The 121,896-nt window shown below is 32.9% G+C and overlaps 2 protein-coding genes across 4 annotated transcripts in view; both read left to right on the forward strand.

The window, feature by feature from the left end:
• The window catches only part of LOC114327292 (meiotic recombination protein DMC1/LIM15 homolog), a 19,428-nt gene extending 12,576 nt beyond the window's left edge, over positions 1 to 6,852 (forward strand). The window contains exon 4 of the mRNA XM_050646621.1: positions 5,273 to 6,852. Coding sequence (XP_050502578.1) covers positions 5,273 to 5,684 — 412 coding nt within the window. The 3' untranslated portion in view covers positions 5,685 to 6,852. The remainder of the gene's footprint in view (positions 1 to 5,272) is intronic.
• A 47,972-nt stretch (positions 6,853 to 54,824) lies between these two features.
• LOC114327283 (ethanolamine-phosphate cytidylyltransferase) lies at positions 54,825 to 111,533 on the forward strand. Of its 3 annotated transcripts, none has more exons than XM_050646624.1 (6): positions 54,825 to 55,090; positions 68,509 to 68,826; positions 74,679 to 74,991; positions 97,984 to 98,241; positions 105,252 to 105,459; positions 111,321 to 111,533. In XM_050646624.1, exons 1-5 carry the CDS (start codon positions 55,029 to 55,031, stop codon positions 105,438 to 105,440), a joined length of 1,140 nt encoding a protein of 379 aa, XP_050502581.1. In that variant the 5' UTR covers positions 54,825 to 55,028; the 3' UTR covers positions 105,441 to 105,459; positions 111,321 to 111,533. The 3 variants fall into 3 exon arrangements, with proteins under 3 accessions (XP_050502581.1, XP_050502582.1, XP_050502580.1); XM_050646625.1 differs by having other exon boundaries at positions 74,679 to 74,761; positions 74,840 to 74,991; positions 105,252 to 111,533; XM_050646623.1 differs by having other exon boundaries at positions 105,252 to 111,533.
• The last annotated feature ends 10,363 nt before the right edge of the window (positions 111,534 to 121,896 follow it).

The following is a 121,896-nucleotide window of genomic DNA, read 5'->3' on the forward strand; positions in this document are numbered from 1 at the left end:
TTCTTCTTCTTTTTGTGTATGTTTTGATGACTGTCTGTTTTTCAATGTAAGTTGTTCCATCGTTTTCGTGGTCTTTCCACTGATCATCTTACTATTGGGTAATCTTCTCTCGCCGTATTTACTACTATACCGTTTTTATCTCTGCTGTTTCTAGCATTCTTTTTGTCCTCTCTGTGTCAAGTCGTGTTTCTGCCTCGTATGTCATTATTAGTTTGATGACAATTTTGTAAATCTGCCTTTCATTTCTTTTCCGATAATTTTATTTCTCATATTTTTTCATTCAGGCAACCTGCAGCTCTGTTTGTTCTATTCATTTGATCTTCCACTTCTATTTCGAGCTTTTTGTAGGTAGGTAGTGGAATAGATATTTAAACTACAGCTTTTTCTTCTTCTTCACGTGCCATATATCGGAATTATCCGACGTTGGCGATCACCATTGCGAAGGCTTCTCGATCTTCTGCTATAAATATGGAATAATTGTCCTGCATTTGATATCGGAGTCCATTCACGAATGTTTTTTAACCAAGAAACGTGTTTTATTCCTACACTTCTACTGCCCTCTATTTTGCCTTTAAGGGGGGGGGGGGGTATGGTTTGAAATATTTAATTTTTTTTAATATTTCAAATAAAAGTGCATACTTTCAAGAATACTCTCTGAAAATTTTGAAAATGATCGGAGTAAAATTACCAGAGATACAGCGTGTTGAATATCAAAACCTTCGACTCGCTTTGCCGTGACTTGGCGCCAGCACGCTTGAGCGTAGTGAGAAACGTTAAACAACTGTTCGCCTTCTCTTTTGTAGATTACTCCTCGATTCAAAAAACATATTCCAATGTGCATCACTTTACGATTTGGCAGACAAATAAGAAGATGAAGATGCAGTTGTCAAAACTTTAAACGCATTTTTCTCAAAACTGCTTTTTCAAATGCGGTGGACATTGTAACTGAAAAACTACTAAGCCGATCTACCTGATATTTTGCACAGATTTCCTTTAGACATTACATGAGGTAACACCGTCGAAATATTTTTCTTTTTTTGCTTATTTTTTGTTCAACAATAATAAATCTGTTGATTTTCACAAAATTTTTACCAAAAATTTCATTTTTTTGATTTCTGAGTGATACCAAAAATTCAAAAATCATTAAAAATAAAAAAACTCGACTTTGTGACCTCGTGAAACTCATAAGCTAATTAAATCTTTTTGAATTTTTTGTTTCGTATGATCTAGTGACGAGTTCTGATGTCCACCGCAAAATTTATTTTTTTTGTGAGCTGCTTGTCAAAATTTTGCAATGGCTTACTTTTCAATATTTTGGATTGAATTTTCTTCTAAATATTCTTTAAATTGTACGCTATGCTTATTTAATTTAAAAATGAAATAATTGTACCATAGCTTCTTCGAAAAAAATTCACAAAAATGTGCTTGATATATTGATTTCAAACCATACTCCCCCCCCCCCCATAAAGGACAGTTGTAATATTTTATATCGATTTCCCCTCACTATATGTCCCAGCTAAGACATTTTCCGGTGTTTAACAGTCTTTAGCAGTTCTCTATCTTAGTTGACCCTCCTTAGTACTTCTTCATTAGTTTTTCTTGCTGTCCCAGGGTATCTTCAGCATCCGTCTATGAATCCACATTTCCAATACTTCAATTCTGTTCATGATCGATACTTTTAGCGTAAACACTTCTGCACCATACAAAAGTACAGACCCAACTTTGTCTTAGTTCTAAATTATAGTTAACCATTCTTTGTCTTAATTCTAAACTGAAATGATTATTACATTTTCATAAAAGTAGTTTTAGTTATTGCTATTCTAACGTTTTATTTCTATGCCTGGATCTAGTTGGTCCGTTATCACAGTTCCCAAGTATTTTATTTTGTGAACTTTCTCAACTTTGACTCCGTTTAGTTGAAGCTCTGCATCTGGATGTGAATCAAAAACTAAAAATTTGGTTTTGTTTGAGTTTATTTTAATGCCCATTTCCTCTCCTACCTCGTGAATACGATCAAGCAGAATTTGGAGACCTTCAATATTATCTGACAGAATTACTGTATCGTCTACATATCCAATCACATTAATAGTAGGGGAGGAAAGTATGCTAAATTTGCAGTTACTCGAGCGTTATGGGGACCTATTGGGCTGTGAAAAGTAGGTCTTAAAACCAAACAAAAATTAAGTTAAATTTTCCATAAAGTGGGGAACTTTCCATTTTTTAATTTAATTTTCAATAATAATATACAATAATTTAAATCTAAAAATACGAGATTTATTGTAAAAGGTATATCTAAAATTCCCTAAATAAGGTTGACATTAAAACAGAACGTTTTCGGATTAAGAAATCCATCATCAGACTTACTTAAAGCCAAAAATAGCATGCCCGAGCCACCAAAATGTGTTGGGTAAAAACCCTTTAAATATTTACAGTTGTGTTATATTTCATATTAATAAAAATGCTCAAAGATGTTGCGGATATACCTGGATATTACCGAGGGCAACACAGGAGCACTCTTCCCACGTGGTTGGAATTTGAGGATTAAAACCTCACATATTGAAGTTCAATGACCAACTGGTAATATTCAGGTATATCTGCAACATCTTTGAGCATTTTTATCAATATGTAATACCGGGTGTCCACTTATATTTTCCCCCATTTTAACTGCCTATAACTTCTAAATTCTAAACGGCTCAAGATAGAAATGTGCGGTTTTCGCTGAAATGTTTTATTTTAGCAAAAGTTTTGTCTGAATGGATTAAATTTTTTATATCGCTTTCAGATACGAAAAAAAAATGGCGGATTTTTGCAAAAAACGTTGTTGACTTCTTTTTAATGGAACACCCCATATATTTTTCTGTAAATTGAAAGAAAGGTCATTCACCTATCCAGCGATATAAAGTTTTTCAAAATCGGTTGTCAACTCACTGAGTAATTAATTTTTATAATGAGAGGTGCAACGTGGATATCACATACCTAAATAACATGACTAAGCAAATTGATATTATATGTGATTTCCACATTGCATCTCCCATTTTAAAAATTAATTGCTCACTCATTTGACAACCGATTTTAAAATTTTTTATATCGCTGGATAGGTAAACGACCATTTTTCAAGCTAAAAAAAGTATACTGGGTGTTTTAATAAAAAAAGTCAAAAACGTTTTTTTTCAAAAATTCGCCATTTTTTATTTAAAAGCGTTATAAAAATAGTCATTTACCTAAAAATTTGAAAAAACGTTTATTTACCTATTCAGCGATATAAAAAATTTTAAAATCGGTTGTCAAATGACTGAACAATTAATTTTTAAAATGAGAGATGAAATGTGGAAATCACATAAATTGATATTATGTTATGTGATATCCATGTTGCACCTCCCATTTTAAAAATTAATTACTCAGTGATTTGACAACCGATTTTAAAAAACTTTATATCGCTGGATAGGTGAAGGACCTTTCTTTCAATTTACAAAAAAATATACTGGGTGTTCCATTAAAAAAAAATCAACAAAATTTTTTTCAATAATCCGCCATTTTTGTTTTTGTATTTGAAAGCGATATAAAAAGTTCAATCCATTCAGACAAAACTTTTACTAAAATAAAACATTTCAGTGAAAACCGCATATTTCTATTTTGAGCCGTTTAGAAGTTATAGGTAGTTAAAATGGGGGAAAATATAAGTGGACACCCGGTATAACACAACTGTAAACATTTAAAGGGTATTTACCCAAAACATTTTGGTGGCTCAGGCATGCTATTTTTTGACTTTTAGTAACACTGATGATGGATTTCTTAATCCGAAAACGTTCTGTTTTAATGTATCCCTTATTTAGAGAATTTTTAATATACCTTTTACAATAAATCTTGTGTTTTTGTGATTTATGGCATACAGCCAGCTACAGGAATTTTATTTTCCTCGTGGATTTTGTAAATCTGAAACTTTCCTTATTAGAACCACTCTCCATTAACCCTAGAAGAACCAAGGAGGGTTAAAAAGTATCCACAACATTGCATTACATCCGATTTTCTAAATATCTTTGTTCCTAAAAATCTCAAATAATTAGTAGTTGTCGGCGTAGGTACTACTGCCCTATTAAATTCCATAATTAGCATTTCTATATTTTAATTTATTTCCTCATATTTTTATACAAACTTAAAAGTGAACTATAAAAGGCATCCTTGAATACTTTCAACACCATCCCAAAATGGAAAGGGACGGTACCATTCATGTTGCAAAGTATGGTCCTTTTCATGAGCATTTTTCAGTGCTTCACAAATGATAGAAAAAAAGGTAAGTCCGTGATAATACACATTTATAACATTTATTCTAACATGACACTATAGTTAAATCTGTCTAGTTGTCACATTATATTTGCAATTGGGCATAAAAACAAATCAATTGTGTTTATTGCATTTATAAAATGGTATTTTCTTTGATTTGTATAGTCTTATAAATTGTACAGATTATATTCGTAGATATATTATATAATTCGTAAATATTTTTTTTTCGACTATAGTGCCATCTATCGACAACTAGAATAAATGTTATAAATATGTGTAATCACCGACGTCCTTTTTTCTGTCACATACAATTTAATCCGTTAGAAAGAAATCGAAAAGCTGTGACGCACTGAAAGATGCTCATGAGAAAAAGAATAGAAAAATCTAAAAGAAAAAAGACCAATAAGTGGGCAAAAACAACCATGGTTTGTTCAACATGCCAGCCAGAATTATGTATGCGGTAAGCACAGAAAGAAGTCAAATGTTTCGGTATTCGACAGTGATGCTAATTCTACTGAAGCCGAAGACTCCGAGTAAATATAAATTATTATCTTTTAAATGTTCCATTAACGTCTGCGAATAATTTTTCTATTATTAAAAGTGTTATTTTTAAATTAGTTTAAATAAAGAAGCACGTTTTTGATTAATTTATGTGTGGACATTTATTGACCCTCCTTGGTCCTCTCTGTTTCTAATAAAAGGTTGGTCCTGCAAGGGTTAACATCCTATATCTCTGCCTTCCACAATTTACAAGGCAGAGAGACGACGAATCATTCGTCGGAAAAGGTACGAGAAAAGGTTTTTAGTACTCACAATCTGAGCAAAGATAGAAGTGAATTAAAAGACAATTTATGTTTCATTCCGAATCAGAGGCAAGGCATAATCTACAGATAGCGATGTTTCTGTTATAAACTTCATCAGTGCAGATGCTTGCCCGCCTCTTTAATTCATTATTTATTTAGTTTAACCTTTTTTTTTATCTCGTTTTTAGAGTGGCCGCTAAATTCCATGAAGAAAGCGGTATCTTTAAACTGCTTATCGTCGACTCCATAATGGCGCTTTTCCGTGTGGACTACTCAGGCAGAGGAGAAATAGCCGATCGTCAACAAAAACTTGGTCAAATGTTATCCCGTCTGCAAAAAATCAGCGAAGAGTTTAATGTTGCAGTTTTTATTACTAACCAGATAGCTTCTGATTTTTCTGCGGCACAGCTCGAGCCAGATCTGCCCAAACCAGTCGGAGGAAATGTTCTTGCTCATGCATCTACCACAAGATTGGCTTTGCGAAAAGGTAAAGGCAACAGAAGAATAGCCAGATTATATGACAGTCCAGATTTGGAGGAAAATGAAGTTTCCTATATTATTACTAATGGAGGTATTGATGATCCAAAAACCATGGAGTGAGATATGACTGCTATAAGTATAAGTATTTAGTATCAATGTTTGTTTAATTATTTAAGTTTAAATTATTATTTTTAAATTTGGTTTTATTCAAAAGTACAGTAAGTAAAATCTCTTATTTACGGATGATACATTTCATAAATGCACCGTGAATTCAGAATGTATATTATTTATTATTAGCATAATGGAGTCGACTCTTGATAATAATATTAATTATTGAATGAATTTTTATTCAGTATACAGTATGGTGCAAATAAAAGGAATAAATTCGTTATTTCCTAAGTTAGACACTTCAAGAAAAAATCTCGAAACAGGTCGATTTTTATTTTTAAATTATTATTTTTTGACATATATATCATACTAGTGACGTCGTGCATCTGGGCATGATGATGCAATTAATGACTTTCGTAAATGAGAATAGGGGTCGTGTGCTAGCTTACTTGAAAGCTTCTCTATTCAGTACTATAAACAATAACGTAATTAATTATACAGGGTTTCAAAACAATGTTTTTGAATTAAATTAATTGACACAAAAATAAGAATGTATGTAATTTATTTAATTAAAAATACATTTAACTGCCGTCAAAAAAAAAACAGAAAAAATGTATTCACGTGGGTGGCAGCTTGAACATTGAATTTAAGAGAAAAATAATATTAATTTGGCAAATAAACATGTTTTTATGTGTTCCGGCAGCGTTAAAATGTATTTTGAATTAAATAAATTACATACATTCTTCTTTTTGTGACAATTAATTTAATTCAAAAGAAATTTTTTTGGACACCCTGTATAAATAATTATGTTATTGTTTATGTTACTGAATAGAGAATTGAATAAACTTTCAAAGGAGCTAGCACACGACCCCTATTCTCATTAAAAACATCATCGATTACATCATCGCGCCCAGGTGGATGACGTAACGAGTATGATATATATTATGTCAAAAAATCATAATTTAAAAATAAAAATTGACCTATTTCAGGATTTTTCCCTAAAGTCTCCGACTTGCGAAATAACGAATTTATTCATTTGATTTGCAGCATACTGTATACATTCAGTGTATGTTGATACAATAAATAATATATTAAAAGTTTTCAAATTTTATTAAGTAAATAAAGTGAAAATAAATACGTAATAAAATATAAGTATAAGAATATAAAATAATAAAAATAAGTGAAAATATTATGTACATTATAACTAATAAGTTAAATATTAAATTTTAATGTAAGTTATAATTTGATATGCTAATTTTAAACAGTTTTAAAATTTGTTAAGTTCTGTTTTTGAAGATAAGTTTAAAATATATTTTGTGTAAGTACCTATATATGTTTATTTATTTATTCCACCTTTTAAACATTTTTTGTGTTTTTACTTTTTTCTCTATCGATTACGTTTTTTTTTATATTATTTGGACAAATCTCAGAATTTGGACTTCAATATAAAGTATTAATGAATATCGAAAAACATTATACTACGAGTAAGCCACGAAAATTCCACCGATTTATATAAACGGTATATAAACTACGACATGACGCGTTCACTAAAGATTGGACAAAAAGCAAAAAAAAAAAGATAAAAGTGACCAAAGGACTTCGTTCATTTAGCTACATTGTGCCTACTCCCTTTAAAAGTGCGTGCAGACGTCCTCCTAATGAACCTCTTCGCGAACTTAAGTGTGAACGGAAACCTACAACAGCGTACCGAACCTCGTCGCGATAATTGTGTAACTGTAACGGCTCCATGACATCTCGTAACGCGACAGTTCCCCAGGCAAACAAATAAAGTTTACAAAACGTTGAAAAGACGTCATAATTATCACCAAACCACGTCAGTTTATCATGTTTTTTCGACGTCGAAAGTCACGTGGATATGTCCCACCACAACTGACGTCATTTTTATCACGTTTTAAATACGTGATATCAAAAACGTAGTTTTTATGTCGTTATTTTAGATTATTTTTCACTTTATGGTTTTAAAAATACACAATAATTATTATTCGTATGGGCATTGTTGGTATTACAATTTTAAATTTAGCTTATAGACTAAAAGTAAAACCAAATGGAAGACTTTATAAAAAAAATGCATAGAATTACAATCAAATTACAATTCCCTCAATGCAACATTATAGAATTTTCACTTTTTATATAGGTATACTTACTGTGTCAGAACTTAAACAACATATAAACTAATAAATAATTTATTATCCAGCATAATATCTTAATTTAACGTAACGCTGTCCATTAAATCAAAAAGAATCGTAAACAACACATAATAATTAGTTCATTAACAGAAAATAAACGCCAAAACACCAAAAGTCTTATTTTTTACCACACAAAGCACGTAAACAATAAATGAAGTTTGGAGTCAATGTCATGTCAATATTTACATTATAAGCATTAACTCTTTAAGCTCCTCTCATTTTTGTGACGTCAAACTTGGGCTGTCCGAAATAAAAACGTGTTTTTAAACGTATTTTAACGTCATTAATCTTAATTTAAAATCACCTACAAAAGACGTTTATACGACGTAATGTTTAAACACGTGTATATATTCAACCAAAAACTGACGTTTCCTCGACGTTATTGACGTCACTTGGTTGCCTGGGTCGTAACCCGACAAATGGTAACGGACAATTCGTAACAGCGGCAGTTCGTAACGGTGACATTTCGTAACGGCGACAGTTCGTAACTCTAATATTCGTAACGGGACAATTCGTAACACTAACATTTATTTTTTTTAGCAAAGGACCCCGCAACACTACTTATGGAAAAGTGGTCCCGGTCAAATTTAACGAAACTTTGGTCAATGATAGTCCTCAGTGAGTAGACTAAAAAGTCCATGGCACCTAGGTCTGAAAAACTATTATTCTCGAGCTACAGCCTTCTGAAGTTCTTAAATTCAGGTACTCGGTTTACGTTAAGTGCACTAACTCACGATCAAGTGAATGAAAATATCTATTACTGAAAGAAGACAGTCTCATTTTCTTCATGCATATTTGCGTGTTGCATATAAATTCGTGGTCAAAAATAGATGCATCATATTTTAGTCTTCAGAAAACTTCCGAAAAGTCCTCAGAAAACTGAATAAGTGCGATATAAAATGTGCTGCTAGAATGACATAACAATTATCATGTTTTTATGAATGCTTCACACTTATCCAATACCAGCATAGCTGCAGTTCCACCTTATCTTTAGAAAACTACTAAACAGTGGCGGATTTAGGGGGAATAGGGGAATTCCCCCGTAACACGGTCCAGAATTAAAGAAAAAATTGTTGAATCATAAAAAATATATTAACTGACATAAAAATTATAATAATTTTAATAATAATTATAATAATATCGTATGGCATTTTTGCCGGGGAGATCCTTTCGGACAGGTTCCGGCGCCATCTTTAACCCTGTTTCAAGTAACTAGTGTCGATGTACACACACTAGCCCAGAGGGACCGATGGCTTAACGTACTCTCCGAGGCACGCTGAACAGCTCATATCATTTTTAGAAATGAAAATGGATTGTCTGTGCCGGGGCTCGAACCCGGGCGCTCTGGCTTATGAGACCATTTGTCATGCCGCTGCGCTACGGCTGTTCACGAGATAAAAATTACTATAGACAGACATATTCAACCCAATTAACTGAACAATTAGGAAAATTAAGGGAACTTAGTGCACACTTAGTCTTGTAGTTTGGGTTTATCTATTTTATGTATTTAAATCTGCCACTGTTCAGTAGTTCTAAAGATAAGGTGGGACTGTTGCTGTGCTGGTATTGGATAAGTGTGAAATATTTAGTGAAAACTTGATAATTGTTATGTCACTCTAGCAGCACATTTTCTATCACACTTCTTCAGTTCTTGAGGACTTTTCGGAGGTTTTCTGAAGACTAAAATACGATCCATCTATAGGGCTTTTCATTCACAGTCATTTGTTTCGAGCTTCTGTCATGTGTCACATAATATTAATATATCTACGTCATACGTTATTGGTATATATCAATGATACAAACCAAAGACGTATGACTTAGATATATTAATATTATGTGACACATGACAGAAGCTCGAAACAAATGACAATCGATGAAAAGCCCTATTTTTGACCACGAATTCATATGCAACACGCAAATATGCATGAAGAAAATGAGTCTGTCTTCTTTCAGTAATAGATATTTTTATTCACTTGAGCGTGAGTTAGTGCACTTAACGTAAACCAAGTAATTACCTGGATTTAAGAACTTCAGATGGCTGTAGCTCGAGAATAATGATTTTTCAGACCTAGGTGCCATGGACCATGGACTTTTTTAATTTACTCACTGAGGACTATCACTGACCAAAGTTTCGTTAAATTTGACCGGAACCACTTTTCCATAAGGAGTGTTGCGGGGTCCTTTAGTATTACTGAATTTAATAAAAAATGCATTTTGCATATATTCCTATACTAAAAGTAATGGCTCTTCCACTTCTTTTTAGATACATTTCACATATATTTTTCCATATATTCTTGTTAATACGACAACTAAATTTTTTTTAACTTGAAGTGTCTTTAAAATAGTAAAACTAAGTGTGAAAAATAATTAAACAAATACAAACAGTTTAATAAAAATGTATTTACTATGATAATAATTAATACAATTTATTTATTATACTAAATTTACAATCAAGGTGCAACAGAAATAAACAAACCAATAAGACACGTTAAATGCTACTAGGAGCACTCCCGAATCATAATTTACAATGTACATACATTGTAAATCCCAAATCATGATTCCAAAGTTTATACATTGTAAATTATGATTCGGGAGTGCTCCTAGTAGAATTTAACGTGTCTTGATTTTATTTCTTTTATTTGTTTATTTTTACTGCATTTTGAATGTAAATTTAGTGTAGGCTATATTTATTTTAAGACAATTTTCAAAATTTATTTCTTTACGAAATATGAAATGTGTTGAAAATGTATATCCTGATGCTCGTTCGTTAAATTGATAAAAGTAATTTCAATTTTAACTGTAATAGAAATTAGTTTCCACGTTAACAACAATAAACAGCATAATTCAATTTTGACGTTACGACTTGGTCGTTATGAATATGTATAGTTACGAACTGTCGCCGTTACGAATTGTCCGTTACCATTTGTCGGGTTACGGACTGTCGTGTTACGAGATGTCTGGTCACGAACTGTACAACCGAAAAGTGGATTCAGACATGCTCCGAATGCAGTATCGAAAGTCGTCGCGAACATCGAAGCGATCAACAGAGGTTCACGACGTTGTTGCACGGGGTCTTGAAAAAAGCAACGAACCGAGCATCGTTCCGTACTTCGTACCTTCGTAGCGATCATTTTGACCCGAATCGAAAGAAACAAAACATCTATTTTCTTTCGGTAATGGAGAAGTTGCGAAATGTGTATTATGAAGTGGTATAATTGAAGACCTTCCTTGCTGGTCAGCGACTAACCGATCCAGAGACCATTGCGGCTGTAGTTTGCAGCATTTCAAGAGAGGAATTACAGTAAAAAGGGAGTATAACGGGATTGGAGAAAATGTATTAACATTATAGATTATATCGAACAATAAAACTTCAACTTCGAAGCATTTGGTATTTGTCACTTTAGCCACTATCAGAATCAGAAGTTTTCAGAATACTCATGTACTTATATCGTTTACTCTAGTTTTCGAATGCTTAAGTTAGATCAACAAACTATGGCAGGTCGGTTTATTGTAAGTAAGTACTCCATATTATTACACTGTACCATGCTTTCTGTTCTGTTTTCTGCAACTCACACAGTCTTATTGTTCCAAAGCACGTTGACTCAGATTATAGTATTTAGATAGGTTTAGATATTCCAATATACAGGGTGAGGCAGATAACTGGCCTATTAGAAATATCTCGAGAACTAAAGGCAACAGAATCATGAAAATTGGAATACAGGGGTTTTGAAGGATGATCTATTAAATGAAAATAATTTCATCTCTTTGCAACTTTCGGTTATACCGGAAGTTGATTATAACTTCGTTTTTTTAAATGGGACACCCTGTATATTTTTACATTTTTGGATTCTCTTCGATGTCTTCTTTCTTAAAATATGAGGATTTGTAATGTTATACAGGGTATTTTAAAAGATAATTACGTTTTTTTATTAATTTTGTAGCAATCTCCACACCCTGTAGAATTGTAGTAGTTTGACAACTAAAACTCTACTTACGTTCAAATGATTTTTAATATAGTCTACTATGGTTAAGAATCATTCGTATAGCTAAATTTTTAATTTTAGTATACAGGGTTGGTCGAAACTCGGAATGAGTATTTTCTGAGTTTTCTTAAATGGAACACCTTGTATTTTAGTATTGTAATGAAATGATATTTTATGGTACTTTTTTATTTCTTAAGCATTCCCTATACCTAACTGCTTTAATTTGTGCTTAATTGTTAGTCGCACCAACAATCTTAATTACGTAGGTATTTTGATAGCTAAACCATTATTGGTAATTTTAAGGATCAGTCTGGATTAATATGTATTTATTTCTGAAAAATTATTTGTAATTGATTATTTTCACGGCCAACCTAATAAAATTTTACGTATTTTTTGTTGCAATTAATGTTTAGCTTTAATCACCAATAACTCACAAATTAAAGCAGTTAGGTATAGAGAATACTTATAAAATAAAAAAGTACTATGAAATACCATTTCATTACAATACTAAAATACAGGGTGTTCTATTTAAGAAAACTCAGAAAATATTCATTCCTAGTTTCGACCAACCCTGTATACTAAAATTTCAAAATAAGCTATACTAATGATTCTTAACAATAACAGACTATATTAGAAATCACTTGAACGTAAGCAGAGTTTTTAATGTCAAACTATTACAATTCTACAGGGTGTGAATGTTGCTACGAAATTAATAAAAAAACGTAAATATCTTTTAAAATACCCTGTATAGTATTACAAAATATTGAGGAGAATTGAAAATATTGAGGAGAATCCAAAAATGTAAAAATATACAGGGTGCCCTATTTAAAAAAACCAAGTTATAAGCAACTTCCGGTATAACCGGAAGTTGTAAAGAGATGAAAATATTTTCATTTAATAGATCATTCCTCAAAACCCCTTTATTACAATTTTCATGATTCTGTTACCTTTAGTTCTCGAGATATTTCTAATAGGCCAGTTATCTGCGTCACCCTATATATAGTCAAAGCAATAAAGCACTGAACCTCCGAAAAAAAAAAAGGACAAGACGGATCTTAATAATTCTTTTTGCATTCGATTCGTGAATGCGCCAGGAAACTTTGTAAACCCGAGCCATGAGATAATATAGAGAAACTGCATACAAAAAATGCATTCTTAAAGTGCATCTCAAACAGACAATAAAAACAAATCAGAACTCGTCAATTATGAGCGGAACTCAGTTCAATTTTGTTACTCGGGGGTTTTTGGGGTCGCTGAAAATGAATATGACGTCAAAAGTGATCTCCGGAGTACCTGGTGCCCGGGGTACCTACTGTGTACCTCGTCTTGTGGAGTTTTCGGCAAATTCATTAAAAATTAGTCAAAAATCATTACTCGGGGGTTTTTGGGGCCGCTAAATTCGAATACATCGGAAGTAATTTCCGGAGTACCTGTTGCCCAGGGTGTCTACTTCTTATGGAATTTTCTGCAAATTCATTAAAAAATTGACTAAAAATCATTACTCGGGGTTTTTTGGGTCGCTGATGACGAATATGACATCGGAAGTGCTCTACGGAGTACTTGGTACCCAGGCTACCTACTGTTTACCTCGTTTTCTGGAGTTTTTGGCAAATTAATTAAACAATTAGTTAAAATTCATTACTTAGGGGTTTTTGGGGTCTCTGACGACGAATATGACATCGGAAGTGATCTCCGGTGTATCTGGTGCCCAGGGTACCTACTGTTTATCTCGTAACTAATGATGTTTGACTAATTTTTTAATGAATTTGCCGAAAACTCCAGAAAATGAAGTAAACAGTAGGTACCCTGGGTACCAGGTGCTCCGTAAATCACTTCCGATGTCATATTCGTCGTCAGCGACCCAAAAACCCCCGAGTAATGATTTTTGGCTAATTTTTTAATGAATTTGCCGAAAACTCCATCAGAAGTATCTAGGTACCCTGGGCACCAGGTATTCCGGAGATCGCTTTCGATGTCATATTCGTCGTTAGCGGCCCCAATAACACCCGAGTAATGATTTTTGACTAATTTTTTAATGAATTTTAATGACGAGGTAACAGTAGGTACCCTTGGCAACAGGTACTCCGGAGATCACTTTTGACGTCATATTCGTTTTCGGCGACCCCAAAAACCCCCGAGTAACAAAATTGAACTCATTTCCGCCCATATGGACAGCCTAAGTCTGACGTCACAAATGTCACAAAATTGGGAGGAGCTTATATTGGCTCCAAACAACTTTGATTGTAATGTTAAATGGTCATAAGGAATTTTTTATTTATATGCTTTGTGTGGCAAAATAAGACTTCATTTACGTATTTCGTTAAAGAAACGTGTTAATTAAGAGATTTTTGTTCGTTTTTGCTTAGGTGGTTTTTATTCCTTAGTGATTGAAAACAAACATAACCTCAACACTGTTTACGTTCTAATCATTGCATTAAATTAACTCACCTGGGCCAAAACGAATAAAAATCTCTTAATTGGCACGTTTCTTTAACTAAATATATATATATATATATATATATATATATATATATATATATATATATATATATATATATATCCAATCCTGTTACTCCGTGAAGGAGCATAGGGCATCCACGAAGCTTCTCCATTCTCCTCTATTTCTGGCCATGGTTGCTATTTCTCCCCAGGTTTTCTTCATACTTTTGTGGTCTTCTTCAACGGTACTCCTCCATGTTTTGGTCGGGCGTCCTCTGCTTCTTCGTCCTACTGCATTCCATTTGAGTGCCTGTTTTGTTATGTCTGCATTTTCTTTCCTCAGTGTGTGTCCCAGCCAGTTCCATCTTTTCCTCTTTATTGTTGTTCTGATGGGTTCTTGTTTGGTTTTTTTCCATAGTGCTACATTTGTTATGATATTGGGCCAGTATACCTTTAGAATTTTACGTAGACATCTATTTACAAAAACTTGGATTTTATTTACATTTCCGTCAGTTATTGCCCATGTTTCACTCCCATAAAGTAGCACAGTTTTCACGTTACTATTAAATAGCCTTATTTTAGAATTTTGGCTGATCTGTGTTGATCTCCATATATTTGCGAGGGTTCCAAAGGCTTGTTGTGCTTTTCGTATTCTCTGTTTAATATCTGCTTGAGCTCCACCTTTTATACTGCCTAGGTAGCAAAATTCTTGAACCTGTTTTATTTCTTGTTGGTTGATGTATAGTTTGTCACAGTTAGTTACTCCTATTCTCATCTCTACTGTCTTGTTCGTGTTGATTTTAAGACCCACTTCTGCAGATTTCACCTCTAGCTTCCTTAATATGTTCTTCATATCATCTATTGTGTTCGCTACGAAACAGATATCATCTGCGTATTCCATATCTGCTAGTTTCTTGTTCTGAAGGTAGTTCCAAGGGATCCCATTTTTTCTTTTAACTGTTTTTTCCAGTATATGATTAAGACATATATTGAAGAGCAAAGGTGACAGTATGCAACCTTGTTTTAAACCTACTTCAATTGGTATTTTATCTGTCATTTGCCCTTTATGCAATACCTGACATGTTGTTTGCTGATACATCATTTTGATTATTCCAATGATCTTTGGAGGTAATCTATTTAGTCTTAAGATTTTCCACAGGGCTGTATGTTTTATGCTGTCGAAGGCTTTAGCAAAGTCTATAAAGGCCATTATCAAGGCTGCGTTCTTCTCTATAGTTTCGTCTATGATGATTCTTGCCGTCGAGATTTGGTCTATACAGGATCTTCCCCTTCTGAAACCCGCTTGTTCTTTTCTGAGAGTTTTGTCTATTATATTGTTGATTCTTTGATGAACAATAAATGCTAATATTTTATTTATGGAACATAACAGCGTTATTCCTCTCCAGTTTTCGCATAGCTGTACGTCCCCTTTTTTTGGAAGCTTGACTATAATTCCATTATTCCATTCCTTAGGTAGGATTTCTTCAGTCCATACATCTGCTAATAATGGTGCTATTAGGTCCACGGTTCTCTCAGTGTCCGCTTTCCACAGTTCTGCTGGGATATCGTCCATTCCCGCTGCTTTGTTGTTCCTCAGGTGCCGGATTGCTTCAGCTATTTCTTTTTTCGTTGGAATTTCCTCGTTTATCCTTAGATAATTTTCATTTGGCTCTACGTCGTTACCCTCTTGGAACGGCGGCTCATTTTCTTCTTCTGTCATAAGCTCGCTATAGTACTCATGCCATCTTCATGTTTGCTCTTCAGTTGTTGTAAGCAGTTGTCCTTGTTTGTCTTTTAGTGGTTTGTCACTGTTGAAGTTCTTGTTTGCAAGACGTTTAGTGGTTCTATATAGCTCTCTCTGATTATTTGTTTCGGCTGCCTCTTCTGCTAAGCGCGCCATCTTCTCTGTCCATTTTCTTTTGTCATTTCTAGCGCTCTTTTTTACTTGTTTATTTGTATCTGCATAATCTTGGGTTATTCTGATTCTATCTTCTAATTTTTGTATTCTATTTAGTTCGGCTTTTAAGTCTTTCCTCTTTTTTATCAGTTGCCATGTGTTATCACTTAGCCACTCTGATTTCTTTTCTTCGTTGTAGTCCAACACTTGGGTGCGGTTTGGTGACTAATTTGGATTTTTGACTAATCTTTTAATGAATTTTAATGACGAGGTAACAGTAGGTACCCTTGGCAACAGGTACTCCGGAGATCACTTTTGACGTCATATTCGTTTTCGGCGACCCCAAAAACCCCCGAGTAACAAAATTGTTTATTGTCTGTTTGAGATGCACTTTAAGAATGCATTTTTTGTATGCAGTTTTTCAATATTATAGCATGGCTTCAGTTCACAAAGTTTCCTGGCGCGTTCACGAATCGAATGCAAAAAGAATTATTAAGATCCGTCTTGTCGTTTTTTTTTTCGGAGGTAAGGCCGATTTTAGTGCTTTATTGCTTCGTCTAATAATATCTCAACGTAATAATATCACATCTAATAATCAATATAATCTAATTTATATTATATCAATGAGATGAGGTTACTAAAAATAAAAGAATATGTGCAGATAACGAAAAAATACTAACTAATATCGATAAAAAAATATGTGGAGATAACGGAAAAATAATAATTAACATATAAACACAGTTGGCAAAAACGTAGATTTACAAATAAAAATTAAATCTCTGATAACCGAGGTCGGATATAAATAATTAATTTCAATGATAAATTTAATAATTCGATGTCATCATTTTGAATACGTTATTTTAATATGCATGATGATGTTGGATTTACAAAAATATGTATGTACCTACATATTTCCAGTAACTATCTGAGAACTCGCCAAAAGTAATAATGTGTTTTACTTAGTGTAAGTTATAATATACAGGGTGTCCTTTAAAGTCAGAAACTACTGAATATTTTTTGAGGAAACCTGAAATGACTATAAATGACTGTTACTCTGGGCTAATTAGCAAAATACAAGGAAAAGTTATTTACCAGCAATTTTATTGCTGGAATCGAATCTTATTATTGTATGTATTAATAATATAGGTATGCAAAGTCCGCAGATAGTGTGCTACTTTTTTTATAAACAAAATGGCCCCCTAAAATCGTGTTTTTTTTTCAATTTTTGCTCAATAACTCCAAAGATTTTAACTTTACACCAAAAACACTCAAATAAAAATTGACCGCAATTAAATTCTGCACAGAGACGTGTTTTTCCCAATTCAGTTTGACGAAAACTTTCCCCGGAAAAAGCGGGTTTTCCAAAAAAATCTTTAATTTTCAACTAAAATTTTAGATAAGTAATTGTTAATCAATATTTAAATAACTTGGTAATGTAAAAGCCCTTTTCGTATATATTATAATTCCAGAAGCCCATGGAAATTGAATGAACAGTTTAGCAACAATTGAATTGAATTGTTAATTAAAAATTTACGGTCGCTATAATAACGACAATAATTATGATGTATAAGAATAACTATGATTTTTTCATAAAAACACACTATACCCATCTAATGTACTTTACAGAATTGAAATTGGACTATTTAAGCGGCCTCAGAAATATTTTAAAATTATAAACAATTTTTTGGCTTAAAACAAATAGAATATCTCGGAAAATATTAAACTAAATTAAATTGTGAAAACGGTATTCGAAAGACAGCGGCAGGATGCTTCTTTTAAAAGAAAAAACATTTAATTACGACGAGTGGTTCCTGAGATACAGTCGGTCAAATTTGACCGGAATTTACGGAAAGGATATAAACAATAGGATCATAATTTTCAAACCATCACCTTTTTATTTTTGTCCTCTTTCTCCACACCGATTTTCATATCTTTAAAATACTCATAACATATATTATTATAATAAAAACTATCGATAATACGTGTGAAAATTGCCAAAAATAGCAAAATTCCAATCAAAAATTAGGTTGGAGAAAATGTAACCCTCAAAGTTCAAAATTGGTATACGTTAAAAAAATGCATTTTCTCGACTTCCCATGGAGCAATTTCCTTCATTCTTTTTTTGTTCCCTAATAACTCGAGTAGAGCCATCGAACTAACGCATTATTAAATGTCAAACTTGCTTTTGTTTTGTTATAATAGATTAATTTATTTATAAGAACAGAAAACTACATATTTTTTCCAGTTGTAGGCTTTTTTTTAGATAAACTTACTACAAGTGTACCTTTTAAAGTTAAAAACATAAATATTCTCATTTGAAAGCTGTATAATTATTTAAACAATTTTTATTTAAACAAATTAAAATTTTGTGTTAAAATAAATAAATTAATTTATTATAACAAAACAAAAGCAAGTTTGACATTTAATAATGCGTTAGTTCTATGGCTCTACCCGAATTACTTGGGAACAAAAAAAGAATGAAGGAAATTGCTCCATGAGAAGCCGAGAAAATACATTTTTTTAACGTATACCGATTTTGTACTTTGATGGTTACATTTTCTCCAACCTAATTTTTGATTGAAATTTTGCTATTTTTGGCAATTTTCACACGTGTTATCGATAGTTTTTATTATAATAATATATGTTATGAGTATTTTAAGAATATGAAAATTGGTGTGGAGAAAGACGACAAAAACAAAAAGGTGATGGTTTGAAAATTATGATCCTATTGTTTATATCTTTTCCGTAAATTCCGGTCAACTTTGACCGGTTGTATCTCAGGAACTACTCATCATAATTAAACGTTTTTTCTTTTAAAGAAGCATCCTACCACTGTTTTTCGAATACCGTTTTTATAATTTAATTTAGTTTATTATTTCCCGAGATATTCTATTTGTTTATAAGCCAAAAAATTCTTTATAATTTTAAAATATTCCTGAGGTCGCTTAGATAGTCCAATTTCAATTCCGTAAAGTACATTAGATAGATATAGTGTCTTTTTATAAAAAAATCATAGTTATTCTTATGCATCATAATTATTGTCGTTATTATAGCGACCGTAAATTTTTAATTAACAATTCAATTGTTGCTAAACTGTTCGTTCAGTTTCCATCGGCTTCTGGAATTATAATTTATATGAAAAGTGCTTTTAGAATACCAAGTTATTTAATTATTGATTAACAATTACTTATCTAAAAGTTTAGTTGAAAATTAAAGATTTTGTTGGAAAAACCCGCTTTTTCCGGGGAAAGTTTTCATCGAAGTAAATCGGAAAAAACACGACTCTATGCAGAATTTAATTGCGGTGAATTTTTATTCGAGTATTTTTGGTGTAAAGTTAAAATCTTTGTAGTTATAAAGCAAAAATTGAGAAAAACACGATTTTCGGGCGCCATTTTGTTTATAAAAAAAGTAGCACACTATCTGTGGACTTTGCATACCTATATTATTAATATATACAATCATACAATTCGATTCCAGCAATAAAATTGCTGGTAAATAACTTTTCCCAAAAATGGCCTATTCTCCGATAATCAGCCCAGACTATGTATACTGTATAAGAATAAAAAACTAGAGATATTCTATTCAGATATGAATATTACGTGGCGCGAAAATGTATTTTCATTTTTATGCAAAATAAAATTCTAGTTTTATTTTAAAAGATTTTTTCATATTTGCTAAATTTGAAGTAAAACGCAAACGCGCCACAAAAAAGTAACTTTGATACCGTTTAAAGTTTGAAGCTCTTTTGTGGCGCGTTTACTTCAAATTTAGCAAATATTATGAAAACATCTTTTAAAATAAAAATAGAATTTTATTTTGCATCAAATTGAAAATACATTTTCGCGCCACGTAATATTCATATCAGATCTTTTGTAGCTGGAATATTGTATGCGTCATTCATTTTTACGGCGTTTTGCGGTTTTTTATTCTTGTACAGTATACAGTCATTTATAGTCATTTCAGGTTTCCTCAAAAAAATATTCAGTAGTTTCTGACTTTAAAGGACACCCTGTATATATAACTTACACTAAGTAAAACACATTATTACTTTTGGCGAGTTCTCAGATAGTTACTGGAAATAGGTAGGTACATACATATTTTTGTAACTCTGGAATATTGTATGCGCCACTCATTTTTACTGCGTTTAGCGGTTTTTTATTCTTGTATCAGGAGTTTTTCAAAGTTATTTATAAATTAAATGTATGAAGTTGAATGTAATCTTTCTCGATTATACGTTAAGCTTTATAAATGGTCGCCTTTGTCGCATTATCTCCCAAAAATGATCTAGTGTACATCGAATGTACACTAGATTTTTTTTCTATTCGAAATAAATTGAAAAAAAATATAGGGATGGCCGGTAAATGAACTCATGAAAACATGAGTTTTAAACGTATTGACAAGTAGTATCTGATGCATCTAAGGTCAAGTATGATAACTAAAGGTATTACAGGAATTATTGAGCTTGAAAAACTGTTTTTTTCCATAGGAAATAGATTTGATCATACTTATAAAGCCTATAACTTAAAAATTAGAATGTTCCCGGATATGAGGTATACACCGTTAGATGAGCCTAGAGCCTTCTACAAACGCTCAGTTATTGGCGCAATTCGTAGGTTGAAATTTTGAGTAATTGTCGAAAAACCAAAATTTTCAAAGTTTAGTTTTTCAGTTTTTTGGCTATACTGAGCGGTGTGTATATCTGATCCTGACGGCTTAAACACCATTTGAAAGCTTAACTCAACACTATTGATTTGGTGTATTTGCGGTTCTCCTGTCTCTTCTTGAACCAAAGATATATACCCCCAAAAAATATGCCGTTTTGTAACTACCAAGTCCTATAGCTGGCTTATGGGTGGTCAAAAGTCACAAACTACACCGATTCTGAATCGGCCCTGACCCCCTCTTCAAACAAAGAAAAAAATCAGATCGGTTTACCTTTTCCACATACATACATATCCACAAACATTTTCCCTTTTTTAAATAGAAATTGAGTCATTTTCTGAGCTTCGTAACTTTTGAATGGTATAACCGATTTTCAAAATTAGGCATGCGTTAGAAAGGTAATGATCAGTTCTACCACAAGCCGCAAAGGCCGGACTTAAATTTTCGAAACTTTTAAGAGTTTTGGGGACGAGAACGAAAAACAGACCCTAAATAGGAAGGGCCGTAAAATCCACACCCTTGGACCAACATGGATGGTTGACATATGGATGGGTGAGTCTTTTCCTGAACTTTAAGCTGGATTTGGCCCAATTTTCAATTCAATCAGATTTAGAAAATCGAAAATTTCGTGTATATATTGTGTCGCGTGTAGGGGGTTGTGCGCCACTGGCGAGAACTGCCGTTCTCTTGGGATGTAACATTAAAAACAGATGAAACCACAATTAATATTATATGTTATACCGGTAGCGAGCACAACCAACACAGACACAGCTAAGTAGTATTAGTGGAAGGCTTTTCCCCATCTCAGAATGAGTAATGGTATTGAAAGTTGATACAAGTGTATGCATGCTTCTATGGTGAATGCCTACTAAGAAATCGAATCCTAGGTGATCTCAAATCTCAATGCGAAGATTGGAAAGGGGCAAAGCGGTAAGTATGTAGGATACTATGGTCTGGGAAATTGCAACAAGATAGGATACTGTCTATTACAATTTTGCCAAGAGCACAACTGGCGATCGCCATGATATGTACATATCATGAAATCATTACGATCATGGCCTCATATCACAAGCCACTTATCGCCAGGGCCAGGATTACACTCACATTTAGACATTAAAAGACATCAAACAATTCTTACAATAGACACAAGCCCTTCAATGTACAATGTATATGAACTGTAGCAAACTGAACATAGACACCAATGATATTGACATTGTCTATAAAACATTGTCTAGGTACTTCTTTAAGTGCCATCTCCGTGACGGCAATCATCCTAGCTATTCGGACTTTGGAGACGGCTGCTCTGAAAAGTTCGTTTGATGTACATCTGTACCATTCTCTCAGGTATAGGCACTGGAAGCTTGTAAATGAATACTAAGGACTTCCGCAAGGAGAAATAAGGAATGGATGAATGACGAGATATTCAATATGGTGGAACAACGGAGATAATGTAAGAACAAACATAACACATGAATACAGGGATATTACCCACGAGATCAAGACAATAAAGCAAGCAAAAGAAAAATTATTTGAAGAGAAATGCAAAAAGATTAAGGACCTTCAAAAAAGATAAGACCGATTTAATTTACACAAGAAAGTTAAAGAAATGATATGACTAAGAAAACAAAATCTCACTGGTGATGACAACGCTGGACAAAATACATCGATGAGCATGAGCTGTTCGATGATGAAAGAGGAGCCGACCTCGAACACAAAACACGGTTAAAGAAATGAATATAGGCTTACGCACCAGGGGCGGCCCGTCGGGGTAGGCGCCGCCTAACCTCTTCAAATGTACAATACAATAATAAATTATTTATTAATATAAATTACTTATTTCAAAAATTGTAAGTTATAAATTTTGACAGAATACGTAAGTATCTAAAATAAAAAAGCTACTTTTTAATTTCTCTTCGAAGTTGTAATTATTGTACCCTCCTCGTAGTAGTGCTACTCACTTCTATTATGGCACTACCCTATGGTCCGGCACTTTTCAAATCCGCCGAACCTAAAGAACAGAACAGCATAATATGCGTCTCTCATTCTTTACGCTAACGCTAACCACAGTGCTGTAGCTATGGCTTGTCTAGCCGTAGGTGCCGTAGTGGACGAGAATTTCCGGGAACTTTTTGGGGCTAGGTTAGGAGGTTACATTTTTTTGCGCCTTCGGCAATGGTTTTCCCGAGCTGCATCTCGGGATAGCCAATTGTATGTTTTAGGATCCTGACTACAAATACTGAAAAAACTAAAAGTTCGAATTTTGTCATGAAATTTGGTACGTGGGGTAAGAATAATATTTGGAACAACGTTTCCAAATAACTTTTTCCGATATCTCTAACGCGAAGCAAAATATCGAAAATTCGCCCTGGTTGTAGATTCGCAGTAGATAGCGTTTAAAATTTAAATTTGAGTTGACTTATATATATATATATATATATATATATATATATATATATATATATATATATATATATATATATATATATATATATATATATATATATATATATGAGTTAGTTAGAAGCAACCTACCTTGCTCGTTTCGGTACGAAACCGATCTGTGCCTCTACTTTGAGGCCACGAGATGTCACCTGGTATTTATTGAAAAATACCTACGGCGTCAAACAAGCAGGAAATAATCGCAACTTTCTACTTTTTAAAAAGTATGAAAATAATATGTAAAATATTATACGGGAAATAAATATTCTACCTTCGTCTGTGCTGCCATCTTGGGAACGTTTTCGCTGTCTACAGCTCATCAGCCAAGCTCTCAGAACAGACAAAGATATAGAATATTTCCTCCGTATACCCGAGGCCGTAAGACAGCCATGCAGTCCTTATGGGACTAGCGCAATCTGAGTTAGTTAGAAGCAACCTACCTTGCTCGTTTCGGTACGAAACCGATCTGTGCCTCGTTTCGGTTTCGTACCGAAACGAGCAAGGTAGGTTGCTTCTAACTAACTCAGATTGCGCTAGTCCCATAAGGACTGCATGGCTGTCTTACGGCCTCGGGTATACGGAGGAAATATTCTATATCTTCGTCTGTTCTGAGAGCTTGGCTGATGAGCTGTAGACAGCGAAAACGTTCCCAAGATGGCAGCACAGACGAAGGTAGAATAATTATTTCCCGTATAATATTTTACATATATATATATATATATATATATATATATATATATATATATATATATATATATATATATATATATAATGATCTTGGATAATCGAGTACAAATATAAAAATAAATAAGTAAAATCATTGGCTAATACTCGATTATCCAAGATCATTTTATTTAATAATGTTATGGCTTTTCATTTCCTCAGGTAGCCTTACCTCCTTGGCAATGTTAGTTGTAGCCTTGCGACTGCAGGTCTTCTAACAATCTGACCAAAAATGGTAACCTTGCTCCTGTAGTAATCCTTTTACAAGTTAACAAACAACTTTTTTAACTTGCTACACTATACTGACGAAGCCCAAATAGGCCGAAACACCGGTGTATATAGTTGCATATAGTTGCACAGAAATGTATGGAATGATGACCCTTCATCATTTTATATATTTCCAACTAAATTCACATTCATTTTACGAGTATTAGCCAATGATTTTACTTATTTATTTTTATATATATATATATATATATATAATATATATATATATATATATATATATATATATATATATATATATATATATATATATATATGTGAAAAGAGAAAATAATTATTCTCTTGGTAGCCCGGCGAATAGCAAAATCAAGCTTTATAACAATAAAGCTATGAAAGGCGATGTAACGGAATCCTTTTTCCGACAATACATCATGCAAACACCGTTTGGGCTAACCAATTCGTTTCTTACTGGAGAATACAGTAAAATGAAAAATAGATAATTGCATTTCAGTTAGATTCGAACCCCACCGGTGCCCCGACTAGTTTCGACTCATGTCAAGTCGTCATCAGGAGACACTAGGTAGGTGTTCGAAGCTAACTGATTTGCCGCTATTACTTCGTGAATTTATAAACTAAATCCACCAGAGTATACTTAGTACGACCTCTATATGTGAAAAGAGAAAATAATTATTCTCTTGGTAGCCCGGCGAATAGCAAAATCAAGCTTTATAACAATAAAGCTATGAAAGGCGATGTAACGGAATCCTTTTTCCGACAATACATCATGCAAACACCGTTTGGGCTAACCAATTCGCTAACATAGCTTTATTGTTATAAAGCTTGATTTTGCTATTCGCCGGGCTACCAAGGGAATAATTATTTTCTCTTTTCACATATAGAGGTCGTACTAAGTATACTCTGGTGGATTTAGTTTATAAATTCACGAAGTAATAGCGGCAAATCAGTTAGCTTCGAACACCTACCTAGTGTCTCCTGATGACGACTTGACATGAGTCGAAACTAGTCGGGGCACCGGTGGGGTTCGAATCTAACTGAAATGCAATTATCTATTTTTCATTTTACTGTATTCTCCAGTAAGAAACGAATTGGTTAGCCCAAACGGTGTTTGCATGATGTATTGTCGGAAAAAGGATTCCGTTACATCGCCTTTCATAGCTTTATTGTTATAAAGCTTGATTTTGCTATTCGCCGGGCTACCAAGAGAATAATTATTTTCTCTTTTCACATATAGAGGTCGTACTAAGTATACTCTGGTGGATTTAGTTTATAAATTCACGAAGTAATAGCGGCAAATCAGTTAGCTTCGAACACCTACCTAGTGCAGTGTGGCCAGATTTATTTTCTTCCTGTCGCCAATCCAACCTCAAAATGTCGCCAATTTTCGACAGATGTCGCCACTAGTATCGGCCGCCATGTTTTCGTACTGTTTTCATAAATGACGTCATACGTCACTTGTTTATAAATAAATATTTTTATTTATTAAAAAATATCTTTGTTTATAAAGAAATAAAGACTGAAAATTTTTAAAGTAATATTATGTAGATATTGTCGTTTCCTACAGGTATTATAATAATAATGGATTAAGAAGTTATTTGCTCATTGAGGAACTTTTTATAGTTTCGTAGTTCTTTTCAGTAACTAAACTTTCTTTGTTGTTTTTTCTTAATTATATGTTAACATGCACTTTATTGTTATTTATATTACTATACTAATCTAGCCTAATATTCTTTTTCTCATGATCATCTTTCAGTGCGTCACAGTTTTTCAATTTCTTTCTAATGTATTAAATTGTATGTGACAGAAAAAAGGCACGTCGGTGATTACATTTCGTCGGTGACATTTATATCATTTTTATTCTAGTTATTCTAGTTGTCGATAGATGGCGCCATAATAAAAAAATATTTTTTTTAATTAGATAATAATATTGCAAATATAATCTGTATAATTTATAAGACTATACAAATCAAAGAAAATACCATTTTATAAATGCAAGAAACACATTTGATTTGTTTTTATTCCAAATTGAAAATAAAATGTGACAACTGTCAGATTTAACTAAAATGTCATGTTAGAATAAATGTCATAAATGTGTATTATCACGGACTTACCCATTTTACTATCATTTGTTACGCACTGAAAAATGCTCATAAAAAGGACAATACCCCTGTTTACAAAAAATGGTAGCTATGAAAAAAATGGCTGACACTGAAAACAGTTTTTTTAGTTAGGTTAGGTAGCAACGCAGGTTGCCGTCTTCACAGGTGCAGTGCATGAGTGAGTGCATAAATATTCACGGAATACAATATATACACTTTACAACACGGAATTTAAAACATGTTTTCGGTTGGCGGCCAGTTGTGTAGTCACGTTGTTGACGTCAGAGATTGCAACAAACTTAATTGGAGGGAAATATGAAATATATCTATTTATGAAAAAGTGACTGGTGCTAAAAAGTATAAAATCGCCCAATTTGCGACTTGCGATTTTCTTAAATTTTTTGTCGCAAAGACTTGTTAAAAGTAGCCCAATTGGCGATAAATCGCCCAATCTGGCCACACTGACCTAGTGTCTCCTGATGACGACTTGACATGAGTCGAAACTAGTCGGGGCACCGGTGGGGTTCGAATCTAACTGAAATGCAATTATCTATTTTTCATTTTACTGTATTCTCCAGTAAGAAACGAATTGGTTAGCCCAAACGGTGTTTGCATGATGTATTGTCGGAAAAAGGATTCCGTTACATCGCCTTTCATAGCTTTATTGTTATAAAGCTTGATTTTGCTATTCGCCGGGCTACCAAAAGAATAGTTATTTTCTCTTTTCACATATAGAGGTCGTACTAAGTATACTCTGGTGGATTTAGTTTATAAATTCACGAAGTAATAGCGGCAAATCAGTTAGCTTCGAACACCTACCTAGTGTCTCCTGATGACGACTTGACATGAGTCGAAACTAGTCGGGGCACCGGTGGGGTTCGAATCTAACTGAAATGCAATTATCTATTTTTCATTTTACTGTATTCTCCAGTAAGAAACGAATTGGTTAGCCCAAACGGTGTTTGCATGATGTATTGTCGGAAAAAGGATTCCGTTACATCGCCTTTCATAGCTTTATTGTTATAAAGCTTGATTTTGCTATTCGCCGGGCTACCAAGAGAATAATTATTTTCTCTTTTCACATATAGAGGTCGTACTAAGTATACTCTGGTGGATTTAGTTTATAAATTCACGAAGTAATAGCGGCAAATCAGTTAGCTTCGAACACCTACCTAGTGTCTCCTGATGACGACTTGACATGAGTCGAAACTAGTCGGGGCACCGGTGGGGTTCGAATCTAACTGAAATGCAATTATCTATTTTTCATATATATATATATATATATATATATATATATATATATATATATATATATATATTTACTCCCAGCGTATGAAGTGAGCCACATATCAAAAGAAACTGCGGTTGAAGTGAGGTCCTGTACAAAGTGAGGTCCAGTATACGGACCTCACTTAGTCAATCAATGTAAGACTTTTTCGTAGACATGTACTGATAGCAAACACTGTTTTTTTACAAAAAAAAGTGGGACCTCACTTTGTATGGTCCACATCAATTTTTAGTTCAGAGATTTTCCGCATAGAGGCGCTGACTTTGGCGTATATTTTCTAACCATGTATATTCTATGCCCTGTTGAATAACTTACGATACACATAGTGAGGACCATACAACTGGCAACATCTGTTCAACCAATCTTTAAAACAGTGGATCGTCAATCGTCGCATAAATTCAAACAGTACAAAAATGTTTAATACTTTAATCCTTTTTGAGAGCGTAGGCGCAAAATTTCGGTCGAGTTCTTTTTAAACGCATTTATTTTTTTTTCGAATCCTGAGATAACTAATAGGTATTTTTAAAAAATTTAAACGCAAAATAGAAGACTACATTATTCCCGAGGGCAGAAAGTCCCTTATAATGAACAAAAAGTTTCTTTTGTAATATATATTTAAAATTAAAAATCATACTATTTTTTTCACCCCTGTTACTTATTAAAATAAATATTATAGAAGTTCTCAAGGACTTTCGACCATGGATAATACAGTAATATTTCTTTCTGCGTTTAAATTTTTTAAAAATACTTAAGGTTTTCTCAGTATTCGAAAAAAATGAACGCATTTAAAAATAATTCGAGCGAAATTTTTGCGCATATATGCTCTCAGAAAGGCTTAAAATACTATAAATTTTTGTAATCAGTATTTCAATAGTTATTTTTGATATAAGTGTTAAAAGTACACGTTTAAGGCACGCATGTGAAAGTTTGTAGAATGAGCGACAGCGAGTTCTGCAATTCACATGAGTGCCTTAAAAATGCACTTTATAACACGCATATCATGCAATATTTTTTCTACAAACGTAATTACAGGACAATATCTACAAAAACTTTTACTTGAACTTGACTGACATTCCATTTTTATATTTTTTTGACATTACATCAAAATTGCCTATACGATCAATACGAATTGCAGTGCCATAAAATTTTTAAAGCATTAGTGCCTTAAAGCAGAGCCGGATAAAGGGGCGGGCGAGCCGGGCGACCGCCCGGGGCGCCAGAATTTGGGGGCGCCAAATTTTGAGAGACGCTGATATATAAATATAATATTTACCCCCCTCCGTGGCTCAGTGGTAAGAGCGCCTGTCTTTGGATCGAAAAAATCCGAAAGGTTGTGGGTTCGAATCTCACCAGGGTCGGAAATTTTTCATTTATTATAAATTAATAAATGAATATAGTTTCTGTCCTCGTGGGATCGGTTCTCACCGGAGGGACCGCAGACGTTCGGATACAATTAGCGTCTCTTTGCAAAGACAATGACGTCGACATTGCAAAGTAACAAGCCACTTACTCAACACACACACTACTTACACATGACACTAGGTACCTAACTGTTCAAAATTACCGTACCTACCATGCCAATGGCCATTAGTTGTCGAGGCATTAGCTAAACAAAAAAAATATAATATTTTTTACATTCACTATTTTTTTGGACTTTATAGATTATCTTTGGGCTAAGATTACTCCTAAGACAATTAATATTAAATAATTGTAACAATAAGAAAACTATTTCTAGCTTACAAAAATTCTCTAATAAAAATAATGCAACTTAAAATTGTTATGGCTTTTAAAGGTCATTTGTCAGGTAATACCTATCACTTTTATGGTATTACAATGTTATACATACACACTTAAAATACACGAAGATCAGATTTACGAAGTATCAACAGATTTAACAGATTTATGAATAGTCAGTGATATTATTATACTGCTGCTTGTCATTATAGCCTCAATGGTTAAATAGTTTTGTCTTCCTGTTCTGTAAACTTTGCTTTATCAACATTGTCGTGTGTCCGTGGGTGTGTAATTTGAAATAAAAAAAAACAAACCAGGTATATCTATATGAATTAGAATTGACAAGTTCTTTTTCATAATATGAATATATAGAAATTTATTTCGAATACTTTGTACGCGTTAAGATGTTTCACTTTTTGCATAAAAACGGCACGAACGACGTATGAAAAAAAGGAATAATAGATTTTTGTATATATCATAAATTGAACGAGTAATTCCAAAATGATTTGTTATTTGAAATATCTCAGTGGCGTACTATGTTTTTCTTTAAAAAAATTCACACCATTTCAACAGTAGATATAAAATTATTAATTTTATGTCAAAAAATGCGCAATAATTACCTCTTAAAACACATCAAATTTCATTTACATATCTGAACCGGTTTTAGAACAATAAAGAAATCGTCAGTTTGTAAGAAAAATGTCAACACCCCATATCTCGGAAACGAAGTATTTGCTGACATACGCTTATAGAGCAAACTGTCATTATTTTTTCATATAGAATTACCCTTTAAAGTTTGTCGCATTTATTTAGAAACATCCTGTTTTTTCTTGACCACCCTGGATTTCCATAGTTTTTCCTGTATTATTTCACTTGACCGTTATTTTCAGTTCTTTCTGTTTTTCCAGTCCTGCAGGTTTCTTTTCTAATATTGCTTCGTCCATTTTATCTCTAAAAGATTTTCGGGGTCTGTCTCTCTTCCTTCTTCCTATCGGGCTCCAATCTGTTATTCTGTTTATCAACGATTTTGGTCTGCTCTTCCGCCATGTCCGTACCAGGTTAATTGTCTTTTGTTCTATGTTGTCTATTATCCCTTGAATTCATTACCATTATTTTCTTAATCTCTATGTTATTTATTCTATCCCTTCTACAGCTTCTACTTAGGTATTCGATCTCTGTTGCTCTTATTTTGCATTTGGTTTTCGTATTTTTTATTCAATTTTCACACCCATTATTCAGAATACTTTTTGTCATGGTGTTATATTATATTCTTCTTTTTGTTTTTATACTGATGTTCTTATCCCACAGTACCGGGTTTAATTTTAGTATGCAGCATATTGTTTGTCCTAGTAACTCGATACCTAAAACCATAGCTTGGTTTTATAGGTATCGAGTCATAGAGATAATAAAAAGCTCATGAGATAATAAAAAAAATAATGAATGATTTTATTTGAATTTGCATAGATGATTGTAAGGCCAAGGATATCACAACGGCTCTAAAAGGAAGAGAAAAAATAAAGATGTACAAGCTCGCGTTTGCAAAGAATATCCGCATGCTATTTTATGCTAAGTGGATGCCACTCCCTCAATTTAGTTATTGGGGATGCAGCTACATCTTGCGCACAATCAACATGTTTTTTGGTCTTGTAGAAGATTTATACACATTAAATGATATAAATGAGTCAGATTAAATAAATTATTAGACGAATTTTTTACTAAGCAACAACATTTTTGTTTAATTTAGTAGTATTTTGTATTTTGACAACGACACCCGATTTGGGCGTCGAAACGATAATAAAATTATTTTTTTCAATTTAATTGTGGCTTATTTTCCATCTAAATAGTTATTTATACACATTTTTTACTGGTTGTTGATAATGTGCATTTATCTTTTACCTCGCTTCTTCGCCGCTTGAACTTAAAATGTGCTTGCTATACTATGCCCTATGTTGGATAAGTTATAAGTAATAACTATCCTACTATTTTTTAAATAAATATATTTTTACATAGTTCTTTATGGTAAAATTTTGATTTTTTCCTATTTTTTTTATATTTGCAGTAAATTTGTATATTCTTATATGAAGGGGCGCCAAATTTTATTTTGCCAGGGGCGCTCAGAACCCTAAAACCGGCCCTGCCTTAAAGTAGCATTTTTAACGCACGTATGGAGTTCTAAAAATTGCATTTTTAACACGGTTGTAGAAAAAAGCCTTTAAATGAGGTGTCACATGATGTACTTACTTTCCTATTTAAAAAAATCAAAGTTGTGCCTTTCACCTGAAGAAGAGGGATCGCGTAAAGTTCGAAACATTGACGCTATAATATACTATGATTATTTTAAAAATCGACCTATCCGAGCGTTTTTCTTATGTGCTAAAAATAAATAAGTTAATAAGGGGGGTAAAACTTATTCCAGCGAACTGTATTTGTAACAACCAAGGTAAAAATGGCGGTTGTTGAACAAAAAACCGGTTTTCGGTTATACCGGTTTTTTACTTACGGTTTAACCTGGCGGTTATAACTGGTCAAAAAAAGCGGTTGTTCCAAAAACCATTTTTCGGTTTTTTTAATCAGAAGCAAATACTCGATAGGTTATAATGTTAATATAATGTTATATGTTACATACATTTATATTGCAATTCAGTTTGCTCAATTTTCCTCCCGAAAAATTCCCCAACCAATTCAACCTATAAAAATTTTCCCATGTGCTTTCAAATTACCCTAAAAATGGGCGAAAGTACCCCAATCTGGCATCTCTGATTCGTCGCTCGTTGTAGACGGCGTCGGTGTATATTGCGTTGTCAATTGGGATATTCCCAAAACTCCCAAAAGTGATGATCCTACCGACATGTCCCTAGGATCTATCGAATTTAAAAAAATATCCAAATGACATATTTTACTTAAGAGGAAACAGTAGCGATCAACAGGTAGCGAAAACGCATTCCAAGATTGCGGCTGTAATTTTGAATATTTTTTCGAGATATGTGGCACACGTATTCGTAATATAATAAAGAATGGCGGTACAGAGCCCAATTCAAAAAATATATTAATATGTGGAAATTACTCTGTAATTAAATACAATATTAAAAAAACGAGCCTGTACCGCCACTAAGAAGAACAAAAAAATACACTTTCTTCAAATAAACTTTTTTATCCGATGCCTAGATTTTGTGTCATTTTGGAACTACTAAAATTTTTTATTTCATTAGTAGTTCCAAAATGACACAAAATCTAGGCATCTGATAAAAAAGTTTATTTGAAGAGAGTGTATTTTTTGTACAGACTCGTTTTTTTAATATTGTATTTATTTACAGAGTAATTTCCACATATTAATATATTTTTCAAATTGGGCTCTGTACCGCCATTCTTTATTATATTACAAATACGTGTGCCAAATTTCTCGAAAAAATATTCAAAATTACAGCCTCAATCTTAGAACGCGTTTTGGCTACCTGTTGATCGCTACTGTATCACCTTAAAAATAAATTCGATAAACCAATTCATCATTTATTGCCATCAAAAAATTTCAGTAGGTAGTATTTTTTAACACGTTTGTATAATACCTTTCATTTCCTAAGAATTATGTATTATTTAAAAATTACATAATGGAGATTCCTAATCGTATTTCGGTATTCACATTTCATACAAGAGTCTCAAAGTACTCAAGTATAAACAATTTTTAGATGATTTTGGGAATATCGATTTCAAGCAGATCACTTACCTTTTTATGTAAATATTCATGTGTTTCATAAAAGCTGATGTGACACTTTCGTCCAGTTCTTTATTAGTAAATAAAAGTTGAATTATGGTTGTTTGGGTTAATAATTACTTCGCATATTATTTATAATACATATAGTAGGGGAGCAAAGTATGCTAAATGTGCAGTCACTCGAGCGCTTTGGGGACCTATTGGGTTGTGATTATTAGGTTCTAAAACCAAAAAAGTTGAGAAAAATTTTCCATTTTAGTGGGGACTTTCCATATTTTAATTTAATTTTCCATTTCCAACACCCGTTTTCTCCGATTATAGCGCCACCTATCCGTAATTAGAAAAAACGTTTCGAATAAAAGTTGCTTATTTTTACGCAAAGAATCCAAATCTGAAATAAAAAAAGGAGTTCCTATTTAAGATTTTAAAGTAACCCCCCTCCCCCCCCACCTCCGTGGGGGTCGTGTTTGGTACCATTCGATAGATTTCAGAAAAAATATTCAGAAACTGTAGTGTATTACCTATAAGAAGTTACCGTTAAGCCGGGTCCACACTATGTAACAAAACATGTTAAATAACAAAGTTTTGTAACTTGTTACAAAATTTTAAATAAACAAGTTTTAAAACACAGTGTTGTATAACATTTTTCTGGTTATATAGCATGTTTTTTGTTATCCAACAGATGTCGGTAAACATCAAAGAAAGTTATAAAACCGCACCGCGACTGATCTACACCTAAAAACATGTTATTGAAACATTTCTCTGGCATAGTACCTACGCGAGCAGCAACCGTTGGAGTCATATCGCCTTGTTCATTCTGGAGTGATTGTGCTAGATTTTTCTTTGCTCTGTTCACGTAGGGTTATTTACGCGATGAAATTGTCGAAAGAACTGACTACTCATTTAATTGAGCTATTTCGTAAGTAACGAGTATTATGGGATTGTTATGGGATGAGCTACATTTATTGATTTAAAAAACAAATAAAAAACACGATGAATAGACTGAAATAGAAGTGAAAATAGATACAGAAACTGTAGTTAAAACTAATGCACGTACGCCTATAACTCAAGCCAACAAAAGAAAAGCAGTACGCGGAACCTTAACAGCAAATCGGTGCAAATCAACTCTAAATTTGACATAAATACTATTCTCTACAGAGCAGAGTGTTCAGACATAAAACCTGTAACATTCACTTCATTCGATACACAGATGCAGACTGCTTCATCAGCTACTCAAACAGGCACTCAATCATACAATATATCTGAGCCTTTCTATTCCGTCCACTACACCTACATCCGCTACTTCTCCAGCTACACCAATTCAAACAGACAGTGGCACTCAATCATGAACAGGTCTGCCGTCCTTTGGCAAAACCTAGTAACTATGATTTAGACAATTATTCAGGAGAACAGATTTTGTAAAATTGGATTGCCCTTATTTCTAATAAAAGCTGAAACAAGACTAATGATGGAAATCTATATACTTTTTAGCGAAAATTTCGATAAAGCAAGAAAAAAGTAACCTATGTTAGTCCTTTATAACTAAATCTTACTTACTATGTTTTGCTGCGGCTAAGATTGTGTTTTTTTTTTAGAATTAAGCAAATCGTAAAATATAGTATTTTTAGTTGCTAGTTTATGCTTAGGCATCTCAACCGACAATTATGTTCACTGAAACTGAAACAAAATACAGTAAGTTGATGAAATAAAACGAAAAAATTATTTTATTATTAAATTTATTTTTTTTTAAATAAACTGAAATACAACTTAGAGATGTTTCTAAAGTTTTAATGAAAAGTATGTGCGCTTATCATTGACAATAAACAATAAACTTAAACATGTAGCTTATACATTAATATATCCAACATAATAATAAATATATTTTATGAAATATGTAAAAAATATAAATATATTATATAAATACTAAACTTATATACTAGATCTCGGATAGTGTACATAAATCACGAGAATTATTGTTTGATGGTAAATATGTCCAGAATAATTTTTTTCTTTCATCACTAAACAGTGGGCAGAGCGTTTTTAAAATCTCTTTTTTATCCGTGTTTATCCCTATACATTCCGAACGTGGAGCGGATGGCATATTTGGTTCAAATTTTGTTTTTAGAAAATCTGATTCGATATATACCTCATTGGACATTTTATTCTTATCAAAAAGGTTTTTGGAACCTTTACGAAACTGAAGTTGTTTAATTTTATCAAGTAATGGAATATTGTTGTTTTTAAGTTTCTTACAACCCTCTGTAAAAGGAAAAAAATCCGAGATATTGAGAGCTAAACATTTAGTTTTCTTTGAGGATTGCTCGATTATATTTAGAAGCTGTTGAAAATCGTATATATTGGGATGCTTCTTCATTTGTGAACTAATTCGACCGTGTACTGAGTCGGCCGCCATGAAAGAATGGCCAGGCTCAAAATATTTGAATGTTATCTCATTTGGCCCCCATTCCGAGTTGACAAAACAAATTATAGATGAATATAATGTCCAATTTTTGTTTTGGGCGGAGCAATTATCCGCCCAAAATGTAAGCTTTGATACTTTAGAACTTAGGTTTTTCATGATATTATAATATGCTGAAGTCACGTCAGCTGCACTTCTGCCTCTGATGGACTCGTGCCACATAACTAGAGACTGGAAAATATGCACTAAAAAATGTCTAAAATATGCATGCAATATGCATTTTAAAACAAGCTGAATATGCACAATTAACATGCAAATATGCATTTATATATGCACTTATTTTTATATGAATAATTTTATGGTTTACGTTAAATACATAAATAAATAAAAAATAATAAAAATAAATAAATAGGTTTGAATTTAAACCAAATTGTATTATTATTTCTTAATATATTTTTTTAACTTCAGGTTTTGTGACAAATAAAACGGCAAAATATTTTATTTTGACCACAAGATAAATAAGAGTACAATAAAATAAATGTACATATTTTTATTGTTACAATATTGATTCATATTTTCTAAACTAATATTATAAAAAGAGTACAATAAAACAAATTTACATATTTTTATTGTTACAATAAATAATCATATATTGATTCATATTTTCTAAACTAATATTATGTCTTCTATCTGTTAATATTTGTTTATAGGCAGAAAAAGATCTCTCAACGTCACAAGATGTAATTGGGGCATATTTAAACTTTGCTATTAGAGACGGATCCATATTAATATTTTCATCGAAGTTTCCAAAATTGATTATATTATTTATTGAACGCAATAAAGTGAAACCCTCATTTTTGTTTAAAACGTCATCAAGTTTATCTTTAATTTTTACTCCAATTTCCCCATTCAGATTTGTTATTTTCTGTTTAACCGAATCAACAATAGACATACTATTGTGAAGACATAAATTTTGAGCCTCTAATTTTGTAATTGAACTTTCAATGATATCGAAATTCGATTTTATATACAACAATTGATTTTTAATAGACTTTTCTTTAAAAATATTTTGACAGTTATCAATAGCGGTACAAGTCGGATCAAAACTTGAAATAACGCTTTTGATGTCGTCGTAGTGTTCAGATAAAAATATAGCACTTTTAAGCCAAGTTCCCCATCTGGTTAATACTGGTTCTGGTGGTAAAGGAATATCGGGAAGCATCTCCCTATATACCTGTACACGTAGTGGTGCTTTCAGAAATACTTTTTTTACATTATTTATTAAGGTGTTTACATTGGGAAATTCAATTCTAACTTTCTCTGCAACTCTGTTTAGGCCGTGCGCCAAACATGTACAGTGAATTAAATTAGGGAAAAAGATTTTAAGATTGGATGCAGCTTTCATCATATATGAGGCGGCATCACTAAGCATTAATAATATTTTTTCAAATGGTACTTGATCAGGTAAAAAAAAATTTGTTAGGGATTCGTTAACAAATCTAGCTATTGTAGCATAGTTTGTTTTTTCCAAACATTTTACACTAATTAAGTATGAGTTTTTAAAATCGCCAGAGTCGTTAAGAACTCCAACAATTAGATTCGCAATTTGTCGACCCTTTGTATCCGTTGTTTCGTCGACGGAAATCCAAAGATAATCGGCTTTTAACTGATTTTTAATACTCGTCATCACATCTTTGTAACATGCACTGACATATTTTTTCCGAAGAGTTGAAGAACTTGGTATTTGAGCTGGTTTATCTTTAATCTTGCAATAAGTTTTTAAAAAGTTTTGACACGATTTATGTTCTAACTTGTGCAGAGGGATATTGCAGTTCAAAAAAAAATGGCATAAATCCTTTGCAAAGGTTTCTTGCCCAACTGACGTATTCTGAATCTGCAAACTGTTCTGTAGAATCTGCTGGCGAGGTTTATTATCATTTTTTGATAGCTTAGTTTGGTGAAGTGAAGTTTTTATGTGTTGAACTACTTGGAATTTCTTTTGACATGGAATCTGGAATATAATGATAATGATGTTTTAGATGTTTTCGTAAATAGATACCTACATTAAAATGATCAAACTTTTTAAACCTCCCCCAATTTTTTTTTATTTCTCAAAGTGAAATTGAAATCGTCAAACAATAAAGTACAGTCAGTGTACCGTAGTATACAGGGTGGGCCACTCTCAACACCTCGCTCTGTATAAGCCAAACCGTTGCGAACTTTAAAAAACAGTTTTTGAAGAAATGGGACGGTTTGTCATTTTAGAATAGACAGACACATAGATGTGCAAAGAAGTTTGATAAGTTTAAAAATCTATTGAAGTGGAGAACTTACCTTTTTATCACAAATGGTGCAAAACATACTTTCACTGTCGATAACTTTTAGATGATTGTTACTTCCAATCCAACTTCTGAGAAGACTTGATTTTTCCCTTGCTACTTTAGGCATTTTCACAATAATAATAAAATGATTTTTTTACACAGTATAGTCAATAACTTGCAATCACAAAAGTTGAATAATCGGCGATTGATTTAAGACTAACCATTCATAAAATAAAATAATCTATCCTACCCTTAAAACAGTGTTGCCAACTCGACCAATATAGTATTTGCCAAACCTCACAAGAATGATGGAATGATCAGTTCAACAGTAGGTATTCCATTATCAACTAATAAAAAATCCCTATAGCAAGCATAACCCAGTACAGATAAATTATTTGTTTTAAAAAATGCTGAAACATGATCCTGTAGTTAATAGTAATCTCATGGTCCACAGACATAAGTACTAATATAAACATTATTGAAGGCGAAGGGATTTGCTGATGTAGGTGTGTATGTGTGAATGGTTAAACATTTTTTGTTAGGAATCAGATTTGACTCACTGATATCAGTTTCAAGTTCCTGTGAGAGAGTTCCTAAGTTGTTTTAGTAATTGTAAGGCCAACATAAAAATTTGTTCTGAATTAGAAGATTTTCGATTTTTACTAAATAATTTTTATATTATTTAATATGCTAGAAAATATGCTATATGCTAAACAAGAAATAAATAAGCTAAACAACACAAAAATATGCCAAATCTAGCATAAAATAAGCTAAATTGGCAACGCTGCCTTAAAATTTCGTTTTGGTTGGTTTTCCCAGAATAATTCATAGTTGGCCGACACCAGCAGAAAGTACAGGTAATATTTGTAATGTTATTCAAAATATAATCGGTATTTACTTAGGTAATTTGTAAATTCTGAGAAGTCTATAAATCTTAAATATCCGGATAATGATACCTGCAGCTATAAATAACGCCCATTATGTTTATGGGTACAACAACAAAGGAGCTTAACAGCAAAATATTTACTTTCACATTTTATTTTAATGGATGTTGATGTTACTAATATATACCTTATTTTTAAATGGGGTAGAGTAAATTCCCATCAAAATATGCATTTATATGCTCTTAAATCTCCAAATATGCAAGGCATATGCATTTATGAAAAACATGAGAAATATGCAGCATATATATGCATATGCATTTTGCATATAATCCAGTCTTTACACATAACACAAATATTTTCGCCATTCCCTAATGAGGCAAAATGTTTCGTTGAACACGACAAGCCTGAAAATACACAAATAAAAAAAATAAGTACTATAATAAAACTATAATTTAAATCTATTTTGTAAAAATGGGGTGTTCCGTAATTTTGATAAATAAATAAATAAATAAATAAGGTGGTATCAAGTATTGAAGCGTTTTTCAATGTATCAGATATCTGAAATATTTATGTAATCTAACAAAATGCAATTTAGGATAATTTGACGTTCAGATGAATTCCTTTTTTATGTGAGCATATTTATAATTTTGTAAGTATATTTTCTAGTACTATATCTAAATAATAATTAGCAGTTTGAATGTAAATTTCATGCAAAGTGAAAAACGAACAAAAAATTATAATCCTTAAAAAATCTTACCTTGATATAAATAACGAGTTCTTGGTTGACATTGTTGGCAAAAGTAACACTTTCTGCATGTCAACACTAAACATTCTTTCGTTCTAATCCAGCTTTTCCTCCTGATCTGCTTGGTACGCCTGTCTGGCCTCTGTGTAGTGTTCTTTATGTTCCTGATAATATACACAATATTTACAGTTGCATTTCAAATTATTCGCATCATTGGAATGAGCCTCGTGGATTGTGCAAACCTCGGATTCATCTTGGGATGGCCTACAGAAACCAATATTTTGTTTCTTAAAAACGCTTCTATAAAGATCATATCCAATTTTATGATTGGTACAAAAATCTTTCCACAAAAAAGATATCGTCAGTTCTGAAGGCAAGTATCTTCGATTAGGTGCATGATTTAAGTTATAGTGAGATACGACTGGATTGAAGCAATTTATATGATTTATTATAAGTGATTCATGTTCCACTTTTTGGTCGTTTAAATTGGACCGAGCAATAAGCCCCCTGTCGTCTTTAGTTTTGGCAATTCCATTATCTGAAGTCCTTTTACTTCTTAGGTGGGTAGTAATCATGCCATCTGTTTTTAATCCCAATGTGTACAGAAACATATTTTTTCATGTTTGTATTTCCGTAACACTCGTAGTTTCAGTTTTGTTACCAACTACTTCCTGTAAAACTATCTTAACTGGCAAAAAATATTTTAGAGAAAAATTTCTTTTTGATGATAAAGCCTCCTGCATTCTGGTTTTTACATTCGACTGTTTAACCCAAACAAAACACGTCTGTTCTCGTTGATTAACTACTGAGCTCTGTTAGTTATGCAGCAAACTCAAGAGAAAATAAAATGTGTAAAACCTAGCATATTGATATGCTACCATCAGTGGTCGTTGAAATGGTGGAAATAAACGTTGTATAAACTAGTAACTGAAAGTTGCTGTCTTCTGACAGGTTCCTACGCCAAAATTTTTAGGTCAAAATAATTATTTAAAAGCTAGTATCTTCAAACCACTGGCGCCATTATATTATAAATTTTGACGAAATAATTTTCCAAAACCTAGTAACTTAAAATACTAGTTTTTACATAATGCAGATCTTAGTAAAATAAAGAAGAGCGAGGTAGTAACTTTATTTGCTATGTTCTTCTCTAGGATATCTATGCTATTCATCGACTTACTAAAAAAAGAGATCAGCTGATTGGGTTAGCCTGTAGAAGGTAAAATGTAAAAAAAATATATAATACGTAATTTTTAGCAGGGATTTCAAAAATCATGTAATTTTTTAAAACCTAGTAACTCGAGTTACTATGTTTTGTTAAAGTAGGGCAGAGGTGACGACGATAATACTGAGGAATTAAATTTTACAGAAATGTTATACTTCCTCTCTGAAACAATGAGTAAAAAGTTTAAAAAATATACTTTGCTAATAATATAATTGTTAATCTTTCTCTTACTGGAATTGCATCTCGAAATGTCTTTCCTGCCTATTTTATGGCCGATTTCATTTATAAGAGATTCAAAATCAGAACTTTCTATTCTTAAGAAGTTTTTAAAACTGCCATCACATTTAATGTCTCCTGTCGATGGGTCTATGTTATCTCTTTCCAGATCAGCTAAAAGAGCTCACTACCTATATTTTGCTCGAGCTGCTAATGAAGGACACATCTAAAATATTAATTTAACACGCCGGTGTCGCCTCCACAATATTACACAAGCTGCTGTTGCTATGAAGAGATCCTCCATACTTATATGACGCAATTTTATATACTACCTAACCTATCCATCTAAAATGCTGCAAAATTTATGCGCATGTTGTTGTTTTGTTTTTTGTTATATAGTCTGGATACTCATGCTATATTATAACAAGTTACATAACAAAGTTGTACAACAAATTTGTTGTACAACTTTGTTATTAGCATGTTTTGTTACATAGTCTAGACCCGGCTTTAAAAGTTCCCCGTTTCAGGAAAAAATATTGTCTAAGAGCGATAGCCTAGTGACCTAGTGGTAGACCTCGGATCTCGGATTCGTAAAGCAGAGGTTTCGATTTCAAATCCGGGGTGTGGATCTCCGATTTTTTTATTTATTGTTACTGCATTCATGTCTGTAGACAATGTTGCAATCTATTATGAGCACAATAAAAAAATATAGTAATAAAATAATAAATAAATATTTCAAAAAAAAACAAGAAAAAAAATACAATCACTGGAAGCGAAACTAAACAATACGGAAGAAATATAACCACTGGATTCGGAACTGGATATGGAACTGGATAATATTAGAAAACTGATATTATAATATGTAAGCACTATGAGCCTAGTAGGCCCATGGCTTGATGTACTATTCTTTTCCACTCCCTTTTGTCAGTCGCTTTTGTTTCCCAGTTCCTTAAGTTAATTCTTCTCATATCTTCTCTAACTCCATTACTCCATCGTGACCTCGGTCTTCCTCTTCGTCTTTTCCCTGCCAATGCACTAGATAGTACCATTCTGGGAATTCTAGATGGAATCATCCTCTGCACATGGCCCAACCATCTAAGTCTTTGCGCCTTAATTACTGCTAGTATGTTAGGATCTTGATAGAGCTCAGTTAGTTCCTTATTTGTTCTTCTTACCCATTGTCCATTTAAGTTTTTCCCACCGAAGATTTTGCGCAGTATTTTCCTCTCCCAAACTAATCACAACTCTTGATGTTTTTTTGTTGTGACCCATGTTTCAGAAGCATACGTTACTATCGGCCTTATTACGGTCTTGTAAGTTCTTAGTTTTGCTCTTAGTGATATATGTTTACTTCTTAACAACCCATTAAAAGCAAATATAGCGCGGTTGCCCGACATAATTCTCTTTTGTATTTTTTCTTCACAGTTAGGATCTCTTGTGAAGACAGTTCCTAAATACTCAAATCTCTCAACTTCTTCGAATTTATACTGTGTTCCCTTCGCTGTTGTCATTGTTATGTATTGCCCCCGAGCGAATTGCTTATTTGTCCATTCCATATACTTTGTTTTTACTTCATTTATATACAATCCTTTGGTTGCTGCCCTCTCCTCGAGTTTCATGAGTGTTTCTATAAGTTCTATTTTGCTCCTAGCCAAGATTACCAAATCGTCTGCGAATGCCAAGCACTGATGTTTTTTGTGGTAGATCAGACCTGTTCTATTAATGTTTGCTTCCTGTATAACCTTTTCTAGTAATATGCTAAACATTATAGACGATAATGGATCACCCTGTCGCAGTCCTTGTTTGACCTCAAAGCTTTCTGTTATAGTATTGTTTATCTTGACTTTATCATACTGATATTGTTTAAAAACACTAATAATATTGATATAAAATGTTAATCATTTATTTATTGTTATAAGAATCAAAGGTAAATATGATTAGTATAAGAACATTTAGTATTTTATGTATAAGAACAAGAAGCTTGCAACAATTTTCAGAGAAAATAGAAAACTAAAACTATTTTAAAATGATTATTCGAAATAAAACATATGCACATATTCACTGTATTTGCCATCTAGTGGAATAACTGTAAAATTAAGTCAGTAAAAAAGGTACATTAAGTTTAATTAAATTAAGTAAATCATCTTGTATACTAAAATTAAGGTTGGAAAATTGTCGTTTCAAAATGAAAATCGACAGGGGCAACAGTACCTATACTAAAATACACTCTGTATAGATAATTATGTCAATGTTAATAATACTGGATAGAGAATTGAATATCTTTTCAAATGAGCTAGCACACGCCCCTCTTCCCTATTTAAAAATAACGGTTAAGGGAAATGGAAGGGAGGGGGTTGACAAATGACAGATATGTATGTACCGTAAAAACTGTGTTCCCCTTAGATCAAAAGTCGGGCTTTTATATTTATATGTTAAGTTCAATATAAATTTCACATAACTGAACTATCACTGTATCCTCCATTTTGATTATTATTGTTCTCAACTAACGCTATTTTCAAAATTTTTGCTTTCCTATCCATCTTTAACGTAAATTATTAAAAAATATAAAACTATTTCTTTATTAACGCTAGTCTCCGATAAGGCTACCGTGATTTAATGCTGAGGTACTAAAATGTTATAAAATTAACAAACAGTACGAGCAAGAACAAAGAGTCCACATCCTTCTTATAACTACAAGTGACTGAAACATCGAAACAATAATAATTCTTACTGTGTTACACAGAAAAAGGCAGTAGAAACGATTAATCTCATATTTATCGACAACACTGTATGGTCCTCACTTGATGAGCTGTAAGGAAATATACACGTAAAGTTGTCCTCACTTTGTGCGCATAACGAAAAAGTATATACAGTCTCACTTTAATAGCTGCGTATAATGGCCTCACTTGGGTGGCAATATACTTGAACAATACGGGGCACATATACGTAATTTTTTTTGTGTATACTCGTCATTTTTTAATTGCTATTTACTTGTCAAGGTCACTATGAAGAGTTGAAACGATTATGTCTACGTTTTCTACCGGTCCTCACTAAGTGCGCGTAATGTCAGGACCTCACTTTGATATCTGTGCATATATATATATATATATATATATATATATATATATATATATATATATATATATCGGTTTTAAAACGTTCTCCTACGTCTTCCGATGCCTAGTCGCCATTCACTTCGGTCTATCCAAAGGTCTTCATCCAATTCTCTTTCTCTCATTTCTCGATTTATGCCTTCTCTCCAACTAAGGCGGGGTCTTCCTCTTTTTCGTCTACCATGAGGGGTCCACGTCAGGATTTGTTTCGGGAGTCGTTCTTCGGACATTCTTTGTACGTGTCCATACCATCTAAGCTGTTTGGTACTAATGTCATCTACTATTGTGTGTTTCACATTCATTATTTCCCTAATTCTGTTGTTGGTTACCCTTTCTAATCTTGATTTTCCTGCTGAGCGCCTCCAGAAATCTATTTCTGTTGCTTCAAGTTTTTTCTTGTATCTTTCTTTTATTTGCCATACTTCACTGCTGTAAGTGATTATACTCTTAACAATTGTATTGTATATTCTATGTTTGTTGTTGTTTGATTTGACTGGTCCCACAGGATGCTATTGAGAAGGGTAATTGCTTTTCTTCCCTGGTTGTTTCTTTCTTCTATCGTCCGGTCTACGTTTCCTTCTTGTGTGATGGTCATACCCAGGTATTTATATGCGTCGCAATGTTTAATAATTTCGCCATTCCCCAGTGTAAGGTCCTGCTGTGTCCCACCGATACACATATATTCGGTCTTCTTTATGTTTATTTCCAAACCACCTTTTTTGTACTCCTCTATTAATTTCCTTGTCATATATTCTATATCATCGTAGTCTTGCGCTAGTACAAGTTGGTCGTCTGCAAATGACAAAGTGTATATTGTATTGGTGTTGATCGGTAATCCCATGTTTTTGCATTTGCGTTTCCAAAGTTTTAGAGTTTGCTCGAGGTAGATCTTAAATAATGTCGGTGAAAGGCAGCACCCTTGTTTTAGGCCTTTGCTAATTTGGAATCCTCTCGATAGCCTGCTTCCAACTTTCACCCTTGCTGCAGTTTTGGTATACAATTGTTTCGTCGCTGTTATTAAATTTAAATTGAGTTGACTTATGACTATCTTAAAAAATGTGAACCATCACACTTGCTTGACTGCAAAATTTTAAATCTGTATTTATTTTGATAGCCGCAATATAGGGGTGTCTTCATCTTAAATGCGACACACTGTGTATATAGGTATAGGAGTATATAATATGTAGAGCGTAGTAGAGTATAGAGTATATAATATTATAAAGGTATATGTGTCGCCTACCCACATACTGAGGTCACGAGTCGCCACTGTTACCCACAACCAGTTTATTGTACCTTGGACGACCGGTTTCTAACACTAAGTTTTGCTGTTCATCGACTGGTCTCAGGAAAGGTTACTTAAATGCTAAATTACAAATTGTGACTATTAGGGTTGTATCAGATTATAAATTAAACCAATATTATATGTATGTTCATAGTTTTAGAGTATATAAATTATTGTACTTACATGCCGATGCAAGGAATGTACCTAGATATATAGAAGCATACTTAATGCTCAATTATACTAGGTTGTTTCCTGATGGTCATTAGCTTTGTTGAACAGCGATGTGCGCATCGAGGGATACAGCACTGGTATCCCTCCACAATTTGTTATGTATATGCCATATTGCGTAGGCATATAAAAGATGATGCCTTTTTGAATTGCCGCACACCATCATGTCTCCCTTTTTGGTGAGCTAGACATAATATCGTTCTACCTAGTAGAACGCTTAGTGGAACTATGGTGGGACGTCGATCGGTAGGAAGACCAAGGAAGAGCTAGGTGACTAAACTAAGTGAGAAGAGATAGTGAAGAGATATTGAGGATGGGTAACTGGAGGAGAGAAGACAAGGAAAGTGATACTTGGAGGTCGATGTTGGTGAGGACTTAGGAGAGAGGGATACAGTATATTACTAATTTCAAGTTCTCGTTCTGTGGTGTTTCATTTTATTACCAGATTTCAGTTACCTATTAACATGCAAGTGTTGTAGGTCCTTTATAACTATACCTACCCATTTTTAATTAATTGAAAATAGGTAGAAATTAGTGCGAAAAAGGTCTATTCAGGGAAAGAATAGTAGACACAATATGTTGGAATATGAAAAGAAGCCCTAATACAATTTGGAGAAAGATGTCCAGTAGTATTAGAGAGACTGCTACTGAAATACTTGGGAAAACGTCAGGAAAAAAGTTTGAGGATAAAGAGACTTGGTGGTGGTCAAACTAAGTACCTACAAGGAAAAATAAAATAGAAGGGAAAATTATATAAAAAGTCGCAAGAAACCAGATCCGACACAGATCTTTAAAACTATATGGTCACGAAAAAGGAAGCGAAAGTAGCAGTAGCAAAAGCTAAAGCAGAAGCGTATTCAAGTGCTTCAAAAAATAAAGAAATGAAAAGCGGCAGGACCAGATGATATTCCTGGGGAAGTATGGAGAGCATTGTGAGAGACAGGAACAAGGTGGCTAGCAGGTTTATTTAATAGAATTATGGAAGTTGGACAAATGCCAAAAGAATGGAGAAGCAGTATACTACTACCTGTCTACAAAAACAAGGGAGATATACAACAATGTACAAACTACAGGGCTATAAAACTGCTTAGCCACACTATGAAAATATGGGAAAGAGTAATTGATAGACGGATACGTGAAGAGGACGGATAGATGGATACGTATGCAATTTTCATTATAAGACAGTTGATGGAAAAATACAGGAGTAAAGAAACAAACGCTCATATGGTATTCATTGATTTTGAGAAAGCATATGATAGAGTTCCTCGAGAGATTCTGTGGTGGGCACTCAATAAGAAAGGAGTCCCTGGTGAACATGCAAAGATTGTGAGGGATATGTATGAGGGAGTAACGACTAGTGTTAGGACAGGTGTGGGAGAGACTGATAAATTTCATGTGAAAGTAGGATTGCACCAAGGCTCGGTGCTTAGTCCGTATTTATTCTCATTAGTTTTGGACCAGATAACAAATAACAACGAAACTACAGGCTAACATTCCATGGTGCTTAATGTATGCTGATGATGTCGTGTTAGTAGGAAATAGTGAAAGAGACTTAGAACAAAAACTGGAACAGTGGAGACAAGCTCTCGAGAAAAAAGGTTTAAAACTTAGTAGGACAAAGACAGAGTATTTGGAATGCTCATTTAAAGATGGAGTTACTACAAATAAAATGGTATCTTTTGATGATGAACTGATTGTAAAAAGCAATAGTTTTAAGTACCTGGGATCGGTATTACAGAGTAATGAAGAAATAGATGGAGATGCATGCAGTAGTAGAATTAGGGCTGGATGGATGAAGTGGAAGGAAGCGAGTGGTGTGCTATGTGACAGGAAAATTCCAATGAAGTTGAAGGGAAAATTCTATAAAACAACCATAAGGCCGGCTATGATGTACGGAACTGAAAGTTGGGCAGTGAAAAAGAAAGAGGAACAACGAATGCATGTGGCGGAAATGAGATGCTTAGATGGATGAGTGGAGCGACAAAAAAGGATAAAATTAAAAATGAGTATATTAGGGGAAGTCTAGGTGTGGCACCAATTAATGCCAAAATGAGAGAGCATATGTTGAGATGGTTTGGTCATGTTCAACGTCGAGACGTTAATCACCCAATACGGAGAATTGCTGAAGTGCAGATTCCTGGAAGGAGTAGGAGAGGAAGACCAAAGAAGACGTGGAGGGAGACGATTAGGCAGGACATGTTGGTAAAGGGGATTAACATTGATATGCCCCAAGATAGAATTGTGTGGAGAAATGCAATTAGGGAAGCCGACCCCGCATAGGGATAAGGCAAAGAGAATGATGAGGTAGAAATTAGTGCGGAATTATAATTGTTATTCAAAACTTCATCAATATATTTTTTTCAAATTTTTCAGATAACCAGTTTAAATAGTTTTTGTATTATTCATTGAAACTAATTGAACACTTATCATGTTTTGAATAAATATGTAAGAATTATTCTAAATTAAGTAAATGTGACAAATATAATTTTAATACTATATTGAATGGTTCTTATCATCAATAATAATAATTATTATTAAACCGAAAAATGTGTTCGGAAATGATAAAATAAATATGAACACATCACCATATTGTATTATCACAAGAAATGGGGTGATGTATCTTATCCTATCCAGTGGCGTCAAGTGGACTATGATCAGGTAACATTTTAATAGGGCTTTTCATCGATTGTCATTTGTTTCGAGCTTCTGTCATGTTGTATAATATCAATATACACGGATTATACGACATATGACAGAAGCTCGAAACAAATGACTGCGTGAATGAAAAGCCCTATTGGTTTTGATGTCAGTTGCTTTTGATTGGTCTTAATTTCGGGATCGGGATAGGTATAAGCTTTTGTTGAGTTATGTAAAAATATATTCTACTAAATAAACTTATCGTCGGCCTCATATGAAAAGTGCCTAAGTCCTAAAATAAGCAAAAATGAGATATTTGTGCCATCTGATTAATATTTATGGTATGCATGTATAGCAAGACAAAAAGTTAAAAAAAGTCAATCGATGTCGCTAGAACCACAAAAAAGAATTCTACAAAACTCTACGGCGTTGGGTGAATCACATAAAACTTGCCAAAGTCCATCATTCTCATTGAGGTTAGATGTACTTTTGCTGCGCTGCTGTGTTATATCTTCAAGAAAAGTATTATAAGCTAATATATATTCATGAAAATAGTGTAAACTTATTGAAGGTAAGTTCAATTTGATCATATTATTATAGTTTTTGTGTTAACTACATTTAAGTAGCATTACTAACCTTAAAACCCCACATTTGTTTTTCTTGTGGGACTTAGCATTTTTCACAGTTTATTTTTGGTGACTTTTTATGGAGTTACGCGCATTTCTTCATGATTCTCGTTATTAAATGTGCCTAACTCCAAAATTTTTCCTTATTTCAAAAATGAAAGTTGCCTAACTCCATTTTTAAAGTAATAATATTTTAAAAATAGATCTATCTTTATGAGAAGGCTGACGGACACTATTCTTAGTAACTGTGTCAAATAAGATAAAGTTTTAAGTCAAAATCATTCTTGAAATCAGTTGTTTTCATTTCCTGTAAAATGCACTTTTGCATTGATTTTTCGTATGAGGGCGACGTTATAATCTTTTAAGATTAAAAAAAACCATAAAATCCTTTATAAAAGGTATATTTGTATAGCAAGTGAACTTGCTTCCATACAGCCATGATGTGAACAAGTCAAATTGAGCTCAATGCTACCTCGAGCGTGAAACATTGGATATTTTAAACATCCATGTTTAAATTCACATCTTATTTCTATGTTCCTATGACGGATTAATTGTAAAGGTTTTTACCCAAATATTTTTTAATTTGGTGGTTAGCATGTTAGATTTAAGCAAACACTGATGATCGGTCAACCGATTGAAAACCAGTTCTGTTTTGTGATGTAGCCGTGTATAGGGATTTTAACAAATATACCTTTTATAAAGGATTTTATGGTTTTTTGTAATATATGGTATACAGCCAACTACAGGAATTTTTTTCCTCGTGGATTTTTTAAGATTTCATATTCAAGGATGACTTATCATCATCATTGGCTCTACAACCCATATTGGGTCTTGGCTGCCATTCCTTCTTATCCTTCGCCTTGGTTTTCCAATTTCTTACTCTTAACACTTGGATGCCTCAGAAGTCAAACGGTGTAAGTCACATTCTCCCTAAAAATGACTTATGAGATATCACTTATTATTATATAGTGATGAGCGCGCTAATAACCGGAAAAATAGCGCAAAAGATGGAAAGCATAATAAATTACGAAACAAAAAGAGATGAAACTAGTTGAGATGGAAATAATCGTTATAAACGTATAAATTAACATCACATTACATAATTTCCCACCTTTAAACGTATCAGAGAAGTATGACAACTGTCACTGTGACAGTAGAATTTTATAAAATACTCCTGTCACAGACGTCTAAAGATGGGAAACTATGTAATATAATGTTAATTTATACAAACAATCAATATAATGTTAATTTATAAGTTACTATCGCTAAATTTAACACCTCTAGTAGGTTCATCTTTTTTTATCTCACAACTTAATATGTTTTCCATCTTTTGCGTTATTTTGCCGGTTATTAGTGTGCTCATCACTGTATAATAATATTATTATTTCCTTGTTTGTATTTATGAATATGTGACCCATATTATGATAAAATTTATCAATAATTATTTAATAAAGACGTTTTATTTGTTTTTAATAACTACTTATATTTCTGCAACTATTGTCAGAAACATCTTAGTATCACATTTTAAACACTTATTGACTTACACCGATTGGCTTCTGAGGTATCGACTTGGTAAGTCGTCTTCCACCTGGTTCTTAAATCGAGCTCTGAGCCTGCCTCTTCTCCTCACTTCATCCGGTCTTTATTTATAAATGTGTTTCGACGGTCTCATTTCGTTCATTCTCTCTAGATGGCCTAGCAACCGCAGCTTGTTTATTTTGATGGATCTACCAATACTTGCTTCACTATTCGCTGTGTGCAAGCACTTGGAGGGGATACGAGAAACGATCGTGCGCGAATAGCGGAGAAATCTTGCAACTTGCTTAACATATTTCTTAAGTAATAGTTCATATTGTCAATTGAAATTGTCAAATTGATGAATATTTCATACATCATGATAATGATGTGTTATAAATTGTAAAAATTATATGTTGCTCCACAATATAGATATGACATGCAATTATTATTAAGGTGAATTTAATTAATTGTATTTTGCTTGTAGTACTGTATTTTAATAATTAATTTTATTTACTACATACAATTATCCAGTAACCAGGACTAAAAGTACTAAAAATGTCGCTGATGCTATGACACTAGGTGTCGCTCAAAATTATATCGCCTAGTGCCTAGTGCATATAAAGGTTGACTATGCCGAAAAAATATTTATTAGCATAGTACAGCTACTTGATTTTAGGACCGTGTTTTCGCCGTATTTTTCAGTGGACTATAAGGCACATCGAATAATATATCGCTTGTACTTTCTATTTCGGCTACTTTAAAACATCATTTCCTATTGCAACTCTAAAGTCGGACTCTGAGAGTCCGACATCAAATCTCCCACCTCTAATACCGTCTTTGGGTTAGAAGCTCTCATTCGACACCTCATTATTCTATCAGTTTTAATAACGGAAGAGATACATTTACGGAGAGACAGATGGACGGGCAGACAAGAATGAAACCAGAAGTTTATAATATTTGTTCTCATCTTGCTTTTATTAGGCTCGTCGAACAGTACATCGCTTGTACTATTTCGGATACTTTAAAACAGTACTTTCGGTTTCAGCTCTAAATCAGGAAGTCCGAAGTTAAATTTCTCACCTTTAATACCCAGCAAACAGACTGACGTGTTAATTACGTGAATTTTGGGTACATTTGTCACCAATATACGTAAATTGCTTACGTGAATTTCACGTGAAAATTTGGTTGGAATGTCACATTGAAAATACGTCTTTAAATTACGTGGATAACTCGTCTTCAATAGACGTGTTATTTACCTTAAATAGCAATAAAATGTTTCGGGAAATTCACGTTGCAAATACATGTTGATTAACGTATCTTTTAGGGAATGTATATATTAGTATTCACGTAAAAGATACGTCCTCGGCTCACGTAAATAATTCGACCTTAATTAACTTATGAATCACGTAATTATTATCCTCATATGATATAAGTAAAACAAGCATATAAAGTATTAACAATGTAAAAGACTAAAAGACTAAGTTTTATAAAAACAATAACATATAAAAATGGTATTGGGACCGTGCAAGTTCGGCAAAGCGACCCCTATTTCTACGCTCTATACTAAAATTCGCACTTTTAATTATATTGGCCAATTATTATATTAGTCCTGGTTACTAGATAATTGTCAAGGCTATAGTCCAAAGAAATAATAAGAAGAAAAAATAAGATTCAGGTTATGTTATGAAAACGTCAACAATTGTATGTAGTAAATACAATTAGTTATTAAAATGCAGTACAGCAAGCAAAATAAAATTAATGAAATATACCTTTATATAATAATTGCATATCATATCAATATTGTGGAGCAATATATAATTTTTCTGCTTCATTGACAGAAGGTATGAAATATACGTCAATCCCCACCCACTCTTCTATGACGTCAATTTGACAATTTCAATTGACAATATGAATTATTTAAGATAGTTGCAATATTTCTCCGCGAATCGCGCAGGGTCGTTTCTCGTTTCCCCTTCCAAGTACTTGCACACCGCGAATACATTTTTATTTTTATTATTAACAATGTATTTATTTATTAGAATTTAGAGACTTTAAAACATTTGTCTTGTATAATTATTATACAAGATAATGAACCAAAAATGTTACCGACCTAAAGACATATTAAAAAATTTGACAACACAAAACACAACACAGGTCACTTTTTATTTAGAGGAGGACACTTCGACACTTTCTTGTTTTTTCTAATTGCATCCTCGGCACTTCAACCCTCGAGCAGTGAGGTAAACGTTAATACGAAAGACATTATTATAAATTAACCCGCCTAAAATAAAGCTATTCACGTTTCACTTTTTGTCGTGAGAAGTGTGAGAAGCTGTTATTAGAGGTTATGATCATCGATTATAAAAATCGATTACTTTTAAATTACAGTTAAACTATTCTACTTACTTTAAATTAGTATTACGTATTTTATTTTTGTTTTTAAATTTCTTCTACTATTAACTAATTGGTCTTACTAAAAATCTATTTCAATACCAGAATAATATATAAAAAATAATAATATCGAAACGTATCTATTATTCGATAAATCGATTAATTTAGTTTTCGAACCAACTATGTTAGTCACGTACCGTGGTCACGTGATAGTATTTAAAGGAGGAGAAAGGCTTGGTAGTACGTCATCACCGCGCTCGATTTGAAAATTAGACTCAACATCATTTTAGCTACTGTGATATTTTTAAAGAAAAAATAACAAAAATAGCTTCAAATCAAGGTTGGATTGAAATAGTTATGCTAAATGATTTTAAAAGCGAAATCATAAACTTTTTGTTTAAATATTGGTGTTATTTACATTACTTTTACGTGAAATACATCTAATTTTTCGACGTCCATAAAATACAGTGAGTAAAATTCAAGCGATACGTAAAATACGTATTTAACCAACACCGTTGTAAAATTTTGTTTTCCAAAATATTTCTCAAAATTTAACTAAAGGAAGTTATTTCTGTTTCGTGATTATTACGTGAAATAAACGTACCATTGCGATGTAACCGACATTCACACCTATTATAAAAAACATGTAGGTACTATATTCGTCATTATGATTTTTTATATTATTCTAATGTCAAACATGTATAAAGGAAGCACTAATATATACGTGAATGATTTGGCACTGAAATACGTTTTTTTCCCGTCATAAATCACCGAGTTACGTATTCGTTGAAATTTGCCGTAAATTTAACGTAATCATCACGTAACTGGGCTCAAAACTGTTTGCTGGGTACCATCCTTGGGTTATAAGCTTTCATTCGACACTTCATTTGCCATTATATCTGTTTTAATAACGGAGCAGATATATTCGCTGACAAACAGACGGACAGGCAGACAGGGATGAAACAGGAAGTATATATTTGTTCCAGTCTTGCTAATGTGCGTCGAACGATATATCGCTTGTAGATACTATTTCGGAGACTTTAATACAGTACTTCTTGTTGCAGCTCTAAAACCGGAAGTCCGAAATAAAATTTCTCACCTTTAATACCATCCTTGGGTTACAAGCTCTCATTCAGCACTTAATTTGTTATTCTATGTGTTTTAATAACGGATGAGATATATTCGCGCACAGACGACTGAATGAAACCGGAAGTAGGTATGTACTTATTTGTTCTCGTCTTGCTAAGGCTCGTCGAACAATATATTGCTTTTACTATTTCGGAGACTTTAAAACAGTACTTCTGGTTGCAGTTCTAAAACCGGAAGTCCAAAGTCAAATTTCTCACCTTTATTTCTCACCTACCCGAAGTCAGATTTCTCAGCTCTTATCCTTGGGTTATAAGCTTTCATTCAACACCTAATTTGTCATTCTATCTGGTCTAATAACGGAGGAGTTGCGTTTACAAACGGACAGACAGACATGGATAATAATTCAACGTTTTTACATTTTTTCAAAACTAAAAACAGTAAGGCTAAAAACAATATAGTTTTCCTTTTTTTTATATAAACATTGTCTCCTACCATTTAAATATGTGCTACGCCACTGCTTTAAATAAATTACACTGGAGTCGATATGAGTAAGGGGTTTGGGAGTGGGGAGACAACGTGGTGTGATGATTTCAAACTGTCATGATCATGCGTATGTATGTGTGTTGAGACGCATTGCCAGCTCTTGCAAAATTTCTGCTAAAATCAAACAGTTCATTCTTTTGAAGATATAAAAAGACCTTTGATAGATATAATAAATAATATAAAGTTATCATTTAACGTAAAAAAACTATAATATAAATTATTCTTTGGTCTTAGTTATGGTTCTTAATTATTAAATTAAAAGGAACGAGGTTAAACAGAACTCCATAAATCAAACAATGAAAAATAATTTATTTTAAATAGTGAACTAACTTCAGCTTATAGTTATAACCATTGATCTACTTCTTTTATTTAAACGATTAAGCATATTCTATGGGATATTATTTTCGATTTTTGAACAACGTTTTAAATAATGTAATTGATGATAAAAATATACGAGTATAGCAGAAGTTAATGACAGTTGGAAATTTGGCAACACAGGAAGTGTGGAATCGGCTATTTCCACTTGACAAATACATCGTAATTTTAATTTAGTAGAAAATATACTAAAAGGAGGAAGACTAGGTCGAATTTCTCAAAGCAAAATTTAGTTTCTTGGTGATAAAGAGTGCTGTGATTATAAATTTTAAAAAATAATAATTTTATACAATTTTATTTGGCATTATAATTTAAAGTAAAATGCCGGAAAATACTTTACAGAATGGGGATAAACACTTTACTAGAGTTTGGTGCGATGGATGGTAAGTCTATTTATCAAATTATGTATTAACAGAAATTTAAAAATGTAATTAATTTGTTCCCAAACTTTCAATAGTTGTCAAAAGTGGGGCTTCCCACTGAGTATTAATCCTAGCAAATTTTTGGGAGATTTTGGGTGTGGGGCTGCCTAGAATTATGTAAAAATATTGTAGTTTCCCTTAAACATGAATTTAAACATACGTGTTGTGCAGATAGATATCTGAAGAAACTAAACTATGACATCGATTTTAGTTATCAGAAAATATGTCTATGTATTTGGATGTTTCAAAACGTAAATTCCAAATCAAAATTTGACTTTTCAAATTACACCCACAGTTACCTTTTATCAATGATTGAACATTGACTGACGTCAACTTTAGGTTTCTTCAGTGGTGTACAAATTTAATGTGTTATAGCAGCTTATAGCAATTGGAGTGCCAGCTTCACAATTTATACAAAAATTATTTCCCAGTTATCCCTTATCTCATCCCATTTAAATGTCAAAACCGGTTATGGCATTTTAGGGGAATAGTAGTTGTAATTCTGAGACCAGGCAATTTTTTTTGCAAAATCGGTTGTATGTTTTCACACTAGATTTTTTAAATATTACCAGAAACCTGGGAAATGTCCTAGCATTTTTTTCATACCTATTGATTTGTTCTACAGAATTTTATTATATTTTTAAAAGTACTTCCTATTTTTAGTATGGATTACTGCTGTTTCAAATATTCTCCAATGTGTTCCAAGTATTCTCCTTTTGCTTTGAGTTGTTTTTTACATTTCCCCACTTGGTTATTAAATCTGCTTAATATTTTCAATCATTTTTCTTAGAGCAGTGGTTCCCGAACTTTTATGGGTGCAATTCACCATCTGATGTTTTTTCATATTGGCGACCCATCCCTCACCCATGATGATACGTTATTCTGTACTCTGTATGCCACTCAGCTACTCTGAGAGCCACCCCGCGACCCACCTGAAATCTGTCCCTGACCCACCGGTTGGAAAATGCTGCCTTGGAGAGTTATACGGAGAGAGTGTCTGAGTTGTATGCCAGGATTAACCTTTAAAAGATGCTGGTTTAGGGTATAGCTGGTCCAAGATCTAATATATCAAGAAGATAGGTTTCTATATCTTCCTCTATAGTACAGTGCCTATCCTTGTATTAAATTGTCAACCTTCTTTTGGCAGTGCTGTTCTTCAGTGTAGGCTTTATAATATAGAATACATCTCTATATACTAAGAATTTCCATAGTTTTCACTGTATTCCTTCGCTCAACCGTTCTCTCCAGTTCTTTCTGTTTTGCCAGTCCCTTCCTGCAGATTTCTTCTTTCCATTGCTTTGTCCACTTCATCTCTGAAAGTTCTTTGGGGTTTGCCTCTTTTCCTCCTTCCTATAGGGCTCCACTCTGTTATTCTATTTACTCAACATTTTTTGTTTGCTTTTCTGACATGTCTGTATCAGGTTAATCTCTTTCGTTCGATGTAGTCTAATATCTATCTTTCATTCCTAAAGTTCATTCCCATTATTTTCTTAATCTCTATGTCTCTATGTTATTTATACTATCTCTGCTTGTTACTCTACAGCTTCTCCTTAGTAATTCCATCTCTGTTGACTTTTGCTCTTAGTTTGTTTTTGGTTTTCTTCTTATTTATTATCCAATTTCCACACCCATTAGTCAGGATACTTCTTGTCATGGTGTTTTATACTCTTCTTTCTGTTTTTACACTGATGATATTATCCCACAGTACTGCATTTGATTTTAGTATGCAGTCTCTTGTTTGTCCACAGTGATGGTGCTAAGGTATAAGGCGCTTGACTGCAACACTAGCATAAGCGCCCTTCGGTTTTTCAAAGCAGAACAAAAAGCTCAGTTTGGCGCCCGTCTGCAGTGCATCCCTTGCAGGCCCGTTATCGCCGGCCCTGTTTGTCCAAGTCTATTTTTTATATATCTTCTTCAGTTGTTCCTTTGTTTGATGCTATGAAATGTAAATACTTGTACTTGTCTGTTCCTTTGATTTGTTTACCTTAATCTCATCTACATATTCCCAGCTGTTCTATTTTTGTATTCTCCGTTGTTAGGCATTCAGTTTTCTTTAGGTTTATTTCCATTCCATTCTTTGTATATTCCTGTTCCAGTTTTTTCATCCTAAAGCTGAGGTCATCTTTGTCTTGTGCGATCACTATTTGGTTGTCAGCAAGACTTACGATATATAGGTATATAGTTGTTTCTTACTGGTATGCCCATTCATTTGCACTTTCTTTTCCATGGTTTCAGGGGTTTTTCCAGGAATATTTTGAAAGGGGTAGGGTATGTGGAGCAGCCATGTAGTAGTCCCTTTGTAGTCTTAAATGGACTGCATATTCTATTTATTGCCTGTTCTGATAGCTAGAGATAGTGCAAACACTCCTGACCATGGAGCTGCGCGAAGGCGGTCAAAATTCACGGAAAGGCAGACAGGTTCTATTGTAGATACAGTGTGTTTCGCATGGAAGTGCGGACTAAACCAAATTTCGTCTCATGCGCCGTGGTCACGAGTGTTTGCACTATCTCTACTTTGTTATTCTTGTAGAGCACCCTTGTTGTTTTATTCATGGAACTTCAATGTCTTCTACTGCTTTCCATAGCTTGGTTCGGAGTATCAAGTCACATGCCTTCAACCATGTAAATGTGATGTAAGCATGCTTTTCCCAATGTGAACTCTGCAAGATCTCTGATTTTAAATGAATTGATTAAATTATTAAAATTTGATGAATATAGTATAATATAAAATCCCATTTTTGCCAAGAGAGGTAGAAATAAGTCATTACCTTCTGTTGTAGCAGGATTGAAAAAGTACAATCCCCTCCAGAATATTTTAAGGCTAAAAGCTATTGTTAAAATAAGATTTTTTACAGTCCTCGGACTACTTAATCTTAATGCGATGTATAAACTTTTGTAAGAGTTAATAGTGTCATTGCTTTAATCTATTTTATATCTCAATTGGTAATATTTGTATAATATTTACTATTATTAATTTTAGTAAAGTATGTGAAATTTGCCTCTTATAATTAGTTGTAGTTTTGTTTCATAATCTACGTTTTAAGGAATGAAAGAAATATTTCATTAATATATTACTCAATTCAAAAATTTATTTGATAAGAATCTTCATACTTGATTTTAAAATATACCATTTTATCTTTTTATTTAAATAGAAAGTACATATAACTTTTTTTAATACCTACAAATCTTGCGAAATAACAAGTTAAAAATGTTGTGAAATAACAATCAATAATTTTAATGGCATTTAAAAATTTATTAGTAAAAACAAAAAAACAAATTGTGATTAAAATTTTAATTTTAACATTACTTAACTCGGGAGCAGTCGCGCCGCGCCCTTAGAAAATATCATAACATTTTACCCTTTTTCGTGATAACTCAATGAAAAATTTTGCAACATAATTTTCCACTCGTAAGGCCTCGAGGAAGGGTGTAGTAATGCGTAGGTTTATTTTTTTTATTTCTTCTTCTTCTTCTTCTTTTTGTGGAATTTATGGATTTATAGCTTTGGTGAGAACCAATTAGCATTAATAATTGTTAGAAATGATATTTCTAACATAACAAGTAAATAAAAATACTATAAAATAAAAATTTGTTGTAAATTCGAATTTATATTCGTATTGTTAGATAAAATCTAACGCGCGACTGCTGACGTGACAGAAGTGAGCGCGACTGTTCCTGGGTTAATCATTTTTTTATAATATAGGTATGTACGTGATAATGTACATTGTGAACTGAATGACTCAAAATCAATATTTCTGAATATAATGAATACAATGGACTCTATTTTGTACCTAGATGTTTAGCTTTCATCTAATAGTCTTCGCAGTTATTAATAATTAATACAGTAAAACCTCCGTTAACCGAAATGATTGAGGGCGAGGCCGTTTCGGATCACAACAATTTCCGTTAAAAATAACATTGTTTTTGTAGTCTTCTTGTATCAAATTACATAGTATTGGAGGGATATAGCTGCAAAACATCGTTGTCGAAGCAAAACACAAAACAAAATAGAAAATTTCTTTAAATAAATATTCTAAACATGTTCTAAACATCTGTCATTAGTGTCATGCGAAATGTTTATGTTGTCAAAAATTTAAAAAAATTCTTAAATTGTAATGTAAGTGTTAATAGTATCATTGTATAGTGTTAATAGTATCTTTTTAATGATTGGCAATAAAATTTTGTATGCACCACGTCAGTAAAGACTCTTTATCGAACTCGTCTGTTACTCGCCTCGCTCTAAATAAAATAAATAACTATTAACCAAATAATGTTTCAAATTATGATGTGCCAAATAATTTTGAAATCGGTTCGGCCAATGAACTTTTTTTTGTCCTTAAAAATGGAAAAAGGTTTTCTACTTTATTTCTAATGTATTTCTCTTACTTAATATTTATCGTTTAATTATTTTAACTGTACTAATACGCAAGTGTTTACTGTAAGTTCTAAAATTACTAATTTAAAATGATTAATGGAATGTTAAAATATCACTGAACTTATCTATAAGGCGGCTACTCGAAATTCTTAAACATTTATATCACACATTGATACCGCCACTTTGTTGCGCATTCTGACAGATTTCGGTTTAAGTTAAAAATAGTTTTATTAGATACAAGCTTTTTTTTAGTCAACGCTAAAGCCGTCCCTGAATTTATAGTAATCTATTATTATGTACACTATTATACTACACCTTTTTTTATAATTTGACCCAGTCAAATTATAAAATTTAACAAGGAAAACCAAGCAACCAACCAAAAAGACGAGTTAGGCTGGCATGGGCGGCATTTGGCAAACTAAGCTACATCCTTAAAAACAAAAGATATCCACAACATCTTAAGACCAAGGTATATAGTCAATGCGTACTCCCTGTTCTCACTTATGGTTCCCAAACGTGGACGTTTACAAAAGCAAACATGGACAAAATCATAAAAACGCAAAGAGCAATGGAAAGGCAAATTTTGCACATAAGACTAATGGATAAAAAGGCAAACGAGTGGATAAGAGAGAAAACCAAATTTAGAGATGTTAGACAAGAAGTTGCAAAATTGAAATTGAGATTTGCCGGACACAGTATAAGACAAAAAGAAGACCGATGGAACAAAATTCTTATAAATTGGAGACTATGGGAATATAAACGAAGCAGAGCAAGGCCCCAAATGAGATGGGCAGATGATATCAAGAAGCACGTGGGCTCTACGTGGATAACTGTAGCGACAGATAGAAAAGAATGGAAAAGGATTAGAGAGACCTACAAAAGATGGACCGAAGAAGACTAATTAGGTAGATAAATAGATAGATTATAATACACACCTAAAAGGAAAATACATATATACTTAGTTCTAGGCCTAGTGTTTCTACCAAAGTACAATAGCCAGGGAGGTAGTGTCAAATTTGACCGGAGCATTTTAGCATGCTGTTTTCTTTTTATTTAGGTAGGTGTTCCAAAGCTTATTAACAAATTATGTGTCAGCTGGCCCAAAACCGGGGATTTTAGACAAGAAAAGGCAAAATATGAAAGTTGATGGACAAACGCTACAACTTAAATGTCAAATATTTATATACGTTACTCAGAACATTTGATAGACTTGCTTACTCGGCTCCTACCTTTCACTCAGGAGATCCGGGTTCAAATCCTGGCGCGGAAAATTCTTTGTTTTTCAATTGACATTTTATTTTGAAAAATAGTTAATTTTATAATACCACGGCATGTCCACTTGGCCAGCTAACATTTTTTGCAACGTACATGATGCAGCTGACGCTTTTTTATTACAATCTAAAATTCATAAATTATTGATTTATACTTTTTAATCTTTGCCACACTAGTCCAAGAATATTTTATTATTATTAACTAGCTGATCCGGCAAACTTCGTACCGCCTTAAAACTAAATAATGTTTGAAAGTTTAATACCTAAAAATTACCAGAAAGCCAAAAAATACTAAAAAATATTGCGTACCTATACTTTTTTCTACCAAGTGCATAGTTTACGATTCTATAAGGGACATAGGTACAGACAAACATTCATTTTTATGTATTATAGAGAATAGGGAAATATTTAGATTGCTATTAAAAAATGGGGGTTGGTGAGAGAAAAGTGAAAATTTAGGGTTGTATCTTTCGGTTCTACAACATATAAAATTAAGAAAAAACTGTTTGTCCAAAAAAATAACAAATAATGTCTCCCTTTCCACTTAGATTGTTGGTCTTACCAACTCAGGAACCTTTAGAGGTTCATGTACAACAAATTTGCTTATTAAGATCAATAATAATATTATGACCAAAAATGCATAGTTTGCTATTCTATAAAAGACAAACAGATTTTTTTATATTGTCTCGTATAAATAATAAAAACGTGGTATTATAAAAATAATTATTTTTCAAAATAAAATGTCAATTTAAAAAACAAAAATAATTTTCCGCGCCAGGATTTGAACCTGGATCTCCTGAGTGAAAGGTAGGAGCCAAGTAAGCAAGGCTATCAAATGTTCTGAATAACATATATAAATATTTGACATTTAAGTTGTAGCGTTTGTCCATCAACTTTCATATTTTACCTTTTCTTGTCTAAACTCCCCGGTTTTGGGCCAGCTGACACATCATTTGTTAATAAGCTTTGGAACACCTACTTAAATAAAAAGAAAACAGCCATGCTAAAATGCTCCGGTCAAATTTGACACTACCTCCCGGGCTACAAATTAGTACTTTAGAACGACATTTAAGTAGTTTGAGTAGATATTATTTATATCCCTATGAAATGCGCAATATGCGATAACATGAAATTTCTGTTCTGTTAAAAAAACTTTTGATTTATAACAATGATCCAATATTATCCTTATCAGGTCGCGTGGGTGAAGGAAAAATGTATCACCAAATAAATACCTTTTAAGCGCAAATAAAACAAGGTTGTATATGAAATAATAATAATTAAATATTATCTATTGAAAAAATATATTTTTTCAAAGGCCTTGGATTTAGCGGTCAGGGATGTTAATGTTATTAATAACATCATCTCCTTGTTTATTAAAAAAAATTAAATATAAATTTTCATGATAAAAATAAATCTGAAATGATGCAAATAATTTTAAAACTTCATCACAATAAATAGCTTATAGAGATTCATTTTAAATAACATTTATTACGCATTTTGCAGACAGCGAATATTCGATAAGAAGTATTATGAACAACGTTTTTTGTCGCATAATCAAGAAGTCACAAGGATTTGCAATCAGATTCAAATTGGTTGGGAAATATTTAAAAAATTATTAAAGAAGATAATTTTCTCTCATGGATTCTCTGTCGTAACCAGTGATGTGGGAGGGAGGGGATGCGGCATACGGTGAAGTAGATGGGCTCGGTTTCACTCGCAAAAACGCTCCATCCAATATGGCGGAACAATTCTTTGGTAGTATATTTTGCTCTATATAAAATATATAACTATAAAATTATATTATATTATATAAATATATAAATTATTAATAATTTTAATAACTAACTGATAACATATTCCATATATAACGTATATAAACCTGCCCGTCGCCATATTGGATGTAGCACAAAAGTGTCAAATCAAGTGGTCCCATTTACTAAATACAAAATCATCCCTTATGTCGTATCCCCTCTCTCCCATATCACTGGTCGTAACAGAGTAAATAACAAGGAAGTGTAAGATACTCTAGCACATGGGGTCACCAATTAGCGGACCGCGGTCCGTATGCGGACCGTGAGCTAGTTTTGTGCGGACCGTCAATAAATTCAGAATATACCTAGTGTTTGGCAATTTTGAAAATGGCCATGAAATTGTGTACTATGTTTGGCTCAACTTATGTATGCGAAGCCGCTTTATCAAGAATGAACTTTATTAAAAAAATCTGTAGAGATCTCACTTAACAGATGAATATCTCAACTCCCTAATGAGACTCAGTTGCACTAAACTCACTCCAAACTTCAGACAGGTTGTACATAAAAAAATGTCATTTTCTCTCTGATACTTTAATTTTGTAAAGAGTTTCCCCCTTATTGTTATACTTACTAATCATTAATTTTGAAATTAAGTAAGCTGTAATATAAAATTGTCACGTGCATTTTTTTATATTCATTTCCTGTCTACTATATGTTAAGTAGGGGTACTTTTCAGATGTGCATTTAATTAAAATAATTTTGAGATTTAATAAGTTCGCAACAAACACTTTGCATTGAAACTAATGTAGAAAAGATAACATGTTAATTAGCATTTTGTACTATGATTATTTATTTTAAATTCCTCAGTTTCCTTTCTACAAAATTGAAGATGTTTAAAAACTTCATTAGAATTCAAAATATAAATTCCTAATTTTTTAAATATTCTCAGTAACAATTTACAATACTGCTGTTTTCAAAATATACCTACTGATAATAGCATTAAAACAATACACATTGAATTTATATTTTATTTATTGTACCAGGAAAACTTACAGAAAAGTATACAGTAACCAAAAAACAATCAGATATTATTAGTTTTCCTTTCCATATTAGTCCATGTGTGAGGCCACTTTCGAATGAAAAATGTTTCTGACTCGATTTCTTTTCGGATTCCTGTTCAAAAATGTCCCCTTTAAACAAATCAGAAGGGTGCCGGGTGAAACAATTTTTTAAGCAAATTCAAAATTACCTTTTTGGCCTCGAAAAATGTAATTTTAGGTTTCTTGGGTAATTATAAATAATAAAGGTCTCTTGTCATATTTCTGAAAAGTTGATAGTTTTCGAGTTATAAGCGATTTAAAATCTGAAAAATGCGAAAATATGCATTTGCGATGCTTGAAAACTCTTTAAGTTTTAATAAAATGACAGATCTTTTTTATTTAAGATGGCCCAAAAATGCTAAAGACATATTTTCGCGGGCAAAAAAGGTGATGTTTTGAATTTGTTAAAAAAATATTAAACAATTTCTGCCCAAAAATTTCGCCTGGCGCCCTTCTGATTTGTTTATAGGAGATATTTTTTAACAAGAATCCACAAAGAAACCGAATCAGAGCAGTCAGACACAGGCAGCATAAATCCAGACCGCGGAAGTTTCATAGGTTTTCGAAACGGACCCTCAGAGAAACTAATTGATGACCCCTGACTCTAGCATACTTCTCTCTGTCGCAGGTATTTGGATCCAAAAACATCCATAGGGAAGTAAAGTTTAAAGTATATAAATACAACTATCATACGACCAATAGCAATATATGGCGTAGAAACATGGATCGTGCCAGAAAAGACAATGAAACTTATCAATAACTTGAAAGAAAGATATTGGGACCCATCTGCGACGGCGACAACGGTGTGTGGATAATAATGTTTAACCACGAATTGTATCAATATTACAAAGAAAAAATACAAAGATTGCGCTGGGCAGGTCACCTTATAAGAATGGATAATTATACAAGACCAAGGAAGAGGTCGATAGACGAAGTGAGAACAGATATTAAAGAGATATTGAGGGTGGATGACTGGAGGAGAGCAGCCAGGAACAGAGATACTATAGGCAGATGCTGGGAGATGCTAGGGCACGACTTGGACTGTAGCGCTATAGGAGACAGAGGAAAAACAAGGAAAGCAGTAGACAATTTGGTGCTATAGATGAGCACAAAAACAAAAACACAGATACCTATACTGAATTCGCTCAGCAGAGATTCATTTTGACACATTCGGAATAGGAAACATACAACACAAAAATTCTTACCTCACACTAAACTACTCAAATCAACTTAATCTTTCATTAAAAAAAGAAGAATAATTGGAAATAGTGGGAGTGTATACGCTGTGAGCTCGTACGTAGAGGGGAAATTTATAAATTCGCGAGCGCCAGTAGTGGCAAGTCTGTAAACGTTTACCGGAAATTTGACATAAATGTCAAAGTGATTAATTTAAAATTAAAATTAAAAACATTAATTATAAAAAAATATTAGTTGGTCAAAACTGTGGTATATATTTTTACCTTAAATATACTTACGTTTTAAATACTGAATTTACGTTTTTTTAATGTTCCGTAATATGTAATTATAAATTAATCTATGAATCTTAGCGCCATCTACACAATAATTGTGAAAGTATCCGAAGTAAGAAATTAATATTTTATCAATAGAACGTCAAAATGATTAGCAAAATCTTAAAAAAAATCTGTTACAATTTAATTACTTTTTAGCGTTGTAAATATTAAGCGATAACAATTAAATAATAAGTTTAAAAATTACCGGTGAAAGTTGAATTTAGTAATCCGTCAGGAGCGACACCAGCGAAGCTCAGAGCGTATACTAAACTCATGAAATTTTGTGGAATTTATTTCTACAAAATATTTTTATTTTGTACAATAAATAATTTTCTCATTTGTTTTCAATACATTATAATGGTATAAATAAGTGATTATTGATTGGCGTAAGGTTTGCTATTTACGTCTGTTTACTATTAATAATATTGGCTATGAGCAGGTATGTTTGGTTGTGTAGTAATTTACCGTCACGTCTAGCAACCTAACTTCCCAAAAAATAAATTACCAACGTCACTAGACAGTTGTCTCAGATTAGCGAATAGACTGTAGCATAATAAGCAAACGAAACAGAAACAAGATAGGTGCAACAGAGATGGAATGTCTTCGAAGATGCTCTCGAGTAACAGCAATCAACAGAATAAGAAGTAAGAAAATAAGACAAATAACATAAGGTTTATCACTACATTATACAAATGAGGTTTAGATATATACGCTCGTTCAGTTGGAACGCATCTTTGGTCAGGTTAGCCTTGGAAACAATTGAAGGGTACAGGGGAAAATCGATCAAAGTCACAGGAAACTAGTTTGGAAAAAATCTACAATTAAAGTTTACGTCAATGCATAATTTGTAATATTTTACGTATTTATGTATATTGTATATTCAAGTTAATGGCACTGGCAAATCCAAATGGCCAGTCATGTTTTCGTATAGTTTTATCAACCAATGGTTACATTGTAATACATGGAACATTGGGATACAATAATTTTAGTGTGTCAGTATACAGGGTGTCCCGAAAAGATTGGTCATAAATTATACCACACATTCTGGGGTCAAAAATAGTTTGATTGAACCTAACTTACCTTAGTACAAATGTGCTCATACAAAAAGTTACAGCTCTTTGAAGTTACAAAATGAAAATTGATTGTTTTCAATATATCGAAAACTATTAGAGATTTTTTATTGAAAATGGACATGTATGATTCTTATGGCAGGAAAATTATTGTGATATTTGTCCACCCCATAAAAAATTTATGGGGATTTTGTTCCCTTAAACCCCCCCCCCCCAAACTTTTGTGTACGTTCCAATTAATTCATTATTGTGGTACCATTAGTTAAACACAACATTTTTAAAACTTTTTTCGCCTCCTAGTATTTTTTCGGTAAGCCAGTTATTATTGAGATGCGGCTTCTTTTTCAATATATTTACGTAACAATTTTATGGGGTTTTGGTTCCTTTAAACCCCCAAATGTTTGTGTAAGTTCCAATTAAACTATTATTGTGGTACCATTAGTTACACACATTGTTTTTAAGACTTTTGCTTCTTAGTATTTTTATTATAAGTCACCTTTTATAGAGATGTAGCTTCTTTTTCAAAATATACCTAAAAATGTAAATTATAAATAAATTTTCAGATTATTAACAGGTCTCTATAACCGTACATACCCATATTGGGACCGTGCAAGTTCGGCAAAGCGACCTCTATTTCTACGCTCTGTACTTTTATTCGCACTTTTAATTATATTGGCCAATTATATTAGTCCTGGTTGCTGGATAATTGTCAAGGCCATAGTCCAAAAAAATAATAAGAAAAAATAAGATGCAGGTTATGTTATGCAAACGGAAACAATTGTATGTAGTAAATAAAATTAGTTATTAAAATGCAGTACTGCAAGCAAAATATAATTAATTAAATTTACCTTTATATAATAATTGCATATCATATCAATATTGTGGAGCAATATATAATTTTTCTGCTTCAATGACAGAAGTTATGAAATATACGTCAATTTGACAATTTCAATTGACAATATGAATTATTTAAGATAGTTGCAATATTTCTACGCGACTCGCGCACGGTCGTTTCTCGTTTCCCTTCCAAGTACTTGCACACCGCGAATACAAATATGTGGTGGATTCGACAAATATTCAAAATATCTCGATAAACACTGACTTATCGAAAAAGTACTAAGAGGCAAACAAGTTTTAGCAACATTGTTTTTAACTAATGGTGCCACAATAATAATTCAATTGGAACGTACACAAAAGTTTGGGGGGGGGGGGTTTAAGGGAACAAAACCCCATAAAATTTTTATGGGGTGCACAAATTTCACTTTAATTTTTTTTAACATGTTGCTGCCATAAAAATGCCACATGTCCATTTTCAATAAAAAATCTCTGAGAGTGTTCGATATTTGAAAAAAAAAAAGAATGTGTGTGTACTTTGTACGCACATAAGAAGATATTCTTCTATTATATAGGTAATTTAAACGAAGTAAATATACTTAACAGGTTATTTGTATTTTATTTAAAAATTAAACTAACTTTCTTATCTACCACTTTCAAATTTTTTTTATTAAAATAACGAAAAATAAAAAAAAGTATGAATCGTCCAGGATTAGAACCCGCGACCTTCCGTGTGCTTCCGTTCTCTGTCCCACCGTTCTGCCAACTACGCCATCGAGCCACTTGAATTGACACGTAAGTTTCGGATATAATTACACAACACGGCGACAAACTGTAAAAATGTTATGCCTACATATTTTATTATTTTACTACAGGGAAACACAAATCCAAAAACACAAGAATTATAATAAATAATACATTTCCTAAAACCACTAATATATTCTTTTAATGACTTATTTGCACGGTTACAGATACATACATACCTATCTTGAAAGATTAGCAATGAACTACATACTGTCAGAACTACATACTGTCAGTGTGCGCAGGCGCGTGGTTCATGTACAATTTTACCCTCAATCGATTCGCCGCTAGAGAAGCGGCGGGAGAAGAATCTTCAAAAAATCGATTTTCATTTTGTAACTTCAAAGGGCTGTAACTTTTTTTGGGTGCACTATTGTATATAGGTAAGTGAGGTTCAATCAATCTATTTTTGACCCCAGAATCTGTGGTATAATTTATGAACAATCTTTTTGGGACACCCTGTATATCCAAAGATTTTGGTTAATAATTATCTTTATGACTTTTTTTACTTTTCTTTTATTTTATGGTTTTACCATAGCCATAACGAATCCATGCGATTGTAGATTCGCATAAATAAATTCTCACATATTATTTCAAAAGTCAACATGTTCTTCACATATTTCTCCTCTAAGTACCTAGTAGGACTAATTTTTAACTTTTTTTTAGTTATGACATGGTACATTTCGGACACGCAAATTCCTTGCGTCAAGCGAAGGCATTGGGCGATCGCCTTGTGGTAGGTATCCACACGGACGAAGAAATAATGAAACACAAGGGACCCCCAGTATTCACTGCAGAGGAACGCTACAAGATGGTCCGAGGTATCAAATGGGTGGACGAAGTTGTGGAAGGAGCTCCTTATGTAACGACGTTGGAAACTTTGGATAAATATGACTGTGATTTTTGTGTACATGGTGATGACATTACGTTGACCGCTGATGGGGTGGATACTTATCACTTGGTTAAAGAAGCGGGTAGATATAGGTAAGTGTACACCTCAAATTTCATATTTGATATAACAGATTCGCACAGTATTGGACATAAGTATCCCCTAATTTCTCGGTGTGACCGATCATAACGTTCTCCAGCCCTTGTGTAGACCTCATTTCGACGATCTTTATCAAACATTGATATTCTACACTCATCCGTAAACAATACTTTTTCCAATCTTCTATTGTCCAATTGACATTTTTACGGGCAAATACAAGTCTGCGTCTTTTGTGAGAAGCAGTGAGTAACGGTCCCGTTGCTGGATCGCAAGTCATTATTAAACCCTGTTTTCTTAACATTCGTCTAACTGTAGAAACGCTGATTACTGGTCCTTGGGCTGGCTCAATATGGCTTTGGAGCATTCTAGCAGTGGCGTTCGGTCTCGGCAATTCAGCAAAATGGTGAGAACGCGAGCTTCTCTGATTGTTGTCTTTCTTGGCACCCGTACCTTGGTCAAGAAATCGTAGGTACGTTGTCTGCACAGTTGAATAACGAACACTCAAATTGAGTCCGTCAGAGCAACAGTGGCCTTAGCCACAAATTGAGCATTTTTAGATAAATATATCAATAAAAGCAGCAACATGAAATCCTCAGATTAACAGGGGCCTACACAACCTACCTCTATATTTGGCTAGATCATCATTATCATTATCATGCAACCTCTTCTGTCCACTGCTGGACATAACGTGTGATCCAAAATTATTGTCACCATAGGTGGTTTTGAACGACAGAGATAGCTATACAGTGCATGTCTATTCTTAATTCAGATATACTTTCCAATTTACGTCAACTTAACAAGAAAAGCTAGGTTATATAGAGCTGTTGGTAGACATATACAGCATCGTGTTTGATTTAATTTATTATTGTTACTTATAATTTTGTTAATTCTTTTTATTTTTGATTAAAGTTCTGTGTTAAAGGTTTTGACTGATTTTTTATGTTTTATAATGTTAATCAAAATTAATTGATAAACCAGTGATATAAATTCAGATTAAAACAAGACATACGTAATTTTTTGCAGGGCTAGCTTTGATCCTAATAATTGTGGATTGCTCGTTGGGTATCTCTCATTTTTCGCCACTCTTCACGGTTCTGTGCGTCTTGTTGCCAGTTCTTGAATATTCGTTTAATGTCGTCCATCCAGCGTGTTGGTGGTCGGCTTCTGCTGCGTTTATCTTCCCTTGGGCGCCAGTCAATTAGTTTTCTGGTCCATCTTGAGTCTTTTAGTCTCGCTATGTGACCAGCCAATTCCATTTCAGCTTGGCTATACGTTCGACGACATCAGTGATACCGGTACTTTTCCTTAGGTCTTGGTTCCTTATTTTGTCTTTTTTGTCACGCCGAGGATCGATATTTCTATACGCCTTTGCGCCACTCGCATTTTTAGTAATGTTGTTTTTTGTGAGCGTGAGAGTTTCTGCTCCGTATGTCATAATAGGAGGAACACATTGGTCAAATGTCTTCCGTTTCTAAAGCTATTGGGATGTTGCTCTTAAAGATGTCTTTTAGTGAACCATACGCCGCCCACGCAAGTGTTATTCGTCGTTAAAATTCACAGGTCTGATTATCCTTGCTTATTCTGATTTCATGACCGAGATACATGTACTTTTCTGTCAATTCTACCACTTGATTTTGAATGGTTAGGTGTTCGCGCTGGGAACTAAATTTGTCATAAATTTGGTCTTACTGATGTTCATTTTTAGACCTATTGTTGAAGATACGTTTTCTAATTCTTGTAGCATTTGTTATGCTTCACCCAGATCTTCGGTAATAAGTACTATATCGTCGGCAAAACGCAGATGATTAAGCATTTCCCCATCTATTTTTATTCCTCTATTTTCCCACTTTATCATTTTAAAGGCGTTTTCTAGGACCGTTATAAATATTTTAGATGAGAGAGTGTCACCCCGTCCCACATCTCGCTTGATATTAATTTCTCTGGTGGTATCATGTATTTTATTTTTTATTTATCGTATGGCATAGATACAATTAGAACACATAATTGAAAAAAAGTATATAAAACAGTACATGAAGTATCACAAACGAACATCTAATGTATTAATATAATGTAAAACATTTTCGGTCGCATTCAGGAACTCATCGAAAACTCCAGGGTACCGCCTTCGGGGGCATTCCTCAATAATGTGGCGGACGGTCTGCCGTTGCGCACCACAGTCACACTCAGGAGTAAGGGCCTTTCCCCATCTATGCAAGCTGTCAGCACATCTACCGGTACCTGTTCTTATTCTGTTCAGCGCCGTCCATGTATTGCGGGGCAGTTCAAAGCCTGGCGGTTTCTGATCGATACAGGCCATTTGGTGTGATTCCTGTGGTGAGTCGCTCTCCCATTGTCTTCTCCAAGCGTTGGTGAGATCGAAATGTTCCTGATGTAGGGAGGTGGCCCTTAGCAATGGGGGATATCTGGAGCGCAGTCTGTTCATTTCGATATCAAGTTTATCATGGTGGATGGGTAGTTGATGGTTAGCCTCGATTTTTCGATATTCTCTGAGAAGAGAATGACTTCTTCTTAGTTTCGGCGGTGGAATGTGACTCAGAATGGGAAGCCAATAGTTCGGTGTTGGTCGAATTGTACCTGAGATCATTCGCATTGTCTGGTTTAATTGGGTGTCAATGATCTTCGTGTGTTTGCTGTTGAGCCATACCGGCGAAGCATATTCAGCCGCCGAGTATACGAGTCCGAGAGCGGATGATCTGAGTACGGAGGCTGAGGACCCCCATGTGGTGCCACATAGCTTTTGGATTATATTATTTCGCGTCTTCAGTTTTTCTGCCGTTCTTTGTAGGTGTTCCTTAAAACTTAAGGTTCTGTCAAGAGTCACTCCCAAGATATTTTGGTGTTGAGTTATGAGTGAGTAGTCTGTTTTCAAAGTGAACGGAGAGTTTTTTGTTGGCTTGGGCATTATTCAGATGGAAACAGCACACTTCAGTTTTCGTTGCATTGGGCCATAGCCTCCATTTGCGAAAATATTCACCCATAACAGCAAGGTCATCCGTCAGTATTGTTTCTGTAACATTCATGTTATTATGTCTTGCTGCAATGGCCCAATCGTCAGCGTAGCCAAATTTCTGCGAAGTTGTCCTAGGTAGGTCCGCGATGTATAAATTAAAGAGTAAGGGTGCCAAAACAGATCCCTGTGGCAGTCCATTGCTGAGCTTCATTTGGACACTTCTTAAGTTGCCCATTGTGACGTGAAAAGGTCTGTCGGTGAGCATGCTATCAATGAGTTTGGTTACCTTTTGGCATGGGATGGAACGGATCAGTTTGCAGATTAGTCCTTGTCTCCAGACGGTATCGTATGCAGCTGATAGGTCAATGAAAGCAACTGATGTTTTTTGCTTTCTTTGAAAACCTGCTTCAATATGTGTTGTTAGGGATAGGATCTGATCTGTGCAGCTGCGGTTAGGTCTGAACCCTGCTTGCTCAATAGGTATCACCCCAAATATGTTGTTACTAATTCTATTGTGGATTAAGCGTTCCAACAGTTTATAGACACAGCTCAGCAGTGCAATCGGTCGGTAGTTTTGGGGTTGATCATTTGCTTTCCCTGGTTTCAATATGGCTATAATGGAGGCCTTTTTAAGAGAATGGGGGATTTCTCCTGATTTTAATATATCTGTGTAGAAATCAGCCAGCCATTTCCTAGCATATTTGCCACAATGGAGTAAAAATTCTGGATGTATTTTATCGGAGCCGGGTGCCTTTCCAGACTTAATTTCTGATATTGCTGAGGTAATTTCTTCTGGAGTAAACTCGTCAGAGTATTCAGAAGTAGGCGGGCATGCAGACTTTAGTATTTTTAGTTCTTGTTTTACTTTGGTGGTGTGGTCACGATCTCTAGGTGCCCTTGAGTTTGCTACAATGTGGGAGGCCACTCTGTTGGGAACTATTGGTACTTTGTCTCTAGTTGAGTGTCTGCTACTACCGAGTTTTCTAAGTAAGGACCACGCTTTTCTGCTTGATTTACTAAAGTCTAGTTTTTCCACAGTTTCCATCCATTTTTGCCGTCTGGCTGCATCCAAACTGTGCAGCAGTTCGTCCGCAATTTCTCGGTCTTGGCTTTCGTTGTATTCTTGATACAATTTTTCGCATGTTTCATCCCATCCTGGGACATAATCTCTACGATATCCTCTGGGTATAGTTTTCTTCGCTGTAGATATAACCGCGCCAACAAATCTCATAGTTTGTACGTGTTGGGGTTATCCATCCGAGACATTTGTCCAATCTCGTAGTAAAAGTCGCCCAATCTGCTTTTTTAAAGTTCCACCTAGGTCGAGGGAAAGATGTTATTATTGGTATTTTGATGCCAACTTCTATTACAACTGGTCTATGTTGGCTATGTGAAAAATCTGGGAGCACTGTACGTGAAGCTGCCAGGGGTTGATTGTTTTCGTTTGTGGAGACAAAGCATAGGTCTGGGTTGTATTCTCGCCTCCAGGCTGCAGATCGAGAAGTTCCCCTAACTTTGGCGTCAAAGACTAAATACGTGCCAGCCCCTTCGCTCCAGTTTATCAAAGCCTCGCCGTTTTGATCACTTTGTATATACCTCCAGAGTTCGTGATGGCTGTTGAAATCTCCAACATACACTGAGGGGTGTGGGTGGGCGTGAATAACATGCGGAGGCCACAGGACTGCCGGGGGTTTATAAATATTGCTGACAGTAATTTCGCCAATTTGTACGGTAACGGTATGAATGTTATTTATGTCTGATGTAGAACATATGTGTGCATTTTCTATTTTGTTTCGGACATAGGTTGCTACTCCATAAGCTGGGTGGTAAGTTGCACCCAGTAAATCGTAGCCATGAATTCTTCCTCTAGCGAGAATTTGTTCCTCGTTTTCTACATGGGTTTCCTGAATTGCGACTACGTCGATATTATTTTCAATGAGTACCTTTTGAAGGTACTCACATTTACTTCTACTAATACCTTCTATATTTAAATGGCATATTCGGACGCTTGGTCCGAGTCGTTTTGTTGCTTGATCCTGAGAAGGTCCCTTTAAGTTGTTGGTTGGAGGCATATCTTATTATTGTAATGTGTTCTTGCCAGGAGATCTAGAGATTCTAGATTGTCTGGCTGCCTATTGTGCTAGTTCATTTAGCGTTACCCAGGGTGCACGTGTAGTATTCTACTACGGACGCGAACTAGCTTTACACCCCGGTATCATGTAGTTTTACACGCATTGTGGCGTTTTGGTACAATGTTTGTACTAACTTTGTAAACCGGTAGTCTATTCTACTATTGTTCAGAGCAGTTATAATGCTGTCTAATTCCATAAAATTTGGAATTAGAATTTCGCGACAAATTATGTAGTGCCATCCCATAAACCTTATGGAAATAGGATTGCAAAGATTGCATTTATATCAAAACTTCGTTTTTGGGCCTCAATTGTCTTGTCACATAACTTTGGCTTGCTCCATTTTCCAGCAATGTTCCTGAAACAGACTTTCGATATTTTTCCATCGTTATTAAGAAATACACTTCATTGTAAGGAGGCCAGTGTAATACTAAGATATCTCAGAAATTCTTTAGAACACTACAATAGTTCACACTGTTCTGAATCAATTCCACGAAGCTTCGTTGATGCATAAATAAAGTTCTGATGAATGATAAATTTTATGGTTTAATACCGTTTTACAGGCTCAGTCTAGCTTCTCAGTACACGTGATAATTCATATAATTTAATTAACATAAGAAATTAAAATAAAATAGAAAAATATATAAAAAAATATAAAATTTTCTAAATTTTGTGGGTAGCCCGTTTTCTCTGACCCGCAGTTTATATGATGTATACATTTAAATTGACTTTAAAACAATTTTTTTAGGGAAGTCCAACGGACAGCAGGCGTCTCCACGACGGATTTGGTAGGTCGGATGCTATTACTAACGAGGAACCATTTTAAACAAGGTCAGTATGAGTACGATGTCGCTCGGGAACATTCTTCTTCTATGGGCCAGGACTCATTCGCTAGATCTCCTTGGACAGGTTGTTCGCAGTTTTTGCCGACTACACAGAAGATTATCCAGTTTTCAGATGGAAAATCTCCGAAACCCGGCGATAAGATTATCTACGTTGCTGGAGCTTTCGATCTCTTCCACGTCGGTCATCTGGACTTCTTGGAAAAAGCCAAAGAGCAGGTATACATAAAAAACTACCCTATATAAATATATATACAGTTGTTCCAACGGATCTTTGCACAAACGTAATGATTGATTTACAAACAAGTTAAATCAAAACATTAAGTGAAACGTACTGTCAATGTAGTCATTAGGAAATGGCTATTAACCCGGTGGACGTATTTTATAAAGTTATTTTATTGAAGTGTTTGATCATTTTTTCCTAGTGAAAAGATTGATGGACTCAACATTAAACAGCTTGAACATCATACCGACTATTACTAATATGAAGATAATTATAGAATTATAATAAATGAATAAAAAAAAAGTTAACCAGTAATCCCGAAAATAAACCCAGACCCATGTAGTATATTGACAATTTGTAGGTTAAAAATATTACCTGTCACATTATCTTAAAAGTAAATAATTACCGGATGTTATCAAATAAGAGAGGACAACAGTTAGTCGTTCGTCGTTCTAACAATTGTTTTTTTTTGTGTGAATTTGATGGCCTTGGCCGAGCCAATTAGCCAGACATTTTGTTATTTTAAAAACAATTTTTTTTCAATCCGAGGAATTATTTCTGTATTTCTAACTCTAAATACATAACAAACTAACATATTACAATGATTATCGAAATAATACACTGTTTTGGTTGTAAATATTTTTTTGTAAATATTTTTTTGTAAATATTTATTTTTTTTTGCATTTTTTTTATTATATTTTTGTTTGAAAATAAAAATTACAATGAAATGTACCAACAAAGACTTAGTTTAAATAACATGAAAAACCATTTTTAAACACAACAAATGCGCCAATGTCACTGAAAATGATAAACGTCAAAAGTATGTCTTAGTAAATAATGTATCAAAAACATGACGTATCGTTTATTCTAGTTTAAACTTGGACAAGTGTGGTTTTTATGGACAAGCAGCTTAATTTTGCGATACTAGTTTCTGTAAGTAAAAAAAAGCTGAGTATAAAAAGTAATTCGTAAATAATTTCATGCATGTGCAAATATCTGTTGGAAGAACTGTAAATATACCCATGGACAAAAATATGGAATATTTATGTTATGAACCATAATTTAAAATAATTACGAAATATCATGGTAAACTTATATTGATACCGATATCATTTTTATGTATTTAGTAGGCGGTGCAAGTGTTTTGACATAATATGATTCATGATATTTTTTTTTTTTTTTTTTGAGTGAATTTGATGGCCTTGGCCGAGCCAATTAGCCAGACATTTTGTTATTTTAAAAACAAACAAATTTGATTTTTCAATCAGAGGAATTTTTTCTGTATTTCTAACTCTAAATACATAACAAACTAACATTATTATCTACAATTATTATCTAAATAATACTCTGTTTTGGTTGTTCATTTTTTTTTGTAAATTTTTATTTTTTTTTTGTATTTTTTTTGTATTTTTTTTTGTATTTTTTTTTGCATTTTTTTTTATATTGTTAATTTGTTTTTTTTTATTAATTTTTTTATTGTTATTTTTTATAAATTGTTTTTTTTACTACGCTAACACGTAAACCCGATTCATCCTCGCGGAGGTTTACATCTTCTTAGTTTTTTTTTTGCATTTTTTATTTTTTTGTTTTTTTTTGCATTTTTTATTTATTTATTTTTTTTTTGTTTTTTTTTGTTTTTTTTTTGTTTTTTTTTTATTTTTCTCTTTTTTTTTGTTCTTTTCTTTTTTCAATTATAATATACAATAATTACTTAAATCTACAGGATTTAAAACAAAATAACAACAAAACAAACATTTTTTTTTTTTTTTTTTTTTCGTGGAATTTATGGCTTTGGTGAGGACCAATTAGCCAGACTATGTTAGATTGTATATATAGTTTGTGTAAATTGTTTCATAGTATCAAACTTGAGCATGATGTATTCATTTGTTTTGTTAGTAATATGTAGCATTAGTAAAGTGTAAGGTGTTTAATTTTTTTTTCCTTCCGCGCTAGAGCATCAACCCGGTTCAACGCCGCGGAGGTTTTAGCCCTCTTTGTATGTGTTTTTATTTTTTTTTTTGTTTTCTTTTTTTTTGTTTTTTTTGTTTTTTTTTTGTTCTTTTTTGTTTTTTTTTGTTTTTTTTTTGTTTTTTTTTTAATTGGTTAATTTTTTTTTACTTGGTTTATTTTTTTTTATTATCTTTTTTTTTTTTTTTTTTTTGTATTCACCTTTTTTTTTCCTTTAATGCTTTACATTTAGTTTGTTTTGCAGAATTGCTTACAAAATTGGTTAGTAATTTTACAATTTTAGTTTACAATTTATGATGTGTTGATGAAGTACATAAAGTATATTATTATTTCCTGAAAAAATAATACAATTTAGGTCTATTGGAAGGTTTATCTTGTAGTGAATTAAGTTTTTATATAGATTATTAATGTTTACAATATTTATTGGACATTCAAGTAAAACATGTACCAATGTACCCATTTTACCACAACTACACAGTGGATCGTCTGTAATTTTTATTTTGTGTTTATAATAAGGTGTTAGTGCATGGTTTGCACGTATTCGATTTATTGTGGCGACAAAGTTTCTGTTTGGTATTTTGTGAAACCATGGTTTTCTGGGGATCCTTGGCTGGTGTTTACAAAAGTTTGTTCCAGTTGTTGATGCACTGTATAGGTTTTGCCACATCTCATTTATTTTGTTCCTTTGATTTAAGAATAAATCGGACGGGGGTAGTTTAAGATTTAGTTCTTCTCCTGATGTTGGAGCTGTTTTTGCTAAGGCATCCACCATTTCATTACCTGTTATGCCTGCGTGTCCCTTTACCCATAGATATATGACGACTTTATTCTTGATGTGTATCTCATTATGTAAATACAGGATTTTTGCTTCAATATGATTAACTGATCTATTTATTTTAACATTTTTAAGTTTATCTACTGCACTTTTGCTGTCCGTACATATTATAAATTTGTCGTGGTTAGAGCCGAGTACGTATTTCATAGCTTGCACTATTGCTGTTAGTTCTGCAGTGTATATGGAAGCTTCCTTTGGTAAAATAAATTTTTTGTCAGTATTTTCCTCAAAATGGTAGAAGGCACAACTGGTATATTCTTTTGACTTTGATCCATCAGTGAATATAGAATCATAGTTTGGCCAGTATTTGTTTTTTGTTTCGTTGAACTTTGTTTGATTGATACTTGCTACTTCTTCACTTTCAAAATAGTAGGTTCTAATTTCACGTGAAAAAATTTGTTCAGGTGAGTAAATTAAAATTGGAGGGAGTTGGTTGGAATAGAGTATATCTGTAATGTCAGCTATTTCTGAGAACGATTCTACTATGAGGGGGGTTTTCTTGAAGTGCCAGTATCTATGGGTCAAAACTTGAACTGTTAGTGACTGTACACTATTGAGGTAAGAAGTTTTTTTTGAAATGGTTTTTATCATGAATTTTCTGCTCAATAGTTGTCTTCTTAGTTTAAGAGGAGGTTCCACGGCTTCAGCTTGTATAATGTTTATGGGCGTTGACTTAAGATATCCCAGGCAAACTCTTAAGCATTTATTTTGTTGTATCTCGATTTTATTTAGATGTGTATCTGCTGCTGTTCCATAGAGTTGACTTCCATAATCCATTATTGATCGTACCATTGTTTTGTAGAATAGTAAAGCCGTATTTGGGTCTGCTCCCCACTTTGCTCTACAAAACGCTCTTAGGATATTTATAGAATTACTTGTTTTTTTGATAATTTGGTGGATACAGTCCTTCCATAATAGTTTTCTATCTAGATGCAGACCAAGATATTTTACAGAGTTACTAATACAGAGTTTATATTTTCCTATTGTTAGTTGTCTTTGATAGTTATTTCTGTTTCTAGAGAAAATACATATATTGGTTTTGGACTCGGATATGGAAAGTCCCATGTTGTCTAGGTATTTTTGGATTTTTATAAATTCAGTGTTGATATTTTCTATACATTTGTCCTCTGATTTGCTACTGGTGTAAATAACAACATCATCAGCGTATTGAATGATTTTAGACTTTTGTGATATAACATTTTCTATATCCATTGTGTACAGGCTGTAGAGGATTGGGCTCAGGATACTACCTTGTGGTAATCCAGATCTACATATTCTTGATTCCGAAATTTCTTGATTTATCTTTAAGGAAACTGATCGATTAGAGTAAGCTGATTTTATGAAGTTGGCAAAGGAGGTTGGTAGACCAATATTGATGAGCTTTTCTTCTAGTATATTTATTTGAACATTATCATATGCTGAAGTTATATCCAAAAATGTGGCCAAAGTGCTGTATTTGTGTGTGAATCCTAGATAGATGTCATTTACTAGTATCGTTAGGGGTTCCAAGGAAGATCTTCCCTTTCTAAAAGCATATTGTGAGTCAGGTAATATTTTTTCATTTTCTAGCCAATATTCAAGCCTGTTCTTTATCATTCTTTCCATGGTTTTAAATATACACGATGATAAAGCTATGGGTCTATATGAATCTGCATTTCCATTCTGTTTTCCAGGTTTTTTGATAGGTACTATGATGTATTCTTTCCACATCGGTGGAAAAGGAATCCTATTTATCCAAATCGAATTGAACAATTCCAACAGGGCTTTCTTATGGTCTAAGGGCATTTTATGCAACATATTATATGAAATGTTATCCGCCCCGGGAGATTTATTATTTGTTGATTTAATGCAATGATCGAGTTCCCATAATTGAAATAACGATTGTAGGAAAGAAGTGTTCCTATTTACAGTAGCTATTTGTTGAGTAATGTTGTTTTCGACCCATGGAGGTGAGATTTTTGTGTGGAATTCGCTTATCCAGTCTTCTTTGGGGTCCATTAGGGGTTTATTCGCTTGTTTTCGGTTTTTATATCGGTTTACTTTGTTCCACACTTCTTTAATTGGTGTATTTTGATTTAGATTTTGGCAGTAATTTATCCAACTTTTTTTCTTAGTTTCTTTAAAAGTTTTTTTAGCTACTGCATCAAGTCTTTTATATTCTGTTAGATTATTAAGATTTGGAGCCTGTGTGTAGGTTAAGAAAGCTTGTTTTCTTGCTTTAGCAGCTATGTTACAGGTTTCGTTCCACCAGTCCTTTGAGCAATGATTTCTATTTTGTGCGTTTGATTTTCGTAACGGAATTGCTTTGTCGGCAGCTTTGTTAATATTGTCGATAATGCCCATTAGTGATGATTTTGGTTCTGTTGCTTCAAGGGTAGCGGTGTATACATCCCAATTAGCAGCCTTGAGTCTCCATATATTATGTTTTGTCTGTTTAATTTGCGCAGGTGGGATATTCCTTCCAAATTGTATGTGTATTGGTAAGTGATTAGAGCCATAAGGTTCTTCTAAAGTACACCACGTAATTAGTTGTGTCAGATCCTGTGTACAGAGGGTCAAGTCTACAGCTGACTTCTTATTGTTTGCTAATGTAGGTGATCCGTCGTTTATAATTACTAGGTTGCATTGTTCGATAGCTTCCAAAAGAATCTTGCCATAGATATCGTCATATCCATCGTTCCATGCCAAACTATGTGCGTTAAAGTCGCCCCCAATTATGAATGGTTTTGGAATTTGTTCCAAAAAGTTAATCCACTGTTGTAATGATATTCTAGTTCTCGGTTTAAGGTATACTGAAACAAAGTAAATTTTTTTATGTATATATGGAAAATTTACCGAGATACAAGTATGCTCAAAGTTGATTGTAGTTGGAATTGAGACTTCTTGGTATATTAAGTCTGATTTTAATAAAATGGCAGAGCCGCCGTACCCGTCGTGCCGGTCACAGCGAATATTGTTGAAGCCTTTAAAATTATAGTATTTTTCTGCTTTAAACCATGTTTCCGATAGAAGTGCAACGGAGTAGTTGCCCCTATCTAGTAGATATTCTAAGTTATTTTTATTAGAAACTGCCGAACGGCAGTTCCATTGAAGGATATTTATTGCATGGTTGAGGTCTGAGAATGTGATGACGTGTTTCCATTTATAGTTAATTTGACTAAGTTTTCGAGTTCTTCCTTATTTATGTTTATACTTTTTGTTACTAAAACTTTTGAGACAATTTCTATAACTAATTCTAATATTGAATTTATCATGCTCAAGTCTGAAGGAGATGCAACTGGATTATTATTAATATTTCCCTTATAGTTAATGCTGTCTAATATTCCTCCCGTAGGTAATTGAGATCTAGGGGAAGATATAATTTCATTATGCAAAATTAATGTTGGATCTGGACTATTTGGTCTCTGTCTTTTGAATGTTCGAGAATTTGTACTATTTGAATTATTATTGTAGAATATATTATTAGTTGACATTTTGTTAATTGGATTTGATGGGAATTGGGTGGGTGTATAATTATTGGGATTTAATGGAGGGAAAGTTTTGAGGCAGGAGAGGTTTGTAGTTTGTTCCGTATTTATGGATGTTACTTTTGCATAGGAGTTTCTGGGGAACTGTTTGTTTGCGTCTTGATAACTAATATTATTGGAAGACATAGCGTCTTTAATAAGTTTTTGACGCTGAAATTCTTGACAGGCGCTTAAATTTGTAGTAAAATGATCCCCCGAACAGTTAAAACATTTTGGAGTGAGATCGGTCTTTTTACAATCTTTTGAGTTGTGGGATTCTTGACATTTATCGCACCTAGCCTTGCTCTTACACTGCCCACCTGTATGTCCAAATCGAAGACAATTAAAGCATAATAGCACCTTTTGTTTGTATGGTTCGACTTCCTTTAGTACCTTGTTGATTGTTATATATTTTGGTAGCACTTGTGACTTAAAACTAACTACGCATGTTTTTGTTGGAATGTATTGAGTACCGTTTTCATCTACTTGTCTTCGATTTAATCTTGTGACTTGAAGGACTTCAAATTTACAGTGTAAATCGTACATTTTTATTCTGTTTTTAACATACTCTACTGAAAATTCTGTGGAAATATCTTTTATTACGCCCTGTCTAACTAAAAGAAACTTAGGAATGTATATGTCTAGATTATTTTTTATAAATATTGCTTCATTTTTTTTAGATATGATATAGTTAGCCGATTTATAATCTTTAAATTTTATACGTATTTTATTTCTTCCTACTGCGTCAATGCTTACAATTTTTTCATCAATTTCTTTAAAATTTGTGATAATAATGTCACCTATCCTTAACGCGTTTAATCTGCCTTTAAAATCGGGTGAATTATTTTCTAAATACGCGTAAAAAGGTCCTAGGTCGTTTTGTCGGTAAAGAAATTCCTCCCTTTTTGTTCCTACTTCTTTGTTAATGTTATTTGTTATTGAAGTGTGTACATTAGCAAAGTCATTATCGATAATGGGTTTATTATTAACAAGTTTTGTGGTACTTATCTGTGTAACTGGAACAAGATTTTGGAATCCTAATAGCTCCTCCTTTGAAGATGTTGCATGTTCTGTATCCATTTGGGTTTCTAAAACATTTTTATCGGGGGCGTCGCCCCCGCTAACTGCACTCATAACTTTTTAATGTTTTTATTCCGATTTCGCTTTTTTATTTGGTGTAATTAATTTACTTTTAAAGTTCACAAAATATTTATTTAAATATCTAATTTATAGACACCGGTTTTAAAAAACAAGCTTCTTTCCTACGCACGTCTGACTACCACGACGAATGGAAGCTAAGTGAAAAAACAAACATGTTTGTTTTGTTTTAACAAACATGCCTGCTTTGTTTTAACAAAATTTCTTAAATACAGGGTAAATTTTATTGCTACAATCTATATTTACAATTTTTGATATGTTCGTAAATTGTTTTTAATATATTAATCTCTTCAGAAAAAATCAAATTGTTCAGGTAGACGGGAAGTGGAATTTTTAATATATTAAGATTATCATAAAATTTGTTTATATTTACTGATTGATGTGAACATTCGAGGAGAATATGTAGTAGATTACCTTCTTTTCCACACTCACAGTTAGGTGACTCTGTGAGACCCAGACTGTACATATGAAGGGGGGTAAGAGCATGATTACATCTCAATCTATTTATAACTCTTATGAAATGGCGATTTGATACAGAATGAAACCATCTTTTAATGGGAATTTCAGGTCGCATTTGTTTGTAATTACTACCAGTTCTCGTGTTTCGATAATACCTTTGCCAATTTTCTTTTTGGTGTCGTCTACTAATAATATCAATATCCGAAATGGGTAGTAAGTTCATGGGAAGTTCTTCACCTATTTCTAGGGCGGATTTGGCTAGCCTGTCTACTATTTCGTTACCCCTAATGCCTGCGTGTCCCTTTATCCATGATATAATGATGTTTTTTCCTAAATTTGCAATTTTATTATAAAGAGTCATAATTTCCAGTTCTATATGATTGAGTTGTTGGTACTTATGTACGTTAGTTAGTCTATCAACGACACTCTTACTGTCTGTAAATATTATGCAGCTATAGGGTTCGTTACTAAATATGTGTCTTAAAGCAAAAAGTATCGCTATCATTTCAGCGGTGTATATCGATGATTCACAAGGCAATTTGAATAATTTTTTAAATCCACTTTGAATATTGATTATTGCACATCCTACTTTGTTTTGTACTTTGGATCCATCTGTATAGTAAAACTGATAATGTGGCCATTTATGAAGTATAAATAATTGAAAAACGGCTGGATTTAAATTAATATCCATAAAAAAGTATTAATTTGTTTTGAGAAAATTTCTTCTAATATATGGGAATACATAGGTGAAACTTGATTTTCATAAGTATAGAAAGTACTTCGGTATTGAGATATTTTCAAGTAACTATCTACAAGAAGGGGACATTTTTTCTTTGTCCAATATTTATGAGTTAGATCTAAAATTGATAACTTATGTATATCCTGCAGATAGTTTGTATTTTTTCCTATAGTTCTAGTAATAAATTTATCACTTAAAAACTGTCGTCGAAATTCCAGGGGTGGTTCTATCGCCTCAACTTCCATTATATTAACGGGTGTAGACTTCAAATATCCAAGACAAAGTCGAAGACATTTATTTTTTTGTATTTCTAATTTATTCAAATGTGTGTTTGCAGCAGTTCCATACAGATGACAACTGTAATCGAAAATAGGACGAATCATAGTACGGTAAAATAAAAGTGCTATATTTGGATCGGCACCCCAATTAGTTCTACAAAAGGCTCGTAGAATATTCATTGCATTTTCAGACTTTTTTATGATATGATGCATGTGATCCTTCCATAGAAGTTTTCTATCCAAATAAGTACCGAGATATTTTATACAATTTTTAATAGGATATTGAATTTGACCTACTGCCAAATGACCTTGTGGAATTTGACGATTTCTGGAGAAAATGCAAATTTCTGTTTTAGATTCTGATATTGCTAAACCAATATTTTGATAGTGATTAAGAACAGCCTTAATTGAGACATTAAAATTATTTTTACATATATCCAATGATTTGTGGGATGTGTAAACTACTACATCATCAGCATATTGAATAATCTTTGTTGTGCTATTAATACAATTTTCTAAATCAATATTATATAAAATATATAACATTGGACTTAATATGCTACCCTGTGGTAGTCCTATATTTGTAAGACGTGGAGTGGAGATGGAATTGTTGATTTTTAAAACCGTCCATCTATTAGTGTACAGTGTCCTCAGAAATCTAGCTAAGTTGATGGGAAAACCAATGTCTACTAGTTTTTTATACATAATGTCCAAATTAACGGTATCGAATGCAGAAGGGACATCTAGAAAAGCAGCCATAGTATACGCATTATCAGTAAAGTTTATTAGTATAGATGAGACTAAGGAAGTTATCGCATCTTGAGTTGATTTTGATTTTCGAAATCCATATTGAGATTTTGGGAAAATATCTTCTTGCTCTAACCAGTGTTCAATTCTATTTTTTATTAATCTTTCTAACGTCTTTAGGAAGCAAGAAGCTAGGGATATTGGTCTATATGAACTATAAGAATTTTCTGGTTTTCCAGGTTTTTTAATAGGTATTAGAATATATTCCTTCCAACTCTCTGGAATTTGTGACGTGTCATTCCAAATTTCATTAAAAATATGTAATAATGATATTTTATATTGAAGTGTTATATGGTATATCATGGAATATGAAATATTTTGTTGACTAAGTACTCGATCTAACTCCCACAATTTAAATGGTTGTTCTAAGCCAAACTTATCCCTTGAAACTGTTTCGCTGTATTCTGGAAAATATTGGGAAGGTACCCACTGAGGAGATATTTTATTATGAAATTCATCTAGCCAGCTTGAATTTGGATTTATTGGAAACTTGTTGGACTGTTTGCGGTTTTTAAAGGCGTTTACTTTCTTCCATACTTCACTGATTTTTGTTTTGGAGTTAAGGCTTTCGCAGTACTCTATCCAATTCTGTTTTTTCTTTTGCTTGAAGAGTTTTTTTGCGACAGCATCAAGTCTCTTAAATTCAAATAAATTATTCCTTGTAGGATTTTGTTTATATTTTCCGTATGCAATTTTACGGTTATCAGCAGCAGTTTTACAACTTTCGCACCACCATTGGTTTGAAATTTGTCTCTTATGTATGACGTTAGATGAAAACTTCGGTATTGCTAAATTGGCTGCTTTATTGATGTTTGCTATTAACTGTTGATAATTACCGGGAGAATTTTCAGCTTCTAGTACAGAGGTGTATAAGTCCCAATCGGCCTTGTTAAGATTCCAGATCTTATGAAAGTTTTCAGTTGGAGATGAAGTTGTATTATCTGTTTCCATGTTTATGATAATCGGAAGATGATTGGATCCATGAGGATCTTGTAAGACACTCCACGTTAAAAAATTTGAAAGATCTTGAGTACAAAATGTTAAGTCAATAGCAGATGGACTGTTACTAGTTGCTAATGTGGGCGACCCATCATTCAGACATATCAAATTACAATGATCAATACTTTCTAAAAGTTTTTTACCATAATTGTCTTCAATTTCACAGCCCCATGCGATACTGTGGGCATTAAAATCGCCACCAATAATAAAAGGCTTAGGAATATCTGTAAAGAATTCCAACCATTGTCTTTCAGATATCTGGGTTTTTGGTTCAATGTATACTGAGACAAAGTAATAGGATTTTTGTTTCGAAAAATTTGAACTGAAATACATTTATGAGTGAAAGGGTGTCTATTTTTAAGATTTATTTCTTCACATCTTATGTTTGATTTTAATAAAATGGCAGTTCCACCATACCCGTCTGCACGATCTGATCTAAAGCAATTATAACCTTTAAAATTATAATAGTATTTTGATTTAAACCAGGTTTCTGAGAGTAATGCTATGGAAATTTGATTTTGATATAGCAGATATTCTAAATTTACTTTATTAGCTACTGCTGAACGACAATTCCATTGCAGCATATTCATATTTGTGATGTCTGCGAATTTGAAGACAAGGGTTGGTTTACATGATTACTAATTAATTGAACTATTTCTGACTCTGATACATTAAAATTGTTTGTTTGTTTTATATTATTTATAATATTGAGAACTACTTCTAAAACTAAACTTATTGTTGAATTTAATTCCTCTGATTGTGATTTTACTCCAACTGAGTTTTTTAAATAATGTTGACTATTAAAAATTCCTCCCGAGACAAAAGATGAGTTTGGTTGAGAAAGAATTTCTTGTCTTGAAATTTCAATGGGATTAGGGCTAATTGGCCTGTGCCTTTTGTTTGGGCTTGAAGATGTAGGAGAAGAAAACATGTAATTAGTAAAATTATTTTTATACGATTTGGGTTGTAAATTCTGGGTCTGCGAGAATTGGGGTTGAGAAGAATGAGACTGTATTATGCTAGATGGGGTAAGTCCAGATTGAATCCGTTGGGGATAATTTGTCGAGGAAATTACACTATTTTCCATGGCAGAGGTATTAAGAGCGACTATGTTGGCGTATGTATTTTTTGGGACCTGTTTATTTGCATCAAAGAAATTAACATTGGAAGAGCTCATGGTTTCCTTCACAATTTTTTGCCTTTTAAATTCTGGACAAGAAGATAAATTAGTTGTAAGGTGATTTCCTTGACAGCTAAAGCAACGTGGTAGGTAGTCAGTACTAGTACAATCTTTTGTGGTGTGGGATTCCTGACATTTACTACATCTCGGTCTACTTCTACACTGACTACCTAGGTGGCCGAAACGGAGGCAGTTATAACATAATAGTACCTTTTGTTTGTAGGGTTCTACTTCCTTAATAACCTTATTAATAGAAATATATTTTGGCAAAATTTGGGATTTAAAAGTAACAATGCAAGACTTAGTAGCTACATATTCTATTGACTTACCTTCATCTGTAATTTTTTCTACTTTACGGTTTATTCTTTTGACGTTAGAAACTTCAAAATTGCAATGTTGATCAAATGGTTTTATTTTACCTTTTATATACTCATCCGAAAAGTCTTGTTCAATATCTCTAATGACGCCCTGTCTATGAAGAATAAATTTTGGAATGTACAATACAAAGTTATTTTTAACAAAAATGTTATCGTTTTTATGAGTTATTAGAAAATTCGCTGATTTATAATCTTTTAACTTGATTCTAATCCTATTCCGACCTATAGAATCAATACTAATAATTTTGTTATCTATTTGCGGGAAGTTAGAGAGAATTATATCTCCAATTTTGAGAGCATTTAATTTGCCTTTGAATTCAGCTGTATTATTTTCAACATAAATATGGTATGGCCCTAAATCAGTACTTACATACACAAATTCCTCTCTTTCTTTTGACATAATATTGTCGATTTTATCATTTGTTGACGAATTTTGATTAATTAATAAATTATTATCAGTACTTACCGGATTATTTTCATTGCAAATGTTATTTTTATTAAAGGTTGTCACCTGTCCGACTGGATAAATATCCATACTTACATCTTTAATTAAACTTATCTTTTTTTGAGGTATATCTGGGGGTACAGGGTCAGGGGGTTTCCCCCCGACTTGCAGGTCCATTTAATTGGTTTTGAACACTCTATCCAAACTTCCTTATATACCACCTTTGAACAACTATTTTAAGACACAATTTTAATCGGATATTGTTTAATTTGGTTTTACTCTTGCCGATAAACACGTCTGAATCGTAGGTGAACTACAGTAGAACTTTAATGAAAAAAAAAAACGCTAAAAACTAATATTTTCTTCGGAGAAATTTAAAATATTGGTTTTCACTTTTGACGTTTTTTTGACATTCGACATGATATTTTGAAATATGTATAGTTTTTATGTAACAATTATTGTAAGTGACTGATTTGTTGAAAGATATTTTCCTAAAATTGTAAGGTCTGTTGATTGTTCAGTAGTTTCAACTGACACTGACAAAACATAAATGGTTACATTTTTTTCATTTTATAAAATAAAATAATGACACCAGTGAGACACTGAAATGAATACGAACTAGTACAAATTGTAACTGTATCTAATGAGAGTATATATTATGTAGATATTGCAAGGCGCCTCCATATAACCCAATCTGCTATGTCAAAAGTTTTAAACAGGTTTCCCGAAACATTAAAAATTACAGAAGAAGATTGGATCAGTGAAGAAAATGGCGTATAAGCGCCGCAAAGGACCGCTTTTTAATTCTTCAGAGCTTAAAAAGTCGCTCATTGACATTTACGCATCTTAAAAACGAGTTGTTAAATGCAAGACAGATTAATCTTAAATCTTAATACTAAAACAATCAGAAGAAAGTTGAAAGATGCCAACCTAAAACTGAGACTCGCTGCCAAAGTTCAACGGATCTGTCAAAACGACAAAAGGTGTCGAGTAGAATTTGTTAATTAATTGATGGATTCGACCGTTACTTGATGGAAGTTCATTTTATCTAACAATAAAACACTGAAAACGTTCGTTTTCTAAACTTACTTACTTTACTCCTCTTGATTCCATTTGGAACATACGGCCTCTACAGTCCCCCTCCATTCATCTCTGTTTCTGGCCAGGGCTTTCACCTCTTTCCATGTTAACCCATTGTCTTCTAGCTCTCTGGTAATATTTCTTTTCCAGCATGTCATTGGTCTGCCTTGTTTTCTTTTTCCAGTTGGTTGGTAATCCAGGGCTTGTTTGGTTATATCATCTTAATTTTTCTTTAATGTGTGTCCAATAAACTTCCATTTGCGTTTATTTATCGTTTTGGCTATCGGCTCTTGATTAGTTTTTCTCCAAAGTTCCTTGTTACTTATCCGATTTGGCCAATATATTTGCAATATTCGTCTAAGGCATCTATTTACAAATGTTTGAACCTTTTGTATAATCTTTTTCTCTATTTTCCAAGTTTATGCTGCATATAGCAAAATGCTCTTTACATTTGTATTAAATATCCTGATTTTGGTTTTGGTTGTTAATTTATTGGACTCCCATGTTTTCTTCAGCATATAGAACGCATTTTGGGCTTTAGTTATCCTTCCATTAATTTCCTCTTCTGTTCCACCGCTAGCGTCAATTATGCTTCCCAGATAGCAAAACTTCTGTACATTTTCTACTTCTTCTCCTTCAATGAATATACCCATTTCTCTTTCCGTATTCATCTTCATAAGTTTGGTTTTTCTTGTGCTAATCTCTAATCCTATTTTTCTTGCTTCTTTTGTCACCTTTTCTGTTTTTTACTGCATAATATATGTTGTCTTTTTTCGGACACCAGACATATATCATTAGCAAAGTCTAGATCTTCAAGATGACCGAAAGCATTCCATCTAATTCCTGTTTTATTTTTCGTTGCCTTCTTCATGACCCAGTCGATTAAGATCAAAAATATGGTATATTAAACAAATAGCAGTAAACAATGGCTGTAACGAACAAACAATTAACAAAATTTTAAACCAAAAACTCCATAAGAAAGCCCTGAAATTAGTGTATCCACCACCACAGAAAGAATCCAGTACCTTCTGCTCTATCACATATACTGGCAAGATAACAACAAAATAGGCAGATACATAAAAAAGAAAGGAATAACAGCAGCTTTCAGAACTAACAACAACTTAAGCAAATATATTAAGAACAATAAGAGCCGAAAGAGAAAACAACTACAGAGAGGTGTTTACAAACTAACTTGTGGTGACTGTCCGAAAACTTACATCGGTCAAACTGGCAGAACTTTTGACAAACGGATAGCAGAACACAAAAGGGCTTTCAACAATAGAAAAACAGACACTTCTACATACGCACTTCACCTTCTAGATCATAATCGTTCTTTTAATGAACAGTTTCAAATTCTGCATATTAAAAATAAAGGCCTTAAGCTATCTTTATTAGAATCTATGGAAATTAATAAATTGAAAAATACAGATATAATTCTGAATGACCAATTCGAGACAAACAGCTCCCCACTCCTCAACCTCTTCAGTTAAAGACTTTAAAAAGGCAAACCCATAGTAATCAATCACTCTGCTGAAACAGCTGTAGTCACATAGTTGTAATAAATTTTGTGGAAGTATAGAAAACAAACGTTTTCAGTGTTTTATTGTTAGATTTGTTAATTAGACTATCGTGCAGTGGAAAAATGTTTTATTCACAGATGAGATCAGAATTCAGTTATGGATGCTAGAAGAGTTGACGAACAATATGCCAGTTGTAACCTCATACAGAGCGTTAGTTTTGGTGGCGACGACAATGCTATACGGCTGTATAACTTGGGAAGGATATACCGAACTTCTGGAGGTGAATGGCTGAATGATAGCTCCCATGTACATTGACAACATTTTAGAAGATATGTTTTGTCATTTGCCGACCCTAATGGATATGACAGATTCGTGTCATTGCACGATAACGCAAGTTCTAAAGTCACTAGAATAGTGAATGCTTACCTTGGTGAGATTCAATTTGAAAGATGTGGCATCATATAGCCCGAATTTAAATTCAATTTCTACGTTCGGAAAAGAAATCGTGTTTCTGTGATGCTAGAACCAAGGGAGCTAAGAAATATGATTTCTCAGGCTTGTATTCAAGATTTGATGCAAAGGCAATAGTCAACGCTCGAGGAGGAAATACTCCTCCATGACAATTTGCCGATATTATTCTCGATCTTGCGCAGCATGCAACAATTAATCTGCTGATAGTCCAGTCCATTGATGAAGGTTTCGGAGCCACGAATATTTCTTCCTACCAATTCTCTTTCTCCCTCGATCTTTCCGTTGAGTATTAACTGCAGTGACCAGTATCTGCTACCTCTCATATGGACCAGATATTCAAGTTTTCTCTTTTTTATCATCTTCGTCAAGTCACCTTCGCCTTGACCTACTCTGTTTAAGACTTATGCCCATGATATTTTGAGCTTTCGACGATATAACCAACTCTCGAAGACTTCTAATTTGTTCATCATATTAACCTTCATGATCCAGGTTCATCCGTATAGTTGAAAGACTGATAAGTCTTGTACACACTTAAATGAATGAAGAAAGTGAAAAAAAGAGAAATATATTAAAGTGTGTAAAAATATTTAATTTCCTTAGCTAAGCGCTTTCGACATATGTGTCATCATCAGAGCTAATGCTACAATAAAAAATTAAACTAATGAGTAAAAAGATGTCTAAATACAAAGTTTTTTAACTTACGTCAAAGTATATAAAAATACTACAGGATACACGTAACATTTTAGGAACATGATTCTTATTTGTAAGGTCAGCATAGTATAGATCTAAGTTTCATAAATGCTTCTCTTGCAGTTACTATAAGAGTTTTAATTTCTTCATCGTGAGCCTCATTTAACAACATCATCTTTAGTGCCTCATTTAACAACATCCTAGTTATTTAAAATGGTTAACTTTTGTAATCGGCTCATTGCTGACAACAGGGAACTTGCATAAAATTTTAAATTCGAAAAAAATGTTATAAATCACATCATCATCATCATCATTCTCTTTGCCTTATCCCTATGCGAGATCGGCTTCCCTAATTGCATTTCTCCACACAATTCTATCTTGGGTCATATCAATGTTAATCCCCTTTACCAACATGTCCTGCCTTATCGTCTCCCCCCAGGTCTTTGGTCTTCCTCTCCTACTATATTTTCATATTATATTATCACAACAGAACATAATTTAAAACATGTATCAAAGATAAATAAAAATTTTTTTGTCTTTCGTTTGGCCCCTAAAGACGATTAAAAATTCAAATTATACCAGCCAGGCCAAAACGCGTCGTGACGTCATCCGGTTATATGTTTACATTCTGCATCAACAAAGTAAACAAAATTGTATATAATTTTAAATTGGACATTATAAACGTCAGTAAAAAATACAGTTTTGTGATGTCACAAGTGTTTTTGATCGTTTGAACTATTCATAGAAAACTTGTAATTTTACAAAATGGCTTTATTTTCCATAGTAAACCTTCTTTCCTTTCCTTTAAAAACTTGTATCAAACTCCAATCTCAACAAACTGGTATATGTATATTATTACAATGACATACGATAAATGTCATTAGAATATAAGTATTTTTATATTCTAATCATTCTAATGACATTATGAGCTGGTCAAATACCGAAGTAGGTGGAGGCCAATAAACTAAAGAAGGAGAAGAAGAATATACCTAAATATAACCATAATCATAACTATATAATAAAACTAAGTGACGTTACGGGTCGTTTGAACTACAGTAGAACCCCGCAAATCCGAACCCCACTAATCCGAACGTTCGGTAAATCCGAACCAACGGAAAGTAAAAAAATTAAAAAAATCAAGACAAAAAAAAACTTAAAAACATGTTTATTATACAGACTAAAACCAGAAAATTAAACAATGTAGGATTAATAAGACTTGGACATTAAAAATTTTCTTAAAAATAAATACGTACTTTAATTACGAATATATAGTGCTTATAAAGGTTAAACATTAAACATAAACTTATCTTGCGAGAATGTTTGGCGACTCAAAATCAACGACAATGAAAGCTTTGAACTACTAGCGTTGCTACTAGTTAGCCTAACTTTCGGATAATCCGAACTTTTCAGAATTCGAACAGGCTGTCCCCCCAGTTAGTTCGGATTTTCGGGGTTCTACTGTATTTTATATCGCAGAAGACTTCAAATTTGTATTTCTTAGTTATTAAGAGTTTTTGAAGCGTGAAATTTTGGAAATCTCATTTTTAAACAAAACTGAACATTATTATGTAATAAAAAAAAAATGTGCAAGTTCCTTATTGGTTGCATAGGGCCAACGTCTTGTTTACTAATTATCACTAACTTTGTCTTTGATGTATTTATGTCAAGTCCGTTATTGGAGCATTTTCTAGTGACTCGCTCTATAAGGAATTGAAGAACATCTATACTTTCATGCGCGGGCATAAAGTATACTATTCTGTAGTTGGTAAATAATCAATAAAAACACAAAAATGATCCAGTACGACATAATAATTATTTATGAAACAGTTCGTGAAGTATGCTTTTTGCGCACGCACGAGATGTTTAGAGCACGAGCGGCGCGAGTGCTATACATCGCGTAAGTGCGGAAAAAGTATTTCACGCACCGTTTCATACAATATTTTATCTACGATAAACAAATTAAAAAAACTGCAACTCTTCGTCACTGGAATACAATTTTTAGAACTTTGGCATTTAAAAATTCAAACATCTTTCACACACAAAACTGTCAAAAGTTTTGTTGTAATTTATTGCTCAATGTCGTCACTATGACAACGCGAAAGTTAAAGATATTTGATTATATGAAAGTGTGCCAAAAATCAGTGCGAAAAAGTAAATTCCATTTAAAATACATTGTTACTCCACGCACTTCTATCTATAATGACAGTTTTCACAAACTAAAAACTTATGCATATATATATATATATATATATATATATATATATATATATATATATATATATATATAACAGTTCGTGAAGTATGCTTTGTGCGCACGCACGCGATGTTTAGAGCACGAGCGGTGCAAGTGCTATACATCGCGTAAGTGCGCAAAATGCAAACTTCACGCACCGTTCCATACAATATTTTATCTACGATAAACAAATAAAAAAAACTGCAACTCTTCGTCACTAGAATACAATTTTTAGTACTTTGACATTTAAAAATTCAAACTTCTTTCAAACACAAAACTGTCAAAATTTTTGTTGTAATTTATTGCTCACATGTCATCACCATGACAACGCGAAAAATAAGGATATTCGATTACATGAAAGTGTGCCAAAAAACCGTGCGAAAAAGTAAATACCATTTAAAATATGTACATTGTTACTTCACTCACACTTTAAACCCTTCACGTACTGCTATCTATAATCAGTGCCGGTTTAACCTAACTTCGGGCCCTGGGCGCTGAATATTTAGGGGCCCCTTAATTGCTACTCGTTGTCAGATTTTTTTACAAGAAAACACATTCATGTATTTATACCCGTAAAATCCATACAGAATTTTTAGCAAACAAAAAGAATAGCAAACGTAAAAAATATTCCAAAAAAAGAATGTGTGTGTACTTTGTACGCACGTAAGAAGTTATACTTCTATTATATGATTATATGATTATAAACGAAATTAATATACTTTTTATTTATATTTTATTTAAATATTAAATTAATTTATACTTACTACTTCTCAAACATTTTTATTAAAACAGTGCCAAAAATTAAAATAATAAAAAAATAAAACACACACAAACACACTAAAAATGCCAGAAATGATTTCTGAACATTAATTGTCGGAAAATTTTTTAACTAAATACGTATTTTCTGAAAATAAAATTATATAATAAATATACTTACAATCATAAAATGTATAAAAAAAAAATAAAAAAATAAAAGTTTCTATTGGGATTCGAACCAACTTACCACGCGGCTGGTATTTGCGTTGTATTGGGATTCTCTCGCATTAAAACTGCGCCACAGAGACAGCTTGTCATTATGTGCGAAGATCATCTAACTAAACAGATTAACCTTTTTGACATTTTTAACTTATGTAAATTAAATTATTTTGATTTTGAATTGAAATGATTTAGAATTGAAAAAATACAACAAAACATAGAGTAAGAAGACAATATATTATGTAAATATAAATATAAATTATGTAAATAAAAGTATTACATACTACTTATGTATTTTGGTAGGTTCAAGGTAGGTATCGGAGCCCGTATAACGACTAATAAATTTCGCAATCACTTGCGTCGTGCAAAGTGGCTATGTTCAAATATCATAACAAAATTTGATCAACTATTTATAAAACACTTACCAGTGAAAGATTCTTTAGCTTTGAATAAGCGAGATCTGCGGCACTCATACTAGGCACAGTTTGATGAGCTTTCACATTGGCATGAAACAATCATCTCTTCTATGTAAATAAGTCCAAAAATATAATATGAAAACTATTTAAAAAGGCAGTATAACCATTAACTAACTTTTTGTTTGTTGTTTCTCTTCCTACAAATTTTAAAACGCAACAAGCATACATTATAACCAAACGCAGTCCCACAGCTGTGCCACAGCTGCCATATTGGATAATTTTTGTCATGTCATTTGAACATCCAATCAGAACAAAGTTATAATGCGCATGCGCCCGGTCGCTAGGTTTTCCCATATAAAATTTCACCGTCATTACGCCCGTAAAGAAGTATAACTTCAAAAATACATTTAAAAATTTATAAAAAAAAACAGAAAGTTACACAAAACAACACATGAAAAACAAAAAATATTTTAAAAAAATACATAATAAATATGACAAAAATTAGATCAATTTTTGCTTGAGTAGGCATTAGCAATCTCAGATAATACTATCACAATTCAGTTGATCCAGGTCTTCATTTTCTATAATACAATAGTGATATGCGTCTAGATTTTCTTGACTCAAATTTGGCGTTAAATATGTTTTTATTTTTTTTAAAGCCGAAAAAGACCGCTCGCCTGATGCATTAGAAGTTGATATTGTGAAATAAACTTGCAGTAAAGGTAAAATATTGTGAAATGTTGCCTTTACATTCTGGATGACACCAAATTTTATAAATGTTTATTCAACTTTTGGCATAATGTTATAGAATGGGTAATTTCATTATGCAAGATCTCTTTGGTTTCATCAACATATTTTTTATATTTCACATATAAAGTATTAACTGACGTCTTGATTGCTTCTTTATCTAGCGTAGAAAATCATCTAACAGTTGATGTAACATCTTTGTAGCATATATCCTCGTCTTCGCAAAAAAATATTTTTGGCTTCTAGTTCAATTTCGCTTAACATATTTCTTACGTCTCCAACAAATCTCAAAATAGATGTCATTATTTCTACTCCAATTGACACGTTTAAATCCACAGTTTCTTCACGTTCACGTATTGCTTTTGCATTAATTCGTTCCAAAGTTTATGTCCAAATCAGCGTCAATAGAGCTGTCTCAAAGATTTGATTCTGCAGTGTCTTGGCTTCATTTTTAATTGCTAATTTTTCGTCTCTGTTTTTGCTTAACTGGAAAAAATAGGTTTGATGGATCGCTAGTTTTTAACTAAAGCATTTACAGCGTCAAAAGTTTCTACAAGCTTTGATTTCATACTTCCAAGAATTAATTGCAAATTTGGTGAGACAGATAGCTAACTGAACCTTTTCATTTATTCTCAGTCCGTTGTAAATGTTCAGCTAAGAAGTAGTCAAATTTAGCCTAGTATACAAGACAACTTAAGGTGATACAGTAGCGATCAACAGGTAGCCAAAACGCGTTCCAAGATTGCGGCTGTAATTCTGAATATTTTTTCGAGATATTTGGCACACGTATTCGTAATATAATAAAGAATGGCGGTACAGAGCCCAATTTGAAAAATATATTAATATGTGGAAATTACTCTGTAATTAAATACAATATTAAGAAAACGAGCCTGTACCGCCATTAAGAAGAACAAAAAAATACACTTTCTTCAAATAACTTTTTTATCCGATGCCTAGATTTTGTGTCATTTTGGAACTACTAATGAAATAAAAAATTTTAGTAGTTCCAAAATGACACAAAATCTAGGCATTGGATAAAAAAGTTTATTTGATGAAAGTGTATTTTTTTGTTCTTCTTAATGGCGGTACAGGCTCGTTTTTTTAATATTATATTTAATTACAGAGTAATTTCCACATATTAATATATTTTTCCAATTGGGCTCTGTACCGCCATTCTTTATTATATTACGAATACGTGTGCCAAATATCTCGAAAAAATATTCAAAATTACAGCCGCAATCTTGGAACGCGTTTTAGCTACCTGTTGATTGTTACTGTTTCCTCTTAAGTAATTTCCTTTATGATGACTCGTTAAATCCTCATTGCATCAACGGAAAGCTAGTCCTTGAGAAGCAAGTCATTTAGTAGTAACAACAACTCTTCTTAGGACGTTTATCCAATAGTCAGCTTCGCATTTTACTTGCTCTTTCAAGGCAGCGTCTATAACTGAAATCAATGATGATCTTGTTATTAATGTAACCATAAAGTTCAGATGAAATTTACTTTCTTCGTGAGATTTGAGCAAAATATTCAAATGTTTCCAGTGGGTCCATCCAAACTATTTTTTCAAATGAAAATAATTTGCACGGGTAACAATAAACAGCTTTAACACTTCGCGTCGTATATTAGCCAATTTCTCTTTTCTTTGCCTCCATTGGTTTTCCTCAAGTTGCTTTTATTTAATCTTCTATAATCTATAATAAGCTTTTTCTCCATCTTCAAACATTTTTTCACAATGTTCTAGGGAATCACTTTTTTGTTTAAAAGTTCACAGTTTTTATAAAATCATCAAGCTTAAAATCAGGATATTTCGAAAACGCGGGTATTTCGTCCTTTTTTTTTCTATTTTGGAAAATACGTAGATTATTTAGAGAACTTTACTTTTTTATTAGTAAAAGGAACGGGTCCTTACGGGCCCCTCCGAGGCCCGGTCCCCTGGGCGCCCGCCACAAGCGCCCAGTGCATAAAACGGCATTGTCTATAATGACAGTTTTCACAAACTAAAAAGTTATACATAGTATGAGATACAGTAGATAAAATAATTTAAAACATTGTTTATTGTATTATATATTAATGCGGTCATTAATATACTTTTATTATTACAGGGCGACTACATAATAGTCGGACTTCATACAGATCCAGTCGTCAACAGATATAAGGGCACCAATTATCCAATAATGAACCTACACGAAAGGGTACTCAGTGTCCTTGCGTGCAAGTACGTTTCCGAAGTGGTAATTGGTGCTCCCTATACCGTTACAAAGGATTTGATGGAACATTTCAAAGTCGACGTAGTGATACATGGAGATACATCTGTTATGATGGACGTGGATGGGAGTGATCCGTACGAATATCCTAAATCGGTAAGTGAATATCACTATTTAAGTCGTATCTATCTATCTGTGTAGCCTATGTTATACATTTTAGGACGTAGGCCGCCCCTTCTTGTCTCCATTTGTGTCTGCCCTGTCATCCATCTGGGACCGGCTTGCCACTTCAAGTCATCAACCCATCCCATCTGTGGTCTTTATCTACTTCTTTTGCGTTGGTATGATCTCTAGTGTAGTATTTCCTTGTTCCACATATCGTCTCTGTGTCTGATGTTATGCCTCGCAAATTTCCATTTAGATTCGGGTACTTTTGCTCTTACATCCTTCAACTTTGTAATATTTCGACTCGTTTCGTTTTTTGTCCTTCAAGTGTATTTGCAACATCTGTCTTTCCATTGCTCTCTGTGTTTTTATTATAAGTTTATCTATATTATACTTGGTTAGTGTCCAAGTTTGCGCTTCATACGTGATTACTGGTAACACACACTGGTTGAAGACTTTAGACTTAAGATGTTGCGCATATTTCTTATTCTTCAGGGTGTAGCCCAATTTGTCAAATGTCGGCCATGCCAATCGTATACGTCTTTTAATTTGTTCTGTTTGATTTTTTTTGCTCGCTTTTATTACTTACGCCAAATATTAATATATATTATTATGCTCTGTATTTTCTCTCTGTCATGAGATTGATCAGCATCTTATTAATTCAATTAATTAATTAATTTTAATTGTTACTCATGGAAACAAAACCAAAATTCAATAAAACTTTCCAATAAAAAATATTCTCAGGGCTAATTGATTTTAATGTATCACCTTTAGTTTGTGGCTTCTAGTGTTTCTCGTTGCTTACTTTATCCAGGACAAAACAGGGAAAATAAATATACTCAAAATCATATAAGTTTTATAAATATTATTTATTTAGATACTATACCATAAATATAAGATCCAAAATGTACCTATGCTAAAACTTTATTCTGTTATCAAAATGTCTTATGGAATAAAAATAATCTTTAATTCTACTATCTCCTTTTTCTTTTAACAAATTTTCATTTAACCCTGCTGTCCTGTTCGGGTCTATTTAACCCAAAAAAAAATTTATTTCATATTTTACAAATTATTACGCGGCGTAACGATTTAATGTTTCGTGACTTTATTATCTAATATGAGGTCTTTCAATTGCATATGAGATAAACAATCAACGTCCTGATTTTTTTGATAAAAATTAAATTGTTACCTAGGGTACGTTCGGGTTAATATGACCCGCGTATTTAAACCGTTAAAAATTACCTGTTGTAGGTTTAGTTGGCAGTATTCTATATTTTCTAACTGTTTGTCAGTCGGGTACATCTATAAATAAAAACAGGTTTCTGCAAGCTAGAACTTGTAGTATAGCTGGACGATGTTGCAAACATAGTTGCAAACCAAATTATAAATATGACCAACATGGAAGGACAGCGTATTTTTGGAACCAACTGGAAAGACTTTGATAAAATTAGTTTCCAAGCATATATTGGTCTTTTATTTTTAGCTCGAGTTTTTAAGTCCCATGGTGAATCAACTGAAAATTTGTGGAATAAAGAAACGGGTCGTAGTATATTTCGATCAACAACGTCCATTGAGCTATTTACAAAAAGTTTGCAAGTAATACCTACGTTTTGTTAACAAAACTACTAGACAGTATAGGAGACGTCCTGGTAAACTTGCTGCAATACGTGAAATTTGGGAAAAATGGGTAGAAAATGTACCAAAATTTTTTACCTCCGATGAAAATGTTACCGTCGATGAGCAACTAGTTGCCTTTAGATACCGTTATCCCTTCAAGTACATTCCAAGCAAGCCAGCGAAATATGGCACAATAATTTGGGCTTTATGTACTTATGAACAGTACAACTTCTTATGCTCTAAAATTACAGATCTATACAGTAAAGCAGGTGCCGAGTCAGAACGAAATCAGTGAATACGTGTGGTGTGTGACTTCGGAGTAGATTTGAAAGGCTACAATATTACTTGTGATAACTTCACGAAATATACCACTGTTGTTGACAATATTGAGTACTCATGCATCATGAATAAATGCATCATGCATCACTTTCATCAAATGAAAAAAGCCCCAAATTATTTGAGATTACAATTCCAATAAGGGAGCAGTGGATACTCTAGATTAGCTTGTTGGCACATGTAAATGTAAGAAGAAGACAAATCGCTGGCCAATGAATGTTTTTTATAATCTGCTGGACATTTCTGCCTACAACGCGTTCGTTTTATGGACATCAATAAATCTCCAGTGGAATACCAATAAACTGGCAATACGGCGAATTTTTCTTGAGGAATTGGAAAAAAGAGTGGTAAAACCAGTCAGCGTTTCCAGAAAAAATACACCAATAACTAAAAGCTCATAAAAACTGATAAAAAGGAGATACGAGCAGTAACGAGTAGACAAGATGGAAATGCAAGTGAACCGTCTATTGACAATCTAACTCTTTCTACTAAACGAGCACGCTGTAAACTTGCTCTAGAAACGATATCATGACTAATTTTGATGTATAATATATCATAAACATATTTGTAAAACCCATTTGTTGTATTACTGTCCCAGTTGTAAACTAAATTAAATTTTTGTAGATATTTGTTACTAGGCATTTTTGTTGATGAAAGAAAAAAATACATTTTACTTTTGTTAATAAGGTATAATTTACATTAATTTATTGTTAGCAAAGTTTTATTTATCACCATTAGCTTATTTTATTTCGATTAAGGAGCATAAACCATAGTTGGGTCATATTGACCCGAACAGTACATTTGTGTACTTGACTCGAACGGGATAGCAGGGTTAAATGATCCGGTAGACTGTTCTTACTATTATATAAAAAAACAATATTTAATTTACCTTTTAAATAGACTGCTTATCTCTTCTATGAATTTATGAATGAATAAATTATGCTGTAAAAACTGTTAAATTGACACAAAACAAATATGGTATGTAATATACAACAACTCTCTCTATTTCACAAATAATCTGACTAACCTTTTTAATCTTCTTTACTTATTCTCATGGATTGTGTTGTCCTCGGTTCTCCCACACATGCTCCTCGGATGCTGCTACGGTCTTTCTCCTCCAAACTGTTTTCCAAACAAAAAACAGCACTCGCTCTAAATCTCTTCTCAATTTAGTCTCCGACTCGATCAAATAATATCAATTTTTATAATTCCAAGATTTTTTTTCTCAGCTCGATATCTTGTGCAAAATTGATACAAACCGGCTACTCGTTCCAGACAGAAACTGGAATTTACTCGGACGCGAGGAGATTGTACTTCTCGACTCGGTCACGATTTCGTCTCAACAGGAATCTGCTTGCACGGCCACCAAATTCACCACTTTACACAAAATCTCTATTTTTCAAACTGGACTGCTCCCTTCTGATCTTAATTGCACTGCATCAATCTGAGACTCAATCACTCTATTCTCCCTCCATCAATCTCTTCGCCAATCACAAGCATTCTCTCTACACATTACATCCCTACTTTCATTTCTTAAGAGCAAATAGTGTTGTATACAAATTTTCTGTCTTGTCAAATTTCCAGGAGATATTAAAATTAATTTTTTTCTTATATCCTAGAAAAACCCTATATTCTAAAACTAAACAAATTTTTTATCGTCATTTCTTTCTAAGAAACCATTTAGAAACATTCTATTGTCTACTCCAACCACGAGTACATTCACTTTCTAATCCGACCGTATTTTACTTCATTGTTTAATTTGTATAAGTCCGTTCGTAGAATCTTTACCACTAAACATTTCCTCTTTCCACGAAACACTGCTTACGGCTAAATCATATTATTTACAAATTTTGGCTATATACAGGGCGATGAAAATTTATGATCTCGTGGTCTTTGACATAAAATTAATTCTCTGAATTTTCCCCATAAAAATTATTTAACAATATATATATTCTCGTACTTTCCATGTCACTTCCTCGAATTATTGTGATAGCAGTATTTTGTTCTGTGTTTGTCATCGTCTTTGTTTTGCCTAGATTCATTTTTAAATCAACTGTTTTTGCATGGTGTTCTAATTCGTCGAGCATGTCTTTCAGTTCTTCTTTACTGTTAGCTATCAGGACGATATCTTCGGCGTATCTAAGGTGACTTAAGTATTGCTCATTGAAAAGTTGCCTATTGATACCTCTATTGAAGGTTTTCACTTCATCATTTGCGCGGTAGACCGATACTTCTTCTACCGATTAGTGATTTATCTCTTACTATTTTGACAACACGAGTCTCCCCCATTCTGCGTGTGGTTATTATTCTTATTCCACTTATTCCATTCTTTCTTTATATTTAGTGTGCATTCGTTTTTACACTGTACGTTACATTTCCTTCAAATGTCTTCCCTCCTCTTTCGATCTCTCAGCGTTTTGCCTGTAATTCTTCTCAGTACTCTTATTTCCGCCGTTTCTAGTAGTCGTTGTGTCTGTATCTAGTCTTGTGATGCATACCTATGTCATTATTGGTCTTACACTGGCTTTATAAATTCTTGACTTCATCTAAGTGTTAATATGTCGGTTATCGGTTTGGCCATATAGTGTTATTAAGGCATCCTGCCAGTCTATTTGCTTTTTGTACTTGATTTCTCACTTCTTTGTCCAGGTTTCCGTAGCTGGAAAGTGTAATTCCAAGGTATTTTATTTTCATTACCTGTTCAATTACTGATGACATCAATTTCTATTTTGTATCTGGTTGGTTCTTTACTGATTACTATTGTTTTAGTTTTCTGAGAATGAAATTGTCATATTGAATTCTTTTGCTCTTATGTTAAAACTGTGAAAGAATCTTTGCAGACTATTTTCATCTCAGGCTATTAGTATTGCGTCGTCTACGTAGCAGAGTATTTCTACTTCTTTATTTCCCATTCTGTCTCCTCTTCCTTTGTTGACGGTTTCGATAATTTTATTCACGATTAAATTGAAAAGCATAGGGCTCAATGAGCTCCTTGTCTTATTCCGCTGCCTATGTCTATTCTTACTTCCATTTTGTTGTTTTGGTAGATGTTTTCAATAATTGTTATGATCTCTAGGAGAATTTCTCTATTATACAGAAGAATATTAAAGCATCAGTTAATAAAATAATTATAGCCAGAATGATCGCCAATATTCGAAACGAATAGGCACCAAAAGAAGAATACAGAAGATGGATCACATCTTCGAGTCTTACTCCGTCAAATGCTTTGTTTAAGTCAATCAGACAGAAATGCTGGTCTATTATTATACTCTAGTGATTTCTCAGTAATTTGCTTTATGACTAATATTGAATCTGTACACGATCTTCCAGTACGAACACCTTGTTGTTCATCCGCTAAACTTATCCTCTGATTTACTATTTCTTGTAAAATTTTAGTTAGGTTTTAGGGCAGCGATACTCAACCTTTTTCTTTCCTGGGCCACATAGTAGCTTTTGCCACAGCTTGCGGGCCGCAATCAAGATGAAGTAGTATACAGGGTGTTTCATTAGGAAACGGAAATACTTGAATGGTGAATAGAGTTAAATGAGGCGGTTTTAGACATACTAAATTTATTGCTCCACCGACTTTATAACCGAGTTACAGGGTGTTTTATCGATTTTGTCCCTTTCTTTCTGGACCCATAACTTTAGAACCACCTTGTATATTTTTTTGATATTTGGTACACATATGTCACATTTAGAACTCAAACTACCCAACTACTAATTACAAGAAGAATCCAGGGCCGGATTAAACAAAATTATAAATCCATTGTGACCTTGAAACACCATCCTGTATATTGAAATTTTCAAAACCCGTTTGCACATTTGAAAAGAGCTTTAATGGAGCTTCCATTTTTTGCGCAGACAATTCAATAAGTTTAATTTCGAAATTATGTCGAAATTTTTAAGAACTCGAACTTTCAAAACAAAAATTTCGATATAATTTCAAAATTAACTGCGCAGAATTGAAAAGAGCAATTAAACTTAGTTTTTTGTACTCTTTTCAAATGTGCAGACGAATTTTGAAAATTTTAATATACAGGGTGTTGTTTCAAGGTCACAATTATTTTAATCTTTTTTTGTTAATCCGAACCTGAATTTTTCTTGTGATTACTAAATGGGTCGTCGCAATGTAGTAAATAAGTATTGATTATTTTTAACATGAGTATTTGTTCATTAACTTTAATAATTTATTATTAAAAGTTAATAATACCTTGCTTTTTAATCAGACTTCTTAAAAATTTCACTATAATTTGAAATTAAAGTCATTAAATTGTCTTCCTCACGTCCAAACACGCCTCAAACACATCTGCACACTATCAAATAATTTGAAAATCATGTGAAATTTGACAAATAATTTGATCACAAGGCCCTTTAGTTAGCCTTCGGGTCGCATAAAAAACACCTAGAGGGCCGCATGCGGCCCGCGGGCCGCAGTTTGAGTATCACTGTTTTAGGGTATTATTTAATGAGTTGATACCTCTGTAGTTTTCTGGCTGATTTTTTGTCTTGTTTTTTGGATAGTAGAATTAGTTCGCTCGTTCTCCATTCTTCCGTTATTTTATTGCGTTTTATGATTTTGTTAATTGTTCTGTCATTACACTCCACAGTTGCTACTCCACAATATTTCAGTAACTCGTTTGGTACTCCGTCTTTACGTGCAGCTTTTCTGTTCTTCAGGTTTTTAAGCGTTTTTCAACTTCCATCGTACTTATATTACCTTTTTCATTTGTGGTCATTCCTGGTGTTTTCGGTTCTAGCGTCATTTTGTTCTTCCTCTTCATAGAGCTTTTTATCTATCCTTTTCTATGTGTTTTGGTTCTATTCTTCTTACGAGTGAATGTGTTTCGTTTCTTATTGTCTTATACTTTTCATATGCTTCTTGTGTCTTGGTTGACATGTATTTTAAGTAAGCTTTTTTCTTTCCTTTACATCTTTCCTTCATTTCTGTACAAAACCACGGAGTTCTTCGCCTTGAGAGCGATTTATTTTTATTACTGTTTCTTTCACCAATAAATTGTATTTTTCACCCAGATGTATTTTTTTAGCTTGGTAAATTCGTGAGTGTAAAGTCCGGCAACGACATGACTACGGAGAGAATCGTAGAAAGAATAATCAGAAATAGATTGCAGTTCGAAGACAGAAACTCTAAGAAAGAATTAAAGGAATTAGAAGTACTTAAAAAAATGGAAGAGCTCGAGATAAAACAAAACGGTATAACAGCAAATGCGTCGTAATGCTTTTAAAATTTTAATGGTATGATCATTTACATTCTACATTATTACCTCCTTTTTGTATATTTGTTTTTGTTTAGTTTCTGTTTGTACCAGTGTAGAAACAAATATTTTTCTTATAACAAAATTATGGCTTGTACAATTGCTTATATACCATGGCAACATTTGGAAACTGGTATAAATAGTAGACAATTAAGTCAACGAAATTTTAAGAGGTATTAGTTCTATAATATTGAGTAACTTTTAAATCTATGATGGAACAACTAAACATTATAACAGTAAGTAAAGAAATGGATCCATATGTATGGAGTGAGTACTGTATACCAAAGAGAAAAATGAAATGAAAAGCAAAGCAGGATGTTAGATATGTCTTTTTCGTTACCCAACAGACACCTATATCAGAAGTCAAACAGTGCAAATAATATTAATCAGATACTATCGTTTGGCAAGGTGATTGACAGACAGGTGAACAGACAAGACATACTTTGACAGGAACACTATATAGATAAGGCGAAAACGGCGGGTTCGTTGGAAAAAATATTCACATGAGATTTTTATGCATAATCACATTTGTAATACACCCCAGAATAAGGTTCAAGAAGTTGCCCACGAGAAAAGTGGTCCAAATTTTTTTAGTTTTTTTTAATCAAATTGCAAAAATTATTATTTTTAGTCTGAACAAATTTTTTTTAGGTTTTTTAGACCATTCTGGACAAGAAAGGTCTTTTGTAATTTTTCGTTTAAGTTGATGGTTTTCGAGTGATAAGCAATTTAAAATTTCAAAAACGCAAAAATGGCCATTTTTAAGACTTAACTCGGTTAAAAATTATTATTATGAAAGTCAGAAAGTGACTAAATCAAAGTTTAAAGCCCCCCTACATGATCCTGAAGAAATTTGTGTCATTAATTTCATCTTGTAGGAGGGGTTTTAAAACTTTGATTTAGTCACTTTCTGACTTTCATAATAATAACTTTTAACCAATTTATTAAGCCTCAAAAATCGCCATTTTTCGTTTTTTTTCAATTTTAAATTGTTTATAACGTGAAAACGATCAACTTTAGAGAAACATTACAAGAGATCTTTTTTGTCCAGAATGGTCCAAAAAACCTAACAAAAATTTGTACGGGCCAAGAATATTGATTTTTGCAATTTGATTAAAAAAAATTTTTAAAAAAAAATTGGACCACTTTTCACGTGGGCGACTTCTTGAACCTTATTCTGGGATGTCTCACGAATGTGATTATGCAAACAAATCTCATGGGAATATTTTTTCTAACGATCCCCGCCGTTTTTGCCTTGTCTAATAATTCCAAAACAATGTTATCTACAATATTTGATTTCTTTAGGAAATTATCAATATTTAGCTATCAGATGATTAATATATGTGATACTATATAATATTTAAGTAATAAAATATAGTATATTTGTCAGGTAAACTATTTCTATACATTGTGTATCGGATCTTGTACTGCTACTATTGTGTAATAGAAGTAGTTCTATTTTTAGATCTATAAGCCATGCATAATTTAGCAAACATTGAAACACATACAAAAATTATATAGTTATTTATATAAGAGATTCATTTAAGGAACATGGTGAATAGACTAAGTAGGCTTTATTTTAAAGGCTTTATTTGATTGTAAGGAGTAACAGAATTTCCTATATTCAATTTTAGCATAAGATATGTTTTAATATTTATATTGTTGGCCAAAATATATTTTCTTCTTGAGAATTTTACACATGAACGTAAACACTGCACGATTTGGACAAAGTCCTAAGATGACTTTCAAAAGTTTCGTCACAGTGTCATAATTTCTATTTCCCCCCTCAATTTTAGCTTCCAAGAGATGACTTGTCCACTCTAAAATAAAGAAGCATATTATTATATTATCGGTTGTGGTGTGATGCACGAATAGTCCAAGAGGCAGCGTTGAAAAATCTCTTTGAATTTACTAAAGCTAGATTTTTCACAGTTGATTACTGTGATTGTGTAGAGAAACATACTGCGGTCGGTCAAGCTAAACGTAGAACAGGGGTTACTGAGAGGGTATCGAAAGTTGCTTTCATACGAAGGTAATTAAATCCATTTACTAAGGCTAAAAATCAGTACACACATTCTAAATTAAATATAAATAAAAGTTATTATAGTCGGTCAGTTGTATGACGGGACAGAGCCGGTCGATCGACCCCAGTGAATGTACAGGGTTATTAACTATATTTTGACCCCCTTGTAAACTGCTTTATTTACAGAATTAGAAAAAAATGTAAAATACAAAAGTTATTCGATTTTTAAATTATGATTTTTTGACATATATATCGTATTAGTGACGTCATCCATCTGGACGTGATGACGTAATCGACTATTTTTTTAAATGGGAATAGGGGTCGAGTGCTAGCTCATTTGAAAGTTTATTCAATTTCCTATTCAGTAATATAAACATTTACATGATTAATTATACAGGGTGTCCAAAATTTTTTTTTTAATTTAATTAATTGTTTAAATAATAATTCAAAATTTTTTTGGACACCCTGTATAAATAATGATCTTAATGTTTATAGTACTGTATAGAGAATTGAATAACCTTTCAAATGAGCTAGCACACGACCCCTATTCTCATTTAAAAAAATAGTCGATTACGTCATCACGCTCAGATGGATGACGTCACTAGTACGATATACATGTCAAAAAATCATAATTAAAAAATCAAATAACTTTTGTATTTTACATTTTTTTCTAATTCTGTAAATAAAGCAGTTTACAAGGGGGTCAAAATATAGTGAATAACCCTGTACATTCATTGGGGCCGACCGACCCGCTCTGTCCCGTCATACAGCTGACCGACTATAATAACTTTTATTTATATTCAATTTAGAATGTGTGTACTGATTGTCAGCCTTAGTAAATGGATTTAATTACCTCCGTAGGAAAGCAACTTTGATACCCTCTCAGTAACCCCTGTTCTACGTTTCGCTTGACCGACCGCAGTATGTTTCTCTACACACTCACAGTAATCAACTGTGAAAAATCTAGCTTTAGTAAATTCAAAGAGATTTTTCAGCGCTGCCTCTCCGTCTAGAATGGCATATTCGTGCATAAGATTTCTGGACTTCTTCGAATGAGAAGCTCGGAGTTCGTTCAGTGGCGTATATGTCGAGCTTTCCGCAGTTTCTACAAGACTTGTGTCCGCCGATATTTTATTTCCTTGATTTACTTAACTAATGCCTTTTTAAAATCTGCGCAACAAAACTTTACCACTTATTTTATTTATTTATCAAATAAATAATTACTCTTCGATTAGATTGACAAGTTAATCTCGCTTTAAATATCTATAACAAAGAAGATTCGTCAGTTTAATTTTAAATTATCAAAATTGTAACGAAACACGTATCCAATAAATTTTATTTGACGAATAACTATTCACCGATTTATTTGTTGTTTGATTTGTGTGTTTGCCCTAATTTGTGTATGATTAAACATGGGCCAATTTTCAAAATAAAATGCACAAAAATGTTCTTTGTCTATCTTATCTCAATGGGGAATTCAATGCTAAATCGCGTATGTTCAGTTCAAATTTTGAGCCTGTGTATACAGTAATGAGCACGCTAATAACCGGCAAAATAACGCAAAAGATGGAAAACATAATACATTGTGAAATAAAAAGAGATGACACTAGTAGAGGTGGAAATTATCGATATAAACGTATAAATTAACATTAAATTACTTAGTTTTTCACCTTTAGACGTATCGGAGGAGTATGACTGTCACTGTGACAGGAGAATTTATGTAATGTTAATGTAATGTTAATTTATACATTTATATCGATAATTTCCATCTCTACTAGTTTCATCACTTTTTATTTCACAATGTATTATGTTTTCCATCTTTTGCCTTATTTTGCCGGTTATTAGCGCGATCATCTGTATATTCTTTTTCTCATAAGCATCTTTCAGTGCGTCACAGTTTTTCGATTTCTTTCTAACGCATTAAATTGTATGTGACAGAGAAATGGCACGTCGGTGATTACAGACATTTATAACATTTATTCTAGTTGTCGATAGATGGCGCTATAATCGAAAAAAAAAATTATTTACTAATTATACAGTCGGAAAAATGAAAGAATACCCATGAACGATCACATAAATCACATATTATTCAGATTATTAATAATCTATCTCTCTCGTTTGTTATTTATGAAAAAAAGCAAATGCAAAATATGTGATTGATGTAATCGTTCATGGGTATTCTTTCATTTTTCCGACTGTATGATATATCTACGAATATTATCTGTACAATTTAAAAGACTATACAAATCAAAGAAAATACCATTTTATAAAAATGCAATAAACACAATTGATTTGTTTTTATGCCAAATGGCAAATCAAATGTGACAACTGTCAGATTTAACTAAAATGTTATGTTAAAATAAATGTCATAAATGTGTATTATCACGGACTTACCTTTTTTTCTATCATTTGTGACGCACTGAAAAATGCTCATGAAAAGGACCATACCTGACATAATAAACATGTATTCTAAATAATTTATTTTTTATATTAATATATTTTTGCTTGAAAGTTTAGATTATTAGATTATGGAATTAAAAATATATTTGAGCAACTCTTTTTAGCTCCATTTATTAGAAAATCTGTTACTCCTTATTATTTATAACTTCACTGATTTTTTATTTAAAATTTGATCTCAATTTTTATCAAAAATGAAAGATTACTGGCTTTAAAACCATTAGATTATTTTTTCTAAACAAAGTACATTTCTCATTTACTATATCGTAAGAAACGCAATTTTGAGAAGAAATGCAATTTTGATCACGCTTACTAAAATGTTTTAAAATAATTAATGAAAATGCTTGAAGTTGATGTTGATAAGTGTATGAGAAATGTAGAAATCCTAATTTACTTTGTTATATTTAATACAGGGCTTTCTGAAACAGAAAACAAGATACGGAATATATTTTTTATTTTTTTCTTCCCCGCTAGATATCCTGTATCAGATGGACATGTTGTTGCTGAATATAAGAAGTGTTAAAAATTAAAAAGGATTGTAGTTTTGATATACAGTACGTAAATCGTTCAGATGGACGTAGGTAATATACATTGAGATAATTGTGGCAACTGCGCTAACCTGTGTTAGTTGAAGCTTCTGTTCGAGTACGTGTATCTGGTGCAATACAGCTGTTAGAACGAATAGAATGAGTGGGTCTGCAAGCAAGTCTGTCCATAAATAAATCAAAACAAAGATTATGATTATTAAGTTAATAATTTTACTTTAATTTTTAAAATTTCCTTAGGCCAAAAATGTTTAGCTACTACACACTACCACATTGTCAGATTTTGACGTTTATTTGTGTAAGTTGAAATGAATGATCAATTTTGAGGTTACATACCTACATAATCGATTGCCTCTTTTACCAATAGGTGTCGAGGTTAAGAATTTTGAGGTTAATGCCCCTTAATATTAACAACCATATTGTCATCGAGACAGCGCAGTTGCTACAATTATCTCAATATATGTCCAGCTGAACGATTTACGATATGATAAAAAATACTTTATTGAAAATTTATCATCATCTTTAAATATAGTTAAATTTAAACAACCTTTTTTCTAATGATTTCATTTTAATTTTAATCTGAAAAATTGATACTTTCTCAAAACTGATTATATAAATTCAAGTTTTGTTTAATTGTAACAAAATGTATCGTTAAATGTATTGTTATATGTAACAAAATTTCATGTGATATCTGGTCTTTAACATGTAAAAGTTTTTCTGTATTTTTACACATTAATTTTTGATGTACCATTTTTTTAGTGCTAAGACTTTTGGATAGCCTTGTATTAACACTGTTTCCTTATGCCCCACTTTTAGGACCCTGAGGCGTGTACATGTTTTATGAAGCTTTCTATTTTTACTATGTCTTACTGTTTTGCCTAGATTTTACATTAACACAAAGTTGTACATTTGGACTTTGTTGAAATAATGTACCTAATTTTTATATTTTGTTTATACTTTGTAACATTTAGTGTTTTTATTTATTCAGTTGTATATTAGAAATTATAAATATAAAATATATTGTTATTATATAGTCTTTATTTTATTTCCTTACCTTAAAATATTGATGGCTATGCGTCTTATTGATTCAGGATTCAGACCATGGGACCTTTTGCACCAAACCATGTCCTTTCATTAACTACCACCAAATTTTTTTTACCACACTAATCCACTAATAAATATATCGATGAATTTTTGACAAAACATCGTAAGCGACAAAGCTGTGCGTTTTTTAGGAGATGACTTTTTCTTCTAACAACTTTTTAGCTAATATAATTAACACTTTTAAGCTATGATACATTAGTAGATTATTTATCAATTTATCATAGTTTAAAAATTATATTAGCCAACAAGTTGTTAGAAGAAAAAGTCGTTTTCTGAAAAACGCACAGTTTTGTCTCTTACGATGTTTTGTCAAAAACCCATCGATATCGGCCTCATGACGTTACAGGATTCAAAAGCTGCCTGCAGTAAGAGTAGATGGAGAACTGACTCCCCTTGTTTGACATCAACATGGGTGTGAGACAGGGAGACGCTCTATCAACCATGCTATTGAACCTATTGTCCGTCCCACCTTGACTTTACAGTACAGGTTCTTATGACCAACAGTGATGCCAAATTTAATCAGAAACAGGTTTGAAGGAAATATACTTTTCCGCAAATCGCCAGGAAATTTTGACATTCCTGTCAAAATTTCTTGAAGAAAAAGTCAGGACTTCCTTACTGTAAGGAAATGTCATTTCCTTACTGTAAGGAAATGTCATTTCCTTACTGTAAGGAAATGATATTTCCGTACAGTGTTAGTGTTCTACATAAATGATAGAAAACATTGTCAAGTTTGACAATTCAGCCTCAATACGTTTCCATAGTAACCCAAGTAATTTTATTAGGAATTTCAAAGCACCATTTATTTGGGAATAAAATTATCGCGTTTTTTTTAAATCAATCAATATCTGTCGAATTTTAAACGATTTGCGGAAAAATAGTATGTTTACCTCGTAGGAAAAGCCACATTCGTGGACTCTGTGTTGCTAAGTCTCGGCTTGCGCCTCGACTTAGCAATCTTCACAGTCGTCCAGGAATGTTAAGCTTTTCCTACCCGGTAAACAATGTACTATTTTTCTATAGGATAACTATAAATAACGTAGGAATTAATATTATTGACTTTTTGTGGCTGTCGGGGGTTCTAAAATATTTTTGTTTTCGAAAAATGATTTTATGTGAATAAAATAAAAATAATTTTGTATAGTATTTTTACTACAAAAGCGATATTACGTAGGTCAAAATTTTTGACGTAAGAGAACTGTCAAAACATTAGAATGTGACTTTTCATTATTGCCATGTTTATTAGTTCTCTTACGTCAAAAATTTTGACCTACGTAATATCGCTTTTGTAGTAAAAATACTATATAAAACATTTATGTAATAAAATAATATATTTAAGCGCATAAATATGTTAAAACTTTATCAGTTAATTAAGGTTAATTTCAGGTTGGAAGTCAGTCGTCTTTTTTCTTCTTTTATGGCCTTTGGGAACTGCGCCCATTTAGCCAGCAAATCAGTTGTTAAGAATAACAATAAACTGCAATTACGATCCAAATTTTCCAAATAAGCAATAAGTTACTCAATCCCATGTTATGTATCAGTAATAATTATAAGCTTATTCGATATTTTTTGTTATAATTTAATTTAGGTGAACTGGCCATCAATAATTTATTTATTTATTTTCAACTATAGGGCAATATAAAAATTTACTTAAACTTGACTGACAATCTATTTTATATTTTTCTTGACATTAGTTCAGAACTGTTTATACTGTCATTACATAAATTAACAACCATAGAACAAGATCCACTTTTAATGTTGGATATTTTAACGTTTTTTACCCAAAAAAAGTTATTACTTACGCATATCGATGATAAAATATCTGATTACTTTTCGAAAATGACTCACAAAAGGGTTAGTTTTAATTTAACATTTTTAGGGCCCTACATTTTTAGAACCCCGGGAATGTTCGATTGAAAATTCTTTTGAAGAAAATCGGCATCGCCGCGCTAAAAGCTCCCATAAGGATTGTATTGTCGTATGTTCGTGTACTGTAAAGTCAAGGTGGGACAGAGATTAGTTCTCGAGTCAGTCATCAGAAAAACCAATATAAGCGACCATATAATTACTAAGACAAAGACAGTACAAATTACTGCATAATATGCAGACAATGTAGCTATCATTATACGCCAGTCAATGGGAGCAAGAATAGGATATTACCTCCGAATTCTATCCTACTGCATGGCTTTTAATGAAATTTTGGGCCTAGCCTCTACTTATCTCCTAATTCAAAGTCTACCCTATGCCGATGTGTGCTTTTATCTTGGGGGTGGTTCCCACCCCTTCTTAGGAGTGGAAAATTTTTTGGTTAAAATTACCACGGAATTCGATAGAGAACCTAATTCTGAGCAAAAACTGTTCTATAATTTTTTTTTGAGAACTTTTTGAGATATTCGTGGTTGAAAATTGGCCATTTTTATTGAAACTTTTCGAACGGTTTTTTGCGAATTGCGAATACCTTAAAAACTATGCATCTCACCAAAAAAACTATATTAAACATTTTTGTAGGTTATAAAAAAACAAAGAGACACTTCCCTTCACAAATCTTCTGGTTATAGTACAAAAAGAGGTATGGTAGGTGAAAATAGTTTGTTTTTTTGGTACATTCTCAAATTGGTGTATTCAGCTTGAAATAACAGAGAACCGGTCGATTTTAGGTTATAATGTTACTAATACCTTTTGTAGTGCTTGAAAAGACCTTAAAAATGAGCTATATTAAAGGTCCATTACATTAAAACTAAGCGAGATATGCTGCAAACAAAATTGATAACTAATGTATTTAAAAAAAAAATGAGAAGTAATTTTAACCCCCATCCACCAAAATGTAAATGCATCGTTTTCCATCCACAATACCTTTTATTATAGTGTTATTTCTATGTTCAAAAAGTTGGACGGGTTTAAAAAAAACGGGTTTTTGAAAAAAAAAGAAAAAAAACGGGTTTTTGAAAAAAAAGATCAAATTATAGAGAGCATAAATTTTCTTAAAAATCTTCATTTTTCTCCATGTAACTTGAAAATGATAAGAGATACAGTAATAAAAAATAAAAAGGAAATTTTTATCTGAAAAAGCCCTACATTTTTGTGTGGTATCTTATTTTCGTATCTCTTATCTTTTTCGAGTTACATGGAGGAAAAGGAAGATTTTTAAGAAAATTTAAAAATGCACTCTAATTTGATCTTATTTTTTTCAAAAACCATTCATTTTAATCCAGTTCAACTTTTGGAACATAGAAATAACACTATAATAAAAAGTATTGCAGAAGGAAAACGATGTATTTAAATTCTGATGGATGAGGGGTTAAATATACTTATCATTTCTTCTTAAAATACATTAGTCATCAACTTTTTTGCAGAATATCTCGCTTAGTTTAAACGTAATCGACATTTAGTATTGCTCATTTTACAGGTCTTTTTAAGCACTACAAAACTTATTAGTATCATTATACACCTAAAATCGACAGTTTCTCTGTTATTTTAAGTTGAATACACCGATTTGAGCATGCAGCAAAAAAAAAACAAACTCTTCTTACATACCATATCTCTTTGTATTTTAACTAGAAGATTTATGAAGCAACGAATCTCTTTGTTTTTTTATAACCTACAGAAATATTTTATATAGTTTTTTGTTAGATGCATAGTTTTTAAGGTATTCGCAAAAATCCGTCCGAAAAGGTGTCATTTTTCAATGAAAATGGCCAATTTTCAACCACGAATAACTCAAAAAGTATTGAGTTTTCAAAAAATGAGTATAGAACAGTTTTTGCTTAAAATTAGGTTCTCTAGCCTCTTCCGTGGCTATTTTAATCAAAACATTTTTCACCCCCGAGGAGGGGTGGGAACCACCCCCAAGATAAAAGCGCACATCAACATAGGGTAGACTTTGTTTCTTGAGCTATTCTCTACTTATTGTGAAAATATCAAGTAAATCGATGTAGTAGGATGGAATTCGCAGCCAAATACCCTCATTGACTGCCCTATTAGTAGGAACAAGCCACGTAAAATGGAAGCGTTCAAAGAAATTAATCCTGAAGCACGAAAAAAGGGGCTTAAAATAAACGAAGCAAAAACGAAGTACATGACCGTCAACTGATAAATGAAAATTATATCACAATAGACAACTTTACTATTGAACGTGTGGATGCCTTCACATATCTGGCCACAGAAATCAATCAGAAGAATTCCGTTAATATTTCCAGCTGGAATCGTACATACTAGGCTAATAAAAGATTGATGAGATCGAAAGTATTAGACAAAAGGACCAAAATGACTATCTACAGAACAATGAAGGTCGATTCGCATTTTAAGTAACGTCAACGTCCTGTCAAGGACCGGTAACGTCCCATCAAGATTGTATTTTAAGCCAGGACGTTCCGTGACGTTGCCGATATATGAGAATATCCTGGCTTTAAACTACACTACCAAATATTTTGACGGGACGTTGACGTTCCGTAACATTCGAATCGACCTTAATTAGATCCGTAGTAACCTATGGTTGTGAAACCTAGGTAATGACGAAAAGGGATGAAGCCCAACTCAGGATATTCGAGAGAAAAATACTAAGAAAAGTGTATGGCCCGGTACAAGAGGAAAACGGCACATGGAGAATCAGGAGAAACCACGAGGTTAATAAATTGAATGACTTGTTACAGTATTGTACGATTTGTGAAAAGTTAAAGACTGTCATGGCTGGGACGTGTGCAGAGATAAGACGAGTAAAAGACAACAAAGAAAATATTACAATAGAAGCCGACAGGAAGGCAAAAAAAAAGAAAGGCCCAGAACAAGACGACGTGGAGGACGACCTGAAAACTATGAACATAAGATAATGGAAAAGAAGGGCACAAGAGCGATACGAGTGGAAGGACATAGCAGCGGCGGATCCAGGAGGGTGATAGGGATGGGGGCGATTTTGGCCCCCTTCTCAAACCAAGTGATTTAATTTTTTTTTTAGATTATATATTTATAAAGATTATAAAAACATTCATTTATTTTTATATTTAGCCAATCGGCCCTCCCTATCTTAACGATGCTGGATCCGCCGCTGGACATAGCCAGACAGGCAAAGACCCATCCAGACATGCCAAAAGAAGAAGACGAATCTAAAGGCTCTGCAGTAGCTGATTGTTTACAGGTATCCTTAGTACTCCAAGTGATGAAGCTTAAAATAGGACAAAACCTCGCAATTTTTTAAGAATGGATCTAGTGGAGTCACTGAAGGTTTTCACCTCCGATTTCGTTGAACCTTAATCGATTTTCATGAAAATTGGTAAGTAATTAGAAGATACTTCAAGGAACAAAGGTGACATGATATTAACTTGCGCTTTTACCCTGGGGGTGGTTGCCACCCCTTCTCGAGGGTGAAATTTTTTTATTAAAAATAATACCAGAAATCGATAGAGGGGCAACTTCTAAGCAAAATTTGTTATATAAAGTTATTAACATAAATCAATACTTTTTGAGTTATTAAATATCAAAGATTTTATTTTTTCTTAAAAAATGCATGTTTTAAAGCTGTTTTTCACGTATTACTCAAAAACTATAAGCTTTTGTAAAAAAGCTATTATTACCAAAATTAAAGATAATAAAAAATTGAATACACTCAATACTTAAAGAACTAAACTAATGTTATTTTAAAGTGAGTTATGGGTAATTGAATGTATATTTTTTTCGACGAGTACTCAAATTTAAGTATTCAAGCTTACATAACGGGAAAACGATGTATTTTATAGAATATACTTGTTAAGCACTTGTCAAAGTACTTCGGAATACCTATCAAATGAGCTTCAGTAGAAGTTAATAGCATCAAAATTAAGCAAGTTATGATGAAAATAAGAGAACCCTTTCGATTTTTTTAGGAAAAAGTTAAAAACTAAACATACGCCATTTCCGAAAAAATTAAAATTTGTAGTAATCCTCACAAGAATTTCTTTATGTTATCATAGTTAATTATTTCAACAAATTTGACCGGTTTAGAATGCATATTTTTGAAAAAAAGGTATAATTTAAAAAAAATCAGAATTTTTGGAATTATCGTACTTTTCATTTCTTTTGATAATAACTCCAAAAATACTCAATATACGTAAAAAATGATAAATATCTAAATTTTATTTTTTTCTATACCAAATACTTTACCCATTTTATTATTTTCGTAGAGTGAAAAATAACCGAGATAGAAACGTTTAAAATTTCAATTTTGCTGTGAGAACCATGTAACCGGGGCCATTTAACCTTTTATTTTTAAAAAAGTAAGAGGTATAAATGGCTATTTTGACGTTTTTTAATAGCTCTTGGAATAAAATTTGAACCAGTTATTAGATGAACTTGCTACTTTAAAATTTAACGGAGTTATTTACAAAAAAACAATAACATTTTTTAGAAAATTTTTTAAAAGATACATTTTGAAACATTTTTGGTGCATAAACTTTAATGCTATCAACTTGTTCGAGCACTTATTTGATAGATATTTCAATGAGCTTTGACAAATGTTTAATAAGTTTATGTTATAAAATGCATCATTTTCCCGGTATTTAAGCTTGAATACTTAGATCTGGGTACTCGACGAAAGAAATATATATTCAATTACCTATAACTCACTTTCAGTTAACATTGAAAGGTTTTTCTAGTAAGTAATTTATTTGATTTTTTATTAGCCTCAATTTTGACAATAATAACTTTTTTGTAAAAACTTATAGTTTTTGAGGTATTTATGAAAAATCGGTTAAAAACATGCATTTTTCTCACGAAAAATTAAAATCTTTGATCTTTAATAACTCAAAAAGTTTTGATTTATTTTAATAACTTTATATAACAAATTTTGCTTATAAATTGTCGCTCTATCGAATTTTGGGGTTATTTTTTATAAAATAATTTTCACCCCCGAGGAGGGGTGGCATCCACCCCCAGGGTAAAAGCGCAAGTTGGCACTATGTCACCTTTGTTCCTTGAGATATCCTCTAACCACTCACCAATTTTCGTGCAAATCGATGGAGGTTCAACGAAATCGGAGGTAATAGCTCATATTCACCTTCAGTGACTGCACTAATCGATTTGCTTGAAAATTTGAGAATAAGTAGTGGATAGTCCAGGTATCAAACTCTATATGATGCCAAAAGGCGCTTTTACCATGGGGGGTGGTTGCCACGCCACCTCGGGGATGGAAATTTTTTATTATATTTTGACCGCAAAACTAGGTAAAACATTCATTAGGTACTTACAAACAAAAAACGTTATATACATTTTTATATACGTTACAGGAAGGCGAAAAAAAGAAAGGCCCAGAACAAGACGACGTGGAGGACGACCTGAAAACTATGAACATAAGATAATGGAAAAGAAGGGCACAAGAGCGATACAAGTGGAAGGACATAGCAGCGGCGGATCCAGGAGGGTGATAGGGATGGGGGCGATTTTGGTCCCCTTCTCAAACCCAGTGATTTAATTTTTTTTAGATTATATATTTATAGAGATTATAAAAACATTCATTTATTTTTATATTTAGCCAATCGGCCCTCCCTATCTTAACGATGATGGATCCGCCGCTGGACATAGCCAGACAGGCAAAGACCCATCCAGACATGCCAAAAGAAGAAGATGAATCTAAAGGCTATGCAGTAGCTGATTGTTTACAGATATCCTTAGTACTCCAAGTGATGCAAAATATCAGGTAGATCGGCTGAGTAGTTTTTCAGTTACAATGTCCACCGCATTTGAAAAAGCAGTTTTGAGAAAAATGCGTTTAAAGTTTTGACAACTGCATCTTCATCTTATAATTTTTCTGCCAAATCGTAAAGTGATGCACATTGGAATATGTTTTTTGAATCGAGGAGTAATCTACAAAAGAGAAGGCGAACTGTCGTTATAACGTTTCTCACTACGCTCAAGCGTGCTGGCGCGAAGTAGCGGCAAAGCGCGTCGAAGGTGCTGTATAGAATAGAATAGAATAGAAATATGCTTTATTGTCATTGAAATTTTTTACAATTTTATGGACAAAGCTTACATACAGTCAAAAGAAAAATAATATCAACAAGAAATAACAAATAACAACTACAATTCAATAAAATTAGATAAATCGTCAATATACAGTAAATAAGATATAAAACCAAAGACAAAAACAATTAATTGCAAAATTTATATACATTGCAAATTAAAAGTTGAACATACTTACAACAACTAAAATACAACATTAGGAATTGACAGTTTAAGCTACTGCGTATGAAACCCAATTTTCTTAGTTATTCATTAAGAAATTCTTCTATTGAATAATATGGTCTTTCAGATAGATAGGCTTTTGTCAGTTTACGGAATTTTGGGAAAGATGTTGCAGATTTAAGTTGTAAAGGCAGATGGTTGTAAAGTTTTTTTGCGAAATATAATATAGATTTCTTTACTAACTCAGTGCATGGGATCGGTAAATAAATATCAAAGATTGAATTTCTGGTGGAGTAAAGATGATTGGGCCTTGCTGGAAAGGCATGAAGGTGTTTACGAATTAAACAAACCGTTTCTAGAATATATAAAGATGGAAGTGTTAAAATTCCGTGATTCCTGAAGTAACTTCTGCAATGTGTAGATCTTCTGAGGCCAAACAGATATCTTATTGCTCTTTTTTGCAATTTAAAAATAACATCAAATTGAGCAGCTGTACTAGAACCCCAAAAAGGAAGACCATATCGAAGATGAGACTCGAATAATGAAAAATATATTATTTTAGAAGATGCTAAATTGAGTTCCCTTGAGACAGATCTTATTGCAAAGCAAGCTGAGGCGAGTTTCTTACTTAACGAATCGATATGAAGGGACCATTTGAGGTTGCTGTCTAAAAAAATACCAAGAAATTTTACAGAATCAACGGTACTGATCTGACTGTTATTAAGAGGCAAAGGTTGAAGAGCTCCTTTATAGGATAATGCTACTGTTTTATCTACATTAAAAGATAGTAAATTAGAGTCAGACCAGGTCTTTATCGTCAGTAGATCCGAAGTTATAGTTTCATGAAGAGATGCTATAGTTGAGTTGCTCCAAGTGATACTGGTATCATCAGCAAAAAAGAAAAATTTTCCCATCGATTTTTAAATTAGTGATGTCATTTATAAAGATAAGGAACAGAAGAGGACCCAATACTGAACCTTGCGGTACTCCACATACAATGTTTTTGAGACTAGAGTCAGTATCATTTGCTCTAACTAGTTGTTTCCTATTATTCAAGTAGGATTGGAACCAATTCAAAGAAATACCTCTAATTCCATAGAAATTTAGTTTTTTAATCAAGATGTCGTGATTTACACAATCAAAAGCTTTGGCATAGTCACAGAAAACAGTGGCAGTATAAAAATTATTGTTTAGTGCTTGATAAACCTCATGTAGTACAGAAAACATGGCATCAGTGGTACATTTATTAGTTAAAAAGCCGAATTGATTTTGAGATAAAATGTTGTTATCAACGATAAAAGACATAAGTCGAGTTTTAATGAGTCTCTCAATAATTTTGGAGAGTACCGGTAGTAAGGCAATAGGTCTATAGTTGCAGGCATTAGATTTGTCGCCACCCTTATGAAGAGGAATAATAATGGCTGTTTTTAGGCACTCTGGAAATTGACCTTTTTCGAAGGAATCATTAATTAGTGAGACGAGGATTTCCAACACATTTTCTGTGAGATTAGAGAAAATGTTTATAGATAGTCCATCAGTTTATTTTATTTAGCGTATGGCTTAAGTATATCACAGAATATAGTTAGATTTATGCATTATACAATGCATCACAAACAGATGTCCAATTTTTTTATATATTCGATTGACCCTTCGGTTGCCATTACAAAGTCTATAGGGTCGCCTGTGTATGCTCTGCGTGGGCAGTCCTGAACAATGTGACTGATCGTCTGTCTTGCAGCGCCGCAGTCACAAGAAGGCGAGGGGAGTTTACCCCATCTGTGGAGGGAGTCGGCGCATCTTCCACAGTTTGTTCGAATTCGATTAAGGGCTGCCCAAATCTTACGGGGACGTTCAAATTCGCCAGGTTTCCCTATGATGTCCGGTAGACTATGGTAATGCGGATCTGTCCTACTTTCCCAATCTTCTCTCCATCGGGTATTTAAGTCAAAGTTGGATTGCTGCAGCGCTTGAGCAGATTGTAGAGGGGGTAACCTGGATCGGAGATGGTTTCCAAGAATATCGGGGATGTCGTTGTGGACTAGAAGCTGGCGACTGTCCATTATTTTGTTATATTCTTTAACCAATGCATGTTCGCGGCGTAGGTTGGGTGGTGCTATATTACTAAGGGTAGGTAGCCACA

This window comes from Diabrotica virgifera, chromosome 3 (assembly GCF_917563875.1).
Source record: "Diabrotica virgifera virgifera chromosome 3, PGI_DIABVI_V3a".
Taxonomy (NCBI): domain Eukaryota; kingdom Metazoa; phylum Arthropoda; class Insecta; order Coleoptera; family Chrysomelidae; genus Diabrotica; species Diabrotica virgifera.

Excerpts from the sequence above, each read along its gene's own strand:
- LOC114327283 (XM_050646623.1), top strand. The coding sequence starts at position 55,029 with ATGCCGGAAAATACTTTACAGAATGGGGATAAACACTTTACTAGAGTT. Across the intron at positions 55,091-68,508 it reads AGAGTTTGGTGCGATGGATG|TTATGACATGGTACATTTCG; the intron begins GTAAGTCTATTT and ends ACTTTTTTTTAG. Across the intron at positions 74,992-97,983 it reads TGGAAAAAGCCAAAGAGCAG|GGCGACTACATAATAGTCGG; the intron begins GTATACATAAAA and ends TTATTATTACAG.